Source organism: Pelobates fuscus, chromosome 11 (genome assembly GCF_036172605.1).
Source record: "Pelobates fuscus isolate aPelFus1 chromosome 11, aPelFus1.pri, whole genome shotgun sequence".
Taxonomy (NCBI): domain Eukaryota; kingdom Metazoa; phylum Chordata; class Amphibia; order Anura; family Pelobatidae; genus Pelobates; species Pelobates fuscus.
This window is the reverse complement of record NC_086327.1, coordinates 111,823,341-111,967,519: the sequence shown is the minus strand read 5'-3', so window position 1 is coordinate 111,967,519 and position 144,179 is coordinate 111,823,341. Positions and strand designations below refer to the sequence as shown.

Below are 144,179 nucleotides of genomic sequence, written 5' to 3'. Positions count from 1 at the left end.
GTGGCAGAGTTCTTCACCGCATGAGCTGCGACCGCAGATCGCCAAGATGGCGGCGGCGGCGGGAAGGAGGGAGGTGAGGAGCCGGCGCTCTGGACTAGTGCTGCGGGATCTCAGAGCATTGCAGATGCAGCCCAAATACTCACCTCACTCGCAGAGGTAAAATCATTCCTGGCTGGTGAGATAGACCGAGCCGTCAAGCTTCTCCGGGATGAAATCCAGGCCCTGGGAGACCGCACCACGAGGCTGGAAACGAGGCTTGAAACTACAACAAAGGCCCACAATACGGCCGTCGCACAAGTCAATCAATTGACGGCTAGAATGGTGGCGGCTGAATTAACCATCGAAGACATGGCAAATAGATCACACCGCAATAACCTAAGGGGCCTCCCAGAAAACGCGGGAGAGGGCCCTGTGGCGGCCATAGTGTCTACAATTCTGAAACCACTGCTGCCTGATATCCCTGACCACCAATGGCACATTGAAAGAGCCCACAGAGCTCTGCGGGCAAAGAGGCCTGACGCCAACTACCCAAGGGACATTATTATAAGGTTCCTGCATTACCAAACAAAAGAAGCCATCCTTAAGAAAAGCAGAGAGGCCCGGATCACCTTCCAGGGTGCTGAGCTGTCTATATTTCAGGACTTAGCGCCTACTACCCTACAGAGGAGACGGGAATGGAGGCCCATTACAGAGTCACTGCGAGACGCAGGTATCCGATACGCCTGGGGGTACCCCTTCAAGCTCCTAGCCTTCAGGGAGGGGAGAACGCACGTCCTTCACCCAGGAATGGATGCACGATCCTTCTTCACGGCCATGGAATTGGCGGCCCCAGAGGGAATCCCTACAGTGGCGGCAGAGTCTGGAGCCCTACAGCCCCTACCAAGAGAATGGCATACCATCGGAGAGTAAGGTACAGGGGCACAGTATACATCAAGGGACAGTGACTGTCCACATAAAGTTCAACGGGGGTTGAGGACTGAGTTGCTGAGATTGGGTGTCGGGGTACTGGTATCTGATTACTCAACCCAGAATTATGTATAGTATTATATTCCATATATTATATGTGTTTGTTTGTAGATCCAGACCATAGCCCTGCTGCCAGGCCCCAGGTTTTTTCCTACTCTATGCGATCACACAAAAAAAAACAAACAAACAAAAAAAAAAGTGGTAAAATTAAGTACCATTGACCACGGAGCCCCCTCTATAGCGGGTTACCTATGAGAGGCCGCGCCCAGCGACTGCCCTCCCCTTAGGGCCCGGGGGTCCTGTCTCCGTGTTCCTGGCCCTCTTACATTCACTAGCACCCGACAATAGGGGTATCTACCAGCCGAGCAGGGGACCACAATAGCTATACTAGGGTAGACGGGCCTAAGTGATAGAGCTATGGCTCGGGTGTATGGGAGGGGGTGGCCGGATGGAATGGGTTCTGGGGTAGCAATGTATATACCATATTTCTGTTAAGTGTATGTATTCGCTGGATGTGATCTACCTGCATGGGAGCCAAACCGCATTGCCTACAAATATACACTAGGTAACCCCGTAGCGGCCAAGCGCCCAACCCAAATGTATAAGGAGGGATGACCCACTGGCCAGCATAGAAAAACCTGAGGGAAGGCTATGTGTATCTCCCACCTTTTATTGCCTAACTGGTTTATCAATGTTCAAATGCTTATACTGATTGTACAGTGCATCCCCACCGGGTAAATGTAAACGTTAAGGTTACTTCTAGGTCAATGTTCCACTTCCCACACCTGCGTCCCCTCTCCCTGAGACCCAGTTCATATGCGGAGGGATGGACCCCCCCCCGGCTCCCTTTAATACCCTTGCGCCCGACAGAACGGGCATTTACCAGCTGAGCATGGAACTGCAATAGGTGTACTAGGGTAGTCAGGCCTAAGGGATAGACCCATGGCCCGGATGTACGGGAGGGGGTGGCCGGATGGTATGGGTTCTGGGGTAGCAATGTATATACCTTATCTCTGTTAAGTGTATGTATTCGCTATATATGATTCACCTGTATGGGAGCCTAAATGCATTGCCTGCAAATACACACTGTGTAACCCCGCAGCAGACGAGCGCCCCACCCAAGTGTATAAGGAGGGATGACCCAATACGTTACTCGACTAAACAGTTAATTAATGTTCAAGTGTATATACTGATTGTACAGCGCTCCCCCGCTGGATAAATGTAAATGTAAAAGTTAATGCTAGGTCAATGTTCCACTTCCCACACATGCGTTTCCTCTCCCTGAGACCCAGTTCATATGCTGGGGTTGCCCCCCCCCCCCCCCCCGTATCAAAGTTACGGCTTCTCGCCTTTTAACCCCACGGAGTCACGCAACCTAGTCCCTCCCTGGGACGCACATACACGTACAAGGGACGCACACACCAAACTGACATATAGCGATTAAAGCGGTGCGGTTCCGCCACGGCTTTGTAACCCGAAGTCCATATAGTACCCGGCTGGGTACAGGCTGTGGACGCGAGGACGACACCCCAAATAGAACTGGCAATTAGTAAGTCCAGTCTTTTTTATTTTTATTTTTCTTTTCTTTTCTCTTTACTCTTATCTCTCTTTCCCCCCCCCTTACCTTACCCCCTTCCTGCCCCCCCCTCCGGTATGCGATGGTCTCAGAGGCGGAGGCACACATCATAACACCAGTAATCGGTAACTATTATAACAATAGTGACAATCAGAGAGGGAGCCCACTAACGGGCAACGAGCGACAAACACCGCGACAGATATGGCTCTAAAACTACTTTCCATAAATGTCAAGGGCTTGAACGCCCCTAGAAAGAGACGCCTCATGCTCAGGGAGATCAAACGACAACCCTGACATAGCGCTCATTCAGGAGACACACATATCTCAGAACACGACGTTCCGCATTAGAGACCGTACGTACCCTACATCCTATGAGGCTAGATCTCACCGCAAACACAACGGGGTGGCTATCCTTGTACATAGCAGGTGCCCGATACAAATACAATCTAAGGACATAGACACAGACGGCAGGTACATCATACTGTCAGGGACACTGTACTCCCATCCAGTGCACTTAATCAATGTGTATGCCCCTAACTCACCAGACTCAACATTCTGGGGGACAATGACGGATAAAATTAAGGCCCTTCCATACGGTATGTTAATCATGGGGGGCGACTTCAATGCCGCACCGTGTCCAGCGGTTGACAGAAGCACCAGGACAGGTATCCAGAGGTCGCAGGGCAGGGGGGGTCAGGACAGAATGCTTCATGGTTTTCTCCAAGGCACCGGCCTGATTGACGTGTGGCGGGCCCAGCATCCCGGAGAACTCGATTACACCTTTTACTCCGCACCGCATGGTACCTACTCGAGGATTGACTATTTCCTCGTTAACGACACAAGCATGGCAAAGGTAAAAGAGACCGCAATTGGTTCAATTACATGGTCAGACCATGCCGAAGTCACCCTGACGCTGGATCACCTGTGCGCAGCAGCGCCTTGGAACTGGAGGATGAGCCCACACCTGTTACGCGACGAGGGCTCCAAAGCTGAAATACGCGCCGACGTACAAAACTACTTCAACGAAAACGAAACTGCTGATATTGCCTCAAATACAGTGTGGGCGGCCCATAAAGCTGTGATCAGGGGCACATGCATTAAACTTGCAACGAGAAAGAAAGCTCACAAGGCCAAAGAGGTGAACAGACTACTGGGAGAATTGAGGAAAGCAGAGCAGAGACATAAAACCGCTCCAACCCCCCAACTCACGGAGCAAGTGCAAGAGATCAGGCGATCCATAACCGCTGTACTGATGGATGACACCATAAGAGCCCTTAATTGGACCAAGAGAACGTATTATGAACACTCAAACAAAATGGACACCTTATTGGCCAGAACCCTAAGACCAAGGCAAAACCGTGCCCCGATCACTGCGATCAAACACAGTGACGGAACGATAAAAAACACCCCTGCAGAGGTGGCACAGGTCTTTACCGACTATTACAAAAAACTTTACAACCACACGCCCCGATCTCAAACGTCTCAAGAAGAAGCTAGCATGCACATGCGCAACTTTGTGCAGGACCTTGACCTGCCAAAACTCTCGACAGCGTCGGCACAGCTCCTTGACGAAGCCGTAACGAGGGAGGAAGTAGATAGGGCTATAGCGGGCCTGAAAGGCAACAAGGCACCGGGACCAGACGGCTTCGATGGGACGTACTACAAGGCCTTTAAGGAGGAACTATCCCCACACCTAGCGCGAGTATTTAACGACCTCATGGAGGGCGGCGACACAGAAAGCAGTATGTCTCTAGCTAACATAATACTCCTCCAGAAACCTGGCAAGGATCCACTACTCCCTGACAACTATAGACCCATTTAGCTGATTAATCAAGACATTAAGATACTGGCGAAGATATTAGCAGACCGACTAAACCCCGCGTTAAAAACTCTGATCCATCCTGACCAAGTGGGGTTCGTGCCAGATAGACAACTATTTGAGAATACCCGGAGAAATATAGACCTCATATGGCGACAGAAGGCCTCTAACACTCCCACATTATTGGTCTCGCTTGACGCGGAGAAGGCCTTTGACAGGGTCGAGTGGCCGTACCTCTTCGACCTCCTGAAACATCTGAACTTCCCCGAACGGTACGTGACATCAATCAGGGCCATGTACAACCATGCTTCTGCACAAATCAGGATGACGGGAGCAGGTCCCCAACCCTTTTTTCTGAAGAACGGAACCAGACAAGGCTGTCCCCTCTCCCCCCTCCTGTTTGTGCTGTCGCTTGAGCCACTCATGCAAGCCATGCGACGACACCCCCTGATTACAGGGGTCAAAGTAGCGGGACAAGAGTTTCTCGCCTCCGCCTATGCGGATGACGTTCTGTTGACCCTCACGAATCCCACAGCATCCATGGCAGCACTCAGAGGCCTACTGACACAGTTCGGGGCCTTCTCTGGCTACAAGGCGAACCTGGATAAATCAAGTGCCCTCCCACTCGGTATGACAACAGAGGACATAACGACCATACAGGAAACCCACAATATTCCGATAGTACGTGACCATCTAAAGTACCTAGGAGTACGCCTGCCTGCTGACCCTAAAAATGTACACCGCCTGAACTACACCCCCCTGATTAAGACACTCATACATGACATGGACAATTGGCAAGACAAACCCATATCCTGGATAGGGCGCATCCACACAGTAAAAATGAACATCCTACCAAGAATACTGTTTCTCTTTCAGGCACTGCCTGTCAGACTGCCCAAATCAGACCTGGCACACCTCCAGAAAGCAATAGGCGATTTCATATGGCACAACCGCAGGCACAGGATCTCCAGGAATGTACTATATAGACAGAAACAAAGAGGGGGGCTGGGCCTGCCACACCTTTACTCTTACTACCTAGCGGCGCAATTGGCACAGATCGCTATGTGGCATTCTCCCCTGGAGGTTAGAAGGTGGGTAGACCTGGAGTCGCTCATGACAGGGACCGACCTCCCGCAGTATCACATGTGGGTACGCAAAGAAGACAGGCCTATCCTGAGGACGACTTGCCCAGCCATACTGAATTCCCTAACCATATGGGACACATGTGCCCACAAATATAACTTAACATCTAGACACTCACCCATGACCCCTATACTGAGGAACAGGGCATTCCCCCCAGGCATAGCAGCTAGGGACTTCGCTAACATAGAGACGGCAGGGATTCAGAGGATCTGCCATATGTATGAACAAAAGAAACTGGTCCCCTTTGACATACTCCAACAGAGAACACACCTCACCCCAGCTGACTTCTTCCGTTATATACAGTTAAGAGACTACGTTCAACAGACAGACGTTCGACAAGCAGCAACCACCCCCCTAACATTCTATGAAAAAATGTGTCTGAATGAATCTACACGAAAAGGCTTAATTACCACCATGTATGCACACATATGCTCAGAATCAAAAGAGTGGGGACCGTTGACATACACGGAGGCGTGGGAAAGAGACCTGGGAGAGGTACTAAAGGGTGAGGAATGGAGGGACATCTGGGAGGCAAACCATAAGGTATCTATAAGTGTCACACTACAGGAGCAATCCTACAAAACAATGTTCAGGTGGTACACTACCCCAGTTACACTACACCGCATGGGTCAGACACCCACTGACGACTGTTGGAGGGATTGCGGACATAAGGGTACATACCTTCACATGTGGTGGGATTGCCCCAAAGCTCAAGCATTCTGGGCTAAGATACACCACGTAGTCAATGGAATATTCCACAAGGCACCCAACCTAAACCCATGGACATACCTCCTGAACAGACCAGTAGATAATTGGACGAGAGTTGAACAAACATTACTCCATAAAATTACACTTGCAGCTAGGAGATCGATAGCACAAACATGGTTACAAACAGACTTACCCACCACCCAGAGAGTAATAGGTAACATAAAAGAGGTACACCTAATGGATAGTCTAACGGCCAGATTGAAAGGCACCTCACCTAAATTTGACAGAGTGTGGGAACCATGGCATGACTATGTACTCCCGGTCACCGCATAGAACAACACATACCGATAAGAACTATGAACATTACCACACTGCACTGGGACGTCGCATACGACCCACCCCATCTACCCCCTACCCCCTCTCCCCCCCTCACTTCTTGCCCCCTTTTTCTTCTCTCTTTAATTATTATTTCCTTCCTAATCCCCCCGTTTCTCGATCAACGGAGACGGGGCGAGCACGGAAGTTCTACACATACGTTCTAAAACAACGGTGCATAACCACGCAACATGACCCTAAACGCACTTTACACTCAAGTCGTGTTGCAAGATAGGCACACGGTAAGGTGCGCCAGGGTGAACCCCTATATTACGGGACGAGGCAACCCTATCAGGTTACAATACATAAGGTTATATATTATATTTCATGTTCCACGGTTGTTTTTTCAAATGGTTTCACCAGCACGATGTAATGTGGATCTCTAAAAAGAAAAAATCCCCTGGTGGACAGAGACAGTGACGACATCAAGCCTCGTGTGAACTAGTTTGAAGTCTATATACAGTTAACATGGATGTTATTCCTATATATATGTTTCGTGGCTTCTGCGTAAGCCCATGCAATGTTATCATTCCTCTTTGTCCGGCAGGATGCAAAAATAAAGTATTTAAAAAAAAAAAAAACGACATTCTTATTGTGCAGGTATATCTTGGTTAGACTGATAACACTGTACACCTCAAACTATGGGGAAACTAGGGGCTGTTTATTGACCCAGATTGCTGATTGGAAAACGTGCAACTGACTGGATAGCAGATAACTGATTGGATAACATGCTGTTGACTAATTCATATAGTTAGATGTTAGAGAAAAGGATGATGATGAGAGTGATGCATGATGGGTAATGATAGTTATGAACATTTCTATCTGGGTTGCCATAGCTACCATAAGTTACCATATCAATGGGTAGCACGTTGAATGTACTGCCGTGTGGATAGCATTTGTGCGCCTGCTTTAAACTAAAGTAGCATTTTAAATTTTATTAGACACATTTATTAAGGGAGCAACATTATATAAACAAAGGCATGTTAAGCTTTTGTGAAATAATTGGGGTTTAGGTACAAGAAATTACCATATTTTTTTCATACGCCTGCCATAGTGATAATGTGTCCAATGTTTGGAAGGTCCTTCTCTACATTAACCAATGACTGTTTTTATGAGCTGAAGCCAACCTACATATTTGTGAGGCATAATACGGTTCTGTAAGAAGGCACCTGTGTTTGCGAGGGGTGCAAAACTGAAAGCTTAGATAATATCTCATATAGAACGTAAAAATGCATTTCAAGTTACTATGGCAGTATTAACAGGTTTCTCCAACTATTATTTTGACATTTACATAATTTACTTTTAAATTTTGTATTGTAGGCATGTCACTCCCCTGCCCCATTTTTTAAAAATAAATAAGTTTACAGCGTCAGTCATCCGAGGACCTTTCCACACTGTCTCCAATGTCAACTGTTGTCTGCCTTATAGAAAGATGCATTGTTGGACCTTGGGCACATGCCAATAGTTTTTTGTGAAAAAGAAGCGTTAAATCCATCAATTCGATCAGAAGCACTGAATGCTACAAGGCGCATGTGTGTAGTGTGTGCATTCACGAGCGTAGAGATGAGCTGAGTGCCAGCTCATCTCACTACTACAGCCTGTCCACCTCCCGTTCTGGACTGACGCGTGTGAGGTGTAACTACGCTCCGTCACAAAATTACTGATTTTTTTCTGTATTGTCTGCATTTTAAGCTGTAATGCTGCATATACAAATTGCTTGCACCATAACCACTTCTAAAAGCAGACATGGTCATGGTGATTGGAATAGCCCTTTAAAGTGAACTACAGAGAAAGTTATCAGAAAATCACATGTAAAACAACCAATGTGTAGACATTTTTATTTTTATGTATTTTAAAATGGCCTTTCTTTGTCGTATTTGTGCGTGAAAGTCAAACTCTGATCACATTTAGGAAAATACTCTTGAGTGCTGTCCTAGGCAAACTAGTCAGAACGTTAGAAGATTAATGATTGGGCAAACAGTTATGTTTACAAGCGTAGTGTTACCAGGATACTGCACTCTTTATTGTCCTCCAACCTATGTTTCTTTATATTTGATTGACTTTTTGTTGTGTTGGTGTAGTTTGTTTTCGGTTTTCCCCTTATTGACAAAGCTTCTAATAGAAAAGCCTATTATTGGACCCTGTGAAGCCCTCTGTGACATCAGGGTGGGGTGAGAAAGATCAGCACCAGGTGAAGCTTGATTACGCTAAGTAAAAACCTTTTTACAATTTTTATGGGGGAAATGGGAACCTAAGAGTAATGCCCTATAGGGCATTGTACATAAAAAAGAGAGCATGCATAAGGTTTGGAGTAACCATTTAATAAATCTATGGTGGAGAGAGAGTTTCACCCATTTATTTGTGCATCAACAGTGTGTATGTGTGTGTGTACCTGTTTATTTGTCTGTCTATTTGTCTGTCTATCCAGACACACATGAAATAGCCAGCATGCAAAATGTTTTTTTTTTACTCAAAAATAACTATTTGTTTTCTTTAAGAAAACAATGTTTGAGTCATCCACCTGAGACTTTTATTAAGTATAATGCCAATTTAAGTTTTCTGTGTCACATTGTGTATCTATCTCAGTGACCAGTATAAAGTCTTACATATGATCATGCTTGATCTATGTATTAGGTGAGAGACTTAAGCAAGTTCAATGTACACCTCCTTAGTAAGACTGGGTGCAATGTTCTATTATGTTCTAGTGGGAACATACAGGTATAAGAACATTCCAATTGTCCAAAACAAGTTGGCATGCTGGAGTGATTTAATGATTAACATAAGGTCCACACTGTCCTATTTTGACCTCAGAGGGATCCTACAGACAGTTCTCCCTTTAACCGATTATGTTTATTCACTTGCTTGATGTGTGGACCACTAAGGTAACAGACGTGTCTAAGTTGACCACAAAATGTCAGTAATTGGTACTGAGATCATCAAACCACCAAAGTAAAGACTTGTACAACTCATGATGTCAGATCTTGGTCACGACTGCGAGGCTTGTTTGGTCAATACATTTTACTCGGAACACAAATGGCTACAAAACACAGAAAGCCTTACAATGTAATTCCTGTCTTAGAATGTAATTCCTTTCTCTGGTTAACCGAGTAAACCCACTGATATTTTTCTAATGGTAGTGAAATGAGATGAATGAAGGCCTTTCTGAACATATCAGACTCAAAGCAAAAGTGGCTTTTGTTATAGTAAGAGACACCTGGCCTAGATTTCAACACGTTCTAACAAGATGAGGCTTATTCCTGAGATTTGGAGCTCATCTATGAAAAGGAAATGGTTTAATTGGATGAATAGGAATTAGACTTCCTGTGTTGGCTAGATTTGCTATGGAATGGAGACTGGTTGAGGATGGAGAATAGTGATTATGGGTGCACTGTCTAAATTAATTACCTTTAATTCATCTTGATATAGAATTATAGCAAGTAGAAACACAGAATACGATTATCATAATAGCATTATTAACTAATATTCTTTAATACAATAAAAGGAAAGAGGAAGATAGACTCACAAGTATGGTATCAATAAAGTGTTGCTGAAATAACCTTTGATTGTAGAGACGAGCAAAGTGTCCACAGTCACAGTAGTTGAATCAATGCATCTCTATGAGGAAAATTCAGCGTCCCCATGCAGAGCGTGGAGACGCTGAACGGCAGTGCTGCCTACTGTGCAGCACTGAGCCAGGAAGCACCTCTAGTGGCCATCAGAGGAGTTGCCACTTGGAGGTGTCCCTAGGGTCAATGTAAACACTGCCTTTTCTCTGAAAAATTACGACAAATTTAAAATTCATTGATTTGCCACAATTGAATTCAGCTGGCAAATTATTAGTTGGCTCAACATTTAGATTTCAAAGTTGGTGGGTTAAAGCAGAGATTAATTGATAGAACTCTGGGGATTTACATAAGCTTTTAATGGGGCATGAGCATAGGTAGAAATCGTTGAAAAGAACTGGAAATAATTCAATTCTTATTGCTGTAAAAGTGCCACCTATTCCCTAGGGCTGTGTAACCAGCAGACATGGTATACAGGCAGTTGGTGACATTACTGAAAAAGGGGACAGGGACATTCTCTCTAAATATTATTATATAGTAAAGGTGAGCATTGAGGTGATGCCAATAGGAAAGACATACTGGTATCCAACTATATACTATATATAAATCATATAATGTTCCGATTAGCAGAGCGTAGCAGGGTCAGACTGAAGTTGCAAAGAGCTTGCTTAGAGAAGCCTTCTGAGGTATCATGGAAAAATAATTTAAGTAAATATTTTACAGCTTGTAATTTTGCAGGTTAAAATACATGGCAGAAGAATTTAGGTGAGGTGGGGGGAACCGGTCACTCAGGTGATACACAAATCATTTGTGACAAATGTATCTATTAACAGATATACTAAGTGGCAAGGAACTCTTAAGAAGATTTAAACTGCTGTAGCTCATTCAATTGAAACACACAAATCCATAGGCCAGCGTTTCCCGATTGGTGAGTTCCGCGGAACACCAATTGTGGTTCCGCCAAAAGTTTTAAAAATAAAATTGCCGCGGGCGGCTAGAGAGCAGTGAGCAGTGATCTCCCTGCTCAGCTCCCTCGCGTGCACAGAAGTGATGCTGGAGCCGGAATATGACGTCACTCTGGCATCACTAAGAGGTGAGCAGGGAGCCGCCCAGCAGACCACAGGGACTCCATGCCAGCACTCCTAAAGGTAGGGGGGCTGGGTGGAGTACAATGTAAAAAAAAAAATATTTTTTATGTGTGTCTTGGAATTTGTATATGTTTGTGTGTCTGTCAAAGTGTTTGTCAGTGAGAGTGAATGTGTGCTTGTCAGTGAGTGTATAAAAGTGTATGTGTTCTTGTCAGTGAGAGTGCACATGTGCTTGTATGTGTGTCTGTAAAAGAGTATGTGTGTTTGTCAGTGAGAGTGTATGTGTGTCTGTCAAAGAGTATGTGTTTCTGAGTGTGTCAGTGTGTGTATCTGTGGGCCAAGGTTTGTGTATGTGTCACTGTGTGTATCTAAGTGTGTGTGTGTATGTGCCAGTGTGTATCAGTGTGTTTGTATGTGCCTGTGTGTGTGTATGTATGACAGTGTGTGTGAATCTGAGTGTGTCAGTGTGTGTATGTGCCAGTGTGTATCTGTGGGTGCCAGTGTGTGTGTATTTGTGACTCAATATGTGTGTGTCAGTGTGTATCTGAGTGTGTATCTGTGTGTCAAGGTGTGTGTGACGAAAACACCTTCGTCACTGGGATTTGGAGAGGCCTGCTTGCCAGCCTCTTGCCCTGTGACTATGGCCCATGTATTAGACGTGGATTCAGGACTGTGGAAAGGCTTTGTTCGTGCCTTTTCCCTTCTACAGTTCAGCAGGCTTATGGTGTTCGATTATTGAACAAACTGACAAACAGCCAGACCACCCGCAAGTGGAGTGTTCAGCCTGTTAGCCTCCCAGAAGCTGTGGTTAATCGCAGCTTAATTGACGAACGGCTGGGTGGACGCAGTTCGTATGCACGAACACGTGGCAGCGGCCATTTCAAACTGTCAAACGGCCAGCAGTGTTTCACACAAACACTGCTGGAACTTCCAGCCATTCTTTTTTTTCTTTCATACGAACGCAGCGGTACATTGAAGCCCGCAAACCAGGGACACACATAGACTATGGCCATTCACCAGTTCATTCGATAATTCGAACGATATTTGAACAATTGGAAATAGACCGTCCGCACAGCCTAATTCTCTGGAAATGTTTTGGGCATGAAATTATGCATGCGGTCGGCCAAACGAGACTTCCAAGGAACTTTTGAACCCCTGAACCAATCTGGGTTATTTTTTAGTATGTTGTTCCCCCAGATCCGGCTATCAGGAAATGTTTTATGGGGATATGTTATGTTTTGAGGTGTTTTCTATACTTTGGGGAAAATCTGTGTTTTTCTGCCTGTGGTTAATTAGGTTATTCTATTAGCTACTTTAATTATATCACAGGCAAAGGGGAAGGTTTGTTTGCTGTACATGGGAATGTGACAGACTGTATGTCTGTTCTTATTGGTCTGTACAGTTGGGAATGCGTTGTTCCATCCGGTCCAGGGGGTGTGCCTCTGGCCTTATAAAATCTATAAATTGTAAGTGCTGGCTTGCATTAAACAGACTTGTTCTACCCTTCATGAAGTCTTGGCTCATGTTTGGGGGATTGGAGAACTACCTACACTCTGGGGATTGCTATAATCACTATACTCCCCAGAGTATAATCACTAAGCTCTTGTAAGAGCTGTTCCTGTTCCTGCTCTCTGGATTATAAGAGAGGTCTACCTACTGGAAGCTGGAACCTGGTCTTGGATCCAGAGTGGGTGGAAGATGGCGAGACCCCAACCAAGCTGCAGTTCGTAGGGTCTGCGGTGGTTATGGTGTCTAGTAGAGTGCTTGGAGCCCTCGGGAAGCACTAGGAGTGTGTGTGTGTATCTGTGTATCAGATACATATATATAAACACACACACACACACAGATACACCCTAACACAGAGATGCACACACCGGCGCATATAAACACAGATATACACACCTTGACACACCTTCACATACAAACACAGATACACACACTTTGAAACATAGATACACACACCTTGACACATAGATACATACACACACAGATACACACTGTGTGTCAAGGTGTGTGTATCTATGTGCCAGTGTGTGTGTGTGTGTATCTGTGTGTCAGATATACACATACACACCCTGGCACATACAAGCACAGATATACACACCTTGACACCCACCGACACATACAAAAAAAGGCGCAATGTATTTTTTTCCCGGGGGGAGGGGGTACCACAATGTTGATACACTATATCAAAGGGTTCCACAGGAAAAATTAATTGGGAACACCTGCCATAGGCTAATGATATTTAGGAAATTAGAAATTGTGGGCTCTTGCAGTTCCACATGTGGCCTGGAGAGTGTGCTCTATAGCAGGGAAAGGCAGCCTTTCAGCAGCACTGTGCCAAAGTTGCTGCAGTTGCCTTGTAAGGTTGTGTTTGTGTGTATGTGGGCTGTGTTATATTGTGTATGTGCACAAGCGGTTCGTAGTAGTGTGAAATACATATTTATGTGGGCTGTGTATGGGGGGATACTTGTTGGACTGTGTGTGTGGTGTTGTATTTATGTGGGGGCTTTAAGGGTGGGATTCTAGGAACTATAATGTAAGGAATACAACTTTTACACTATAGATTCCCTTTAGAAGTAAAACATTGCCTTTTTGCAGTTACACTGGCAGCCACTGGAGGCGCTTCTGCTTCTCTGGCTAAGTAAAACTCATGTGATGTGGAAGCCTCCATAGGAAAGCCTTGGCCTATATAACTAGGGACAGGGACACTATTATTATTATTATTGCCATTTATATAGCGCCAACAGATTCCGTAGCGCTTTACAATATTATAAGAGGGGGGATTTAGCAATAAATAGGACAATTACAAGAAAACTTACAGGAATGATAGGTTGAAGAATGTTAATGCTTTAGTGTCCCTTAAAGGATATTTCATGCCTTTCAAGGGTTGCAGGATTATTTATGTTTATTAATATATAAGTAGCCAATGTTAATGAATTTTCCTTGAGTGCTATCAATTGGTGCCACTATCAAGTACGTCAGCATCCATACTGTAGATATTCTATGGCATTAAACAAGCCCCATACTGTTAGGAATACAAACCTGGATTCCCAAACTCAAGTGCGCCAGTCGCTAGTTAAATGCAGGTTATTTTTACTTACTTACCGTTTTCCAACGTAAGACTCTCTTGGTGTTGCTCACCTCCCCACCTCCGCAATGCTATCGGGGAGACGGGGCTGCTTCCACAATGGTCCAGTCCAATGCTCGGATTCAAGCTTCCCCAAAGGATACCATTGTACTCAATACTTTCCTATAGGATTCTTTGTCGCATGACCAGGTCAGTATGACATTCACTAGAGGTGGATTTAAAAGAAAAAACGGCAATGGAGGGCGGGGGGGGGGGTGGCCGACAGAAGAGCTGTACAGACGTGTGTTAGTGGAGCTCTGCTCAGGTGCCACAATCTGTCAAACCTGGCCGCAATTAGACAGATCTCCCGAGACCATAAATACCTGTACCACCCAGGAAATACGATGGGGCGCAGGAATAAAAAGCATCAGCACCCAGAAGCACATCGGGCACAAGATATTAGGCTCTACACTGCCGGTGCCGCCAAAGACGGTGCCCTCGGCCCCAGCAGATACAGAGGCCTCCGAGGACTCATAGGAAGAAGAGAGATCTCTTGCCTCGCTTGAGCCCAGAAAAGTATATCAATCCTCAGAATCTGATAAGGACTCATCCCCATCAACGAAAGGGGATATAAAAAGGCTATTTATAGACCTCAGACAAGTCTGGAAAGAAGACCTTTGGGAAGTACAGACGGAGGTGGGTGTGATAAACCAAAAAGTCAAAGCAGTGGAAAAGAGGGAGGAAGCCAGAGATGGGCTGATCCATGAAAATAAAAATAAGATACCAGAACTTACCTCATAGGTACAACAGCTAAGCCAAGTGGCAGTGGCGTACTAAGAAGGGAGGGGGAAGTCCGCCCCAGGTGTCACTCAGGCGGGTGCCACACTCTGTACCTCCTGCTGCTTCAGCCATAATATCCTCTCCCTAGCGGCTCCGGCGCTCATTCAGTGAGTCAGAGCACAAGGAGGGGATTCCCAGCCTGTGTTCTGAGTCATCACTGAGCAGCAGAGAGGTTATTATGGAGTATACCAGCAGGGGGCGCACAGCCAGGTTTCTCCCCTGCGGCCACTCTGAACATGCAGGGGATCAGACTCAGCCTGTCTAGATCCCCTGCACCTGCTGCACTGCCTGACTCGTTGAGCACCCATACATTAGTTACCCTCTTCTAACACAACCAATAGGCTGCACTTGGACGCTTTTCCCTCCCCCTCCCAAGGCACACAGCCATATGTGTTAACGACAACCATAGATTTCCCACAGTCTTCTCTCTAACAGTACACAGCGCATCCCCATACCCAGCGGATATATGAGTTTATTTGTGTTATTCCTTTTCTGTGCACTCCTTTATATCTACATAATGGAAAAGAAATATGCTATTTGTATAAACTTGAATAAAACATAAATTTGAAAAAACAAACAAAAAAAAAATGCAATGTTTTTCATTGCAGGATTAAATGAACAGGGCTACTGCACCCAGACCTCTTCATTGAGATAAAGTCATCTGGATAACTATAGTGTCCCTTTAACAAGAACTCCTGTCAATGTGCTAGATGGGAGCGTAACCATCTTGAACCTTTGATGAAATAATAGGACTATGGTATGCCAAGTGCAGAGAAGGCATACCCTGTTTACTACAGAATAGATTATTTGTATATTTAATCATCAGACTCCTAAACAATCAGTTTTTCTTTAGGTATATCTATATTTGACAATCTTTATTTTGTTTATTTATTTTAATAACAGGCATAAAACAGGACATACAATACATGTAATAACAGAAGGAAGGTGAATGTGGTTGTATTCAATTCTAAATTAAAAAGCTAATAGCATAAGGTGAGACATTATTATTATTATTATTATCAATGATATAGCGCCAACACATTCCGTACTGCTTTACAATATTATAAGAGGGGGAGATTTACCAATAAATAAGACAAAAACTTACAGGAACAATAGGTTGAACCCTGCTCAAACAAGCTTGCAGTCTATAGGCTAAACGCAACTATTTCAATCACATCTGAAATATAATCAGAATAATGACGCAGAAGTATTAGTATAGATGTACCAACGGTAAAAAGATGCTGAGAAGGAGACGGAAAGGGAAAAAAAATAAATAAATAGATTTAATATTGTAAGCGTTGAAAGTGATTTTATTATTTTTTTTTTTTAAATTCTTTATTTTATTCGTGCATAGCGTGAACAATCATGTGTGATTTTATTATTTAACCCATATGCACAGACATAAATCTACCACTAGGTGTCCCACTTTCACTTACTCAAAATAAAAAAAAACTACTTAAGGAAAGGATACATTGCAACCAGTGTATTGTAAAAGGGCAACAATTGCAATGCAATATTTATTTGTCATTACTCAATTCTGCCTTTTCACTTTCCCAGGTTGGTGGCGCCTTATTGTTTACTAAACAGAGATTTCCTTTATTTAACTAGCAACAGTTATAAGAATTTGAAATAAGATGTTCTATCATCTAGCTCTTGGTATCTATTTTATTTAAAATGAACACTTTATTCCATCCGGTACCTATTTATAAGTTCTCCATAAAAACCTGAAAGCAGTGACTCAATCATTCAGCTGATTTTTTAAGAATTATAACAAGTATATTGCTAAAAGCGTAATTAATTGTTTTCATGGAAATAAAGGGGGGGTGTTAACAAACTCTGCCTCTACAATTTATGTATCAGTACTGTCTGGTGGCATCGCATAAATTAGGGGATAGGGGAGACCGGCATGAGGGGAACATCGCAAGTGGTGTGTTAAGAGTCTAGAAGGACACTTTAGGCAGCTAGATCACTTAATCTCATTGAAGTAGTCAGGGTGCAGTGTCCCAGTCCCCTTAACCCTGTATTGTAAAACATTGTGGTTTCAGAGAAACTGGGAGACATTCTAGGTGTTATAATGCACGTTTTGACATCCGAATTGATAAAGAAGTCATGACGTTGGTATGGTCTTGACGCAAGGTGGTCCCACAGTGCCAGTTACCACCGGAATGCCAAGTTATAGGGAAGTATAAGCTCTTGGATGCCATGACAGTACTGCTGCAAGGGAGCACTAAGAGGAATCTGGACATCCTAAACATGTGCGGAATCCCTGCTCAGCAGAATAATTCTGGTGACCCATAAATGACCAGAACCTCAGGACCATATCAACTCACCTGCTTCCCTTTAGGTCAGGCATAGGCAACCTTCGGCACTCCAAATGTTTTGGACTTCACCTCCCATGATGCTTTGTCAGCATTATAGGTATAAAAGCACTATGGGGGATGTAGTCCACAACATCTGGAGTGCCGAAGGTTGCCTACCCCTGCTTTAGGTTATCACCCAGGTGACCTAGCTGATAATGAGCAGTAGACTAGGATCTATTAGACAACACAAACAAAACCGTTATAACATGAAAAACATGCTAATACGGACTCAATTCCCACATTTTTATAATTTTTAGACAAGATATTCTGTTCAGTTTAAATGTAGGTGTGATTGACTGAAGTGCAACTGAGGAGAGGCCTGTTCACAGACTGATCCCAAACAGAACTCCAATATCATATATTTTAGATTTCATAAAAAAAAAATATATAAATATATATAATGTTGTAATATCTTATTTAAACACTGACATACATGGTAGGGGAATGAAGCCCATGGAGCAGCGCAGCTAAGGGGAATGGGCCTTGACATTGCCAGGAGGCAGGCAGCTAGTTGTCAGTAGTTGGGGGCTGGTTTAAGGACACGGAGTAGGGAGGAGTTACTAGGGGGGTATAAGTAGCGGCCATCTTAGGTCTAACGGCACTTTTAATCCAAAGTTACACTTACTTGTTCGTTGTAGCAGGATTTGTGTGGCTTTGTTTTCTTTTGTCTCCTCTGCAGGTTGTCAGGAAGATGGAAGATTGGCTGGAAGGAGTCAGGGCTGCTGTGCAGGAGAGGGGTCTAGAGTGGCTGAGGGACCGTCTTGGAGATGCTCTGCTGTCCGGATCTGGTAGCTCCCAGGGTCAGAGGCCGGTGAGGAGGACGAGGCCCCCGCAGAGACTGAGCCCCAGCGTGGTTCCAGCTTCCCGGCGTCCGAGGAGCCCCTCCAGAGGTCGTCGGGGGCGGCAGTGAGGCTGTTGGCGGGCAGGCCGCAGGTGGAACCGGCCGCAGGCGTCGTCGCGGTGTGGCCGCACGAAACGGCCGTCTGGCGAGGCCGGAGTCGCAGGCCGCGGGTTCAGGAACCGAGTCGGGAACTGCCGAACGTTCAGGGAGCGAACGTGGAGGTAGGCGTATCGCTGTTCGGACGGAAACTGCCGAACGTTCGGGAGATGAACGTGGAGGTAGGAGATCTGGCGAATGGGCCGAAACTGCCGAACGTTCGGCAGACGAAGGTGGAGGTGCTACTACTGCCGAACATTCGTTTCCCGAACGGGGAGGCAAGACTACTGCCGAACGTTCGGGGGTTGAGCGTGGAGGTAGCTCTACTGCCGGCCGTTCGGCTGCCGAACGTGGAAGCAGCAAAACTGCTGAACGTTCGGTTTTTGTGTCCTCTTTTACAGGAAGGGAAGGAGAAGTTTCTGATGGTGCCAGGAGTTCGAGGAAGCGGCCATTGCAGGCGCAGGCCAGCGGACGGAAGAGGAGCGGTACGGCAGGCTTGGCAGCAGGTTCTGGGAGTGCCGGAAGTGCTGTTGGAGGAGCAGGAGCCACGGTTGCGAATCGCCCGGGTGAGTCGCCCTCCAACGCTACTGCCCCCTCAGTTGCTAGCCCACGGGCTACCCCGGGGGTGGGTCCCGGTACTGGCATGGTTGGTGACGGTAGGGTGGCAGGTGGTAAGCAGGGGACTGCTAGGGCTCGGAGGGAACAGGACAGATTCAGCACTGCGATACGCCATGGAGGGTCCCCAGTCAGCGGGCGGGAGCGCAGCGCTTCACTAGGGTCTCCCGTGCGACTAGGCCGGGGGCGTAGACAGGCTGGTCGGGAAGTCGGAGACTTGTCGGACGGTAGCGCCAGCGAGGGACAGCGCTGGAGATCGGCGCCCGCTAAGGGGCAGGCCCGCAGGGCTGGAGCGCAAGCAGATAGGAGACACAGGTCGCGGAGCGTTCACCGGAGGGGAACGGAGTCGGACGGCAGGGGCCTGTCAGACCTTCCGGCATTCGCTAACCGTGGACTTCCGGGTTCTCGGAGCGCGGCCACTCCCCCTCCTATGACGTGGTCGTTCCCAGGGTTCATAGAGAGACCGCGTCAACACCACAGTGCTGGATCAACTCGAAAGCTCCCGCGAACTTCAAACTGAATATTTACTACTTCTACTGTGTATCGGACCCGGACTGTTTAATCGTTTACCCTCCTTCTCCTCTCCTACGACCTCGGACTGTTTTTGGATATTCTCTTGCCTGCTGCAACCTCGATTCTCTGTGGAATCTCTATCACCAATTTGGATTATCGCTCCTTCATAAGTTAAGTAAACCAGATTGGCTCAAGCTTAATATATAACCATCCTAATTCTAAGTGGTTCGCTATCTGCTCCACCTAAACTCCTAACCTTGTTTTCAACACCTACTAATTAATCATCTGCATCCTAATTTGGAACTTCTCGCTGGTTGTGTTAAATTTGCCTTATCTTAAAACAACTTCAACTCCGCTGCTGTTTATAACCTGCCAGGAATTAAAGAGACAGTTCAAATTGATTATCTTTTTTTATTTAAAAGCAATAAACATTATCAAGCTCAGAAATCTGCAGTTGTTTCCATCTTATCAACAATTGAGCATTACAGATTGATCCAGCCTAATTAATGGATACAGCAGATCTCACTTCTGAAATCACCAGATTAAACCAAAGAGTGGATACTCTTACTCAAGGCATGCAAGATCTACAGATCACCAATGAAAGAATCCTTACTTATGTAAGGGACTTGCAAACACATACTCCTCACACAGTTACACACTCGGCTAGTGACCCTGCTGTCTCCAACCCCGAAAAATTCTCTGGAGACAGGTCCCAATACCGAGAGTTTATCAATTCTTGCAAGTTGTTGATTGCATTAAAACCCCGATCATATCCCACTGAAAGATCTAAAGTTTGTTCTGTTATTTCATTTTTGAGAGGTGAACCCATGGCCTGGGCTCATTCCTTTCTTGAGAATGATGATCCCATATTGGATTCTCTGGATGAATTCTTTGAAGCCATGTCTCTTCTTTACGAAGACCCAAACAAACAAGCGACTGCAGATTTAACCATTAGAACACTGCAGCAAAGAAACCGGCCTGTCGAAGATTACATTGCTGAATTCAAACGATGGGCACCAGAAACTCAGTGGAATGACATAACTCTACGTAACCAGTTCCGTATTGGGTTATCTGAAGCTGTCAAGGATGAGCTCTCCAGAACTGAACTACCTACTACACTAAATACACTTATCCAACTGTCAATCAGTATCGACAGAAGACTTAGGGAAAGAAAAGCTGAGAAATCACTCACTAGCTCTCTATGGAAAAAACCCTTCACCTCTTCAAAGGCACCGGAGAAACCTATAACTCCCGCTGAACCTATGGAAATAGGGGTTGTGAGAAGTCCTCTTACTCCAGAAGAGAGAACCAGAAGAAGACAAATGAACCTCTGCATGTACTGTGCTTCGCAAGAACATGTGGTCCCAGACTGTCCCCTATTGAAACGTCCAAGAGGCGGTAAGCATGGTTCTACCACGACTGTAATGAGTGTACTTCCTTCTAAACCAACCTCTCATTTCTCCTCTGTTTCTCTCATATTACAGTGGGACAAAGAAAGAATTACGACTAAGGCCATTATTGATTCCGGTGCTAATGGGGTGTTCCTGGACTCATCCTTTGTTACAAAAAATAAAATTCCTTGTGTTCAAAAACGTAATTCCGTCTCTGTCAGAGTTATTGATGGCTCCTTAATCTCCTCGGGGCCCATTCGCCTTGAAACTGTCCCTTTAAGGACTACTACTAATTATGTCCATTCTGAATTTCTTGTTTTTGATGTCATAAATTCTCCTCTTTATCCAATAATATTAGGGATAGACTGGTTACGGACTCACAACCCACTTATTACATGGGCTCCTTTCTCTCTCACGTTTAACTCTGCATATTGCCAGGGAACATGTCTACAACACATCCCCATTTTGCATGTTACTGGGGAATCCACTATACCTTCCAGCTATTCAGAGTTCGCTGATGTGTTCAGTAAAAAGGAAGCAGAGACACTTCCTCCTCATCGACCCTATGATTGTCCGATTGACCTTGTTCCTGGTGCTCCTATCCCTTTTGGACATATTTATCCTCTCTCTGAATCAGAGTTAAAAACCCTCAAGGAATACCTGGATGAAAACCTCCGTAAGGGGTTCATTAGACCTTCCTGTTCACCAGCCGCTTCCAGCATGTTTTTTGTAAGAAACAAGGACCAGACTATACGGCCAATCATCGATTACAGGTCTTTAAATAAAATAACTATCAAGAATCGTTACCCTCTTCCCCTGATCAATGAGTTGATTGAAAGATTAAGAACAGCTACCATCTACACTAAACTTGACCTTCGTGGGGCATATAACCTTGTTAGAATCAAGGCCAATGATGAATGGAAAACGGCGTTCAGGACCCGATATGGTCTTTACGAATATCTTGTCATGCCCTTCGGGCTATGTAACGCCCCTGCAACCTTTCAGCATTTCATTAACGATATCTTCCGAGATCTCCTAGACGTTTGTGTCATCATTTACTTAGATGATATTCTCATCTACTCCAACAACCTTGAAGAACACAGAAAACACGTGAGATGGGTATTATCCAGATTAAGAACACACAAATTATACGCAAAACCAGAAAAATGTATATTTGAAGTCAATGAAATCACTTTTTTGGGATATGTTATCTCCCCTCATTCAATAAGTATGGATTCCTCCAAAATAGAATGCATTGTCAACTGGTCTACTCCTACTAATACTAAAGACTTACAACGTTTTCTGGGATTTGCCAACTTCTATAGGAAGTTCATTAAAAATTACTCCAAGGTTGCTCATCCCCTCAACCTGCTCAATAGCAGTAAACGGTCCTTTGCTTGGAACGATAAGGCTCAAGCAGCCTTTGATGAATTAAAACGGAGATTCACAAGTGCTCCCATTCTTCAACTACCTAATCCTGCTTTTCTCTACGTCATGGAAACGGATGCTTCTGACACAGCTATCGGGGCTGTCCTCTCTCAACACCAAACGCCTCAAGATCCTCTCCATCCAGTAGCTTTTTTTTCACGATCTTTGTCTCCTGCTGAACGAAATTATCCTGTAGGAGAAAAAGAATTATTAAGTATTAAAGCTGCATTCGAAAACTGGCGTCACATACTTGAAGACACACGCACTCCTGTAATTGTTTATACCGACCACAGGAACCTTGAATATCTTCATTCCAACAAAACACTCTCTGCCAGACAAGTACGCTGGAATCTTTTCTTTTCCCGTTTCAATTTTCAAATCATCTACAGACCTGGATCCAGAAACAAAAAGGCAGATGCCCTGTCCAGAATTCACCAAGATCTTCCTGTAAACGAAACTCAACCTCCTAAAATCATAGGTATTATTTCGTCATTAATTGATGATATTAAACATCTTAAAGAAGAAGATCTTGAACTTCCCAAACAAGGCAATCTATCAAAAAAGGACGGTATGTACTACTTCAAAGACAGGTTATACATTCCTCCCTTGCTTAGGAATAAAATACTCTCCTTGATTCATGATTCCCCTCTGGCTGGTCATCCTGGTACAAGGAAAACACTGGAGCTGTCTAAAAGATATTACTGGTGGCCTCGCCAGGACAGAACCATAGAATCATATGTCAAAAACTGCCCGACCTGTCTGAGATCAAAATCTGACCATCATCCACCATTCGGTCAATTACTGAGCCTACCTGTTCCAGAAAGACCTTGGCAGTCCATCTCAATGGACTTCTTGGTAGAACTCCCTCCTTCGCAACATCATACCACCATTCTGGTAGTGGTAGACCGTTTCACCAAGATGTCCCATTTTATTCCTTTAAGGAAATTACCCTCTTCATCTGAACTTGCAAAAATATTCATCAACAACATCGTGAAACTCCATGGTCTTCCTGAAGAAATCATATCAGACAGAGGAACACAGTTCACCTCCAAATTCTGGAATGAGATGTGTTCCTCCCTCAACATTCAACGTAAATTATCTTCAGCCTATCATCCCCAAACCAACGGACAAACAGAGAGAGTTAATCAATGTGTTGAACAATACTTGCGGTGTTATTGCTCTCATTTACAAGATGATTGGATCACGTGGTTACCAATGGCAGAGTTCTCATACAACAACTCGGTACACGCTAGTAGCAAAATGACTCCATTCTTCTCAAATTTTGGATTCCATCCTTCTTCATTCCCCGATCAAGGACTTCCTTCTTCTAATCCATACGTCTCCAACCATAACTCGTTCATGTCTGCCCTCTTCCTCAGGTTACGTGATAACCTTAAAAATGCATCATCTGCTCAGAAAAAGTTTTTCGATACTGGTAGACGACCTTCCCCTACTTACAAGGTTGGTGATCTAGTATGGCTCTCTTCAAAAAACATTGTCACCAACCGTCCCTCAAAGAAACTGAGTTCACTCTTCCTTGGCCCTTTTCGTATATTGTCGCTTATCAACGAAAACGTGGTTAGATTGAAACTTCCACCTACCATGAAACTACATCCAGTCTTCCATGTGTCATTGCTTAAACCACACCACTCCGACCCTTTCATGAGGGATGTTCTTACCACTCCTGATCCCATTCTGGTACAAGGTGAAGAGGAATACGAGGTCCAGAGGATTCTCGATTCACGAATCCATCGTGGTTCCTTACAATATCTTGTCCGGTGGAAGGGCTACGGAGTTGACGAAGATTCATGGGTGTCGTCCTCCGCGGTGCATGCTCGTCGACTTATCAATGCGTACCATGCTCGCTACCCATCCAGACCTCGTTGACAGCATCCGGTGGCTGCTTCTTATGAGGGGGGTTCTGTCAGACCTTCCGGCATTCGCTAACCGTGGACTTCCGGGTTCTCGGAGCGCGGCCACTCCCCCTCCTATGACGTGGTCGTTCCCAGGGTTCATAGAGAGACCGCGTCAACACCACAGTGCTGGATCAACTCGAAAGCTCCCGCGAACTTCAAACTGAATATTTACTACTTCTACTGTGTATCGGACCCGGACTGTTTAATCGTTTACCCTCCTTCTCCTCTCCTACGACCTCGGACTGTTTTTGGATATTCTCTTGCCTGCTGCAACCTCGATTCTCTGTGGAATCTCTATCACCAATTTGGATTATCGCTCCTTCATAAGTTAAGTAAACCAGATTGGCTCAAGCTTAATATATAACCATCCTAATTCTAAGTGGTTCGCTATCTGCTCCACCTAAACTCCTAACCTTGTTTTCAACACCTACTAATTAATCATCTGCATCCTAATTTGGAACTTCTCGCTGGTTGTGTTAAATTTGCCTTATCTTAAAACAACTTCAACTCCGCTGCTGTTTATAACCTGCCAGGAATTAAAGAGACAGTTCAAATTGATTATCTTTTTTTATTTAAAAGCAATAAACATTATCAAGCTCAGAAATCTGCAGTTGTTTCCATCTTATCAACAATTGAGCATTACAGGGCCCCTGCGGGGAGGTCCACACCCGGGGGCGGCGTAGGTTGCCCCCCGCCAGGCGTAGGGGACGGACGCTGCGGGACGATAGTTCCAGGAGCGGGAGTTCCTCGGAGGGATTGCGGACTGCGGCGCAGGCTCTTACCCCTCGAAGGCGGACGAATAGAAGGGAGTTGGGTGACTGGTCCCAGGAGGAGGGAGGACAGGGCAGGGTTCCTACGACCAGCCTACCCAAGATGTCTTCTTCTCCTCGCAGGTCTCGCAGACGGTCACCTGCCAAGGGGGCGCGACCCTACGCAGCGAGGACTTCCAGACGGTCGCCGTCGGGCGAGGCGGACCGGGCAGCAGGACAGGAGTCGTCAAGGTCGCCCGTGGACCGGGTGAGACCCAGCGCCACAGGCCCACGGCCCGGAGCAGCTGAACGCTTGGGGCAGGTCGCACAGAGCCGGATGACAGCTCCACGGCCTTCGGCGGCAAGGGGTTCGGAAGGTGAGGCACTGTCATTTCAGCAGTCGGGGGAGCTTTTAGCGGGCATTAGACAGTTGATTGATTCCTGGGGTGAGGGGAAAAGGAAGGAAGGGGATTGTAGTCAGGTTTGGGCTCCACAAGGGAAGGTCATCGGGTCTAGTCCAGTGGGGGTTTCCGGGGCCGGGGGCGGTGTAGACGGAGGCGGGGGCGCGACCCCCGCGGCGGAGGCTTCCGGTGTAGGGACCGAGGGTGAGAATTTGCTTGGGGGGGTCCCGGAGGCGGCGAGACAGAACGTCCACGTTTCGTTTGCAGGACCTTTAGGCTGTCACCTCAAGCCCGAGGTGAAGGAGAGGATCTGGAAAGGTGAATTTGTGGAGCTCTTTTCGCTTCTCCCCCTTGAGGAATACATTGACCTCAAGGAGGAGGATAAAAAAGACGCAAAAAAGGAGGAGGAGGAAAAGAAACGTAGGTACAGGAAGATTCCCAAAACATTTGGGAACTGGCTCAGAGCTTTTTGCATCTTGGCCAGCGTGATGGGCGAGAAGGCGGCGGAGCGCTGTTCGCAGCTCTTCTGTTACCTGGACGGGGTTTGGGAAGCATATAGGACGTACGGGGGCCTAGCATGGTGGCGGTACGACGAGCAATTTCGTCAGCGTCTGGCCGCTAATCCGGGGATGCGGTGGGACCAGATGGACCTACCGCTCTGGATAAAATTGATGATGGCGCAAAAAGCGTCCCCCTTTCAGTCCGGGGCCCGCACGGGCGCTTCTACCGCCGTGTCGGCCAACCAGAAACGGGGCTACTGTTGGTCATTCAATGAGGGGCAGTGCAAGTGGGGGGCCACCTGTCGCTTTAAGCACGAGTGCTCAGGGTGCGCAGGAACTCACAGCCTCCACAGATGCTTTAAGAAGGGGAAGTCAGCCCCCACAGCGGGCGGAGGTTCGGCCGCGTCCCCTGCCACTGGGAGCAACGCCAGTGAAAGTCGGCGCGATGCTGCCCTGGCTAAAGCAATACGCTAACAGGGCGGATGCTGGGTTGTTGGAAGAGGGGTTTTCCAAGGGGTTTGTAATACCGTTTCGGGACCGGGACGGGGTGCCGCGGCTTCGCAATCTGAAGTCGGCCGGGGAATTTCCGGGGGTGGTTAGGGAAAAGTTGCTTAAGGAGGTGCAGTTGGGCAGGGTAGCGGGGCCGTTCAGCGAGCCCCCCTTACCTAACCTGAGGGTTTCACCATTGGGGGTGGTTCCTAAGAAGGAGCCTGGCAAGTACCGCTTGATACATCACCTGTCCTACCCCAAGGGGTCGTCGGTCAACGACGACATCGACAAGGCCCTCTGTTCGGTTTCGTACGCTTCGTTCGACCAGGCGGTGAGTCTGGTGCAGCGAGCGGGACGGGGGGCGTTGTTGGCTAAGGCGGACATTGAGGCGGCTTTTCGCCTTTTACCGATCCATCCGCAGTGCCATCACCTGCTGGGTTGTCATTTTGAGGGGGCATACTATGTGGACTTGTGTTTACCCATGGGGTGCTCGATATCGTGTGCATACTTTGAGAAGTTTAGCACGTTCCTGGAATGGGTGGTGAAGTTGGAAGCGGGCACTAGGATGGTAGTCCATTACCTGGATGACTTCCTGTGCGTCGGGCCTCCCGGTTCGGAGGAGTGCAGGAGGGGATTGAGGACTCTGGAATGGGTGGCGCATGTTATTGGAGTCCCCCTGGCGGGTGACAAGACAGTGGGTCCTACGACGTGCTTGAGCTTCTTGGGCTTAGAGATCGACTCGATCAAAGGGGAGTGTAGGCTGCCGCAGGATAAGTTGGTGGCGCTGCGTCAGGCAGTGGCGGAGGTACGAGGAGCGAAGAAGGTCACGCTCCGGGCGCTTCAGTCGCTGCTAGGCCGGCTTAACTTCGCCTGTCGGGTGATCCCAGTCGGCAGGGTATTTAACAGGTTCCTGGCCCAGGCGACAGCGGGGGTGGCGTTCCCGCACCACCTTATTCGGGTCTCGGTGGCCATGAAGGCCAACCTAGAGGTCTGGGGAGAATTCTTGCGGGAGTTTAATGGGAAGGTGTTTTTTCGGGAGCTGGTGGCTTCGTCTCAGGAACTGGAGCTTTTCATGGACGCTTCAGGTAGCGTTGGGTTTGGGGCCTACTTCTCCGGGCAATGGTGCGCAGGGACTTGGCCAACGGAGTGGAGGGTCAGCCCGCTGATCCGCAACTTGGCGTTCCTCGAGTTATTCCCGCTAGTCGTAGCACTGTCACTGTGGGGTCCGCAGTTGAGGGACAAGAAGGTCGTTTTCTTTTCGGACAATATGGCAGTGGTGGACGCAGTGAATGGGCTGTCAGCGTCCTCTATCCCGGTGGTTCGGCTTCTCCGCCGTTTTGTATTGTTGTGTATGCGTTTTAATATTGTTTTTAGGGCCTGGCATGTGCCCGGTCTGTTGAATGTGATTGCCGATGCGTTATCTCGTTCGCAGTGGGAGAGGTTTCGGCAGGCGGCGCCGGGCGCGCAGGAGGAGGGGATGTCTTGCCCGGAAGAGATGTGGCGGCTCGGGACATCATGCTTGGTGGACTGATACGGGACTCCCTGGCCCCCGCTACATGGACGGCTTACAGTAAGGTGTGGGGGGAATGGGAGGAATTGGTGCAACAGTCGGGGGGCCAGCCGTTGGACACGCTGTTGTGGCTTGTGTGCAGATCGGTTACCAAAGGGTCTTCAGCAGCGGTGGTAGGGCGAAAGCTGGCAGCGCTAGCTTTCTTGTTTAAATTCAATGGTTGGGAGGACGCCACGAAACACTTTCTGGTGAGGCAGGCGCTGAAAGGGCTAAGGAGGGGGAAAGTGTCGGTGGACTCCAGGAGGCCGGTGTTGTTTGAGTTGCTGCAACGGATTGTGGGGGCCTTGCCCGGTGTGTGTTTTTCGAGTTACGAAGTTCAGTTGTTCTCTGTGGTTTTTAGTTTCGCCTTTTTCGGGGCGTTTCGGATCAGCGAGCTGGTCAGCAGCAACCGCCAAGGGGCGGGGGGGCTTCACGCAGCGGATGTGGAGGTGTGGAGTGACAAGGTGGTGATCAATTTGAGGCGGTCCAAAACGGACATGATGGGGAAGGGGACCTTGGTTACGCTGAGGGAGCTCTCAGGTGGGGGCACGTGCCCGGTCAAGTGCGCCACGGCCTTCCACGGAGTCCGGGCGGCGGCCGGAGGTTCATATTTTCGACACGAGGATGGTTCTTCACTGTCGAAGTTCCAGTTCCTCAAGGTGATGCAGAAGGTTTTGGACAAGTTGGGAGTGGACCCAAGGCAGTTTGGGACCCATTCCTTCAGGATTGGTGCGGCTACGGAAGCGGCGAGGCTGGGGTTGGGTGATGATCGGGTGAAAAGGATCGGCAGGTGGGAGTCCCTGCGGTTCAGGTCGTATGTTAGGCCAGACAAGTTGGTGTGAGGCCTATGGGTGGTTCAGAGGGGTTTGTTATGTTAATGTTGTGTCATGGTTGGAATTGTGTTTTATGTTTTACAGGTTGGACGGCATGGGTGGTTGGCCACTCATATATTTACTGGGCACATCGGAGAGCTGCAGTTCGACATCGGGGTCTACAGCTGGGCTTTCCAAGTTCCGTGGTGCAGCTCCGGTGGTTTGGATACCGGGGTTGGGGTTGGAATGCTATTTGTGGGGAGGTGTTTCGTAAAATTTTGTTGGGCCAGGTCCCGGACATTGTGGTGCTGCATGCAGGAGGCAATGATGTGGGGTCATTGCCGCAGAAGGTTTTGATCGAAAGTATGAAGAGGGATGTGGACAAGTTGCAGGAGTTAGTGCCAGGGGTTATAGTGGTGTGGTCGGAAATGGTTCCGAGGTTTTATTGGCGGCACGCGCGGAACCCCTCCGCGGTGGCGAAAATTAAGGGTAAGGTCAACAAAATCATGGCGGCGTATGTGAGGCGAGTGGGGGGGGGGGTCGTAATTAGGCACAGAGAGTTGGAGGATATGCTGCCAGGCTATTTCAGGCGGGATGGGGTTCACCTCTCAGACGTGGGCTTAGATTTTCTCCTGCTAGGTTTCCAGGAGGGCCTCCAGCGGGCAATCTTTTCCCTGGGGGGGGGGGTGTCGCTCAGGAACTCGAGGAGTCGAGCTCTGAGCTGTGGCGGGGGATGGAGAGTAAAGTTGGGGGGAGAAAAGAGTGAGAGGGGGGACAGTTTGGAGTTCAGGGCTAATAGGTAGGCCTTTGGACTGGTTTGGTAGGTTCGAGCTCGTAGGTAGCTCCGAACCAGGGTGTGTAGGGGTGTCTCGGTATGCCCCTACACTGGTGGTGCCCTTTGGTGGCAATGGATGGTGCCCTTGGTGGCAATGGTTGATGCCCTTCGGTGGCAATGGTCATGTTTCAGATTAAGCTAATATGTTACAATGTTGGTGTATTATGTTATGATGTTACGTTGGGGTGGGTCATTGTCAAGGGGTTAAATTGTAAAATAATGTGGTAAACTGTGCAGGCCAACGTGGGCCTGTTGTGTGACAATTACCTTTATAATTCTATGTTAATAATAAATAAAAGCTGTGATATATTTTTGCCAAAACCCAGGTGTCAGTGTCATTATTATAATTAAGTATGTGGTGGAGGGTTTTGTGCATATGCCGACAAGGACGACTGTGCACATGTCATGAAGCCCATGGAGCAGCGCAGCTAAGGGGAATGGGCCTTGACATTGCCAGGAGGCAGGCAGCTAGTTGTCAGTAGTTGGGGGCTGGTTTAAGGACACGGAGTAGGGAGGAGTTACTAGGGGGGTATAAGTAGCGGCCATCTTGGGTCTAACGGCACTTTTAATCCAAAGTTACACTTACCTGTTCGTTGTCCCACCCACCCTCCCTTTGCTTTCAGGTGTTTCCCGTTTGGTCACGGCGGCGGGGGATGGAGAGTAAAGTTGGGGGGAGAAAAGAGTGAGAGGGGGGACAGTTTGGAGTTCAGGGCTAATAGGTAGGCCTTTGGACTGGTTTGGTAGGTTCGAGCTCATAGGTAGCTCCGAACCAGGGTGTGTAGGGGTGTCTCGGTATGCCCCTACACTGGTGGTGCCCTTTGGTGGCAATGGATGGTGCCCTTGGTGGCAATGGTTGATGCCCTTCGGTGGCAATGGTCATGTTTCAGATTAAGCTAATATGTTACAATGTTGGTGTATTATGTTATGATGTTACGTTGGGGTGGGTCATTGTCAAGGGGTTAAATTGTAAAATAATGTGGTAAACTGTGCAGGCCAACGTGGGCCTGTTGTGTGACAATGACCTTTATAATTCTATGTTAATAATAAATAAAAGCTGTGATATATTTTTGCCAAAACCCAGGTGTCAGTGTCATTATTATAATTAAGTATGTGGTGGAGGGTTTTGTGCAGAGGCGGCTCTCTAATTAGGCGGTTTAGGCGGCCGCCTAAGGCCTCGCGCTGGCTGGGGCCTCGCGGCCGCCTAAACCGCCTGTGGGCAGAGTGTGTCAGGTCCGAGGACCGAGGACCTGACACCAGGTGGGGGCCCGGCGGCTTGCCGGTATGCCGCCGGGTGCGAGGCCCCTCCTGGCTGCCCGGCCACCATCGCAGACACTGGTCTGCAGCTCCGCAGTGAGCAGAGCTGCAGACCATGTGACTCGCGAGAATTGGCCAATCAGAGCGTTGCCGCGGGTTTCCACGGCAACGCTCTGAAATCTCGCGAGATTACATGGTCTGCAGCTCTGCGGAGCTGCAGACCGGAAGCAGTGGCCACCGGACCACCAGGGAGCCCACTGGACCACCAGGGAAAGGTAGGCTCTCCCTCCCCATCACCCCCAACCACACTCAGGCTCACCCCCAGCTTCACCCCCCACCACCATCACCCCTCCCCACCCTCACCATCACCCCCACCACCCTCAGCCTGCCCCCCACCACCATCACCCCACCACCCTCAGCCTCACCCCCCCTTCACCCTCAGCCTCACCCCCCACCACCCTCACCATTACCCCCCACCACCCTCACCATCCCCATAACCCCCACCACCCTCAGCCTTAACCATCACCACCCTCACCCCCCATCACCCTCACCATCACCCCACCACCCTCAGCCTCACCCCCACCACCACCCCCACCACCATCAGCCTCACCATCACCCCCCCACTACCATCACCCCTCCCCACCCTCACCATCACCCCCCACCACCACCATCGCCCCCACCACCATCAGCCTCACCATCCCCATAACCCCCACCACCCTCAGCCTTACCCCCCACCACCCTCAGCATCACCCCCCACCACCCTCAGCATCATCCCCCACCACCCTCACCATCACCCCCCACCACCCTCAGCATCACCCCCCACCACCCTCAGCCTCACCCCCCACCACCCTCAGCCTCACCCCCCACCACCATCACCCCCACCACCCTCAGCCTCACCCCCACCACCCTCAGCCTCACCACCCTCAGCCTCACCCCCCACCACCATCACCCCCCACCACCACCACCCTCAGCCTCACCCCCCTTCACCCTCAGCCTCACCCCCCACCACCCTCACCATTACCCCCACCACCTTCAGCCTCACCATCCCCATAACCCCCACCACCCTCAGCCTTACCCCCATCACCCTCACCATCACCCCCCACCACCCTCACCATCACCCCCCACCACCCTCAGCCTCACCCCCCACCACCCTCACCATCACCCACCACCCTCAGCCTCACCACCCCCACCACCCTCACCATCACCCACCACCCTCAGCCTCACCACCCCCCACCACCCTCAGCCTCACCCCCCCTTCACCCTCAGCCTCACCCCCCACCACCCTCAGCCTCACCCCCCACCACCCTCAGCCCCACCATCCCCATAACCCCCACCACCCTCAGCCTCACCTCCCACCACCCTCAGCTTCACCACCCACCACCACCCTCAGCTTCACCCCCATACCACCCTCAGCCTCACCCCTCACCACCCTCAGCTTCACCACCCACCACCACCCTCAGCTTCACCCCCATACCACCCTCAGCATCACCACCCTCAGCATTAACCCCTCACCACCCTCAGCATTAACCCCTCACCACCCTCCGCCTCACCCCACCACCCTCAGCATCACCACCCTCAGCATTACCCCCACCACCCTCAGCATTACCCCCACCACCCTCAGCATAACCCCCCACCACCCTCAGCATAACCCCCCACCACCCTCAGCATAACCCCACTCACCATCACCCCCTCCTTCTCACATTACCCCCCCTCACTCTCACATTACCCCCCCTCACTCTCACATTAGCCCCCCCACTCTCACATTAGCCCCCCCACTCTCACATTAGCCCCCCCACTCTCACATTACCCCCCCTCACTCTCACATTACCCCCCCTCACTCTCACATTAGCCCCCCCACTCTCACATTAGCCCCCCCACTCTCACATTAGCCCCCCCACTCTCACATTACCCCCCTCTCACTCTCACATTACCCCCCTCTCACATTACCCCCTCTCACTCTCACATTACCCCCTCTCACTCTCACATTACCCCCCTCACTCTCACATTAGCCCCCCCCCACTCTCACATTAGCCCCCCCCACTCTCACATTAGCCCCCCCACTCTCACATTACCCCATCTCACTCTCACATTACCCCCCTCTCACTCTCACATTACCCCCCTCTCACTCTCACATTACCCCCTCTCACTCTCACATTACCCCCCTCTCACTCTCACATTACCCCCTCTCACATTACCCCCTCTCACTCTCACATTACCCCCCCACTCTCACATTACCCCCCACTCTCACATTACCCCCCCACTCTCACATTACCCCCTCTCACATTACTCACTCTCACATTACCCCCTCTCACTCTCACATTACCCCCTCTCACTCTCACATTACCCCCTCTCACTCTCACATTACCCCCCTCACTCTCACATTACCATCACCCCCGTTCCTTCTCACATTACCATCACCCCCCGCTCCCTCTCACATTACCATCACCCCGCTCCCTCTCACATTACCATCACCCCCCGCTCCCTCTCACCATCAACCCCCCGCTCCCTTTCACCATCACCCCCCGCTCCCTTTCACCATCACCCCCCGCTCCCTCTCACCATCACCCCCCGCTCCCTCTCACCATCACCCCCCGCTCCCTCTCACCATCACACCCTCTGCTCCCTCTCACCATCACACCCTCTGCTCCCTCTCACCATCAGCTACCCCATACACATAGGGTCTCAGACAAAAAACACAAACATGCTCACAGAGACATACATTCACACACAAGGATACTCTCTGTCAGACACACTCTCAGGCACATACACAGGTAGACAGTGCATCAATGTGTATATGTGACACTTTTTTTGTTAGTGGGGCCTCATGTTTGCGTTTTGCCTAAGGCCTCATAAAGTCTAGAGCCGCCTCTGGTTTTGTGCATATGCCGACAAGGACGACTGTGCACATGTCAAGACTGGCAACTAACCCTTTTAATCATTTTACATAGTCTCCTGCAGTGGTGTACTAAGAGACGGCGGTCTGCCCCAGGTGACAGCCTGGATGGGGGTGTACTCGTACCAGCAGCCTGCAAGAGGTGTAGCGCAGACATATAGGACCGCGCAGGACCTCTCCTTGATCATTTTATTGGAGAGATGAATCTGATGTCAGTGACGTGTCAGTGGATGGGGTGGAGCATGACATGTCAAAGCCCCACCCCCTCTCTTAAAGCACATGGTGGCACAACTACAATGAAGGTTCTGAGCACAGGGAATGGCATTTTATTGCAGCTGTCACATAGCTAGAAAGGTGTCAGAGAAGATTTAGCAAGCCAAAGAGCTTTAGGTGTTTGGAGATTTCCTTTAAAGCTATCCTGGAAGTGGGTGACTCCATCTTGGCTTCCTGTCTATCATTATTATAGAGGTAATAAAAAGGTTAACGCAAGTTATTGGTGGTTTTCAATTTTTTCCCAATGGCATAATTTCCAGAGAAGTGACTGGTATCGTTTAAGAGAATTTAAGAGTATTATGGCTTATTGTTAAATTGTTATAAAACAGCTCTTTGAATGAGTATGATGACATCATATTAAATACATAATATATGTCGTTAATATTTACTGCTTAACATTAAATTAGCTGAAAGCCTTGTGAGTTAGATGACCTGTCAGAGAAGATTTGTAAAGGACTGATTGACTCAGGGCATCATAGTAAAGACATGTTTCTACTCTATAGACATCTAACAGCAGAGAGACATTATGGATGATAATCTTTGGTTTATATTTGGATAGTTAAAGCTATTTGTCTGCTATAACTTATGGCAATGTTCTTATTCCAAAAACATTTAAAACAATTCGAGTAATTTTAACAAAGTGGGCCATAAAAAAAATAAATCTCATAAATTTAAAAATATGACTGATAATTTTTTCTGCTTATGGTGTACAAACTGTATCAATATATATCCATTCAATGATAAAAAGCCCAAGCCATTTGCTGTGCTCATTTCCCTTATAAGGTTGTAACTTAGCAGTGATGTCATTATGGCTCTTACATCATAATACACTGAGCGAATGTAACAATTGCTTGCACTCTCTGAAGCCAGTCAGTGTTCAGCTGGGACTACACCGTAAACAGGAACTCATCAGGTGTTATATCTATTATCAGAACAAACTGAAACCTCCAGGATAATTCTGGACAATGCTAACATATCAATGTCTTTGGTTTCCTAGGATGAAGTCTGTTAAGCAGTATTACTGCCGCATGGACCCAAACAGGATCTGAAGAGGATGGTGATGTATAAAGGGATGGGGTGATGGCAAATGATTAATATGAGATCAATGTAATACAGATCCAGGGACAGATTTGTAGCCGATCGCCTTAATATGGGGTCAGGAAGGAATTTTTTACTTGGACATATTACTAATGGTATGTCCACGTTTTTTCGCCTTCCTCTGGATCACCAATTCACTAAACTTTGAACTGTAGCAAATTAAAATCAGTCAGGGTTATTCTCTAAGCACCACATTTTATCTGGACGTTTTTTTTTGAATTTTTATATATGTATGCATCTATGAAAAAAGCCCACATGAAAATTGTTTACAGAAACACCCCCACAAATAATATGCACAATTTAAAGTACCGCAGATGTATATAATTGTAGATAACCATGTATCTCCCATTTATGAACATCAATAGGCATTACCTATATTTTATATTGTTATCGATATCTTATGTTTAAAATATTTCATATTCATCTGCAATAATTTGCATTGTGATTATATCGAGCATAATTAAATAATTATTTTTCTATATTATACGTATACTTACTCATTGCTAAATTAAAGTGGCCTGTGTATGAAGAGGGCTTTAACACATTGAGTGTAAATGTTTGTAAGGGCAAAAAGAGGAAATAAAAGTGACTAGTTTTTTTGGTTTTTTTTCAATAAACAAACTTTTAATTCACATTTTTACTTGTGAACCATGGTATGGCCCAGGTTCCCTTACCATGATTTCTCCTTCACACTATTGGCTATTATCTCAGTCTGTCTATCACACTATTGGCTATTATCTCTATACGTCTATCACCCTATTGGCTATTATCTCAGTCTGTCTATCACCCTATTGGCTATTATCTCTATCTGTCTATCACACTTTTGGCTATTATCTCTATCTGTCTATCACCCTATTGGCTATTATCTCTATCTGTCTATCACCCTATTGGCTATTATCTCTATCTGTCTCTCACCCTATTGGCTATTATCTCAGTCTGTCTATCACCCTATTGGTTATTATCTTAGTCTGTCTATCACCCTATTGGTTATTATCTCAGTCTGTCTATCACACCATTGGCTATTATCTCTATCTGTCTTTCACCCTATTGGCTATTATCTCTTTCTGTCTATCACACTAATGGCTATTATCTCAGTCTGTCTATCACCCTATTGGCTATTATCTATATCTGTCTATCACCCTATTGGCTATTATCTCTATTTGTCTATCACACTATTGGCTATTATCTCAGTCTGTCTATCACCCTATTGGCTATTATCTCAGTCTGTCTATCACCCTATTGGCTATTATCTCTATCTGTCTATCACCCTATTGGCTATTATCTCAGTCTGTCTATCACCCTATTGGCTATTATCTCTACATGTCTATCACCCTATTGGCTATTACATCAGTCTGTCTATCACCCTATTGGCTATTATCTATATCTGTCTATCACCCTATTGGCTATTATCTCAGTCTGTCTATCACCCTATCGGCTATTATCTCTATCTGTCTATCACACTATTGGCTAGGATCTATTAGACAACACAAACAAAACCGTTATAACATGAAAAACATGCTAATACGGACTCAATTCCCACATTTTTATAATTTTTAGACAAGATATTCTGTTCAGTTTAAATATAGGTGTGATTGACTGAAGTGCAACTGAGGAGAGGCCTGTTCACAGACTGATCCCAAACAGAACTCCAATATCATATATTTTAGATTTCATAAAAAAAAAAAATATAAATATATATAATGTTGTAATATCTCATTTAAACACTGACATACATGGTAGGGGAAAGACTGGCAACTAACCCTTTTAATCCTTTTACATAGTCTCTGTCACGTTCACAGTAATATCTCAGTCTGTCTATCACACTATTGGCTAATATCTCTATCTGTCTATCACCCTATTGGCTATTATCTCTATCTGTCTATCACCCTATTGGCTGTTATCTCTATCTGTCTATCACCCTGTTGGCTATTATCTCAGTCTGACTATCACCCTATTGGCTATTATCTCCATCTGTCTATCACCCTATTGGCTATTATCTCTATCTGTCTATCACCCTATTGGCTATTATCTCAGTCAGTCTTTCACCCTATTGGCTATTATCTCTATCTGTCTATAACCCTATTGGCTATTATCTCAATCTGTCTATCACACTATTGGCTATTATCTCAGTCTGTCTATCACCCTATTGGCTATTATCCCTGTCTATCACCCTATTGGTTATTATCTCAATCTGTCTATCACCCTATTGGTTTATTATCAAAGTCTGTCTATCACCCTATTGGCTATTATCTATATCTGTCCATCACACTATTGGCTATTATCTCTATCTGTCTATCACCCTATTGGTTATTATCTCAGTCTGTCTATCACCCTATAGACAGACTGAGATAATAGCCAATAGGGTGATAGACAGACTGAGATAATAACCAATAGGGTGATAGAGAGACTGAGATAATAGCCAATAGTGTGATAGACCGATAGAGATAATAGCCAATAGGGTTATAGACAGATGGAGATAATGGCCAATAGTTTGATAGACAGACTGAGATAATAACCAATAGGGTGATAGACAGAGTGCGATAATAACCAATAGGGTGATAGACAGATAGAGATAATAGCCGATAGTGTGATAGACAGACTGAGATAATAACCAATAGGGTGATAGACAGACTGAGATAATAGCCAATAGTGTGATAGACAGACTGTGATAATAACCAATAGGGCAATAGACAGATAGAGATAATAAGCAATAGGGTGATAGACAGACTGAGATAATAGCCAATAATCCCAGTCTGTCTATCACCCTATAGACAGACTGAGTTAATAGCCAATAGGGTGATAGAAAGACTGAGATAATAAACAATAGGGTGATAGACAGAGATAATAGCCAATAGGGTGAAAGAGAGACTGAGATAATAGCCAATAGTGTGATAGACCGATAGAGATAATAGCCAATAGGGTTATAGACAGATGGAGATAATGGCCAATAGTTTGATAGACAGACTGAGATAATAGCCAATAGGGTGATATACAGACTGAGATAATAGCCAATAGGGTGATAGACAGACTGAGATAATAGCCGATAGGGTGATAGACAGACTGAGATAATAACCAATAGGGTGATAGACAGACTGAGATAATAGCCGATAGGGTGATAGACAGACTGAGATAATAGCCAATAGGGTGAAAGACAGATAGAGATAATAACCAATAATGTGATAGACAGACTGAGATAATAGCAAATAGTGTGATAGACAGACTGAGATAATATCAAATAGTGTGATAGACAGACTGAGATAATAGCCAATAGGGTGATAGACAGACTGAGATAATAGCCAATAGGGTGATAGACAGATAGAGATAATAGCCAATAGGGTGATAGACAGATAGAGATAATAGCCAATAGGGTGATAGACAGACTGAGATAATAGCCAATAGGGTGATAGACAGATAGAGATAATAGCCAATAGGGTGAAAAACAGATAGAGATAATAGCCAATAGAGTGATAGACAGAGTGAGATAATAACCAATAGGGTGATAGACAGACTGAGATAATAGCCGATAGTGTGATAGACAGACTTAGATAATAACCAATAGGGTGATAGACAGATAGAGATAATAGCCAATAGGGGTTTAGACAGACAGAGAAAATAGCAAATAGGTTGATAGACAGATAGATATAATAGCCGATAGTGTGATAGACAGACTGAGATAATAACTAATAGGGTGATAGACAGACAGAGATAATAGCCAATAGGGTGTTAGACAGACTGAGATAATAACCAATAGGGCGATAGACAGATAGAGATAATAAGCAGTAGGGTGATAGATAGACTGAGATAATAGCCGATAGTATGATAGACAGATAGAGATAATAGCCGATAGGGTGATAGAGAGACTGAGATAATAACCAATAGGGTGATAGACAGACTAAGATAATAACCAATAGGGTGATAGACAGACAGAGATAATAGCTAATAGTGTGATAGACAGATAAACATAATAGCCAATAGGGTGATAGACAGACAGAGGTTATAGCCAATAGGGTGATAGACAGAGTGAGATAATAACCAATAGGGTGATAGACAGATAGAGATAATAGCCAATAGGGTGATAGACAGACTGAGATAATAGCCGATAGTGTGATAGACAGACTTAGATAATAACCAATAGGGTGATAGACAGACTGAGATAATAGCCAATAGTGTGATAGACAGACTGAGATAATAGCCAATAGGGTGATAGACAGATAGAGATAATAGCCATTAGTGTGATAGACAGAAAGAGATAATAGCCAATAGGGTGAAAGACAGATAGAGATAATAGCCAATGGTGTGATAGACAGACTGAGATAATAACCAATAGGGTGATAGACAGACTAAGATAATAACCAATAGGGTGATAGACAGACAGAGATAATATCCATTAGGGTTATAGACAGAGTGAGATAATAACCAATAGGGTGATAGACAGATATAGATAATAGCCAATAGGGTGATAGACAGATAGAGATAATAGCCAATAGGGTGATAGACAGATAGAGATAATATGAAATAGTGTGATAGACAGACTGAGATAATATCAAATAGTTTGATAGACAGACTGAGATAATAGCCAATAGGGTGATCGACAGACTGAGATAATAGCCAATAGGGTGATAGACAGATAGAGATAATAGCCAATAGGGTGATAGACAGACTGAGATAATAGCCAATAGGGTGATAGACAGATAGAGATAATAGCCAATAGGGTGAAAAACAGATAGAGATAATAGCCAATAGAGTGATAGACAGAGTGAGATAATAACCAATAGGGTGATAGACAGACTGAGATAATAGCCGATAGTGTGATAGACAGACTTAGATAATAACCAATAGGGTGATAGACAGATAGAGATAATAGCCAATAGGGTTTTAGACAGACAGAGATAATAGCAAATAGGGTGATAGACAGAGTGAGATAATAACCAATAGGGTGATAGACAGAAATAGATAATAGCCAATAGGGTGATAGAGAGACAGAGATAATAGCCAATAGGGTGATAGACAGACAGAGATAATATCCATTAGGGTTATAGACAGAGTGAGATAATAACCAATAGGGTGATAGACAGATATAGATAATAGCCAATAGGGTGATAGACAGATAGAGATAATAGCCAATAGGGTGATAGACAGATAGAGATAATATGAAATAGTGTGATAGACAGACTGAGATAATATCAAATAGTTTGATAGACAGACTGAGATAATAGCCAATAGGGTGATCGACAGACTGAGATAATAGCCAATAGGGTGATAGACAGATAGAGATAATAGCCAATAGGGTGATAGACAGACTGAGATAATAGCCAATAGGGTGATAGACAGATAGAGATAATAGCCAATAGGGTGAAAAACAGATAGAGATAATAGCCAATAGAGTGATAGACAGAGTGAGATAATAACCAATAGGGTGATAGACAGACTGAGATAATAGCCGATAGTGTGATAGACAGACTTAGATAATAACCAATAGGGTGATAGACAGATAGAGATAATAGCCAATAGGGTTTTAGACAGACAGAGATAATAGCAAATAGGGTGATAGACAGAGTGAGATAATAACCAATAGGGTGATAGACAGAAATAGATAATAGCCAATAGGGTGATAGAGAGACAGAGATAATAGCCAATAGGGTTTTAGATAGACAGAGATAATAGCAAATAGGGTGATAGACAGAGTGAGATAATAACCAATAGGGTGATAGACAGAAATAGATAATAGCCAATAGGGTGATAGAGAGACAGAGATAATAGCCAATAGGGTTTTAGACAGACAGAGATAATAGCAAATAGGGTGATAGACAGAGTGAGATAATAACCAATAGGGTGATAGACAGAAATAGATAATAGCCAATAGGGTGATAGAGAGACAGAGATAATAGCCAATAGGGTGATAGACAGAGTGCGATAATAACTAATAGGGTGATAGACAGATAGATATAATAGCTAATAGGGTGATAGACAGATAAACATAATAGCCAATAGGGTGATAGACAGACAGAGGTAATAGCCAATAGGGTGATAGACAGAGTGAGATAATAACCAATAGGGTGATAGACAGATAGAGATAATAGCCAATAGGGTGATAGACAGACTGAGATAATAGCCGATAGAGTGATAGACAGACTTAGATAATAACCAATAGGGTGATAGACAGACTGAGATAATAGCCAATAGTGTGATAGACAGACTGAGATAATAGCCAATAGGGTGATAGACAGATAGAGATAATAGCCATTAGTGTGATAGACAGAAAGAGATAATAGCCAATAGGGTGAAAGACAGATAGAGATAATAGCCAATGGTGTGATAGACAGACTGAGCTAATAACCAATAGGGTGATAGACAGACTAAGATAATAACCGATAGGGTGATAGACAGACAGAGATAATATCCATTAGGGTTATAGACAGAGTGAGATAATAACCAAAAGGGTGATAGACAGATATAGATAATAGCCAATAGGGTGATAGACAGATAGAGATAATAGCCAATAGGGTGATAGACAGATAGAGATAATAGCCAATAGGGTTATAGACAGACAGAAATAATAGCCAATAGGGTGATAGACAGATACAGATAATAGCCAATAGGGTGATAAACAGACAGAGATAATAGCCCATAGGGTGATAGACAGAGTGCGATAATAACCAATAGCAGTGGCGTACATACCGGGGTCGCAGGGGTCGCGGCTGCGACCGGGCCCGGCCCACCAGGGGGCCCGGCCGCCCTGCAACCCAGGTATGTACCCACTGGGCCAGCCTCTTCTCCTGGGGGGCCCAATAGCAGGCCACCTCAGGGCCCCCCGAGGCTGGCCCTGCTGTCACCAGGCTGGCGGGCTCGCAAGGGAGCTGAAGAGGGAGCACCCAGGGGAGAGTGCTCCCTCGCGCGCCCGCAGGACCAGCCAGCCGGGTGACACCACTGGACCCCAGGGAATCCCCTCAGCTCTCCCACAGGTAAGGAGGCTGGGGGGATTAAAAAAAACAAACAAACATGTGTTTTGTTAGTGAGTGTGTGTTAGTGTGAGTGTGTGTGAGTGTATCTTAGTGTGAGTGTATGTTAGTGAGTGTGTGTTAGTGTGTGTGTGTAAGTGTAAGTTAGTGAGTGTGTGTGTGTTAGAGTGTATGTTAGTGAGTGTGTGTTAGTGTGTGTGTGAGTGTGTTAGTGTATGTTAGTGAGTGTGTGTGTTTGTGTATGTTAGTGTGTGTGTGTGTGTGTGTGTGAGTGTATGTTAGTGAGTGTGTGTGTGCTAGTGTGTGTGAGTGTGTGTGAGTGTATGTTAGTGAGTGTGTGTGTGTTAGTGTGTGAGTGAGTGTGTTAGTGTGTGTGTGTTAGTTTTAGTGTGTTAGTGTGTGTGTTAGTGTGTGTGTGTTAGTGTGTGTTAGTGTTAGAGTGTGTGTGTGTTAGTGTGTGTGTCTGTTACTGAGTATGTTTGTGTGCGTCTGTCACTGAGTGTGTGTCTGTCAGTAAATGTGTGCGTCTGTTCATGAGAGTGTGTGTGTCTTAAGCACTTACCTTTCTCCAGCGCCGGACTCCCTTGGCGCTGCGGATCTCTCCGTCCCGATCCGCCTCTCAGCTCCGAATGCACATGCGTGGCAAGAGCCACGCGCGCATTCAAACCGCCCATAGGAAAGCATTACTCAATGCTTTCCTATGGACGTTCAGCGTCTTCTCACTGTGATTTTCACAATGAGAATCGCAGAAAATCCTCTAGCGGCTGTCAATGAGACAGCCACTAGAGGCTGGATTAACCCTCAGTGAAACATAGCAGTTTCTCTGAAACTGCTATGTTTTCAGCTGCAGGGTTAAAACTAGAGAGACCTGACACCCAGACCACTTCATTGAGCTGATTTGATCTGGGTGTCTGTAGTGGTCCTTTAAGTGTATGTGTTTATGCATGCACTGGCGTACATACCGCGGTCGCACGGGTCGCAGCCCTGCGACCAGGTGCCCACCGCCATGTGTTGCGGCCCCAGCCCGCGCAGAGTAAGTGCGGGGGGGGGGGGGGGGGCCCATGGGCCCATGGATCAATTTTCGCACCGGGGCCCCATGGGTTGTGTGTACGCCACTGACCAATAGGGTGATAGACAGATAGAGATAATAGCCGATAGTGTGATAGACAGACTGAGATAATAACCAATAGGGTGATAGACAGACTGAGATAATAGCCAATAGTGTGATAGACAGACTGAGATAATAACCAATAGGGCGATAGACAGATAGAGATAATAAGCAATAGGGTTGTAGATAGACTGAGATAATAGCCGATAGTATGATAGACAGATAGAGATAATAGCCAATAGGGTGATAGACAGACAGAGATAATAGCCAATAGGGTGATAGACAGAGTGCGATAATAACCAATAGGGTGATAGACAGATAGAGATAATAGCCGATAGTGTGATAGACAGACTGAGATAATAACCAATAGGGTGATAGACAGACTGAGATAATAGCCAATAGTGTGATAGACAGACTGAGATAATAACCAATAGGGCGATAGACAGATAGAGATAATAAGCAATAGGGTGATAGACAGACTGAGATAATAGCCAATAGGGTGATAGACAGATAGAGATAATAACCAATAGTGTGATAGACAGACTGAGATAACAGCCAATAGGGTGATAGACAGATAAGCAATAGGGTTGTAGATAGACTGAGATAATAGCCGATAGTATGATAGACAGATAGAGATAATAGCCAATAGGGTGATAGACAGACAGAGATAATAGCCAATAGGGTGATAGACAGAGTGCGATAATAACCAATAGGGTGATAGACAGATAGAGATAATAGCCGATAGTGTGATAGACAGACTGAGATAATAACCAATAGGGTGATAGACAGACTGAGATAATAGCCAATAGTGTGATAGACAGACTGAGATAATAACCAATAGGGCGATAGACAGATAGAGATAATAAGCAATAGGGTGATAGACAGACTGAGATAATAGCCAATAGGGTGATAGACAGATAGAGATAATAACCAATAGTGTGATAGACAGACTGAGATAACAGCCAATAGGGTGATAGACAGATAGAGATAATAACCAATAGGGCGATAGACAGATAGAGATAATAAGCAATAGGGTTGTAGATAGACTGAGATAATAGCCGATAGTATGATAGACAGATAGAGATAATAGCCAATAGGGTGATAGACAGACAGAGATAATAGCCAATAGGGTGATAGACAGAGTGCGATAATAACCAATAGGGTGATAGACAGATAGAGATAATAGCCGATAGTGTGATAGACAGACTGAGATAATAACCAATAGGGTGATAGACAGACTGAGATAATAGCCAATAGTGTGATAGACAGACTGAGATAATAACCAATAGGGCGATAGACAGATAGAGATAATAAGCAATAGGGTTGTAGATAGACTGAGATAATAGCCGATAGTATGATAGACAGATAGAGATAATAGCCAATAGGGTGATAGACAGATAGAGATAATAAGCAATAGGGTGATAGACAGATAGAGATAATAAGCAATAGTGTGATAGACAGATAGAGATAATAACCAATAGGGCGATAGACAGATAGAGATAATAAGCAATAGGGTTGTAGATAGACTGAGATAATAGCCGATAGTATGATAGACAGATAGAGATAATAGCCAATAGGGTGATAGACAGATAGAGATAATAAGCAATAGTGTGATAGACAGATAGAGATAATAGCCAATAGGGTGATAGACAGATAGAGATAATAACCAATAGAGTGAAGGAGAAATCATGGTAAGGGAACCTGGGCCATACCATGATTCACAAGTAAGAATGTGAATGAAAAGATTGTTCATTAAAAAAATGTTTTCTTTTCCTTTCCAAAATTTTGCACTCAATGCATTAAAGCCCTCTTCATACACAGGCCACTTTAATTGAGCAATGAATATACTTATGACATAGCAAAATTATTATTTAATTGTACCTGATAAGATCACAACACAAATTATTGCCGATGAATACAAAATATTTTAACCATAAGATATCGATAACAATATAAAATCTAGGTAATGTATATTTATGCTCAAAAATGGGATACAAATAGTTATCTACTGATATATATAGATATATATAGTACATTAAATTGCGCAAACATCTTCACCTTTATGTGAAAATTACTATATGTTCATATTATTTAGTGTGGGCATTTTTCTGTGTGAGCATTTTTCCGTGTGTGCATTTTTCCATGTGGGCATTTATGACAGTGTTTTTTTTTTTTTTCTGTGGGCAATTTTCATGTGGGCTTTTTTCATGTGCACTTATTTTCTTGTTACATAATATAAACAAAAAATATAAAAATACATATACTTACATCCTCAATTGGAGAATTGACAATGGCATGTCCACTCCACTCTAGCCAGTGGGTTTAGGGTGGACAATGGCATGTCCATTTTTAAAAAAAAATGTTTTATGTGGCTGCACTTCTAGTTGCAACACCAAAGGTGTCTTTTTTGTAACTATATGCCCACTTACTACTAGCGCTGCAGTGGGCAAATAGTTCAGACATCAAAAACCTGGGTTTAGATTGTAAATGTCCGTGCCTGTATTTTATGAATTTCAGCTGTCCGGCAGTCTTTGGCCTGACTGCAGTCCAGATGGCCCTGTACACAACTGTATGGATTTTACCAATTTTGTACGGGTCGATTTAAACTTTAGTGTATACAGGTTGTCCTCATTTAGTGACATACCTGTTTTACGACGGCTTGCACTTACGACCAAGCGTAAGTGCGAGCCGTCGGGAGGATTCCCTGCTCTGGTGCGCGTGTCTATGTTCGGGGAAGTTTCGCTGAAGATAGACATGCGCACCAGAGCAGGGAATCCCTTAACTCCTCAGTGAGGAGTGTCTGTATTGCTGTGAAATGTTAAATTAAAACAAAAACAGTCAAGTTGTGACTATATTTTCTTTTGTGTCTAAATTTGTCCATCAGACTTTAATTTGCTACAATTCAGATTTTAGTGAATATAACTGCTCATGAAGATTTTTTTTCCTTTTTTATTAAAGGTTTTTTTTCTTCATTATAAATGAATAATAAATTAATAAAAATACAATATCTTTCTTCTCTCGTGTTCTTTTGCAAAACTTTCCCCAGCCACAACTACAACCAACAGAGTCGGTTTAGATTAGAGTGGGGCTCTCTGATCGAAATAGTGAGGACACACTATGGCGTTAACAATACATGTTTGTATGCGTCATGTATAGTGATGTTTGAAGAAGCTGAATAGTTGGCAGGTGAACTGTGGGAAATTGCTTTACAATAACAATAGGTATAGCTAAAGGTTAGTTATATTGACAATAATATTCTTCTGTTCAAACATAAGGATAACACAGGCTTAATATTAGTTTGCACATTTTCACAAGATTCACGATTACCACACCGCTTTCTGATATCTTGTGGTCAATATTTACTAGTGTTGCAAGATTATTTTCACCATATATTTGGATATTATCTAACTGTGAAGTTATTCACTGTGATTTATGTTTTTTAAATTTCTGAAAATGTCAGAAACCATTTTGTGCTGGTTTTCAGGCAAAATGTCAGATTAATAATTCAAAGAATACTTACTAATGTTCCGAATATCTAAGGCAGTTTATAAAATGAAATAAATGAGTTCCAAATTTAAAGAAATCTGAAATTAATTCAAAATTGGAACTGTATTATGGTCTGATTCTTGATTTTATCGGGGGTTATACATGTGGAAACAAAAAAGAGAGAGAAAAACACAGAATAGCGTGATATTGTATATAATTATGAAGTGCAATTTTTTGCGGTAAGTGAAAATTAACTCACATTTTTTAGAGCCTTTTTTATGGATATAGGCTCTAAACTCTTTCGCGTTCGTGCCTTTAAGGTGTATAGGTAAAGTAAGTGCTCACCTTTCTTAGAGCCTTTTGGTAACTGGCTGTATGTCAGGGTACCTGTAGTCTCTACCCCTGAGACGGGTAGAGACTTAGACGTTTTTCCATCCAGACGGCATGATTCTCCCGTTCCTCGCGGTCCCCTCGCGCATGTAAACGCCGGCCACGAGAGAACTATGCCTTTTTGTAACGTGACGCTCAATAGTCGACGTCATGACGCTATTCTAGCCCGACCTGTCAGTCAAATCCCGGACACGAATCAGGTCTCGGCGGAGGCGTGATTAGTCTCTAGAACCAGGGTATTTAAGGGAGCTCTCAGCATTTGCTCATTGCCCTGTCGTGGTTCTAGCCAGCCTAGTCACACAGTGCTCTTGTATTCTCTTGTCTTTTGGTTCTGACCCGGCTTTGTTATTACTTACCTGTCTTCTCTGTTATCCTTGACCCGGCTTGTCTCTCGCTTACCTGTCTTCTCGTTCCCTCGACCTCGGCTTGTCCCTGACCATTCTATACGTAGTATTACGTTAAGTCCGGCCATTCTAAGGTCCGGTATACGTATCTGCTACTCTTTGTACTCTGCGTGTTGGATCCCTGTCCCGATCCTGACACTGTAAGTATGCAGATATTGTGTCAAGTTGTATCCTGGAACCAGGATACAGTATGGAGATGAGAGTGAATGAGGTTTCAAAATAATTTATTTCCAAATATATTAAAATTATAAATACATTAAAATACAAAATAATAAATTAATATATGTCCTTTATTTCCTCTCTGTTACAAGACACGTTTCGCCCGTTGTGTCGGCTTTCTCAATTGGTATCCTGAAATATGTTTGAAAATCCCGCCTCCTTTTGATTGTGTCCAATCGTTATTTACGATTACAGGTGTCTCTCATTCTAGTGTGGATTTTTGGAGGAGGGAGTAAGTGCCTCGGTATCCGCCGTTTCGTCATATCCGGTATTTTCCGTGAACTACTATACCCAAGATGCACTCAGTACTGAGCAGCTCTCCCAACCAAACACAATTATTTTTGGTGATTTTTATATCCTGGAGTGGGAAGTTAGAGTACCCACAAAGTGCTTTTAGCGGCTTCACAATAAATATTCACTGTAAACAATAGCGCCATTTTTCCACACTCGCTGTTTCTGTATAGATTACTGTATTATTTGTCTATTACAGGTACTTGCGCATACCACCTTCTTTTGCTAATGTTTATTTTTTGGGGGGGAAATCTGCTTTTATTGTAATAATTGTTGTAGGCACGCAGGCCTCAATAGAGATACATAAGTAAGTAAAACACACAGATGCATCATGTACAAGCCCACATTTTACATTTTAACTTAAGGAATTTCCCAAGCCACAGTTTAACAGCGTATGTTATTGTGAGATGGGGAGCATTCTCCAAATTTAACCTCTGTCTGTTTTTTCCTGCGTTACTATAGTTGATCCCGTCCTATATGTTTAAATCAAACCATGCCTGTCACCTATCGTATAACTAAGGCCTGCGAGACGACAGCGTAGAGCGAAATAGTGTGTGATTTCTTTTGCTAATGTTGATGCACTTTTGATGCTGTACACAAAACAAAAATAACTGAAAAACCATTTAAATAAAAATAGATTTACAACTGTAAATGAACCAGAACATTCATAGCCTATCACCAATGCCATCCAACCATTTGTGGGATCTCCTAGAACAGTATTGGGTATTAAGGCAACAAAGAAATTCCCAGGCAGCTGCCTTTTTTGTTTAATTAAATCTGCCTGTGGCTTTAACACTCTGAGTGCCTGGGAATTTCTTTGTTGCCTTAACGTGTTGGGATTGCTGGTCCTGTTCCGGAGCATCGGTAGCTCCTGGGATTGAGTGCGGTTCCTATAATCACCTTTGCGGTACTGGGTATTAAGTCACAGTGCAATACAATGAACCATCGGGATAGTTAGTGTTAGTTAATGCATATAGTAAATCCTTCATATATAAAATAAAATACACTTCCAGCAACTGCATCCCAATCTCTATAGATATAATCCGAAAACATTTTTGCTGTCATTAAACAAGTGATAGGTTTTCTAGGAGTGAAAATAACATGTAAGTGTATAACAAAATACAGGGGAAACGAGAAATACATAATACCAGATTTCTCTAAGGTGAGTGAGAAAACAGATGGTTAACATGTCACATGTATGGGTTGTGTAACATATATAAAATCGAAGCGTCTGTCTACATTAATATGGGCAGGGGAGCATTCATCCCATGCTGTCCCTGTACGTTAGAGTGCTATTTGCCTTTCAGGGTTAGTACTAATGCATCTTCCAACAGACATGATGAACAAATACGGAGCCCCGGGTGGTCTAATTGATTTAAATGGACGTTATTCTAGCAGGCTCATCAATTTACTATCAATTGCTGTTTGGTAACACACTGGTAGGGTTAATCACTAAACCATGAATGGTCAGAATTCATCTAGTTAATTTTGAATTTATGGGTGAAATAACAGAGTTGAAAAGAGCTGGAGATATTTTTTATTTTGACTATTGTTTTACAATTTGAAATTCGGCGTTCTGTTCTGGGTAATTCATGGTTTAGTTGCAGTAGAGTCATGTCTATTTTTTTTTTTTAATTTAATTAATATTTTTGCAGTGCATAAGCAAACAAAACCGCTTGTGCTGCCACAACGACAGGCGCAAGCAGAGAGAAGTACACAGTGTAAACATTTGTGGCATATAATATCGGCACAATTTTTGTTATTTAAGTTTCGCCAGGTAGTCATAATATACACAATCTATACATTAGCTTTGCTGTGTGACAACTAGGTAGTTTACTCATTGTGTGGTTTGCTAGCTGGGGCAATACTCTTCCATTCGTGAGAGGGTAGTCATGGACTTGTGGGTACATGCTTGGTCTGGGATGTCCCCTAAGGCGCTGGTGTATCCGCCGACTAGTCTAGCTGGTGTATGGGACTACTATCTAAAAATTTTTTACGCCTCTGTGATTTCAGGTGTTGCTGAGCCTACAATGTGTGGCTGTATGTTGTGGTTAGAGGCGGGGGGGGGATTAGTAATGGCCCTTTAGCCTAACCGTCTGGGTGTGTGTTTGCTTTCTAGAGCTAGGTGAGTGTGAGGTGGTCTGCAAGAAAAACAATAATAATAACATATTAAATAAACTATGTACGATTTTGCTGGGGTTGGCAGGTAACAGTCCTGTTTCTACTCGCGTCCAGGGCAAGTCTTAGGTAATCGTTGCTGCGCAGGCACCGGCTGCCGCCCATTGGGGGACGAATGGGGTGACTTTGGTGGGGTCCCATCTGTGTATTACCGCTGGGGCCTTCCCCCGTCCGGGGGGCCTAGACAGTCCCGTGTGAGGCCGAGTACCTCCAGTAAGGAGTCTGCTTCATGCAGCTCCCGTATCGGGTAGGTGGATCCTCCGTGCGTGACCAGGAGAGTTTGGGGTGTCCGCCAGGTGTACCGGCTGCTGCGGTCTCTGAGGAGGGTGGTTAATGGCTGGAGCGTTCGTCTCCACTCCATTGTGCTCCCGGAGATGTCCGCATAAAACGTAAGTCCCATATTCTCGAAGGAGTATTGGGTAGTCCCTTGGAGGGCCGCCGTCACTGCCGCTTTGTCTTTCAGGTTTTGGAAGCGTATTATTAAGTCCCTTGGGGCCTCCGCTGGGGCCTTCCTCGGCTTAGGTATGCAGAATATACCGTCCAGAGTGACGGCCTTGGCTTTCTTGGGTGTGAGCAATGCTGCCAGCAGGCGTCTCACCAGGTGTGGGAGTTCAGCCTCCAGCGTTTCCTTAGGTATGCCTCGTATTTTAAGGTTTTTGCGCCGTCTTTGATCCTCCAGGGCAGCGAACCTTTTCTCGGTGTTTGCTTGTTGTTGTTGGAGGTTTCTCACCATGTTCTCCAGGGTTTTAATCTTCTTGAAATCTTGATTGAGACCCCTTGAAAACACCGTGCCTATACCTGTTCAACAACCGGGAAGCCTGTTAATACCGTTCGACAGACACTGCGTCCCTTGGCGGGACTTTGGGAATCAGCGGCTCACTTGGGTGCACTACGGGGACTTACCTTATTTCTTGGAATAGGCTGCCTTTCTTATCTTCCGCATCGTCAGAGCCGGCGGCAACCTCAATTTTAAACGACATGCAACACCTAAGGCACGCACCATGTTTATACCAATAATAGCCTCATCAGTTGTCACTTGGGCTCCATTTACTTACAAGCATGTATCTCCTCAGTTAATGTTCACGTAGAGTTTTAGTTTATTTTCATGCCTTTTGCTGACTGCTTAATATGTGACGTCATACCCTGGTGGTATCGTATCCTACCTTCATACCTATGTTGGCTAAGCTAATGACCTAAAATCTCAATAGAAATGTCAGTATGTTTATCTGTATTAGGATCTCATATGTCGTAACGTATCACTGACAAATTAGACTAACTCTTGATGAAACCATAACACTTTAAAATAGTGCTGTGAAACAGACATGTGAAGCTCTTTACTGGTTTATGTGTTCTGTTGATACTATTTGCAATGTCTATGTTTATATGTGAAACCTGCAAAGCACTACAAAAATAAAGAATTACAAAAAAAAAAAGAACACAAATTGCTTATCTCTTGGCAACTAATGGGTTAAAAATCTGAATATGTCATTGTTATAAAGCTAATTTATAATTCTTTTTTTTTTTTTTTTTTTTGTGCATATGATTAACAGACAGTTGTACAATGCCCTAGCAGCATTTGCAAGACAGTTTACGACAAAGCATTATAGTTACAGGGCATTTGGATATACTGCACAATTTTTTAAATGTAATGTCAAGTACAGGCTACACATAACATGTCTAGATTAACTATTAAGAAAGATACTAAGCCGTGCAAAGTCATAGACACGGTAATAACAGTATTAAGGTAGGTTGTGAAACATGCTTATGTTACTGAGATATTGTATTCAAGAACTAATTTATATGATGAGCTAGCTCTGTGTTAGCTACACTAAGCAGCTGTAAATTAAGCGGGCGATAGCTAGTAAGCTTGAGTGCCACCGGGGGTTCACCTCACCAGTCAGGTAGTTGAACTAAAGAGAAAAGAGAAGAACAGAAAAGAAAAGGCAGGGAGGTGAAAGCAATATGGAAAGGCAATATGTCCCTGCATTAACGGGAGTGGCTGGTGATTAACAGGAGGACTATGTCTCAGGTCTACCCCACACCACGTGTAGGCCATGCTAGATAGTCTGTAACCCTGCCTGGACCAGTATCGGTATGTGCCTCCATGTTGTGCTCTCCCTTCAGCCAGGCTTCCTGCTTGCTTGTCTGGAGTAGTGTGCTGTGCCCGGGCTCTGAGGCTCCTGAATGCCATGCTTTAATGGGAGCTTTATCAGCATCTAAAGGGATCTTCCTGCGGCGTGTGGTACGTTTGCGGACCTGTGAGATCTTCAGAGTGCGGAGAGCACGTCGTGGGATCGGGCGATCAGTAGGTAGTGCCTCCACCTGGGTTCTCACCCCGGAGTGGGGTCGGCGCTCCAGTCTGGAGGTCTGGGTCGGAGATTCCACAGACAGGGTGATTGCAGAGTTTCGGCTCTCGATTCGCCTCCAGAATTCTTGACATAGCTGTTCAAAGCGTGTGTCAACGTTTTCCCTCCAAGTCTGAAGTGATGTGCTTTCCAGTAAGGGAGCGTGTTGAGGTGCAGCGACCATGCTGGGCCTGCCATGCGGTGTTTGGACCACTCGGAGATTCTGTAGCAGGGGAGCGGTGAGTGCCTCCAGTGGGGACCAGGATATCCCCCACTGGTCCATAGGGGGGGGTTGTGGGGCTGCATAATGGTTGTCATGCTGAGATGGTTTCAAGCCGGGGGGTCGGCCGCATCCCCCCGTCGCCAGGCCGCCAGCCAGATTCGGCCACATGTGTTGGCAGTATCAGAAGGCAGCAGAACGTCCCCGATTGTGTTTCCACAGGGTCCCACTCAGTTCCTGGCTATCCGCAGTTCGGATTAGGGTTCCAGCGGTGTGATTGTGCACAATATAAGCTTATTTCAGAGGCATGTGTGCAGGAGCACTTAGAGTGCACGTCCGGCCATCTTGGCTGCCAGGCCCCCCCCCTCCCCCTCCCCCCCCTCCCCCGACCCCCTCCCCCCATTGTTAAGCTAATTTAATTAGAGTTATTACTTCCATTTATCCCGGGGCTGTTCAATCTCTGTGAACCCTGCTGCATGCTCTGTTTAGGCGGTAACATAGATTTAGCTGGTATTTGACAAGCCAAAACTAAAGACAACTTGGCAGTAGTATGTATGTGATCTGTAAATACAGTGCAGGAATTGTTTACCAAAGTGGATACACATGCTGTCCACAACTTGCTGAAACGGGCATGTTTAAAAGGGCATGTCTGTGCATTGCATTAACCAAGCTATAGTAATCAACAAGTGAGAACCATAGCATTTGTACAATTCACGTGGAATGTTTGCTGTATGTGTAAAACATTTATTTTTTGTCATTAAAGTTCTTATTTGAATTCTGAAAATACAACAAATTGTATTTGGCATGCATGCAGTAAACTTTTATATTTTTACATCCAAAACTTATTTACAGAATCAGAAAAAAACAAACAACCAAAACAAACACAAAACAAAAGGAAAATAAGGGGGAGAGGCAGCAGTTTTCTATTCACTTTTCTGACATATTTGCTGTTTGCGTCTCTTTATTCCGCTGTGTGTGCCAGAATGTTCCTCTTTGCACCTCTACTTTTTCTGTCACTTTTCCGTTGTCATTTTCAGATCAAAAAAGTCCTGATTGCAAGGTATTAAAAAAAAAAGTGTGCCAATGTGCCTCTTTTTTTTTTTTAAATTCTTTATTTTTGTAGTGCATTTGAGGGAACAACGCGCATGGGGTATCGCGACGGCAATCCACATGCTTTTTCCAAACAATTATAACAGTAAGGGTATGTTAGTACTTGCACAATTTTATAGTTAGTATGCGGTTTGTCAAGATCATTCATGATTTAGTATCTATTAAGCGTAAAGTAGAGATATAACATGGGTGGGTCAGGGAGAATAGGCAAAACATTAATAGGCTTGCTCAGGTATTAATTAAGTGTTGAGTAATATGCTAGACAATACATGACTGTAATTACTTGTGTAATTGCTGATCGGTTGCATGCTAAGTACAGTATGGTTGGTATTGTTAAACTAATATTTGGTTGGTTACATGCTAGACCATCAAGATTGTCAAGTAGACCCCCTGGGGTCGAGCCAACTGCTTTGGGGGATACAGAGAGTCATAACATAAAAACAGACTTAACCGGCTTGTTCTCATAGGTGTGGTTGAGAACAGGAGTCCAGCAATGCGAGTGCGGGTGAGTCTTAGGTCAGAGAGTTCAGCTTGCCCCGCAGCATCTGGGATCTTAGTGCGTTCTCAGCCGTTTCCCAGCTTGGGGGGGGGATTTCAGGGCTCTCCGTATTTGTGTCCTCGCTGGTGGCCTGTCGCCATTGCGGAGTGCTGCTTGGGTGTATTCACCATATTGTGACCTGTGCTGTCGTTGTTGGGAGTTGCTTTCTAGGAGCTCTGTGGGAGTCGCTGCCCCTGTACCTTGGACCTTGTTCCGGGCTTTCGCTGCAGTCTTTCCCAGGCGCCTCAGGTGACCAGCTCTTTGGTGCTTTCTCGGCATCCGCCTTGTGTGTGGAGGGTCTCGTGGGACAGGCCTGCCACGTGGGGGTCTTGGTGTTGCGTCGGCACCTTGTGGGCAAATATGTAGCCCTAGATCAGTGATGGCGAACCTATGGCACGCGTGCCACAGGTGGCATGCCGGGCCCTCTTTGTGGGCACGCGGCCGTAGGTTCGGCATCACTGAAGAGTAGGCATCTGCCTGCCCGAAACGGCGGGCGCCTACTCTGCTTCCTTGGAAACAGCTCTCCTGTCCTCCCGCGAGCTGTGTGGAGCGTTGCCGTGCGTTACCATGGCAACGCTCCACACAGCATCGCGCGGGAGGACAGGAGAGCTGCAGGCTCCTGTCCTACATACTTACGACCACCGGACCACCAGGGATGGCTGTGTCCCCCCCCTCCCCTTCACCAAAGGTAAGATGAAGGGGGGGGGGGGAGATACTGATTCAGTATCACACACCCCCAACAGAACACTCCTACCCCCCCCAACAGAACACCCCTACCCACCCCCCCAACAGAACACCCCTACCCACCCCCCAACAGAACACCCCTAAGACCCAACAGAACACCCCTATGATCCAACAGAGCACCCCTACCCCCCCAAATAGAACACCCCTAACCATCCCCCCAACAGAACACCCCTACCCCCCCAACAGAATACCCCTACCTCCCCAACACCCCTACCCCCCAACACAGCACCCCTACCCCCACACAAAGCACATCTACCCCCCCACACACATACATAGCACCCCTACCCCCCCCCCCCCCACTCACACACAGCACCCCTACCTCCCACACACACGCACACAGCACCCCAAAACAGCTCTGATGCATTGAGGCATGGACTACACAAGACCTCTGAATGTGTCCTATGGTCGTGGCCGGCCTTAGGGCCTGTGCGAGCTGTGTGGCCGTGGCAACAGGGGAGACAGGCAAATCATACAGATTCAGGGCTTCTGTAATCTCTCCACTAGGGCAGGCAATAAGGATTATAGCCTTGCACCTGCTTCATTGCAATTCGCTGGACACTCTGGTACAGCCCCACAGTTAATCCAGGCGTTGAATTAACTACTTAACTACGCGGGTAAAATTTACCAATCAGATACATAAGTGGGCTGCTGGCAAACAGTGTCACATGTCAACGAGGTTACTGCCAGAGATGAAGGGGAGACATGTGTGATGGATTGGGAGGATTTTTTATATATTTTTTTTTAATTTCTACTTTATTTTTTATATATATATTTTTATTTCTACTTTATGCATGTTTATAATGTTTTTAACTTTATAAAGTTTAATGAGAAAACAATAAAGTAAATTGAAATTACCTTTACTAGTGTTTAATGAGATCCTTGAGGCTGATGCTGCGAGACTAAATATTTGATATCTACAAGTACTCTGCTCCTTCTTTCTCCTATTCTACAAGTAGTCTGCTCCTTCTTTCTTCTATTCTACAAGTACTCTGCTCCTTCTTTCTCCTATTCTACAAGTACTCTGCTCCTTCTTTCTCCTATTCTACAAGTACTCTGCTCCTTCTTTCTCCTATTCTACAAGTACTCTGCTCCTTCTTTCTCCTATTCTACAAGTACTCTGCTCCTTCTTTCTCCTATTCTACAAGTAGTCTGCTCCTTCTTTCTTCTATTCTACAAATACTCTGCTCCTTCTTTCTCCTATTCTACAAATACTCTGCTCCTTCTTTCTCCTATTCTACAAGTACTCTGCTCCTTCTTTCTCCTATTCTACAAATACTCTGCTCCTTCTTTCTCCTATTCTACAAATACTCTGCTCCTTCTTTCTCCTATTCTACAAGTAGTCTGCTCCTTCTTTCTTCTATTCTACAAATACTCTGCTCCTTCTTTCTCCTATTCTACAAGTACTCTGCTCCTTCTTTCTCCTATTCTACAAGTACTCTGCTCCTTCTTTCTCCTATTCTACAAGTACTCTGCTCCTTCTTTCTCCTATTCTACAAATACTCGGCTCCTTCTTTCTCCTATTCTACAAATACTCTGCTCCTTCTTTCTTCTATTCTACAAATACTCTGCTCCTTCTTTCTCCTATTCTACAAATACTCTGCTCCTTCTTTCTCCTATTCTACAAATACTCTGCTCCTTCTTTCTCCTATTCTACAAATACTCTGCTCCTTCTTTCTCCTATTCTACAAGTACTCTGCTCCTTCTTTCTCCTATTCTACAAGTACTCTGCTCCTTCTTTCTCCTATTCTACAAATACTCTGCTCCTTCTTTCTCCTATTCTACAAGTACTCTGCTCCTTCTTTCTTCTATTCTACAAGTACTCTGCTCCTTCTTTCTCCTATTCTACAAATACTCTGCTCCTTCTTTCTCCTATTCTACAAATACTCTGCTCCTTCTTGCTTCTATTCTACAAATACTCTGCTCCTTCTTTCTCCTATTCTACAAGTACTCTGCTCCTTCTTTCTTCTATTCTACAAGTACTCTGCTCCTTCTTTCTCCTATTCTACAAATACTCTGCTCCTTCTTTCTCCTATTCTACAAGTACTCTGCTCCTTCTTTCTCCTATTCTACAAGTACTCTGCTCCTTCTTTCTCCTATTCTACAAATACTCTGCTCCTTCTTTCTCCTATTCTACAAATACTCTGCTCCTTCTTTCTCCTATTCTACAAGTACTCTGCTCCTTCTTTCTCCTATTCTACAAGTACTCTGCTCCTTCTTTCTCATATTCTACAAATACTCTGCTACTTCTTTCTTCTATTCTACAAGTAATCTGTGCCTTCTTTCTCCTATTCTACAAATACTCTGCTCCTTCTTTCTCCTATTCTATAAATACTCTGCTCCTTCTTTCTCCTATTCTATATGTACTCTGCTCCTTCTTTCTCCTATTCTATATGTACTCTGCTCCTTCTTTCTCCTTTCTTACAAGTACTCTCCTCCTTTATTTTATCCCCTTTTTTCTATTTTACTTCCTTTTTTTTTATCTTTTCCTTTTTATCTCCTTATGGCAATGTACAAAAGTAAGGCTGAGCTAGTTAGCCCACTTATTATTATTAGCCAACAACCATTCTCTCCTTGTCCTGTCTATAACTTTTCTTTCTCCTATTTTACAACTGCTCTGCTCCGCTTCTGTCCCTGTCCCTGCAATAGTGCATCAGCTCCCACTCCTCGCGTTGGCACGTTCATGCTCGTGCACGCGTTCTCTTGCTTGCATGAGTTCGTGCGCATTCATACTTTCATTTGTAAATAGATAAAAAGAAAGAGTGGGTGAGTATAGTTGGACTAGCCAGCTCCCACACACTCCAAATGGGTTACTGGAGGTATATATGGGGCTTAACCCCAGATAATGTCAGGAAAAGAAAAAATTATGAAAGCTAAATATGGAGGACACTCATAGACAATGAGTGTAGACCACATATGCCTTCAAATATATATACCTCAAAAATATGAAAGTCACATATGGAGGGAAAGGGGAGGAAAAAATTGGGGTAAACCTTTATTGAAAAAACAATTATAATTAAGGTTAAAACATGGCCATAAAAAAATGGCCACAAAATACCAATACACACTAAGACCTAAAGAGGTAGGTAACAGGAGTATCTTAGAACAGATTGTGGATGAGGAGCCGAAAGCTCTAAGGTACAAATTCTGGAAAAATATACAAAGTGGAAGGGGTAGCCCCAGGGGGCAGGGGAGAGAAAAAAGAGGTAAACAATGTCAAATAAAGACACTAAGAACCCCTAAAATCGAGGTATTAACACAACAGGTGTCTGAATAACACTATATGCATGGGGGTGTATAAACTTATCCTGGGGAGTGCAAGGGCTATAGTTTCTGCCAAGGGCGAATGTGTGGGCAGTGGGGTACACAGGAGCGAGGGAAACGCACCAACAAGAGGAGACACAGCACAGCGTAGCTAGTGTCCACACCTCTCCCACACAACACAATCCCCATAAGACATACAAAACACAGGAACGTCTCAAATCTTGCCCTAGGTTAACTGTCTAACTCACAACAGTGAGTGTCAGAACTACCTGCTACTTCGAGGCAGCCTCAAATTGTCCCTAACTCCCCAGACAATGTACCATGCAAAATTGCATCAAATTCTCTCGCACCCCTTAGTAAATAAACCCCATAACGAAAAATTTTCAAAATACAGAGTGTTGGCCCATCCGGATAGGCAAATTAGAAGTGTAAATGAAGTAAATTAAAATGTGCACTCAAAATTAGACTTGGAAAATTAGCGTCGGCTAGAATCATTCCCAGTTGAGAGTGTAGAGGCTAGGAGTGAGCCAATGCTCACTCCTAGCCTCTACACTCTCAACTGGGAATGATTCTAGCCGACGCTAATTTTCCAAGTCTAATTTTGAGTGCACATTTTAATTTACTTCATTTACACTTCTAATTTGCCTATCCGGATGGGCCAACACTCTGTATTTTGGAAATTTTTCGTTATGGGGTTTATTTACTAAGGGGTGCGAGAGAATTTGATGCAATTTTGCATGGTACATTGTCTGGGGAGTTAGGGACAATTTGAGGCTGCCTCGAAGTAGCAGGTAGTTCTGACACTCACTGTTGTGAGTTAGACAGTTAACCTAGGGCAAGATTTGAGACGTTCCTGTGTTTTGTATGTCTTATGGGGATTGTGTTGTGTGGGAGAGGTGTGGACACTAGCTACGCTGTGCTGTGTCTCCTCTTGTTGGTGCGTTTCCCTCGCTCCTGTGTACCCCACTGCCCACACATTCGCCCTTGGCAGAAACTATAGCCCTTGCACTCCCCAGGATAAGTTTATACACCCCCATGCATATAGTGTTATTCAGACACCTGTTGTGTTAATACCTCGATTTTAGGGGTTCTTAGTGTCTTTATTTGACATTGTTTACCTCTTTTTTCTCTCCCCTGCCCCCTGGGGCTACCCCTTCCACTTTGTATATTTTTCCAGAATTTGTACCTTAGAGCTTTCGGCTCCTCATCCACAATCTGTTCTAAGATACTCCTGTTACCTACCTCTTTAGGTCTTAGTGTGTATTGGTATTTTGTGGCCATTTTTTTATGGCCATGTTTTAACCTTAATTATAATTGTTTTTTCAATAAAGGTTTACCCCAATTTTTTCCTCCCCTTTCCCTCCATATGTGACTTTCATATTTTTGAGGTATATATATTTGAAGGCATATGTGGTCTACACTCATTGTCTATGAGTGTCCTCCATATTTAGCTTTCATAATTTTTTCTTTTCCATACTTTCATTTGTGTTTGTGCACTCGCACCCGCCCACTCTCTCAAAAGGATTAAAATTAATAAATAAATGGGTTTTACTTTTCTTTTTCCCAGTACCAAGTCTCCCTCGGTGCTGCTTATCTCCCACCACCCGCAACAGCCCAGAGGAGGCGGTTCAATCCAATACTTATCATAGAGGAGCTTTGAGGACCTGATGCGCATGCACGGCGAGTGTAACATGCATCACTTTTTTCCCATAGGAAAGCATTAAATCAATGCTTTCCTATGAGGGCAGCAGTCGTGTAAATGTGTATTGCTGCAAAAGGAAGTTCCTGTTGTGGCTGTCGGTATGACTGGATTTTTTGCCCCCATGGATTGGATTTGTTGCTTCAGCACATCCCACAGATGCTTATTTGGATTGAGATCTGGGGAATTTGGAGGCCAAGGTAACAGCTTGAACTGTCATCGGGGAACACAATTGTCATAAAGGAGTGTACATGATCTGCAACAATTTCTAGGTAGGTGATTAGTGTCAAAGTAACATCAATGTGAATACCAAGTCCCAAGCTTTCCCAGCAGAACATTGTCCAAAGCATAACACTGCCTCCGTTGGCCTACCTTCTTCCCATAGCGCATCCTGCTTCCATCTCTAGGTAAATAACACACATGAACCAAGCCATCCAACTGGCCTAAAATAATTTGTGATTCATCTGACTTGGCAATCTTCTTCCATTGTTCCATGGTCCAGTTCTGACGCTCACATCCCCACTGAATGTGTTTTCGGCGGTGGACCGGTGTCCTCATGGGCACTTTGACCAGTCTGTGACTAAGCAGCCTAACACGCAGCAAACTGCGATGCACTCTATGTTCTGACACCAAACTATCATGGCAGCATTATGTTTTTCAGCAATTTGAGCTACAGTAGCTCTTTTTAGTGATTGTACCAGAAGGGCTAGCCATCACTTCCCATGTGCATCAATGAGTCTTGTGCTCCCGTGGCCCTGACACGGGTTCACTGGTTGTCCTTCCTTGCACTACTTTTGGTAGGTACTAACCACTGCATACCAGGAACACCCCACAAGACATGCCATTTTGGAGATGCTCTGACCCAGTCATCTAGCCATCACTATTTTGTCCTTGTAAACGCCACTCAGATCTTTACGTTTGCCCCTTTTTCCAGCTTCCAATACATGCAATTCAGGAACTGACTGTTCATGTGCTGCCTAATATATACCACCCCATGGCAGGTTCCATTATAATGATATAATCCATGTTACTTCACCCGTAAGTGGTTTTAAAGTTGTGGCTGATCAATCTATGTTCTTAAGGGAACAATTTAAGCATCAGATCATGAAAAGTGTTTCCTTGCAGTATGTGACATTTAAATGCTGCTTGAAGTTGATCAAGTAAGGAGGGATTCCAAATAAACTGTTTATTGTATTCCGTTACAGCATATGTATGCTGCATAAGGCCTTGATCTCCAGCATCTCTCCACCAAACTCCAAACTCACCTTTTACCCATCTCAAATCTCACTTGCCCTAACTCTGCAACCTCACTCTACAACTCCACTCTCTCCTCTCAACTTGACATCACGGCACCTCCTACATTTAAATGCAGCAAGTGTTCACAATTAAAACCGTGGCACACCAAGCTGACGCGATATTTCGGAAAATGTTCCAGAACTGCTGAATGCTGTTGGAGAAAGTCTCACTCTGCACCGGACTTCCTCCAATATAAATGTATACTCCACTCCTACAATCTGGCTCTTTCCTCTTCAAAAGTAAATTACTTCAACACCCTCATAAGCACACTGTCCAGCCAACCCAAATGCCTATTTCACACTTTGAATGCTCTCCTTTGCCCTTTTGCTTCCCCTCCCCCTACCACCTTGTCCACCTCAAATTTTGCAACATGATTTCTACAATCAGGGAAGAGATCTCTAACCTATCTCCCTCCCCTTCCAATACATCACCCAACCCTACTCCAACCCCACTTCTGCCACTGTTCTATGCTCATTCGCACCTACTTTAATGGAAGAGGTTTGTGCTCTGCACCGGTCCTCCAACCCCACCACCTGTTCCCTTGATCCTATTCCCTCCTATCTCATCTGCATTCAGTCTTTCTCTCTTGCTCTTCCTCTCACTAAAATTTTCAGTCTCTCCCTTTCCTCCGATACATTTCATTCACCCTTCAAGCCGATAATGCCAATTCTGAAAAAGCCCAACCACGACCCCAACTCCCCAACCAACTACTGCCCTATATCGCTACTGTCATTTGCCTCCAAAATCCTTGAAAGAGTTGTGTATGCGAGATTGACAGACTTCCTCGAATCCAACTCTCTGCTTGACCTGCTTCAGTCTGGATTTCGCGCTTGTCACTCTGTTAAAACAGCTGTGACCAAAGTATCCAACGATTTAATCGCTGCTAAATCTCGTGGCCATTACTCTACCCTAATTCTCCTTGATCTTTCTGCTGCCTTTGACACTGTTGATCATCAAACAGCTTCTTCTCATTCTCCGTAATCTCGGTCTACGGGATACTGCTCTCTCATGGAGCTCCTCCTACTTCTCCCAGCGCTTTTTCAGTGTTTCTTTCTCTGGTTCTGCCTCTTCTCCCCAACCACTCTCTGTCGGCGTCCCCCAAGGTTCAGTCCTTGGTACCCTACTGTTCTCTATCTACAATGCCTCCCTTGGTAAACTCATCAGCTCCTTTGGCTTCCGTTATTTATATGCAGATGACACAAATATTCTGACCCTATATAAATAATAATAATAATAATAATAATAATAATATCCTATTCATCAGTATGAGAAAGTGAAACGAGTTCAGGAAAATTTGACAAATCTAGCAAATATAGTATCAACCAAGACAATGCTCTAAGCTCTTTCAAGTACTGGCTGCAAGTGTGAGCCGTGACTGGACAGCCACTTGTGTACTTACCCAGTGTCCTTCATCTCAGGGGTGTGTGAGACAATATAGGAGAATTGTTAGTAATCTAAACTGGAGTAAACATACACTAGGAGTTCTTGAAAACAATGAAACTAAGCTTTATTAGACAAATGTTAACATTGTGATAATGGCTCTAACTTAATATTTAGTATGAGATTTTCCTCCTTTTATATTCACTTATTTACATATTTACATAGCAAGTCCTTATTGTATTGCAGTAATAATAATGTCAGGGAAAGGGCACTCTATTATATTTTTTCCTATTTCTTTCTTTACATGAGCTCTTTGTTAAGGATGTCTAATTTTATGCCAGGGAATGTCTGCTAGCTAAAATAAATGAGATGACTAACACATCTAAACATTCCTTAAAGGATCACTATAGGGTCAAGAACACAAACATGTATTCCTGACCCGATAGTGTTAAAACCACAATCTAGCCCCCCTGGGCCCCTCATGCCTCCATACATATAGCACAATCTTACTGTATTCAAGCCAGAAGCTGTAGCTCTGCATGCTGTTTGCCTCAAACAAACCAAGCAGTCTGCTGACATCATCAAAAGTGGTGGCCTGATCCAATCATAATGCTTCCAGATAGGATTGGCTGAGACTGACAAGGAGTCATGATTCAAATACAGCCCTGGCCAATCAGCATCTCCTCTGAGAGATGAATTGAATCAATGAATATGAGGAAAGTTCAATGTCTGCATGCAGAGGGAGGAGATACTGAATGTTTGGATGCATTTTAGGCAGCCATGACCCAGGAAGGATCTCTAACAGCCATCTGAGGAGTGGCCAGTGAAGTTATCACTAGGATGTAATGTAAACACTGCATTTTCTCTGAAAAGACAGTGTTTACAGCAAAAAGCCTGAAGGTAATGAGTCTACTCACCAGAACAAATTCAATAAGCTGTAGTTGTTCTGCTGACTATAGTGTCCCTTTAATGTATCTCCACCAGGGCCGGACTGGGAACGAAAAGCAGCCCTGGAAAAAAATGATATACCAGCCCCATAATGCATGTCGCCAGCATAGTGTGCAGATATGAAAGCGGGGGGAAAAAAATGAAAACTGAAAACTATCACTCAAACATGGTGGCAGTTTAGAAATCATGTCCTGATTTTTCAGCTTTTGCCAGCTCCCACTCTAGTTTTGAACATTTCGCCATTCATTCCTATGGGACCAATTTCGCCACAAAAAGACGATATTCCGTGAACCATTCGGTATTTCGGTATATTACTGTCTATGTAGTGTAAAAAATGTGGGAGGAGTTAGGGTGGTAAATTTGGCTATAATAATAATAAAATATATGTGAGATAACAGTTAGTGGTCTTGCTATGCAAGAACACTTAAAAATGAAGTTATCTTGCTTATTTTGAAGTAACAAGATTGTGCTCTTTACTTTGGCTGACAACTGGATGATCTCAGTAAACACCAATTTAATTCCCAAAGGAAAGCATTGGGAGGCTATTGCGCATGTGTGGCAAAATGCTGTTCTTCACCGCACCAATCAGCATATTCTCATAGAGATGCATTGCATCAATGCATTCCTATAGGGAGCGTTCAGCGCCTCCATGCAGAGCGTGGAGATGCTTAACATAGGTGCTGCACACTGTGCAGCACTGGACTAGGAAGCAGCTCTAGTGGCTGTCTGAGTGACAGTCACTAGAGAGGTTCCTAGGCAGCAATGTAAACACTGCCTTTTCTCTTAAAAGGTTGCATTTACAGTGCTCAGCATACAGGGACAGGCTATAGACATCAGAACCACTACATTAAACTGTAAAAGTTTTCGTGACTATAGTGTCCCTTTAATACAAAGTCTTTCTCTCACCGGTCAACTCTACTTTAAATTACTGGGAGAGCAAGAGACACAAGTAAAGATGCATTTTGTTTGTGTCTCTCTCTCCCCCAAACCCCTTTCACGTGTCTTTTAGCCCCAGCCCCTTTGTCTCTTTCTCCCCTTCCCCAGACCTTGTTAGTCTCTTTCCCAGGCCACAGCACTTCTGTGTGTCTCTTTCCCCATAGCTCCTCTGTGTGTCTAATTCTCCCCTTCCCCAGCCCTTCTGTGAGTCCCTTTCCCAGGCCGCAGCACCTCTGTGTGTCTCTTTACCCACATCTCCTCTGTGTGTTTCATTCTCCTCTTCCCCAGCCCTTCTCTGAGTCCCTTTCCCAGGCCCCAGAACCTCTGTGTGTCTATTTCCCCACAGCTCCTCTGTGTGTCTCATTCTCCCCTTCCCCAGCCCATCTGTGTTGTCTACTGTTCCCCTTTCCCAGCCCCTCTGTCTCTTTCTCCCCAGATCCCTCCATGTCTTTTTTCCCAGCCCTTCATGTGTCCCTACACCCCCCTCCCAGCTCATCACAGATAAGAACCATTCAGCCCATCTAGTCTGCCCAATATTTCGAAATACTTTTAATTAGTCCCTGGCCATATCTTAAGTCTAGGATAGCCTTATGCCTATCCCACGCATGCTTAAACTCCCTCACTGTGTTAACCTCTACCACTTCAGCTGGTAAGCTATTCCATGCATCCACTACCCTCTCAGTAAAGTAATACTGCCTGATATTATTTTTAAACCTTTGCCTAATTTAGGCCCTCTTGTTGTGGTAGTTTTTCTTCTTTTAAATATAGTCTCCTCCTTTACTGTTGATTCCCTTTATGTATTTAAATGTTTCTATCATATCCCTCCGGTCTTGTCTTTCCTCCAAGCTATACATGTTAAGATCCTTTAACCTTTCCTGGTAAGTTTTCCATGAACAAGCTTAGTAGCCCTTCTCTGAACTCTTTATATAGTATCAATATCCTTTGAAAGATACGGTCTCCAGTACTGCGTACAATACTCCAAGTGAGGTCTCACCAGTGTTCAGTACAATGAGCACTTCTCTCTTTCTACTGCTAATACCTCTCCCTATACAACCAATCATTCTGCTAGCATTTACAGCTGCTCTTTTACATTGTCTTCCTACCTTTAAATCATCTGAAATAATTACTCCTAAATCACTTTCCTCAGATGTTGAGGTTAGTAGGGTGTCAAATATCCTATACTCCGCCCTTGGGTTTTTATGTCCAAAGTGCATTCTCTTGCACTTACCCACATTAAATGTCAGTTGCCACAACCTAAATCATTTGCCATTTGGCTTATCCCTCTTGGAACATCAACCCTGTTACATATCTTAGTATCATCAGCAAAAAGACGTACCTTACCATCAAGACCTTCTGCAATATCCCTAATAAAAAATATTAAAGAGAACGGGTCCAAGTACAGATCCCTGAGGTACCCCACTGGTAACTACCTTGATTTGAATATCTGTTGACAACAACCTTCTGTTGCCTGTCATTTATCCATTGCCTAACCCATTCAACAATATTGGAATCCAAACTTAAAGACTGCAGTTTATTGATGAGCCTTCTATGTGGAACAGTATCAAAAGCCTTACTGAAATTTCTCCACTACTGAAGTAAGGCTTACTGGCCCATTTGTCAAGCAGAGTCTTAAAGCTATACATACTCTGAATTATCAGTTTGTGTGCTGCTCAGGGTAAGGAGATACTTCTGTATTCTTTATTGAGGAGGGTCACCCCAGGCTCATCTTTTCAAATAAGGTAGCCCATAGAGTCTGGACCTTAGGACACGACCTCCATGCATGCAGGTACGTACCCTGCAAACCCTGAAACAGGTTGAGGTCATACTGAAATGGACCTTCGACAATTTGGTAGGATGTAGAAACCATCACTCATAAATTTTTTTTTAGTACTGTTATACTATCATGCCTGCCTTCTGGACTCCTCGGTAAACAAAAGAGGAAGGTTTCCAACTTAAATGGGACCTGCTGGTGTGCCATACTTCATACATCCCTGCACCCTCCATCATTATTACCTGCACAGTATTAAGAGACCTGTGCATGCTTAGGAGATGACAATTCTGTTTCCCACCAATTCCACCACCATGTAGCGGTACTTACCCTCTCCAGGGGCCGGCCGAGGTCCTCTGTTCGCGCCGTGCGCGGTCCTGCTTCTGCACGAGCCGCGCGGCTCGTCCGACAGCATTTATAGAAAGGCGGGCAATGACCGCGAGAAGCAGTCACGTGTCCCGCCTGACTTTAAGAGCGCGCCGCGTGTCTCGGGCGCGCTCTTAAAGGGACAGTGGGAGCCGAAATGGGAAACGGTCTCCCATTGGCCCATGTCATTCCACATTCCCCATACACTCACGTTTTGGGGGCGTGGATATGACAGGGGCCAATCAAATTGAATACTAGGGTATTTATACTCACCTTTTCCCTTAGCTCCTTGCCCTATCGTGGTTTCTGATTCAGTTCCCTTTAGTGCTTTGTTCAGTAGTGTTCTCTTGTGTACCAGTCCTTGGCTTATTCTTGTTTACGCTGTCTCTCTGTTCCCTTGACTCTGTCTTTTCTTGTCCACGTCGAAGTCTGGCCATTCTAAGGCCCGGTAAGACGTATATTGTTTTCTTGTCTCTTGTTGGACTATTCTTGCGTGTTGGGGTATATCACCGTGACACACCATAAATGTCAACAGGCATGTGTTACGAATGTCATAAACACTTTTTTCTCACCCAGCGATCACTGGCAACCATCTCCAGGGACACCATACATACGGACTGTAATCTTCCTGCTTGCCAGCCTTAAATAATGCAGTCCTTTTGGAAATATCTCAGTGAGCCACCAGCTCAAGCAAACATACATAGTGCCTGGCTAGCAAAGGCTCTGCAAAATCACTGCCTCCTGCTTTACTCTTATAGGACTGCATACACTTTTGCCTTTATTATCTGTCTGTCCAATCATTTTAGAAGTTGTAAGACAATGACTCACAATATGTCCTGATTTTTAACAAATGCACAAAAACATACTGAAAATAGATAAAAAAAAAAAATTGAGTTCAGCTTTAGAAATGTTGTGGAATTTCGGCATCTAAAGTTCATGAACTCCAGTGTTGTATAACTATCCATAGAGTCCAAAGAGCTTTTAGCCAGAAGTGTTCGATAAATAGGGTTTTGTTTCTACATTGCTTTTCAAACATATTACAAAAGAGAGGTGGCTTAATGCAGTTTGCCGTGGCAGCAATGAAACAGTATTAGTAGCCATTGGCTCATCTGCTTTTCCATTACGCGCAAAAGCCTTCTTCAGGAAGAAAAAACGTTTTCTTGTATAAACGAAAACATTCCAGTGGATCATTTTTGGAAGCAAAGTACCAAGAAATATCGTATTACAATGCATGGTTAAAACTTCTTAAGCCTAATATGGAGAAATCCAGCGCCCTCACACTTCACCTCACACAAGCAGACATTGCCCAAATTACCTCAGATCGCCACATACGCATTTCACCTACTTCTCTCACATACCTTGGCATCAAACTGCCAGCAGACCCCTCGGCGCTTCATAGATTAAACTACACACCCATGATAGCCAAACTCATAGCGGACATGGAGACCTGGGCAGACAAACCCATATACTGGATTGGGAGAATACATTCGATTAATATGAATGTGTTACCCCGTATACTATTTCTGTTTCAAGCCCTACCCATACCCATAACAAAACACGATCTAGCTTCATTGCAACGAACAATTGATCATTTCATATGGCAGAACAAAAGACACAGAGTAGCTTGCAACATACTCTACCGTCCTAAAACGAGAGGAGGCCTAGGCTTGCACCACCTACACTATTACTACATAGTGGCCGAAATGGCACAAATAGCATTATGGCACACCCCTCCAGAAACCATAAGATGGGTAGACCTAGAATCGCTGCTCATGAAATCAGACCTCCCACAATTTTACATCTGGACCCCTAGAGAGCACAGAGCACTCCCGAGAACAATATGCCCAGCCATCACCAACTCCATTCAAATATGGGACAAGTACGCCCTAAAATTTGAACTAACTTCCACAACCTCCCCCTTCACCCCCATATATATCGCAACGGGACCTTTATACTAGTCATGAGACCAAGGGACTTTAGAGGCCTAGAGAGAGCTGGCCTCCAACGAGTCCATCACTTATATACAGGCGACACGATAATTTCCTTCCCAAAACAGCAAACTAGAACAACTTTAACCCCCTCAGACTTCTTCCGATGTCTCCAACTTAGAAATTAGGCCGCCCAAACAGCGGTCAAACAGCCGCCAAAACTAAACCGAACTTTTTTGAAAAAAATCTGTCATCCAGAACAATATCAATGGGGCATGATCACCCAACTCTACTCACACCTCTGCTCAACCACACGGGAATGGGGCGACCTTCATTATACTGACAAATGGGAAGCTGACTTAGGGGAAAACCTGGAAGGTGTTGACTGGCAAGACATCTGGGAGGTCAACTCTAAAACATCCATTTGCGTTACAATGCAGGAACAGTTGTATAAAACAATGTCCCGGTGGCAAACCACCCCGGTCCAACTATATCACATGAAAAAGACACCTACCGACCTCTGCTGGCGAAACTGCGGAGAAAAAGGGACGTACACCCACATGTGGTGGCACTGCCCCAAAAGTAAAACTTTTCTGGATGGAAATCCGAACACTACTATACCAACTCTTAACCAGACCAGTAGACTTAAACCCGTGGACGTTCCTGCTGGCCAAACTGCTAGACAACTGGCCTAGACCAGACCAACAACTGCTCAACAAGATAACCCTAGCAGCCAGAAGGGCCCTAGCCCAAACCTGGTTTCGACCAAACACCCCCCAATGACCTCAGTACTCATCAAAATCAAAGAATGTCATCTCATGGACAAATTAACAACCCAAAAACGAGGCTCCACCAAAACATTCTCTCAGATCTGGGAACCCTGGGAAAACTACATAGACAGATGATGACATACAGACAAACTGGGGACATGACAGACAAGCAAAAGACCAAGACACACCTGTTGACTCTCCCCCCTCCACCCCCTTCCACTGTTGGGCCGAGATAACCGGTACTCCGGCCCACTGTTCATCACAGTTAGATACTAAAACAAGGAGACAATATCCTCACACTGTTACCACTGTTACTAAAGTCATATATATATAAGTTTGTTGTTTCTACTTCATGTTAAGAAAAAAACTCAATGACAACTGGCAACAACTTAGCAAATATACGCAGAATGTACCATGTCACGAGCCTTTGTTTCCTGTATTCTACGACCCATGTATACAACTTTGGACTACAATCAGGCTCTTGCATGAGCTGCACATTGTAAAATGTATTACCAACTGTCATTGAAAAAAATAAAGAATTATAAAAAAAAAAACGTATTTTCTGACACTAATGAAGGTATATTTTACCTTGTATTTCTTGACATTGCTGCAATAACGATCTGAGATCAACAGAAGAGCAAGAGAAGGACCAAACTATTGGAAAGGGGCATAGTCCTGATAGAGGACACCTGTGAAATATATCTCCAATGCATCATTTTTTGCAGATGAGACCAAATGATCTCTATCCATAACATGTTAGAAAATCAGTATTCCTGTAGCCCTTGTCCCTAGTAGGATGAGTACAGTATTAGTGTTAGGTGTCCACAGGACCATCAGTGAAACTAAAGGGTACCCAAAAGAGTAGAGATGTTTAATTTATTCTACCTTTATAATAATGCTATGGGGAAAATGATGGGTTTAAAATAATAACGATTGTCCAAGCTGTCCTATATCATGGACAAAATAATTTACCCAACAATGTCAGGGTTATTCACTAAAGTAAGTATTTCTAGGAATTCAAAGTGAATTTTTACTTTTAAATTCAAAATAGCCAAACGAAAAACAGAATTGACTATTTTGGCCTATATTCTGAAAATCACTTACATTCCCAGAAATTCTCAATTTAGTCATTAAAACTGATGATGATCATAGAGGATCGCAGGTTGTCCAAGATCATGGTCAATTGCATGCATTCGTTCTGTCCTATATGGACTAGGAGTTTGCCAGTGCTCTGGTCCTATATACCCTTTCAACTTTGATGCTTATTTACTAAACTGAAAATTGTCAGGAATTTAAAGTGAACTTTGAATCTTAGACCAAAATAGTTGATCTGGAAGCATATAGCTGACTTGGAGAATCTTTTAAATTCAGCTATTTTGGGCTCAAATTTGAAATTGAATTTTAATTCACTTTGAATTCCTGACAATTATTTCTTTAGTAAATAACTCTGATACAGTCCCTGATTCAGTGAGTAGACTGTCAGGTGCCTTTATTCCATTTGTGAATCCTACCATGAGCTGTCCTCAGATACACAGGACCACATGAGTTAAAAGGACATATTGTTCTCCACATTAATCCCTGGCTGTTTTCACACTGTCAGTTGACCCAAGAGTGGAGGAATAGTATTTCCCTAGAATATTAGGTAATTTCCTGGGTGCATTGGTGAAAACAATTAAACGTCTTCACCTTTCTCAATAATGTAACATATAAACAGAGAGAAAATCATCTTCTGCCAATGATCAAAATTAGACCAACTATATATTTCTTTAACCTGTGCTGGCATAGATTGCGGATAAATGACTATAGGAGAAAAGGTAACGAAAACCGTAGTAGCCACTATTTACACATTACAGAAGTTTTAAACTAGACTGATAAACTTTGACAAGCTGTTACGTTGCCAATCAATAAATCCCTTTTAAGGCAGTTCTAGAGTTCAGGGAGCTTTGTTTTGTTCAGTGACAAGATAAAAACAGAAAAGGGTGGGGGTACAGGCTTGTGTTTAACTGGAGGGAGAGTCACGTTTCATCAAACAGACTAAATTATTATGTACTCATTCTGAGCTATAGATAAAAGGGCACAGCACGGATCCACTCTCTCGCACACACACACACTGAGAAAGGTCATGGCAAAACATCTGGATCTCTGTCTATATCTGCTATCATTCAGCTTCTGCTTTTCCAACTCACATGTGGTTGACTGGACCTATCAAGGTAAGACACAGTAGCAGAAATAAATTGCAAAATATATTCTAATGGAGGTTAACGGACCACCCGCTTTTGTTGGACCATAACCGTGACACAGGGGTAGCCAAGCTTCACCCTCCAGCTGTTGTAGTCTAAATATTTCAGAAATTCAGTTTGGACTCCATTACTCTAAAACAGGGTTCTATAAAAACTCTGGCCCTTCAGATGTTGCTGAACTACAACTCCCATGATTCTTTAAATGAAACAGATAGACAGAGAATCATAGGTGATGTAGTTCAGGAACATCAGGGAATTCAGTTTGGAGAACCCTGCGCTATAGAAGAAGGTAGGAGCCCAAAAATAGAAGGTTAAAGATATTGCATTTGGTCATTTTTATATTTATATAGATATGAATGTCATAGGGCATCGTGATTGAATATTTTTAAGTCGTCTCACTGTCATTAACATTAACCCATCCTTAACAAAGTAGATCAGAGTGATTCTACTTAAATGGTAACCAGAATTTCTTTTAATTGGGAATGTTATTAAAAAAAACACATTGCTTGGTAATAAAGTGTTTAAAGAGGTACCTGGCCTCCTTTGGGAATTACTCATAGATACCTGCTTTTTTTTAGTTTTACAATCAGGGGTTTAAGTGCAATTGTAGATAGAACACACGTGGAATGTGTTGCACAAATTGTATGTTTTGTTTTTTTCTCATTGAATGCTGCAATGTCTCTTCTTTTTAAGTGTCCGTTCATCATTTCCCTCTGAGTAATGCCACAATGTAATATTTTTGGATAAACTTTTACATTGTTATTATTACGTTGTTGTTTTTTTTTCCAAATAATCAAAAAATATATCATATAAAAATGGAATATAAAAAAATATCAAAACATTGAATCACTTTAAAAGTTCATCCCAAAATATTAAATAGTTTGAATAGCTTATCCAAAAAATATTGAATTGAGGAATAAATGTTATTGAAGCACTTACTGTTTGGAGTAGTACAGTAGTGGTAGGTAAACACACTTACCTCTGCAGTAGGTCCATGTTAATCTGCCAAAGGTTTAATCTCTGTATGTGCAACGTCTCAGAGCAAAATGCTCCAGGCACCATAACCACTTAAAATTAATGTGGTTAAATTAGTCATGGTGATTTGAGTAAAATATAAGATGCATTCATAACAGATAACATAGAGTGTAATATCAATTTCAGGTATAATATATTCACATAGAAGGCAAAATACTATAACTGTAACATACAGGTGTAAGAAAAATTAGGACAGTGCTCATAGCCTATTTGCACCATAACCACTACAACGGCTAGTCCAGGCTTCCCCAAACTCCGGCCTTCCAGATGTTGCTGAACTACAACTCACATGGTTCTATGAATTAAATAGATAGGCTGAGAATCATGGGAGTTGTAGTTCAGCAACATCTGGAGGGCCAGAGTTTGGGGAAGCCTGGGCTAGTGGTTATACAACATAGTAGACAGCCCTATTAACCTGTGTGCTGTGCATAAGCTACCACCGTAAGTATTTATTAAAAGGAAGGACACTGTGAAATATACTAAATATATAAACATATACAACATGTATATATGTATACACAATACAGAATAAAATAAATGTGCAGCACAAAAAAAGTCAAAGGAACATCAAACACTGAAAAGGGTAGCTGGGGGGCAATGTCCAAAGTATCAGTTTCCATGTTTGTTTTGCTGTTTCCACAGCATTCCCGAATATATATATTTTTTTACTACTAGAGGCATTAAGCCCTTATTTAGTAAGAAAATTAGAGTAAGCAACGTGTATTTAAAATCCAGGATAAATAACTAGCATACTGTGACTGTACCCATCTTACCATATCACCAAGAGCACCCTTCTGTCACGATCTTGGCAGACCCTTTTGCCTTACATTAAAACAGTCTTGTCCATTAATGAACTTAAAAGTTTGTTCAAAGACTGAAAATCACCCTAAACTTAAATTGTGATCGCAAATTATAGCTAGGTTAAAAATGCTTAATTCATCTCTACAAATAATAATGGTAAAGCTATAGATTTATTAATTAGAGGTAAAAAAAAAAATCTTATAAACGACGTCATTTTTCTTTTTTATATGATATTACATTGTCTAAGTTAAACAAACAAATCTGTCTTATTAAATGCATATACACAATGTTGGCATAATTTAAGTAAATAACTTAATACCTTTTATGATAATTAGAGAAATACAGTAAAGCCCGGAAACGTGTTTAGAATTTTTCGGGCAGACCAAAAGTAGGTTCTTATTTACACCCTTTATTGTTATATTGAAGTAAACCTGTCAAAATGGCATTTAAATCAGCCCATTGCTGGATTTTCTAAGGAAGAGAATTCTTTAGAAAATTATATGATGTACGGTTTTGTTTAGTGAGTAATGCACTACATATAACCCCTTCACAAACCAGTTATTTTCATAAAATAATAGCATAACATTAACGAAACATGGAATGCCTAGCTAGTATGTTAGCAAAGGGTAAAATGTCAAAATAGTACAGACAGAGGACATTCTAGCTTCCAGAAACACATTGAACTTGAGTCCACAGAAAAAACTCAATGTCCCCTATACTAACAGAAAACTGGGGATATCATGATTAATTCCCACCAACTGTTTTATGTCCTCTCTTCTCCTCCCATAAACAAAGTGGATTTTATTGAAAGATAGGCAAGAGCAAGCACATGCCACACAGCCAAGTATTCAATGTGACCCCCCTACTCTACCTAACTAACAGAGGGGGTTGCGGTAACGTTCTATTCCCCAACACCCACCAACAATCATCTGGAGGGCAACACTTGTGGAGCAGTGGTGTATTTTGAATTCATGCTGCCTTAGGCATGACTAAACTCGGGCACCCCTCTAATCTAAATTTGCTCCACCGGTTCCTGTCAAGGCCACATCTCAAAACTGACATGCAGTTTTTTGACTGACAGACACACGCCCTTATTGATACATGCACTGACATACACTCACTGACAGATACACAGCCATTAGAACACGCGCTGTTTAACCAACACACACCTTTACTGACAGACACACACTCTCAGATACACATACACTGACATACACTCACCGACACAAACACACACTGACACATATTATCACTGATTTGTCACACACACACACACACACACACAAAAAGCTACACACACTTCTATATGTGTCACGCAACAGGAGCAGGCATGGAAAACCATGCTTAGGTGGTATACCACTCCGATCACTTTACACAAAATGCGCAAGATAGATACGGACGAGTGCTGGAGGGGATGCGGATTCAGAGGCACGTATCTCCACATGTGGTGGGAGTCCCCGAAAATCCACGGTTTCTGGAAGTCTCTTGAGGACCTGATGCGACAGATCTTTGGCAGACCACTGACCTTGGACCCATGGATCTACTTGTTAAATAGGACTATTGAGGGATGGACGAGAGGAGAGCAGAAACTAGTACCGGCGATAACTTTAAGCGCACGTAGAGTGGTAGCGACGGCGTGGCTATCACCTGATGGCCCGGAGTTTGGGGGGGTGATCTCTAGGATAAAGGAAAGCAGAATTATGGACGATCTGACTGCTAGAATGAGAGGTACAACCGTAGCCTTCCAGAGGACATGGGCACCCTGGGACAATAGCGTAATGGGCTCCAGTAACGATTGAGGTGGGAGATCTCCGGTTTTCATTCGGGATCTGACCCTACGGGGTCATTGCAGGACTGAGTTGCTATAACCTCGTACGCCTCCCCCCCCTTCCCCCTCCCGACTTCTATCCTCATAATTCCCTCCTCCTTCTACTTTACCTTTCCTTTTTCAACTCCTTTTCTCTTCTTTCTGTCTTTTCCTTTTTCGTTCTTACTAAACCCTTGATCCACAAGGGTGCCGTATCTGATTTCCATTCTGAATTTTTCTTTTTGTTCTTCGGCTATGTTGTCCATATTTAATTTTCTCACTCAGGCATGAGTATACCGGTAGAGAGTTGAGGATGCCTGAAGTACAGCCTCACATGGATGGAGTTGGGGCTTCTCTTAAAGATAAGCAGCCTCATTATTTCTCACAAATCATAGTGGGGAGGCAGGTGGAATGGCCTACATGCTGAGGCTTGGCTTTTGGACTGATAGCGTCCATTGAGTACTCAACTCTGATCTTTTGCATCTCGGCTTCTGCGCAAGCCACTCAGTCATATTACTATTACCATGCCTATATTATGTAAGCATGCAGACTTTCGATAACATAGCTATACAAAAACACAAAATCCTCGATGGGGGGCAAATTGTTGAGATTTTATAAAGCAGTTTGTCATATGGGCTGATGCCAATTCTCATGTTTATAAGTCTGTTATTTTATATTGTGGCTTCTGCGCAAGCCTTCAAGTTGTATTATGTTTGCCTTACCTGTCGTGTGCAAAAATAAAGAATTTAAAAAAAAAAAAAAGCTACACACACACTCACTAACAGTCATAGACACGCTCACTGGGCAGACTAGATGGGCCAAATGGTTCTTATCTGTTTCTATGTTTTACTCACAGACACACACCTACTCATTGACAGACATACACACACCCAATGACAGTCACACACACTCACTGACACACACACACATTCCCTGACAGACACACACACACACACTCACTGACAGACACACACACTCACTGACAGACAAACACTCACACACACACACATTTTCTCATACAATCACCAATTATTATAAATATTTTTTAAATTTAAATCCACACAGCCTCCCTTCCTTTGGGAGTGGTGGATTGGATCCTGTCCCTGGGGTCCATTGTGGCTTCTGGATGGGCTGATGGCTGGATCTAGGCTGCTCCTGGCCCTCTTTCTGGACTCCTGGTCTTCTGGATAGGCTCCTTGCCTCCTTGCTAGCCTTCTTGCTGGGCTCCTTGGGGGTGGGGGGGTCAGGCAAGGGGGCAAGGGTGCTGTAATCTTGCTCTGCTCCCTCGTCCGACGCTTTTTGACTCTGCAGGGAGCACAAGGGAGCAAAGCAAGAAGAGCTCAGAGGACAGCCGAATGCCTTGGGGGGCTAGAAGGTGAACAGCCGAATGCCTTGGGGGGCCCTAAGATGGCCAGCTCTTGGATCCCAGGACACGAGGCGAACAAGGCACCTGCCAGGGGCTTGGGGGTGACGTTTTTTGACGCTCCCTGATAGTTCTGCCCAAGGCAAATACCTTGTTAACCTTGTGGTAAATACATCACTGTTGTGGAGCCTTTTTGTTTTTTAAAGGCAGCCTGACAGGCAGCCAGGCAGTCTGATTTTAATTGAGAAATAAAAAAACACTAGTATCCTTTTGCCCCCTCCACCAACTGTAGATTGCTAAAGAGCTACACATTCCTGGCTTCAGGCCCCAACCTTGCCCACATCAACACCTATTAGTGCAGTCCAAGAATAGAAATGTAATTGTATAAATATACATCATTTTACGTTTTTCCATTTATTCCTTATCTTGCAATATTCCTGAGCGGGTCTGAAATATTAGCCTTTTAGCAGAAAAACTTTTCTTTTCACAAACAGGAAGTAGGGGAAAACAACTGCTAAATAAAATATTCAAATACTCTGATAATGGATATATGCTATGCACCTTAATATAATTTAATTTAAATGTAGATTTTTAAACAAACAACCAGTATGTTAAAAATGTATCACAAACAGGAAGTACAGTTACAGCAAGTATCTTTACTATACAGGGTTGCTGCAGCTTTTAACAAATCCTTGAAGTGTCCTCCAGTCACCCCAGCTAGTAGATTGAAGCACTTTTTGACACACAAATACATTTTGGTGGCCAGAAAGTACAGAGGCATCCCAAAGGACAGAATGGTGTCATTGTAGAGTAGTTTGTACTTTGCAAGGTTAATATGGGCATAGAAAATGCAATAGAATGTTTTGTTGTGCGTTTCGGGGGCAGCGAGTGGGGGGCTACATTTGGTTTTAAATTAACTTTTAGTTTGCATTATAAATATAAGTCAACGTATCCACGGAGTTGTGTGAGAAGGGGTGAAAAAGTGAGTTCTGAGCCTACTATCGGAAGGCAAGCCAAAAAAAAAAAAAAATGGTTTGTACCATTTTAAAGCAAATTGTCTTTACATTGTTGTATAATATCACCATAATCAGTAAGACCCATTCTTTGGTCCTTTGATACATTTTTCCGTATCAAGGTATCTACAACTATTGATACATTCCTCATGTTTATCGTTTTAAAGGCTTACCATTTTATTTAGCACTTCTATGTTTTTATTAGCCTCATCGTTTCATGATAAATGCGCAGTATTTTAGGATTATAGAGCAAGAAGGTAATCCATTTCATCTTGCAATATGTTGGAAAATAAAGACCCATATTGCATTTTCTTGCAAATAATTTTGCAAGTGACTAAGTGGAGGATATTTGACAAGGTTCTATCAGAACCTAAAAACTAACCACAAGTTTTGATTTGCTAGATAGTAATTTTTGCAAAGGGCTTTTTAAGGCCAATATTTTGTGGTCTTAGTTTAGCTTATTTGTAATTTTCCTAAGTAGTTATACTATATGTATGCATGATTTTACATTTCCTGAGTCCATTTTTGAATCCATATATCATAAGTATGTAATTATTTCTCTAACTTACAGGAGAATTGGATGAAGCTCACTGGCCGAAAAACTATCCCCTCTGCGCCTCAACATCGCAGTCACCAATAAATATTCAGAGAAAGAAAGTGGAATTTAATCCAGGCCTAACACACCTGGAACTTAATGGCTTTGATGGACCCTTAAAGGGCAATTTCACCATGACAAACAACGGGCATTCGGGTAACTGTTGAATATCAATTAGTTTAAGATTTATATATATATATATTTTTTTAAAACTAAAACAGGAAAAGAAGGTGCAGCGCCTAAAGTGTCTTTTAGGAAATATATGCAATGACAAAAAAAAAGTAAAAATACAAAAAGGACTGTTAAAATCGTCTTGATAGAATAAGGCAAAATAAAAATTATACACTCACACTTTCAGGGAGCTTAAGTACAGCTCTGAGCTCTGACTTGCACGCCTGGGTGGAATGATCCCAGCCTATGATTATACTGAAGTACAGATTCTTCAAGTTTTCCTTACAGCGATGGGTAGCATAAGTATTGGCTCTAGAAGTAATGCGTGAAGTGGAATGATCCCCACTCTAGGATATAGGTGATGTGGATATTCCTCCGTTTATATATAAAAGAGAAATAAAAAGTCACAATAGTGCATACCATAAAATAGAATGTAAAGCACAGTAAAAAATAAAAACCTATTCACATGCTTCAAATCAAAATGAGGTTTGCTCAATCCAATTGGCTTGGATGGTATTTTCCCAACCAAGGATATATAGCTAAGGATCAGCAGCAGAAGATCAGGCCCAATAAAAAAGTACTTTTATTGTTAAAAAACAATAAGATCCCCGGAGACAGTGCCCCCAACTCTGCCAGCCCTGTGACGCTGAGCTGCGCGGACACCCGGCGGACCGGTGGCCGGGAGGACGTGCCGGCGGCAAGTATGAGACCGGAGGCGGGTGAGGCACGACTGGGCTGGAGCTTCGTAGGGGCCCTGCTGGGAATGGGGAGGTGCAGGAGGGGGCGCCATGCAGACTTACCGGAGGGAGAGACGCGAGAAATGCCAACACCTCCGAGTGCCCACAACGCAGCGGGGCCTCGAGTGGACACGGGGATCTGCCTTGGAGGTGAAAGGGGGGGGCCCGCCAAGCTGGGGGAGCCGGGGGAACTCGGATGTGCACAACCTGCCCGAAGCACATATAATTCTGCACAGGAACAAAACCCGAGGGAGACTGAGCTTCTGCACCACATGATCCCCCGTGCCGGGCACATCATTACTCCCCCCAGCAAAGGGACTTTTGATTTAACATAAGGATAATTGATCTTTAGACTAGCAAGCACATAAACTTAATGTTTTTATTACTACCTACTTATATAGTCAGGCTGTTGCATAGGGTGACTACCATTAATATGCTTTTACTTAGGCATAGAAATGACCATGCGCATTGAGACATATATATATATGTTACTAGTCTTGACGATTATACATTCATTTTCAGGCATGCCTATTCTGTGAGTAGCTAGCCGCTGCTATAATGCTAATAGATAGGATTTATTACTGCATTAAGACATCTGACTGATGTAATACTCCTGCCGTACATGATTACCGTACCACATGTTTAAGCGGATACATAAGCTTATATACCATGCATACAAGTTTTTTTTTGTTTGTTTGTTTTTTTTGCCTTATTAGTTTTCTTTACATTTTTTATTAAGGCATATCTGTGTTTCAGCCCACAAAGCGCGGTTATAAACTACATAACCATGAAGCTTAACGCCCACGGGCAGCTAGCGTAACACGTTACATTAGTTCACTATGTGCAGTCTGTGTTGTAATATGTACGAATACATTTCTGTAAAGTTTATATCTGTTTATATGTTCTGACTAATTCGCCTCTGCGCAGGGGATAATCTGCATTAACCCTTTTAAACCGATACTTTAGCCTCTGCGAAGGCGACTGTTTGCTTTAATGAAAATCTGTCTGATATGTGAACTTAAGACATGATACCAATAAACATATTTAAAACAAAAAACAATAAGATCAAAGATAAAAGGTAAAATAATTATATAAAACAGTATTATGGTATACTTAATGCCTTTCTCTTTGGACAGGCTTTAACAAAAGTGTTTCTTGACACTTAACTGCCTTTACAAGAACCAGCTCACCAAAGGTCATTCTGAAATAAGGTTAAGTGGTCTAGCCTCTAGATTGCAGTGTAGGGAATATAAGATAAACTATATCTGTATTTTAAAATACCCAGCAACGAAGCATTCAGAGTTATTATTATTATCGCCATTTATATAGCGCCAACAGATTCCGTATCGCTTTACAATATTATGAGAAGGGGGGATTTAACTGTAAATAGGACAATTACAAGAAAACTTACAGAAACAATAGGTTGAAGAGGACCCTGCTCAAAAGCTTACAGTGGTGGAGGTGGGGTGTAAAACACAATAGGACAGGAAATAGCAATCAAATAAGGTGGGAGTGAAGCAGGGCTGGAGGAGAGAGTAGAGAGATCCTTAGAGGTTGTCTGAGATTAGGCCCCAGAACCCAATAGGTCGGGTGACTCTGGGTATTTGACTAGTTAGAGGGAGCAGAGTAATCTCTGCTTGACTCCGAGTTGGCTTCTTCTGCTGCTTTGTTGTTCCTCAGTCAAGATCAGCAAGGAGTGATGTCCTAGTTACTGGGCAAGTGCCTGGGCATATATGCCTTATACTGAAATAGAATAATTGCTTCTTGAATGTTAAATTTTACATTTTGTGTTATCGTATCCAGTGCAAATAGATCTTCCATCCACAATGAAAATCAACAAAGGGTTTTCTAACACGTACACGGCGGTTCAAATGCATTTGCATTGGGGGGGTCTTGACCTGGAAACAAGTGGTTCTGAACACACCATTGATGGAATGAGGTACATTGCAGAGGTAAATATTGCTGCTCATTATTTTTCTGAATATCGTTAATAAACCTCCCTATTTGTAACTCATTCATCTTTGTCTTTACAGCTGCACATTGTCCATTATAACTCGGATTTATACAAGAGTTTTGATGAGGCTAAAGACAAACCAAATGGATTAGCTGTACTTGCTTTCCTTTACACAGTAAGTGAACTTGACTTGAGTGGGAATGTGGCACAGCAATGAGACCGGATTTAAATTTCACAGAAAACACACAGAAAGCTAGTTTGAGATCAATTTTCTATAGTGCTGAGAGATACAGTTATGACTAAATGGCAGTCCTGCATATGCGTCAGGACTCAGGAGTTAATCTTGTTCTTTAACCAGTTCAGCCTATGCCCTAATATGGGATACAAACTTCAAGTTGCAGACTACTAGCCTAGCCTAAAAGTTAATATTCTCTTTGCAAGCCTGGAAGGTCAATAGCAAACTAACCAGGGAACAATTTCTACTTGCCAGAGCTGAATTTTTACTCGCTAGTGGCTAGTGGGCAAGTGGAAATTTTGAACCCTGCCTTGGCTATAATAAATTTAAAGTCTTCTTTTAATTGCATGTATAAAGGGCTGTATGTTGTGTTTGTAAGTAGAGGGACCAAATATGTATTTTAGCCCATGGTACATATATCCTTAAGTTATTCTGGTGGGGGCCAGGACGTTCTTCAGTACAAGCTTGCTGAGACTAAGGGTGTTGACTGGAAATCCCTTTAACCCCTTAAGGATTGATGCAATTAAGGATTGAGTTATTAACCCCTTAAGGAATGAGGCAATTATACAAATTCTGAACCAAAACAAAACCTGGAATTTGAGCTATATGTCTGTTCAACCACAATTTACCTCTTTTATATTACGTGTAGGCCTTTCCCCTTTTCAGTTTATACACACTGAACTTTGCCAGATTGGTTTGCTGGGCCTATGATGCCTTTGATATGGTATGCAGCCCAGGAATTAAAATTACCGCCATCATTGTATACCATTTGCAAAAGTAGACAACACAGGGTATTCATGTGTGACGAAGCGCCGTCACTGAGTGCCCCTCCTGCCCACTTGCTTGTTCGTGTGTTTTTTCCCCTAGTATTGTGTGTTTCCCTTTGTTCACCTTATATTTTGTGTCATATGCCCTGTTTACCGTTCAGGAGCGCTCATATGAACGGAACCCGTTCATCTCCTGAACCAGGACCACCTTGGTACCCAACTGGAATGTTCACACCAATCAATCAGAACATTCACACCAGTAACATAAGTCGAAACATCAAGGCAAGTAATTAATACATTCTCTCCTGGGTGGCCGACGTTTCTTATCCCGAAAGGAAACACTTTCCTTGCCTGAACGGAGACGCGCTCCCTCCAGTGCTACCTAGGTAGAGGCATCCACCTGAGTAAGACGCGAGCCCCAGCAGCCGCCTGGAAGTCCGTGCCGACCAATAGGAGAAGGAGCTCCTATTCAAACTGGGTTCACACCATTCTCCTGATAGGCCGTCATGAGTGAGCGCTGATTGGTCCCTGCGGGGCGCAGGCGACCAGTAGGAAAAGGAGCACCCACCCTTTCTCCTGATTGGGCAATGAAACCCCTCTCCTCCCTGAGCACCGATTGGTGCAAATGGGTTCTGCGCCCTTTCTCCTGATTGGGCGGCGAAACACCTCTCGTCCCTGAGCGCCAATTGGCCCGAATTGGTTCCACGTCTTTCCCCTGATTGGTTATTGCTTGGTTTGGGTGCAAAGTTTGAATTGACCGGCCTAAACCAAGCAATCCTTTGGAACTAATTTCGGGGATGTACAGAGCCTCGAGCCCAGACTTTGAATGATGATTTCTCGGACTCTGTACATCCGATATCCCCCTATTTGCAGGGATCCTATCTGGGACCTGGGGCTATCCAGGGATGTATGTATTATATGTGTGACACATTCTCTTCCCCTGGCGTGGAGCCCCTAAGTGTTCCCCCATATATGTGATGTGCTTTACTGTATGTACTATTGGTATCTCCCAGAGCAGGAGATGGTTATCTGTGACTGAGACTGAAAGATTTGTACTGAAAAGAATAGAGACTCCCTGCAGCAGGGTCTGTGTATAAATTGACTCTACCAATAAAGCATTGCGAGTTGTTAGACCCCAGAACTATATGGCGTCCAGTCACTGGGGGGAGAAAGGGATAATCCCTGTGCCAGCTTGTTGCAGCTAGTGGAGGATGGGGTGGTATTGGGGTCAAACCATTTTACAATGACGTGCCCCCTTACCTCGGTGTGCCCCCTATATATAACTGTAATAAATTGTAAACTTCAAAACTGAGATAACTGAGATAACTGAGATAAAAGTAGCAATTTAATGTGTAACGACCTTGTATGGAAGCAATTATTACATTTAAATACATGTTTGCAATGACCTCTGGTACACTTTGTAGCAGCCAGAAAATGTACAGAATATATCCGCAGTGTCATTCCGTTTAGTACAGGGGTAGGCAACCTTCGGCTCTACAGATGTTTTGGACTACATCTCCCATAATGCTTTTACAGCCATATTGCTGGCAAAGCATCAAGGGAGATGTAGTCCACAACATCTGTAGAGCCGAAGGTTGCCTACCCCTGGTTTAGTAGTATAATTACTGGCAACAGATATCAGTTTAGAGCTTTTGTGATTTTCATGACGTAATAACTAATATCTATGTTTTACAGGATGGAAATTTTGAAAATACATATTACAGCAAATTTATTTCCAGGCTGGGCAGGATCAAACACGCAGGTACACATTCCCTGCTCCACAGCATGCAAAGCTATTTATTCAACTTGCAAAAATTAAGATTATATTTTTAACGGAGAGCTGACATTTCTCTGGAATGTACATTGTTTTTTAAACCATAAAAAATGTCACTTAGAAGTTATATAGACCTTATTTTCTTTTAAATTTATATGAAAGATTTAGCAAATTACATCATAATCTAATGAAGATTGATTAAAGTCAGGGGAAACATTGCATATGAAGAAGGGAAATAGAACAGTTGTCTAATTTCTCGTTTGCTGTGTGCTTCCTCTACGTTGAATGCAAGTTTCAACGGACAGAGCTTATAACAATTACTGAGAGCTAACATGCAGTTAAAATGGAGGTGCTCAGTCACATGATAAAGATGTGTGGATTCCTACATTTAATGTTATTATTCACTCCCCACAAATACATATTTGTTAAATATAGGGGATACGTAAACATAACATGAAACATCCTTGTAAGTGATCGTTCCCCTTTAATTCCTTAAAGGAGTTTAACCTCTGGTCATGACTAGATATGGTCCCTATGGAATGGGGCTCAAAGAATTGGACATTCCCGTGTTTTGTATACACTAGGAGGAATTGTATATAACCAGTAAAAGGAAGCCTAGAAAACAAGAATCGACACAAAAATCTGAAAAGTTCGAAAGATTATAAATATGAATCTGTGAATTGGTGTTTTTTTTCTTTGGGGTGAGAGGAAGAGGGTTGTCACTTTCGGCATCTATAGATCCTGTATTCTTTGTGAGGCAGAGTATTTGAATGGAGAGTTATAGAAAGTCTGTGTCGATGTCAGTAACTCACAGTAATCTTGGGAACAACGGTACATTTTTTATATTAGCTGCTGAGCACTAGGTGGGGGCCATAAAAATAATGAGGGGGGGACCTACTGTCCTCCCTCCCTTGCCCCCACCCCTGAGCGGTGGGTGGGGGCCCTAAAAAAAACAATAAGGGGGGGACCTACTGTCCCCCCCAGCCCCCACCCCTGAGTGGTGGGTGGGGGCCCTAAATAAAAATCCCCCCCCAATCAAAGGTGACTAGGGGTCCCCAAGTCCCTAGTCACCCACCCCCGCACCCTCAAAAAAGTTACCCCCTACCTACCCCCCTCACCCTAAAAAATAGTGAGGGGGGAATAAAATAACTAACCTGTGAAGAAAAATTCAGCTTACCATTTGACGTCTTCTTTTTTCTAAAATCTAAGAACCGATGCAATTTAAAAAAAAAAAAAACGAGCGCCCCAAAAAATAATCTATCTTCACCCATGGAGGGCTCCGCGCAGACTGAGCTCTGCAGGGCGGGGGAAGGCTTATAAAGCCTTGCCACGCCCTGCAATTAGGCTAAGAACACTCTGATTGGCTAGTTTAAGCCAATCAGAGTGCTCTTTGTCATTTTACACAGCGTGGGAAAATTCTAAAGAACTTTCCCACACTGTGTAAAATGACACAGAGCACTGTGATTCGTGGGCTTGGAATCTAACCAATCAGAGTGCTCTGTGTCATTTTACACAGCGTGTGAAAGTTTTTTGGAATTTTCCCACGCTGTGTAAAATGACAAAGAGCACTCTGATTGGCTTAAACCAGCCAATCAGAGTGTTCTTAGCCTAATTGCAGGGCGTGGCAAGGCTTTATAAGCCTTCCCCCGCCCTGCAGAGCTCAGTCTGCGCGGAGCCCTCCATGGGTGAAGATGGATTATTATTTTTTGCGCTCGTTTTTTTTTTTTTTTAATTGCGTCGGTTCTTATGGCTTTTTATTTGGCCTTTTTTGGGGCTGAAAAAAGAAGATTTTAGAAAAAAGAAGACGTCAAATGGTAAGTTTAATTTTTCTTTACAGGTTAGTTATTTTATTCCCCCCTCACTATTTTTTAGGGTGAGGGGGGTAGGTAGGGGGTAACTTTTTTGGGGTGGGGGGTGGGTGACCAGGGGCTTGGCGACCCCTAGTCACCTTTGATTGGGGGGGGATTTTTATTTAGGGCCCCCACCCACCGCACAGGGGTGGGGGCCGGGGGGGGAGGACAGTAGGTCCCCCCCTCATTATTTTTATGGCCCCCACCCACCGCGCAGGGGTGGGGGCCAGGGGAGAGAACAGTAGGTCCCCCCCCTCATTATTTCTCTGGCCCCCACCCACCGTGCAGGGGTTGGGGCCGGGGGGGAGGACAGTAGGTCCTCCCCATTATTTCTATGGCCCCCACCCACCGTGCAGGGGTGGGGGCCGGGGGGGGAGGACAGTAGGTCCCCCCCATTATTTCTATGGCCCCCACCCACCGTGCAGGGATGGGGGCCGGGGGGGGGGAGGACAGTAGGTCCCCCCCATTATTTCTATGGCCCCCACCCACCGTGCAGGGATGGGGGCCGGGGGGGGGAGGACAGTAGGTCCCCCCCTCATTATTTTTATGGCCCACACCCACCGTGCAGGGGTGGGGGCGGGGGGAGGACAGTAGGTCCCCCCATTGTGATTTATGGCCCCCACCCACCGCGCAGGGGTGGGGGCCGGGGGGTAGGACAGTAGGTCCCCCAATTGTGATTTATGGCCCCCACCCACCGCGCAGGGGTGGGGGTCGGGGGGGAGGACAGTAGGTCCCCCCTCATTATTTTTATGGCCCTCACCCACCGCGCAGGGGTGGGGGCGGGGGGAGGACAGTAGGTCCCCCCCAGTGTGTATCAGGGTCCCTGAGGACAGGTGTCAATCCATATCTGCCAAGTGACCCTATGTAGGGGGAACAGTCCCTATTCTGCTCTGTGTCAGTGTGTATCAGGGATCCTTAGGATAGGTGTCAATCCATATCGGCCAAGTGACCCTATGTAGGGGGAACAGTCCCTATTCTGCTCTGTGTCAGTGTGTATCAGGGTCCCTGAGGATAGGTGTCAATCCATATCTGCCAAGTGACCCTATGTAGGGGGAACAGTCCCTATTCTGCTCTGTGTCAGTGTATATCAGGGATCCTTAGGATAGGTGTCAATCCATACCTGCCAAGTGACCCTATGTAGGGGGAACAGTCCCTATTCTGCTCTGTGTCAGTGTGTATCAGGGTCTCTGAGGACAGGTGTCAATCCATATGTCAAGGTGTCAATATGTCATATGTCAGGTGTCAATCCATATCCATTTTGATTTAGGATTGTTAGGTGATTTCTGCCCTTTATGGATTAAAACCAGACTCTGCATCAACTGTGTAATTTTCCATGGGAGTTTTGCCATGGATCCCCCTCCGGCATGCCACAGTCCAGGTGTTAGTCCCCTTGAAACAACTTTCCCATCACTATTGTGGCCAGAAAGAGTCCCTGTGGGTTTTAAAATTCGCCTGCCCATTGAAGTCTATGGCGGTTCGCCGGTTCGCAAACGTTTTGCGGAAGTTCGCGTTCGCCGTTCGCGAACCGAAAATTTTATGTTCGCGACATCACTAGTAGTCAACTCGATACTATTCAAATTCATATTATCTGTGATAAAAGTAATGTAGAACATCAACTGCGACATTGTTGCTGTCTAATAAACATCAGCCAATGACATTCCTATTTGTTTTTTTTATGACACCAAAAATGCTAACTTTGCTAACTTCTAACACAATAAAAAAGATAACGTTGATAGAAGATCCAATATCTATATTTAATAAATGTAAAAAGTGCTACCAAAATTGACATTAAACTAGACATTATTTTCACATGATAAATATACATATATCTTTCTTTTTATTCTGTTTGAAACACAGGACAGCAGACTGAATTGCATTCTATTGATGTAAGTGCCATGTTACCTGATAATTTGGATAATTTCTATCGTTACGCCGGATCTCTTACTACTCCCCCCTGCACAGAGAATGTGCTATGGACGATCTTCGATACCCCAGTCCTTCTTTCTCACATACAGGTAATTACTTATATCATGCCTTCAGATTTGTATTCCTAGCACTATGCTATCCCTTTTTTTTTTATCATAAAATTATGCATTATTTTATTACTTGCCAATCATAGCACAATAATAATAATAATTTGTGTTTCATAAATAAGGAAAACATTTTTTTTTATATTTTTCGTGAGCTATGTCTTTACAAAGCTATTAAAATCAATATTTTTTTTACAGATAAAACTATTGGAGAACAGTTTATTGGACTGGGAGAACAATACAATTCGTAATGACTACCGCCAAGCTCAGCCGCTGAATGACCGCGTTGTGCAAGCGTCCTTCAAGCCACAACTGTCCAAAGGTGAGAGCCCAAGCTCAAGTGAGCAGCATATATCAATGTAGAAGAGAACGGAAGCATGGTCTTTGGGAGCACAGCTGTTACAAAAAACAGATATCATAAAATAATCTATGCGTACTAACATAGGTGTAGCCACTCACCATATGGAAGTTAGCATTAGCTGGTATAAATAGGGCTAGACACAAAGCCATTATCATTAAAGGGTGGATTAACAACAGGAAAGTAAGATTAAGGTATACAGAAAACAGATAGGAAACAATTGCAATCATGCAAGGGTCAGCTCTAACTTTAAAAATACTTCCAATACTAAGCAAAATAAAAAATAATTATTAAAGACCAAAGAAAAAAGTGTTGCCTTGCTGCAGAGGGATTTGGATAGATTGGGGGACTGGGCACTAAAATGGCAGATTAAATTTAACGTAGAAAAATGCAAAGTTATGCACTTCGGGGTTAAGAATGCACAAGCAATTTACACCCTAAATGGTAGTGAACTAGGGATAACCACACACGAGAAGGATTTGGGAATTGTTATAGACAACAAATTAGGTAGCAATATGCAATGTCAATCTGCCGTTGCTAAGGCCAGTAAGGTTTTGTCATGTATAAATAGGGGCATAAATTCTCGAGATTAAAATATAATTTTGCCTCTTTATAAATCGCTGGTAAGACCACACCTTGAATATGCTGTGCAATTTTGTCACACATTTACACATTTACACATTTAGGCTTGAAGAAAAGAGATTTCATCTAAGGCAAAGAAAAGGTTTTTTTACAGTAAGAGCAATAAGGATATGGAATTCATTGCCGGAAGAGGTGGTTTTGTCAGAGTCTATACAGATGTTTAAATTGCAATTGGATAAATACTTGCAAAAACATAACATACAGGGATACAATTTCTAATTAGTGGGCTAATAGCTGCTTGATCCAAGGAGACATCTGACTGCTATTTTGGGGTCAAGAAGGAATTTTTTCCTAGTTTGTTGCAAAATTGGAAGCGCTTCAGACTGGGTTTTTTTGCCTTCTTTTGGATCAACAGCATAAGCATATGTGAGGAAGGCTGAACTTGATGGACGCAAGTCTCTTTTCAGCTATGTAACTATGTAACTATGTAACTATCCCAAATCCCTAGGCATTTTTAAATAACTGAACGCTTTTTGGTATGACTCCAATGGCCATTCAAGTGTAAGTTTACCTGCCACGTCAAGGCGAAACCTCTTAGGTTAGGCTACACCAGGCTTCCCCAAACTCTGGCCCTCCAGTTGTTGCTGAACTACAATTCCCATGATTCTATGAATGAAATAGGTAGGTTGAGAATCATTGGAGTTGTAGTTCAGCAACATCTGGAGGGCCGGAGTTTGGGGAGCCTGGTCTACGCTAACAATTCACCTTGCTATTTTAAGCCGAATAGTAAAATCTCTAATGAGACAGAGAGGGGAATTTTTCTACACCCCTTCACACTTATTAACCATTAATAGGGAACGCATGGGGTGAGGGGCGGCAGCACTGACATGGCTGTGTAATAAACGCAAACACAAACATACAAAATTAAGTTCTGCAGTCAAACTCCTGCAACTCCCGGGTGGCAGCAATAACTATAGTACACATCAACTCCAATACATAAAATAAAAAACAAAGAAAAAAAAATTATTATTGCATAGTTTACTGATATTGGGTTGATTTCATACTTGTGGCAGTCACTTAGCAACTCGTGAATTACTGCTGCAACAGCTGTGTCCGTCATTTGAGATTACCATGCTTTACAACATGACGCGTAACGATTGGTAATTAGCAGTGTAGGACAGTTTTAAAATCTCCCATCGAGATTACTTGGAGTTACTAAATGCTATATTACTCCTGGTTTCTGTGCTAGCTGATAACATTTACCGAATGTTGCTAGCTGACTCGAAATTACTCTTGCCTCATCTAGGTGTGACAAGGATAAGGCAAATTAATGACTGGAAAATGTCAATACATCCTATAAAATAAAGACATTTATTATACTGTTGGTATTTAAGTACGTTTAAGAATTAAAGCCTCTCTATAAGAAACATGTACGTAGTTTTCAATAAAGAGCTCTGAAATTTGTTGTGTCAGCTGTTTGGAAACACGAAGAGCAACTCACTCAGCTGAATGCAGGTAAAGAGTGCTTGACCTGATTGTGTTTTTGTTTTGTTTTTTAAGTATTTTATAGCTGCTATGGAAATTATCTTGATATATGTCCAGTGAGCAAAGAGGTAGTTTTGTATCCTGTATCAGGTGAATCAGATGCGAATAGTGTAAAAACATTAGACACAAGGATGGACCAAATAAGCTCTCATCCAGGGGATAATGTCCAAAGTTGGCAAGCTTGTTATGCTAACGTAAAGTATGAACAACAGGTTCAGCATTGTTGTGCAGGACAGAAAGTCTACGAATGCTGGACAAAGCAAAATAAATGACAAACTATTTGTAAACGGTTTGACAGCTTAGCCTAAGACAGCTCCAAGGAACTCCTACTACAAGTTATGGTGCATCGAGTGTCCCTTAAATATCAAAGCAGAAACATCACATCAGAGCTTGGCTGTTGTCCTCAAACGGCTTGTCAGCTTGAAACCTTTAAAATAAACACAATGTCTGAACACTAGTACAGACTACAGGGCGCCACAGACACTAAGACATATAGTAGTATGGTTCAGAATAATCCCATAAATGAAGAGCAATCCGTGGAGATATAAAATCCACTTTATTTGAAACAGTAGTATCTAAAAGTGCAACATGCACAATATGGATAAAATAACAATAATAAAAAGTAAATATACAGCCAAATTGGCCAAGAACCCCTAAGGATAGCAGCTATAATCATACAAGAAGCTTGAATAATAGTAAAGTGCCAGGTGCTGAAGTGCAAAAAATACAAGATGTCAATAATATTGCTCCATGAGCTAAAAACAGCATGAAGTGCACAAATACTATAAGATGAAATGCATGTAGAAAAAAGACTGCCATACCAAAACTGCAGGGATCTTGTGGGTGCTCAACGCGTTTCGTCGGTATCGACTTCCTCAGGAGCTTGCTGAATTCCTGTTGGTCTTCTTCCTCTTTTAAATCCGCCGGTCTGGCAGCCATTAATTGGTTGCGCATGCGCAGACCGTGCCGTGCGCACCGTCATGCGTGATGACGTGCGGCTGGTCGGAGTGCGCATGCGCCAACCAAGCTGGAACGCAAATAAACTTTATGTGTGATGTACACAGCCACAAAACGAGCAAAACCCCACTTGGAGCGCTCGTAACAGATGCGGTCTGGATTTACAGACCTGCCTAAATCCAGTCTAGGTTGTATTACATCTTTGGCATCCTAAATAAGATGCAAATTGGGCCAGAAAAAGTCGAAATGGCCAATGGGGCCAGGAGTCAGTAAATTTCACTTTACATGCAGCTGCAACGCTGTATATCTGAAAAATATGATATATAAAATAAGTAAAAAATATATACATATACATGTGTATATATATGCGTACTAAAAAAGATAAAATAAGGAAAATAACGTGATAGCCCATTTGCATCACTAAACTTGTAATTTGAATCACATACATATATTACTAAGGCTAACATAGAGAAACTATCTTCTAAATGTCATAAACAATGGACAATAAATCTGTAGATTTTAACAAAAGGTATAGAGAGTATCAGGTAATCAAATGTCAAATATATCAGGATAAGTATGAAAAATAAGAAATAGAGACAAAGTACAGCAATATCAATTTAATCAGAACTATATAAGGAACATATTTAAAGGAGAAAGAAAATAAATAAAATCAAAAATGTAATCAATCATGAAGCAAGAGCCTCTATATGATGAGAGAGAATAATGATTTTGTGAGGTCCAAAGAGTAAAATAATTTTTCTTATTGTCTCGTTCTTCATTGCGCAAACAGGAACAAAAATAAATATAAAAGGATATGTAAAAGAATATAAAAAGGGGATATAAAAACAACAGATTAATGTATACAGGTTAATCTATAAAAACAAGTATGTCAAGATCTGTGTTAAGGCCCGAGGGAACCGATGATTTCATTTTCTATATCCATTCGGTTTCCCTCATTGCCAGCATTTTCTCAGTGTTTCACCCTCTCCAGTGTGGTATAATCAAGTCAATCCCAATGCATATAAAATCTTTCCAATTAAAAACATCACAGGTGGTACAGTGTTACGGAACACTATGTTTCATGTTTTTATTATTAATCCCATTAAAATGTTCAAGTAATCTAACGTGTAATTTTCTAATGGTGCGTCCTATGTACTAGACGCCACATTTGCATTGTAATAAATATACAAAATTTTTACTCTGGCAATTAATAAAATGTTTTATTTTAAAAACCTCCTTTGTAACTGTGCTCCTGAATTCTGTAGTTTTATTTGCCTGAAATTTACAGGTACTACACCTGCTTGAAACTTTTGCCTTCCAGTTTTGCCAATTGTGAAGGGGGCAGAGCCTAACGGGAGGAGTGGGACCTAACACGAGGGGGCAAAAATATTAAATTAATGCCAACGTTAGAGAAATTGCCAACAGAGTTGTACTGACCTCTACCTGGCAACTTGGCTGTCAAGTAATCACAAGCAAGTATTTAATGATTCAATCACATGGTGTTAAATGTTATAATAAAACCATTTTGTATCTTTTCAGATAAGTGTCAGACACAACTTACTGACAAACTGAGTCAAATTGAGATTGATATCATAGAAATGAGGAAGCGGGTGGAAAGTGGGAATACAAGATTAGCAAGTAAGAAAACACAAGGTTTTTTTTTGTTTACTTTTTGTTTTATAAATGTATCTGCTTCCTTAACTTTGATGTATGGGGTGATGTATGGGGTCATACATATGCCAAAATGATATGTGTTTTAATCACAGTCACTTTTCATTCTTAAAATATGTCATAGTGGGTAGTCTGTGTTATATCTCTTTTGGGGAATTTTTGTGGGCAAGTGAGTCTGAAATGTTTACTTGCCTCATCTTACAAAGGCAACAAACAGTAGGTTGCATGGCTCCAAAGATTGAGTGATATAGTCCATATGGATATGCAATTACCAAAGAGTTAATGCAACATGAATTGGAGAGCCTAAATAATCAGAGATTCCCCTCAATGTCCCAGAGGTCTGGAGATGAGCTGGACCCACAATTGCAGGATGTTCCTTAGTTTGGTACTGGCTGTTGGCTCGTCAAAGAGCGTAGACTGTTCTGAACATAAAGACTAAATTACTTTTCATGGTAAAATTTAAATTTATGGCTCGATAACACCATGTGTACCATTTTTGTCTTGCTCTGCTTTTTGGTGTTCATGCTGTGTTTGTCATTGTCCCTTTGCTGTCCTCCTTGTGGCCACTTCTAGTGATCTTATAACTGTGCTTACTTTGTATACACCCTTGAATCATGTGCAAACTTTTTTAAAACTTTGATATTATTACTCCTCAAACTGTAGATGTTCCATTTATACTAAACCCTAAAATATCTTTTTTTATATATATATATATATATATATATATCATTTTTTTCTTCTTTTCTTTTGTGATGGTGTGTCTTGTATTTACTACTTCTGTGTGTCCAACAGGCCCATCAGTGCTCCCAAGCTACCCATCTTATGCTTTCACCAAGGATCATCCAGCTGCCCATGTAGAAGTACGTCACTTAAAATCCATGCAACTGACCAAATTTACCCTCTGTGCTTGGGTGAAAACTAAAAATGCTGGTAACCAGGTAGTGTTCTCCTACTCTACAGATTATAGTGACAATGAACTTGTTTTGAGTGTAGGGGGTGATATAGGGTTGTGGGTGGGAGGAAAATTCCAGGATTTCTCTCTGCACCACACCTCGGAAGACTGGGTTCATTACTGTGTGCAATGGGACTCCAGTACTGGAGCTACTCATCTGTGGGTAAGTGGCCTGCCTGGAAAACAAAAGACCTTCCAACGTGGACATGGAATCAAAGCTGGAGGTGTGATCCTTCTTGGCAAAGACCGTGCCGATCTCTTGGGATTGTTCTCCAATGGATTTGTTGGATGGATGAGCCATGTCAATCTCTGGAGCCATCTACTTAGCGCCGAAGAGATCAAATCCCTGACTCAATGTCCAACGATAAATCATAGGGGGGATATTGTAGCTTGGGGAGAGACACCCGTTATAGTGTCTGGAGGAGTCATGCTTGAACCTGATAAGAGCTGCTGGTGACCTGATCCTTCGTACTTTTGATTTGCAATTTATTTCTTTTTTCCCTATTATTGTCATGTGCAATCACTGTATGTGTCACCAAAATACTTTCCCTAACTTAATCTGCAGCATAAAATAAATAATCCAATCAGAATTGTCTATACAATATCTCACGCTATGTGGGAACCCTGCACGGCATAATTATATTAGTCTCTAATCAATTTTTGCTGATTGGGAGGTCAATTGTCCAGGCTGGTTGACAGTTTTAACCATTCCACAAAATGCGTAGTTCTCAAATGTTTAGCTTTAGTGATGACAGACTTTTCTTATCTCAGTGACATCTATGGAGTGAAATCTGCAATTTTCCTTGACATAGAGATACCACAAAACATATCCTTTACCATGGACAGAGCAACTCACAGCTCTACAGCTTGTTACCATAACAGCAAACATGGAATTCTTAGTTCTAGAATTCTTCGAAAACTAGAATAGTGATTCCCAACCTAGTCTTCAAGATACACCAATGGTGAATTGACAGTAGCCCCTCAGGAACAGAACTGGGATATATCTAAATACTTGACTGTTGGTGCTTTGAAAGTGTTGGGAACCACTAGACTAGATGTTGCCCATCTGTGCCTTAACCCCTTAAGGACACTCAAAGGGTTATTCACTAACGTGAGAATGTTTATGAGTTCAAAGTAATTCTAAATTTAAGGCCAAAATAGACAAACTGAAAAAATTCTCCATGTCAACAATGCTTCCAGTTTGACTACTTTGGCCTTAAATCTGAAATTCTACTGCTACTGATGTTTATGACCATCCACTATATGGTTCTATCACTGTTGAACATTAGCAGATATGTTGACATTTGTCAGCGTTGGTAATGTAATTGTAATTATTTATACCTCTATGCATTTCGCATGGCATTAGACAATGTCAAAAATCATGATCGATATTACAAATTGTTTGAAAACAGATTGTTTTAACAGATATTTTAAAAAAATGTTAAAAACCTCCTATATGTATGTAAACTGGAAATACATCTACACTTTGATTCCTTTGGATTATCAGATCCATATCTCTTGACCAATAAATGATTTTGAATGTAAAATCAATCTGACTGTGAATCTCTTGCAGGACCTCATCGCAACAATATTGCTTCAAATAGCTATGAAACCACACGAGTCTCAAACCTAATAAAACAGCATATCATGTGCATGTCAAACCATCTTAGAATTATTTACTTTTGTTAAACTTTAGTCCTATTAATATTTTAAAGTGTATCTTGTTTTTTCCATGATTTAGCTTATCTATATTTTCATAGTGTTTATACAATATTGCACACATACAAAAGTGATAATTAAAAGAAAGGAAAAGACAAGTTGCATGTCCTGTTAAAATAAAATTACATTACTAAAAACAAACTTTCTGTCCCCGAATCTACTTTAGACTATTTAAAAATGTGTTTTTTTTAAAAATGTTCCCAAAGTTCCTTTGTCTTCCTGTTTATCAAATGAGCACTTTACACGTCACATAAAGGGACTTATATTTTGTCTTGATGACATCATACTTTTAAAATTGATGCTATAGTTTGGAAAGTAACAGTTGTTAATTCAGGACTATAGCGTCCCTTAGAGAAGCTATACTGTCCATCTTCTACCGCTCTGTAAAATTGATAAAATTAAGATTACTCACCTAGTTCCTAACGCTGGGTACCCACCCACTGAAGCCCCTAGCTCTTCCTACAGCCATGTCAGCATCAACTCCAACATCACCAATGATCTCCTCCAATCCACTGGTTCTTATAGTGAAGCATTGGATTGGAACTAGGCATGTCCAGCCAAACACCTCTCTCCTCCAATCAAATGCCAATATCAGGAACAAATGATTCTAGGGCCGAGTTTCACTCTGTGCTGGTGGAGGAACCAACTCTAGTGGCTATCGAGAAGATCACCACCACCGGTGTGTTTAACCCTGCAATGTAATTATTGCAGGTTTTACTGAGCAGCAATGTTTTATATTACAGGGTTTATATGAAAGGACCACTGCACCCAGACAACTTTAAAGAGATTAAGTGGTCTGGGTAACTTTAGTGGTCCTTTGAGAGTGGATAGGGAGTGTTAAAAAAGATATCACAACTGGGCTCCATACATATAGATAGATTTATTCATATATCATGTTCAACATTTGCATTCACACTCTTGCAAGTGGCAATTGAGAATGAGATATTGCGAGCTGAAGCTGGGGAAGGATGGACACTTGTATCTACAGCTGTGTAATACAACTGGCCACGGCATGAGAGGAAAACAAACAGCTAAATGTCCCCTACCAATACTCAGAGCCACATTGAGCTTTGATTCAGCAAGTCTGATTAGTACAGCTCCCAACTACATCAATTTGAAGTTCAGTTTATGTTCCAAATTTTCATACTTGTAGTTTTAAATCTATTGAGGCAATAGCAGGTCATTTTTATATCTACTGACTTTTTTCTAAAGTTCCAAAAATAATTAATATTAAAGAACATTCTGTGAATGCTGCTTTGACAGTCCTCTGTGCGCCCCCTTTCTCTATAAAAGACGTAGGATGATCTGTTTTCTTTTCACGCTCACGTGCTGAATTTTTAAGATTTGTGAGCGGACAAGTAGAACCAGAGGTATCTAACTGGTACCCTGTGAAAATCATGAATATTATAAACCACCGCCTTCTGAAAATGAAAAATTTAAGTTTTAATTATCTGCAGATTAGTGTGACATGCTGAACATTCATTGCTACTTTACACATTCTAGTTACAGTCTATAATGTTGGTTATGGTGGCTTGTCTTAATGATGTGTGAGGAACATAGGGTTCAGTAGGAAACTCCTGGCTCACACTAGTTCTGAAGCCTCCTTTCTATTGGCTGTTGGCAGGATAAGTGAGGACCAATTGTTGCTTTATTTACATAGTAGAACACATTCATCCTTAATGTTAAGGTCCAAATGTTCTCTGAGCAAAATCACTGTAAAATACATGTTTTTGAAACCAATCAATTCTTTGTCGCAATGCGAGATGCACGTGGAATGATTTTGAAAGTAACTGTAACATTTTACACATATTTCTCACTAAAGGTAAACAGAACAAAGGACAATTAAACACCTTGTCATCACATTGAATCTATGTAACCATAGCTGGTAACTTGTAGAACACACAGGCTGCTAGGGGCAATGTTTCTGCCATCGATGTCATTCTTCATAGCAGATGAAGGAACAGTAGCTCCCCGTGTCTTGTATGTCAGTGATGAGGTTAATATGGCAACAAGTTGATTACAATGGTGTAGCGAGGTCCTTTTTTTCCAAAGTTGTTTCATTGGTCAAGTTATCCATTTTTTCCAACGGAATTTCTCCAGAAGTTAAGTCTTTCTTTTCCAATGGAATTCCACTGGACAGTGGGTGAATGTCTAGAAATTCCTTTGAGTCTGCTCTCTCTTCAAGTCCGTTCCTTTTTGCCATTATCTGGCTAATCTCCAGGAAGGATTTGCCTTTGGTTTCCGGGACGAAAATATAAATGAAAATAAAGGTAGCGAGGCAGATGGCTGCAAAAAGGATGAAAGAGTAGGAGCCCAATCCTTTCTGCCAGGGAAAAAGAAATAATTAAATACTGTTAAAATCTCATCAAATGTAATCCTTTTTAATGTAGAGGACCATACATACTTTAGAATAGACAACTTGGATGGGAATTTAAAGAATAGAACACAACAATACCTGTAGGGTTTAAAACCTGAAGAGGGTCGAGTAATGCCCTACCTGCACGTATCCAACTTGCAATGAACTTCTATTGTATCTACCTTTTGTGTTACACTAAGGAAGATGAAGAGTTGCACCACTAGGACATCACGAAAGCTATAAAAATTTATTTTGTTTTGAGGTTTTTTGTTTTTTTTTTGCATGATTGCTAATGCACTGGTTTTTTTTTTCTGACTTTAGATGCACATGTTTTGACCAGGGGAAAATGTCCAAAAATTCCCATTGACTGGACCCAAAGCAAAAATCGATCGTTTGTTACCCACACACTTTCCCTCTAACGAGCTCTACCAAATATAAGCACACCTGCTTGCCCTATATAAAACAGCGTGTCTCCAGGCCATTCCAGTGGGGCTCCAAAAAATACAGCTCTGACAGCTGCCCTTGATAAATTGTTTTCTGTTGGGGGATTTCTTTCTATGTGCAATGGAGATATCTTTCACATAAGGAAAACCGTTTGCAGAAATTATTTTGTAATAGAGTACAACATAACAATGAATGATTTACTCTACATAAGAACTCATACAGGCTTATTTAATAAAGTGAGAATTGGCAGAAATTCTAAGTGAATTTTAAATTTAAGGCCAAAAATAGCTTAACTGGGAAAATTCTACAAGTCAGCTGTGCTATGTGGCTATTTTGGTCTAATGTTTGAAAGTCCACTCTAAATTCACTTTCAATTCCTGACAATTCTGTGAATAACCTTGTGAGTATAAATTCCTCCTTTCTGATGATAATAGGACACTAATAATAATGTGTAAACCAGAATTGCTATGGCTATTGAAGACGTATGTCAGGGAAAGATGAAAGTATCTAGTTATCAGGAGATATGAACTCACCATGAGGAATTCGAAGATTAGACCAACAATGAAGTTTGACAACCAGTGCGCGGTGCCGGCCACCATGAAGGCTGCTGGACGGGAGGCTTGACGGAACATCTCAGTTGTGATTATGGTGGGGACCGGACCTGAGAAGGAAATTAGTCTATTGTCAGGTATTTTTATATTTATTCATCAAAAAATCATAATGTACATTTTTGATTAGTAAAGGAACATTAAAGCGTTAGGAATACAAACATGCCAATGCTGATCATCAATACAGATGATCTCAATCAAATGCCTCCCTAAATGGAATCATTGGAAGGACAGTTTCCTCAATCTCCTCATAGTGATACATTGACTCAATGCATCTCTATCGGGAGCGTTTAGTGTCTCCATGCAAGGCGTGGAGATGCTGAAAATTCCAAAACCGAACACAGGAAGTCCCTCTATAGGTGGCATGTGGCAGCAATGTAGGAAAAGCAGGGGCATGCTATTGTTGCTGTACATTGTACATTGAGCTGTAGTAGTTCTAGTACCTATAGTGTCCCTTGAATCTTTACTTAAAATTGTGCTCAATATTAAGGCAACAAATACAATCAATAAAACAAGTCTTTTGTGGTTATCATGATTGCATTCCGTAAAAAATGTTAAGAGCTTCAAACAGCTTATATACAAGGACTACGTTAAAAGTGTACAGCGCTTAAAAACTTAAATAAAGGCAGCACACCTAAAGGATAGGGCTCCCTCACAGGCCCTATAGGTATAAGGAAGGAAATGCTATATATATATGGCAATGCTGAATACAATACCAGATACCAGACGTAAAAAGGTGGCTAACATTAAAGCGCCACTGGGACTTACCTTTCTCCTATTGTTTCCTCTTCCTCTCTCAGAATCTGTTCTTTTTTTCTATCTCATTTAGTTTTCCTTAAAACATAAGATAAAGTAGGGACTACTTTGTGTTATGTATTTTTTCTTCTTTGACTACAGGACGAGCTTAAGTCCGCTCCATTTCCATGATCTTGCGTTGATTCATTCCCCATTCCCGAACGTCCTGTCATGCAGACTAGGGCGCTGGCCAATGGACTGAATTTCATCCTAATGAGTACAGTTTGTCAATTCGTGTTAGGACGAAATTCTGGCATTTTTTCAGTTTGGACTTTCATACGGAGAATTCAATTTCGATTTGTGACGCATCCTGCAGCTGTTTACTAGCTAGTCCCCTAATTCCCACATTATTAGGGAGCTATCTACTAGTAAAAATGTCCAAGTATTAGTACTTAAGGGAGATTAAAATGTCCCTCCTGCCCCTACTCACTATGCTGCAAATAAGGGCATGTCTACTAAACAGTGAGCAGCCTGTGGGGGTGACTAGGGAGACAATCAAATGTAGTAAAGTCAGGAGTATGCGAGGGGGGGGGGGGGGTTAAAAAAAATGGGTGTGCCCATGGCTGTGCCCCTTTAAAGAGATATAGTATTACTATACTATTACTATTACTTTATTAAAGAAGTGTGTAGAATTCATGGCATAACTTTTTTGTCTCACTCTGCACCCTTCAACCACTCCATGTTCGTTAACTTACACGCACATACTCATATTCATACGCATAATACGTGAGACATATACACAAAAACACACACACTGATAAACGTACACACAGACTCATACACACACACATTCATTTACACAAATAGACATTCAGATGCAAACACGGACATACATACAAACATTTATATATGGACACAGACTCATATACACACAGACTCACACACACATTCATTCACATTCAGACTCATAAATACACACACTTCATTTTTACTCTGTTGTTTGTTTTTTACAAGTAGGTCCACCCAGCCGCCCTGTTCTTACCTTTACAGGGAGAGCTATGTGGAACCTCATGCCTGGGGACCATTATGGTGCTGCTTTGATCTCTCTTCAAAGACTGCCCAGCTCCCAGCAGTTCTGAACTGATGTGAGGGAGTTCTGACTAATTAGTACGGATAGATCCCAATACATCAGCTCCCTTTGCGACACCGCTCTGAAGCCCCAAACAACCTCTACAGAGCTTCTTTGGTTAGAGACGAGTGCTCTGTGCACCCCCTTACCGCTTGTCACCCATTGGGGATACCCCCCTACTGTCCAATACTTAGTACACTTCCGATCAGGATTTCAAAGTGAATTTCAAATTTTATACCAACAAACCAAATTGAAATTATAGCGGACGTGGAGCATTTTTCAGGTTTGATATTTTGGTATAGAATTTGAAATCCACATTGAGTTCCTGACAGTTTACACTTTTTGTGAAGAGCCCTGTCTTCTTGCTAATCCAGTCTTTGCTTAATGGAAACAGAGCATCATCTCATATGACAAAATGATTAATATGTAAAATACACACATGGTACTACAGAAAAGACATTTCAAACCTCACACTACTTACTGGGTCCCGTGGCATGACCAATCACATAGACAATGATGCAGACAATGCTCAGGTAAGGCATCCACGATACAGTTGACTGTTAAGAGATTGAACTAACTTAACATTGTAAATGAAAACCACAGACGTTATCATCACATTTATTTTTATGATTGTGTACTTTAAAATATCCAGCCCTGGCAAGTTTAAATGTACCCTGGTGAGTAAGCTGTGGATGCTAAAGGCTTGCAGTCTTCTATCTGGTAGTGTAGGACTTGACATTTTCAGCCCCAATTATAAAAAGAAAGTGGACCCCTATGTTAGACAGCAATTATAGGCAGAGCACACTGGGCTGACCCTCTTAACTTAACCAATAGAACCGTGTAATGTTTGATTTAGTTACTCTGTTACTTCTATATAATTAGTATTATTATAACATCGATGAACTCACCTGGTAAACAAGAGCGATCGTTAGAACAACGCAGCCCACACAGCAAGTTCCAAACCCGACAAGCAGCAACGCTTTCCTTCCCCAGGAATCAACAATGAAAACCTAGAGAATTAAAAAATATATATATATTACAAACTCCAGGAACCCTGCAGCATGTATTTATTAATACACGTGCAGGTAAATAAAATAATATGTAAATAAAAATAAAATGTGACACATTTATCAAGGTATTAAACAGGTGCAGAATTCGAAATAAGTTGCATTAGAAATCATTACAATGTCTCCCAACATTTGTCTCTTTGCCACTGAATTGCACCTGTTTTGCTTGATAAATATGACATGCTGAATGTATTGGAAATGTGGGTACAACCCTCTCACCACCACCTGGTAGGTTTTATTGTTTCTTCATAATATGTGGACTTCTCACTGGTGGCTCCCTTCCTTTGGAACAGCTTACCTACCCCCATCAGACTCTCCCCAAGTCTTCAATTCCCTCAAAACACATCTGTTCAGAAATGCTTATGGACACCCCAGAGTAACTTCTCTATACCTATCCATATCTGTCTTTTGCTCTCTCCTAAAGAGCCACACTCCACTCTCTCCTTCTGTGCTACTATTTTCCCCGTTGCTGCCCTGTCGTGTTTTTGTACCCCACCTCCTCTAGGCTGCAAGCTTGTTTGGGCAGGGCCCTCATCTACCTATTGTTCCTGTGTCGTTGGGTAATAGTCTCATTTATTGTAAATTCCCTCCCCCTTTCAAAATATTGTAAAACGCTGCAGAATTAGTTGGCTATATAAATACCAATAATAATAATAATAACAATGTGTAGAAATACTTTTTTTCTGTATTATTAGCACCATATTGAGACTGTACAATGCTACAGAATATTGAGCAATATTAATAAAAATAATTTTTGGATTGTTGGTAAAGCATGTCAGGGCACCCCCAATGACACGCTGTAGGATTTTGTTCTGTGGCATGTACTGTGTTAAAAATCGGATGCTGAATTGCATACTATGTATAATATGCCGCCAGTGTTTCAAAGTGATAAACATCTTTGTAGTTTGTTCAGCTCTATTCATAACAAATCCTGCAATCCACATTGCATACAAGAAAAATCAATGTGTGTTTGGTCCAGAAAGTATAGATTTTGCAGCTCGGGGATAGACATGTGTCTGTCTGCTATAAAAGATGTAATCAATGATACATATAAACAAGGTTAGGGTTACGTTTACGAAACGTGGACTAGAGTACACATTCGTGGTACTGGCATTTCCTATTTTTGAAGCACAAGCTTGGTCTGTAAATAGGGGTCTCTGTAGTTGATATGGCTTAGAACGCCTTATGTATAGAAGTAATAAAATAATCTAAACTCTAAAAGATACCCAGGGCTTCTAATTCTGAGATAAGCAGCAGTACAGATCATTTCAAGTTAGAAATCACCCCTACACATTTCTATCCACCTCCAGCCTGCCTTTGGCTTGGCCTGCAAGTATATCAGTTAAAAAAAAAAAATTCACAGACACAATATGGATCTGAAAAAAAGTGACTGCAACAGTGCCTAGCACACAATAAGCCTTGCTGTGATTATAGTATCCACAAGAGCCAATGATTAGATGCCTATAAACAATACAAAGCAGGACCAGATGTGCAAAAAGTCTAGATCGTGAGGAAACCACAGAGCAGACAAAGCTGCCAAGCAAGCAGCATTTCAAGTTCATCCCTGTACAGGTAATACCTTCCTACAAGTTGTTCTTACAGATTACACCATTGACTACAATATATTGTTAAGCTTACAAAGACAGGCAAGCAAGGAAGAACATGACCTCTGGAGGAAACAAGATGCAGAACCTGATGATGACAGAATGTGGAGGAAAGGTAAAAGACTGTGTTTACGACGAGTGTTGTACCCCATGATGGCCCAGATTGCCCATGGACCTACACATCTATCCAAGATGCACATGAACACCATAGTAAACACCCATTGGGTAGCACCCGGAGTTACTGTTGTAGCAGCTAAACACACCCAAGCTTGCATGATTTGTGCTAGAAACAATCCAGGACAGGCTGTCAAAACACCAAGTAAGCACACACCAAGGCCACTTTACCCGTTTCAAAGACTGCAGATAGACTATATTCAACTGCCTAAGGTAGGAGTGTATGAATATGTGTTGGTGTGCATTGATCTCTTTTCAGGTTGGCCTGAGGCCTACCCAGTGTCGAAAGCCACAACGAAGGTCACAGGAAGTAAGCTTCTGAAGGAACTGGTATGTAGATATGGAGTACCTGAAGTGATTGAAAGTGACAGAGGTAGCCATTTCACTGGGGAAATAATGCAAGAAATTATGAAAGCCTTAGGGATCAGTCAGGCCTTCCACACCCCCTATCACCCCCAAAGTAGTGTGAAAGTAGAAAGGGCAAATGGCACCTTAAAGAACAAGATTGCAAAAGCCATGAAAGACACAGGGAAGCCCTGGACTGAATGCCTTCCCCTAGCACTTTTTTCTATGAGATTCACCCCCAATTCCAGACATGGCCTATCCCCTTTTGAGATCCTGTTTGGTTGTGCCCCAAAGACAGGCCTCTATTTTCCCCAAACCCTCCAGATGGAGCATGGTAGTATGACTGCCTATGTTCAGGCCCTACACCAAAGATTAGGCAGGGTGCATAAACAAGTCTTTGATTCTATTCCAGATCCAGACTCTGATTCTGCAACTCACAAACTGCAGCCTGGTGATTGGGTGGTGATAAAGAGGCATGTGAGGAAAGGACTTGAACCACGCTTTGACGGTCCATTCCAAGGGCTCTTGACTACTGCTACCTCAGTGAAACTAGAAGGAAAAGCCATGTGGATACACGCCAGTCACTGTAAACAAGTCACTCCGACTGATCCACCGACATGAAGCTGTTCTTATCCTTTACAATTGTATGTTGTGTTCGGATATGCTACTCTGACTTGAGACCAGAAAATAATAATGCATGGCAGGAAAATATATAGTTGCAATTAGCTAAGGCTTTTAATTTAACCTCCTTTTGCCTCAACCCTCTCCTCAGTACTGAAAACGCCATAGAATCTTGTCTTATAGCTGTCCCTACCCCCATCTCACTGTTAAGGAAGTACCTACATACCCATAGACCCCATAAATTTCTCGCCTAACCATGACCATGTTTTCCAAATCTGACCTGATCCCTAAAACCACCCAGCTACACAAACTGCTGAGAGACAGGAGAGATGTTAAAAACACCCTTACTGCAGATTGTAACCCTGAAATCACTCTCTTATCTAAAGCCGAATACTCTGACCTAGCGTACACATTGGTAGGAGTCCCAAGCTTAGCACTGTATAATACCTGAGTAGTTAATGCTGTAGCCTGTTCCCTTGCAAAAGGTTGAAATGCTTCTTCACAGGCCCTAGAAGAGCTACTTATGGACAACCAGGCAAATAAGAAGGCAATCCTTGAGAATAGAGCAGCCATTGACTACTTACTAATGAAACATGACTTAGGCTGTGAAGCTTTTGAAGGTATGTGCTGTTTTAACCTATCTGATCATGGCACTATGATCCATAAACATATAAAAGATTTACATGACTTAGTACAGGATATCAAACAGGATACTGGCTTCTTTGAGGATTGGGATTGGACATTTGGGCTAGGAACATGGTTGACTTTACTAATTAAGACAATTTTGTACTTTTTTTGCTATTAGCTATATTTGTTATTATGGCCATTGTTCTAACCTTTAGATTTTTTTCATGTCTACTAACCTCTCTATGTAAAAACAAACCTACTGTTGGTCGTACCTTAACTTACATTCCAGCTCCAACTTCGGAAGGTTTTTATGATGTTACCTCGCCTAACAAATGAAGGAACTCTCCTCCGCTGATTCTGGTGGTCTCTCAGTCCAAGGGAACCGTGGTGAAGCAATAAATGAAAGTCCCACAGGCTTTGGCTAGCAGGCCTGGAAATACCTTGGACATTTGGGTGACCCTTGTGATAGAATTTATCTTGATTCCAAGGCTCAAGCTTATAGGTGTCATATAATGATATCCTATATTAAAATTGGCTAACTTGGACTCAGGAAATGCTTGATGCACGTAGGCACTTACTTTTTGATGTATAAAACCCAGCTGATGAATAAAACGTCAGAGTCTTATTTTGAATACCAACAGGTGTCTGGTATCTAATTCTCGCTTCTCCAAGTGCACTTGTAATAATAATTTGGGCTTCCTCTGAATATAACAAAGATCATTATTTGGATCCAAAACACACAGGCGCACACATTCTTGGTTTTCCATAGGTTTTCAATAAGCTTTAGTACAGTACAGCTCTCTGAGAAAGGGGGATGGCCACTTCTATTCGTTCAGTTGACGTAAACCAAGAAGTCAGGGAGGCATTTTAGTGCCCAGTTATGAAAGTGCCAATTTCTATTGAACTAGTTACATTTAAAAACTGTAAAAAAAAATACCAGGCTCCAAACAAATAAAGCACTTCAGCAAATGGAAGTGCTTTCTGAATCAGGAGAGTTCATTTAAAAGACTTCCAATACATTCTTCTTCGGGCATGCATTATCTAATGATACCACTAGATGTCAGTATATGACAATTAATTAAATTGAACAAACTCTTACAGTTGTAATATTTCACTACCTATGTTTTATCTTTTTTAATTTTTTTAAACACTGGCATTATTTTGCAGGTAATACAGTCATTACTTAGGGACATGCTCCACTATGTAACTTACTTGTAAAGCGCTACGGAATCTGTTGGCACTATATGAATGGCGATAATAATAATAATAATATTCTTCTGCATAGTCAGAAAAGCAACATAGTTAGAAAAATCAACATTAAATATTCTATTTCTGTTTTTAGAGATTTTGCCTTTAAGGAGTCTTAAAGCAGTTTTTAGGGAATGCCATTATTCTTGTTATTATTAACATTCTCCAAAGTATTTTAATATTTATATAATGGCTTTAAATAGAAAGTAATTCTAAGAAAAAAATCAGCAGCTGTTAATTGATTTCACAATCAGCAAACACAACAAATTTCATTAACCTCAGACATTGACTCTGCTGAAAATCTAGGACCCAGTGGTTTGAGACAGAAAACCCCCCAAAAAATCCAGAAAAACGCATGTCAAAAAAGTATAAAAATTCATTTGCATGTCAATGAGTGAAATAAGTATTATATCCCCTATCAATCAGCAAGATTTCTGGCTCCCATGTGTCTTTTATACAGGTAACGAGCTGAGATTAGGAGCACTCTCTTAAATGGAGAGCTCCTAATCTCAGCTTGTTACCTGTATAAAAGACGCCTGTCCACAGAAGCAATCAATAAATCAATCAGATTCCAAACTCTCCACCATGGCCAAGACCAAAGAGCTGTCCAAGGATGTCAGGGACAAGATTGTAGACCTACACGAGGCTGGAATGGGCTACAAGACCATCGCCAAGCAGCTTGGTAAGAAGGTGACAACAGTTGGTACGATTATTCGCAAATGGAAGAAACACAAAATAACTGTCAGTCTTGCTCGGTCTGGTGCTCCATGCAAGATCTCACCTCGTGGAGTTTCAATGATCATGAGAACGGTGATCAGCTGGGACCATAGTTACCAGGAAAACAATTGAGAACACACTATGTCGTGAAGGACTGAAATCCTGCAGCGCCCGCAAGGCCCTCCTGCTCAAGAAAGCACAAGTACAGGCCCGTCTGAAGTTTTCCAATGAACATCTGAATGATTCAGAAGAGTACTGGTTGAAAGTGTTATGGTCAAACAAAATCAAGCTCATCAACTCAACTCGCCGTGTGGCATCAACTCAACTCGCCGTGTTTGGAGGAGGAGGAATGCTGCCTATGACCAAGAACACCATCCCCACCGTCAAACATGGTGGTGGAAACATTATGCTTTGGAGGTGTTTTTCTGCTAAGGGGACGAGACAACTGCACTGCATCAAAGGGACAATGGACGGGGCCATGTACCATCAAATCTTGGGTGAGGACCTTCTTCCTCAGCCAGGGCATTGAAAATAGGTCGTGAATGGGTATTCAATGACCCAAAACACACAGCCTAGGCAACAAAGGAGTGGCTCAAAAAGAAGCACATTAAGGTCCTGGAGTGGCCTAGCCAGTCTCCAGAGCTTAATCTCATGGAAAATCTGTGTAGGGAGCTGAAGGTTCGAGTTGCAAAATGTCAGCTTCAAAACATTAATTACCATATATACTTGAGTATAAGTCGAGTTTTTCAGCACATTTTTTGTGCTGAAAACCCCCCACTCGACTTATACTCAAGTCAATGTCTGTATTATGTCTGTATTATGGCAACTTACATTGTCATAATACAGACAAGGACCGCCGGGCTCATTACAAGCCCGGCTGTCCTGTTGGGGGATTGCAGAGAGCTGTAACTTACCTTTCCTGCAGCTCTAGTCAGCTCCCTTCTGTCTCCTCCAGTCCGGTAAGCTCCACTGCAAGTCTCGCGAGAGCCGCGGGGTCAGAGCATTGCCACGGGTTACCGTGGCAAGCTCTGCGCGGCAGTCACACTGCGAGACTTACAGTGGAGCTGACAGGGGAGCTGACCGGACCGGAGGAGAGAGAAGGGAGCTGACAGGAGCTGCAGGAAAGGTAAGTTACAGCTTCCTGCCAGCCCCCATCCACTGGACCACCAGGGAATGAGAGCCCCCCTCCCTGGCCAGGCAACAAGCAGGGGACTAAAACAAATAAATACAAATTTAAATAATAATAAAATAAAATATTACTAATATAAAAAAATAATAATATAAAAATACAATATTAATAATCTAACAAAAAATTTATAATATTAAAATAATAATAATAATTAAAAAAATAATAATAAAAATGCCCACCCCCCACCAAGGCATCACATACACAAACACACTCTGCATCACATACACACACTGCACTCATACACACACACTGCATTCATGCACACACACACTGCATTCATACACACACACACACACTGCACTTATACACACACACACTGCATTCATACACACACACTGCATTCATACACACACACTGCATTCATACACACACACATTGCATTCATACACACACACTGCATTCATACACACACACACACACACTGCACTCATACACACACACACACTGCATTCATACACACACATTGCATTAATACACACACACACCTAATTCATACACACACACACACACACACACACACTGCATTCATACACACACACACTGCATTCATTATATACACACACTGTAAATAAATATTCAATTAAAATAATTTTGGGGGGATATAATTTTATTTAGAAATTTACCAGCAGCTGCTGCATTTCCCACCCTAGTCTTATACTCGAGTCAATAAGTTTTCCCAGTTTTTTGGGGTAAAATATGGGGTCTCGACTTATATTCGGGTCGACTTATACTCGAGTATATACGGTAGTTGGAGAGGAGCTGCAAAGAGAAGTGGGACAAAATCCCTCCTGAGATGTGGGCAAACCTGGTGGCCAACTACAAGAAACGTCTGACCTCTGTGATATCCAGCAAGGGTTTTCCACCAAGTACTAAGTCGAAGGGGTCAAAACTTTACTCATTGGCATGCAAATCAATTTATAACTTTTTTGACGTGCAGTTTTCTGGATTTTTTTAAAATTCTGTCTCTCACTGTTAAAATACACCTACCATTACAATTATAGACTGATCATTTCTTTGTCAGTGGACAAACGTTTATAATCAGCAGGGGATCAAATACTTTTTTCCCTCACTGTATTGTGAGCTCGCTAAATTTCTTCTTACTTATAAATGAAGTTGTCAGGCCCTATGAACTGCCGCCGCAGCACCAGGCACCTTTACAATGAATGATTATAGTGGTTATGATGCACACAGGAAAAAAGAAGAGTCTTTCTTTTCCCCCAAATCATTTTCAAATGGTTTGCAAAAAACTAAAAAAAAAAAAGTCTCCTTGTTATCAAAAACCAACCCCTCTGCTGCTAGGTCAATACTGAGGATGGTTTACTTCCTCTTTGCTTGGGCAAGATATTTGATTGGTTAGACAAACTTAGACAGACTTCTTGTGACACAACCTCATTTTCACATTGGTGACAAAGACGACTTGTTTTGTCTGCTTTATAAACCACTTGGAAGCAGACTGCACACACAGCCTCCTTTCCCTGTACAATACGTACATTTTATGATGACATAAAACAGGCATATCTTCAAGCTCTCTTCTTTTGACCCCAAAACAACATCGGTAGCAAATGCAGCATAGTGAAATTACAATTATTTATATAGCTCCAACATATTTCGTAGCGCTGTACAACAGGAAAACATGACAAACAATTCATTCTAACAAAGCGCGTTTGACATAAGGGAACAGTGGGTGAAGAGGGACTTGCCCAAACGAGCTTACAGCTTGCCAACCAATTGTCAGTACATTACCATTCCAAAATACAATGTCTGCTTAATAAGTATGTGACCGGGCATCATCGTAATTGTTACTCAAACAATATTCCTTGTACTGCGTTAGTAAATTTATATTACGATGTGTATTTTTAATGTAAATTGCCTCTTTTGCTCTCTGCCGTGAATGACTATGTTGATGATAAATTTATATGAAATATTTCTGTCTTACAGGGTCATTCACTAATGCGACAATTGTCAGAAAGTCTAAGTGAATTTTAAATGTAAGGCCAAACTAGTTGAACTGGAATCATGGATGACTTGAAGAATTCTTCTAGTTCAGCTAATTCTCCCTTCCAGAGATAACCCCGTGCACGTCCTTCTGCCTGATTTATTTTGTCTGCTGAGCGCCTAGCTTTACCTGTTCCTTCCGCATGATTAAAGAGATACTATAGTGCCTGAAAAACAAACTTGTTTTCCTGGCACTATAGCTTCCCCCTCTGTCAAGGCTCCCCCAACTCCCTGGGGTTAAAAACCCCTTCTGTCACTTACCTGAGTCCAGTGGTGATGTCCCTCGACGCTGGCTCAGGTCCACCTTCACTCCTCTCCCGCCAACATCCGCCGGCAGGGGAGACCTAACGCGCATTAGGATTTACCCATAGGAAAGCATTATTCTTTGTTTTCTTGTGGGGATTAAGGTAATACAGAAGGACGTCCAGCGTCATTTAGGTGACCAAAAGTTGCCTAAAGACCCAGAAGTCCCAGCCACTAGGGGAGGCGTTAACCCTAGCAGGTAATTATTGGAGTTTATAAAAAACTGCAATAATTACATGCTCAGGGTTAAGGGTGATGGGACACTACACCCAGACCACTTTAATGAGCTGAAGTGGTCTGGGTACCTACAGTGTCCCTTTAAAGTCCTCTCATATTTAAACTTTATACAACCTCACACAAACTCTACTTACCGCGGCCACGGTCATGAGCACATTGACCGATCCTGTTCCCACAGTTACATACTGGATGGTTTCATCATCAAGCCCAGCCTCTGCGTATATACTGTCTGCATAGTAATAAACCTATAAACAACACATCAGTTAAGTGCATTGGAAATATATATTTTTTTAGAATTAGCTACAGTGTATTTAATTATGATCATATACCTAAAAACAAACAAATACACACACACACACACACAAACACACACACACACACACACACAGACAGTGACATGTAATGTGACTGTAAATCAAACTGTTTTAATAACTCTAAGAAGAAATGATTTATTAAGCTTATTAATACGCTTTGCCATTACTGCAGGCTTGCTGTCAGTCTATCCTTGACAAATAAATCAAACACCGTTAAAGAGAATGGAAGCAGTTTCTTTATGATACGGCTTTGTTTGTAGTCTGAGACCGTCTACTCCACAACGGTAATTAAATGTTAATGCTACTCGCTGCATGAAAATCAACCACAAAACAATAGCTGTAGACCTCAGAACGGATGCTTGGATTGATGACCATGAATGAGAAATCACAGACTGTTCTAATTTTTGGCACGTCAAAGACAAACTTCAAATCTAACGTACTGAAATGTGTTAAACAAACACGACCACCAGAAAGGTACATATACTTATTATTATTTGTTAAACAGTTCTCATCTATTAAAATGTTTTAAGCAGTTTTAATTCATTTTCTTTTTTAGATTTTTTTAGACGTGTCTGTGTCCCTTGTGTTCCTCTTTAAGCATGCATTCTATTCTCTAAACCCTGAGGCAATTTTGTGTTATGTCTACCTCAATTAATAATGCGTTCTTGTGGGAACTGTAGGGGATTCAAAGTGAATTGAATGTGAATTAAACATTTTGGCCCTCTAGTTTTAGGCTTAAAATGAGAAAATCACATTGAATTTCCAGCAGTTCACATTTAAATGAACTTCAATTTCCCCCAAAAATCCTAAATCCATCCTTCGATAATACACTCCCAAGCATGTTCCATTATTTGGTCATAAAATATTTAGACATGCTTAGTCTGCTCTAATACGATTTATGACATCACCCATTGATTTTTGTTTATTCGGCCATCAGGGCCGGTGCAAGGAACTTTGGCTACACAGGTGAAAATGTTTTTTGCTGCCCCCCCCTCAAAAAAAATTGCATCTTCACTTCACTTGTGTATCTCTTAGCCCCGCTTTGCCTTTGTTCCCCTTCTCAAGTCCCTAGGTGTCTCTTTCTTTCCAAGCCCTATTCGTGTGTCTCTCACCAGCACCTTGTCTCTTCCCCCAAGCCCTCCTATGTGTCTCTTTTTCCCCTTCTCCAGCTAATCTGTGTGTCCCTGTGACCCCCCCATCCACTTTGCATGTGTCTTTCTCCCACCCAGCCCCTCTGTGTGTCTTTTCCCCCATCCCCTCTACGTGTCACTTTTCCCCATCCCCTCTACGTGTCTCTTTTCCCCATCCCCTCTACATGCATTTTTTCCCTCATCCCCTCTACGTGTCTCTTTTCCCATAGCCCCTCTATGTGTCTCTTTTCCCCTAGCCCCTCTATGTGTCTCTTTTCCCCCAGCCCCTCTTGAGTATCTCTCCCCTCAGCCACTTTCGTGTTTCTCTTTTTTCCCTTTCCCAGCCCCTCTTATGTGTCTTTCCCACCAGCTCCCTTTGGGATCTTTTCCACCCCCTCCCCTTTGTGAATTCTTCTCTCCCTCCCCTCCGATTGTGCCTCCTTGCTTTCCCCTTAGTAGCATGGCCGCGTCCAAATAAATGTAAAGCTAAATTGTGGGTAGTGTCCCTTTTTTAATGGCAAAATATGGCTCTATTCTTTTTAGTGAAAATAACCTTGTAAACCTAATAACCTAAATAACCACTATAAAACTTTGTCATGTTCCATTTTGTTAAAGTCTCTGATAATAACTATATATTGGCACTATATGCAATAGACCAGTAGTCCCCAACCCAGTCCTCATGGACCACCATCAGTCCAGGAAATATGAATTTCCCTGTTTTATTCTAATGGACATACTGAAAAAAATCTGGACTGTTGGTGGTCCATGAGGACTGGGTTGGAGAACACTGCTATAGACTACAATCCACAAAATCCTCTCTGGCAGTTAATTGTAAATGTTGTCTAAATCAGAATGAAGGTCCTAAGTTAAATGCAGCTTCCCGCACTCCCTTATACATCTACAGATTTTAAAGAATTTAAAGAATTCAAGCAAAGTTCTCGAGGTCTCACCGCATTTATCCCAGACAGCTGTTGTCCCATGTTCAAGACAATTATAATGATGAGTTGCCAACGTAGGGGACGGAAGGTGCACAGGTTCTTCACGGATAGCTCTCCTTCTTCTTTCTCCGATTGATCCTCAAGATACATCTCTTTTATTTCACCATCAACATCTTCCCACCCTCTCAATTTTTGCAGGGCTTCGAAGGAAATTACAACAGATTTGGGTCCATTTATTGTGCAGATCTCCAAACACTTTTATCATTATTTGGGACAGTAGTGTTACATCTTTGATGACCTTTATACACAATGTCCAATTAAGTTTAAATATGTCAACTTTAGAGCTACTAAACAGATCACTGCCTTACAGATCAGTCTCCCTTAGGCACATACACTGAAAGCTCCACTGAAAAATGAAAGAAGTATATGAAACATTAAAAAAAGCTATTATTGAAGATGTAATGTACATGATACAAGAAATGTGTAGTGGGTCATGCACAGGGTCTAAACAAATTGTGAGCATAGGTCTTTTTACTAGTGTTCTGATTTTAAACTGGACCTTGAACGTAACAAGACATACCTCGCTTGGCCTTGTCTTCATTACCCTTGTTAAGCAAGGTGTACCTTGGACTCTCTGGGAAGAAGGGTAGAAAGACTAATTCTAGCACAGCAGGGATACCAGTCAACGCCAACAATATTGGCCAACCTGGAAAAGACAGTACAGAAACAGTAATGTACATTTTATAAGAGGTTTGTCTAGGTTTACAAGATCCAAGATCCAGTGATTTAATGTAGAGAGAACTTCAGGTAAGCCTTAGTAAACCTTTCTTTTGTTTCCAAGATTGCAAATCTGAAATAGGACCACTTCATGAGCTACGGTTACTTTACTAAGGTAACAGACTCCAACCTGAACCCTTTAGTTAAAACTAACACTCGTTCCTAATAAGTGATGACTCAATGCTAGAACTTTCCTGACCTCCTAGTCTTATAGACCATGTATGGCATCAAATCACGAGAGCGGCATTTTGAAGTACATCCATGGCCACTAGTGGACAGGCGGTGCTGCAAATGCCATGTATAGTCCAAGAATAAAAAGTAGTTTGGGTGTACAGAACATATTATTGTTATACTATACAATCCACCTACCACAGTGGAGAGCAGTAAATGGTCAGGTTGGTTGGGTAGATATAGAGAAAAAACTGTAGAGTAACTTTTCTATATTGCACCCATATCTCGTATCTTGCAATAATCATATAGTTAATGATTTACTAGTTTGTGTCCTTACGTTAATATGTCTAAAAAGTGTTTTTCACTATAAAGATAAAAAATCTACCTTTAGACTTTACAAATGCCATACCCATTTAAAACCCACCTTATTTAAGGAAGATCTTACCGTCCGTATTTCCAAGGATGAATCGAATTCCAAATATCTGTGCCATAAGGATACCAACAGTAATCATTAGCTGGGGCATCACTCCGATGCCTCCTCGAAGATTTTTGGGTGACATCTCTCCCACGTACATAGGGACGACATTGGAGGATAGACCTACAAGACATAGATTAGTTTAGTGGCCATCAGGGTACCAGACTGGCATCTCTTTCTCTGTGATGCATAACATACCTGCACAGATACCGATCAAAAACCGAGAAACTATGATAATTTCAAAGGTTTGCGCCACAACACTGGTCCCCATCAAGATAGCTGGGACAATGGAGAAAATGTTGTTCAAGAGGAGTGTACCTCTCCTATAAGAGCAAATATGGAAATATGAACTGATTGACATCATTATGCCTAGATAGCTAGTTAATATATAAAAAAATAAAACAGAAAACAAAAAATGCAACAGAATTATTCGCTCCATGCAGAACATTTTCTAGCTGTAGTCTACAGACTTACCTGCCAATTTTGTTCACCAGAGGGCCCACCATTAAGGAGCCAAAAAATCCTCCCAGTGGGTACAAGGACACCGTGAGCGACCAGAGCACAGACATGACATTATTACTGATGGCTTTCTTATAATGCACAGAGTACGTTTCATTGTAAAATGCTTTCATAAACTGCAAAATATATGAATACAAGTGTCACTATGAAGACAAAAGCAAAACAAGATGGGTGTGTAAAACTCTATTAGAGAGTCCTAGGTTAAAGTCTTATATGTGAAGTTTAAGGAACACTCCACACACATAAACCACGTTCGCTTTCATTGTGTGTCTGGAGCATGTCAATAAAATCATCACTATTATAACTGGGGGTAGAAACACCTACCTGACTGTAAGTCAGAAAGTAATACAGATTGCCTCCTGCCATACAGATGTGCAAAGGAGGTTTTTTGCTTTTGCAAACTGTTGATATACCCCAATATAAAAATGAATTCATGCATACAGATCTTTGAAAATGTGCGTTCGATTGTTCCTTGGACACACATAGTACTAGTTATGAAGGACACATTATCAGAAGACACATAATGCTGTTTTTAAAGGATACATTATCAGAAGACCCCGCAGGGCTTGTATGGAGGGGGGAGAGTGGGGGGGTTGGAAGGTGGTATCGTTGGCATGTTATCAGCAGACAGGCAGAGGTATCCCATTATCTGGCTACATTGTAACATTTGTACTAACAACGACTAATTGACATAAACTGAGGGAGGCTGAGTCAATCAAAACAACTGATTTGGGGGGCATCAAATTTGCACTGTATGAAATGCATCCAGAGCTGTTTTTCAAACTGGACGGTCATTATCTAAATGATAAAAATCAGTATTTACTGGAGTAGGAGAGTTCACGGAGGCCACATTGTATCCGTACTGGAACGACGACCCAATAGTTGCCACCAAAGTACCCAGGACTAGCGTGACTGTCAGCTTCTGTAAGGAAACAAAGTAAAGAGTAAAGAGTGCCGTATAGAAAGCAACTACTGTGTTTAGGTCAAAAATCCGAAAGCTGTAATATTATTTACTGAAACAAAGGGAAGAATTTACTAGACGTAATGTCTAAAGTAATTTATTTTGTTAATTACACACTTTTCCAAAGACTGGAATAATTAATAGTTATTTCTATAAAGCGTTTTGGATTTGCCCGACTACTAACTTGTCTCGGATATACCATTTTTGCTATTTTTCCCCACTACATTCTATTAATTTACTGTTCCTTACAAATTAATAACAATAACAATGATTGCAACATTAACCATTCCAAAGCATTGTTTCTCAAGACACCAAAACCTTAGGATTAATGTGTTCCTGCCTTGATCCAAGAAGAATAAAACTATCATGATTGTGTTGGACAAGTTCATCAACCAACAAGTCAGTGACTATTTGAAGGAGATCCTCGGCCTCGACTGACTTCATGAGACGATCGAATAGGACATGGTTATTGGGTTTGGAATAACCCTTACAGCTTATTTTAGTGGTAAGGTGTGAACAGTCCATGGGTTGAGCTTTTGTCTTTGTCACACTTTATTTCAAGGGATTTGCCAAAAAACAGAGGAGTTCCTGGTATTATAGCTTACCTTTAGCTTGGGAGTTCATAAGAGAAACCTTAACCATCCTCATTATGCATTCAAAATGTTTGAATGGGAAAATGTGTTTTGCAATTTATGGTTTTGGTGCTGCCAACATTGACACATTAACTCTGTGTCCATTCAGTGGTGGCAGAATGGCTTATGGAGATTTAGCAAGAAGTAAAAATGGATGTCTTCTGTGCCTTAATAGTTATGGTTATGATGACTAGGTAACAAATCATGCCTCTCCGTGATGTTATTGAGAGGGTAGTAAACATTGCATTGTGATCTTTCATGTGGAGCAACAAAAGGAAACCTCAAAAGTGCCATATTGGATTAAAAAGTATCATTTTTTTATATAGACTTAATTGCTGAAGACAACAGAGGGAGAGGGAGTTGAAACAGAGGCCTGGCATTTTTGTGCCACAGTGAACTTTGTCAAAGTGGATATTCAGGTATGCGTTCGTCATACACTCTGTGCAGAATTATTAAGCAAATTAGTATTTTGACCACATCATCCTCTTTATGCATGTTGTCTTACTCCAAGCTGTATAGGCTCGAAAGCCTACTACCAATTAAGCATATTAGGTGATGTGCATCTCTGTAATGATAAGGGGTGTGGTCTAATGACATCAACACCCTATATCAGGTGTGCATAATTATTAGGCAACCTCCTTTCCTTTGGCAAAATGCATCAAAAGAAGGACTTGACAGGCCCAGAAAAGTCAAAAATAGTGAGATATCTTGCAGAGGGATGCAGCACTCTTAAAATTGCAAAGCTTCTGAAGCGTGATCATCGAACAATCAAGCGTTTCATTCAAAATAGTCAACAGGGTCGCAAGAAGCGTGTGGAGAAACCAAGGCGCAAAATAACTGCCCATGAACTGTGAAAAGTCAAGCGTGCAGCTGCCAAGATGCCACTTGCCACCAGTTTTGCCATATTTCAGAGCTGCAACATCACTGGAGTGCCCAAAAGCACAAGGTGTGCAATACTCAGAGACATGGCCAAGGTAAGAAAGGCTGAAAGACGACCACCACTGAACAAGACACACAAGCTGAAACGTCAAGACTGGGCCAAGAAATATCTCAAGACTGATTTTTCTAAGGTTTTATGGACTGATGAAATGAGAGTGAGTCTTGATGGGCCAGATGGATGGATTGGTAAAGGGCAGAGAGCTCCAGTCCGACTCAGATGCCAGCAAGGTGGAGGTGGAGTACTGGTTTGGGCTGGTATCATCAAAGATGAGCTTGTGGGGCCTTTTCGGGTTGAGGATGGAGTCAAGCTCAACTCCCAGTTTCTGGAAGACACCTTCTTCAAGCAGTGGTACAGGAAGAAGTCTGCATCCTTCAAGAAAAACATGATTTTCATGCAGGACAATGCTCCATCACACGCGTCCAAGTACTCCACAGCGTGGCTGGCAAGAAAGGGTATAAAAGAAGAAAATCTAATGACATGGCCTCCTTGTTCACCTGATCTGAACCCCATTGAGAACCTGTGGTCCATCATCAAATGTGAAATTTACAAGGAGGGAAAACAGTACACCTCTCTGAACAGTGTCTGGGAGGCTGTGGCTGCTGCTGCACGCAATGTTGATGGTGAACAGATCAAAACACTGACAGAATCCATGGATGGCAGGCTTTTGAGTGTCCTTGCAAAGAAAGGTGGCTATATTGGTCACTGATTTGTTTTTGTTATCTTTTTGAATGTCAGAAATGTATATTTGTGAATGTTGAGATGTTATATTGGTTTCACTGGTAAAAATAAATAATTGAAATGGGTATATATTTGTTTTTTGTTAAGTTGCCTAATAATTATGCACAGTAATAGTCACCTGCACACACAGATATCCCCCTAAAATAGCTATAACTAAAAACAAACTAAAAACTACTTCCGAAAATATTCAGCTTTGATATTAATGAGTTTTTTGGGTTCATTGAGAACATGGTTGTTGTTCAATAATAAAATTAATCCTCAAAAATACAACTTGCCTAATAATTCTGCACTCCCTGTATATACAACATTGTAATAGAAAAAAAGGTAGGGTTGCACTCAGTCACAACAATTAAACACAGGGCGCTACTGAGCATAGGTCAGCAAAGAACCCCAAGGGATATGTACAAATAGAAAAAATCCCAGGCACTCACTGCGATTGTCTCCAGGCAGATTTATTGCAACGTTTCGATCTGTTAAGGACTTTATCAAGCTTGATAAAGACCTTAACAGGTCGAAACGTTGCAATAAATCTGCCTGGAGACGATCGCAGTGAGTGCCTGGGATTTTTTCTATATATAAAACATTGTAGACACATAAATACATCCTGGGTGCACACGCACAGCCAGCAATGGAACTGGAACTGGCATTTAGTTGCTGAGCTGAGAGCCTTTAGATGGCAACAGCAATTCATAGGGACTGAACAATACATTTTACCTAAAATTAGGGGAAACGACTAATCACATTTCAATGTAAGTCAGGGGCCTACTATATATTTATTATTAGAAACTATAAAAAAATTGTAAAGTAAAGGGTACAAGACTTTGAAAAAAAATCTCTTCGCATCAACATTGACCTGTCAGATTGTACCATTTCTGAATATTACATTATGGGCATTTATTAGGCCTTAAAACATAGCACCACTGTGCCCTCTACTATGCGATGAAGGGGTAAAAATAATGGGTGGTATGGTCAAAAATCAGGACTGCGATCATATATACCTTTATGTATATATGACGAACGCATACCTGAATATCCACTTTGACAAAGTTCACTGTTAATGGCATCAACAAAGGACAAGGACTAACCTTTAAACAATATCACAGTTTTGTTACCTTTATTATTCTTGCCTTTAACCCCTTAAGGACCAAACTGCTGGAATAAAAGGGAATCATGACATGTCACACATGTCATGTGTCCTTAAGGGGTTAAAAGGGTAAGTCATTACATAAACACGCAATTTAATATATCACTTATTAGTTATTAAGAATGCACAAAATGTTATACGAGATCATTAAGATACACTATTAACTCTCCAGATGGGAGATGAAATTAAGATTTTGTCTTTATCTCAACAACCAAGAACAGTAAGTGCTGGACACTGGGCAAGTGGGGCTAATGCCAGATGGGCACTGGCCAGACCATATCTTATGTAAGAAATATGCATGACATCACTTCTGCCAAGAGAATGTGGTCTAGTTGTGAAGAAGCACACAAAAGGAACTTGTGCACAATGTGAGAAAGCTACTATTACATGCGCAACTAAAATACCAGGGCATCACCAACTGTCACCAAGTCACCCCTACATTGCCACTTCCCATCAGCCATACCTAGTTTGCCATCATAAGTGAAAGTGCTCAACCTATGGATGAATGTGGTTTTTAAGATGGGGAGCAAGATTGTGTCATGAAGCCTTCTTCTACATCAGAGACCCTGGCAGATATTTAGCACCGTGCATCTATCATCCTCAAGGACTGCGGTGGAGCCAAATAAGGACAATTCCATGTGGTTTTCCACACACTTAGAATGCAATTTGTAAAGGTCAATGTATGGTTAGTTACTTCATTAGAAAGTAGAAACCTATACTATAATAATTCCCAGCTTACGTTTGAATGCCTTATGGGTGCAACAAACTAATGGTTCAGTAGCAATCCCTAGGGCATGTTAGTAAGTTGGTGAGTGGCAAAACCTTACCTACTGAGTGCCCTTCATCTCCACTGTGGACATCATTTGGAGTTGTGCAGAACACCACTTAACAAAATTAAATACCCAGTGCATTCTACAGCTGCAAGGGGCAAGAGGCACCTACTAAAATAGACCTTTTCTATCCTCTGTTGAGCCCCTCTGATAGTGTATTACCACATACTAAAAGCTAGAGATCGAAATATGCAATAGTACAAATGCAGACACAACAACAAATGTATCCTTTATTTGTCATATGAACCCTTTGCATTTCTTCGTTCTTCATGTTTTTCGAAGTACCTTCTCTTTAAAATTAAAAACACTATTAGACACCTTACAAGTAGAGTTCTCTTCATAATAAGAGCTTACACTCTATGTAAGCAGTTTTATTAGACTATTACATTTTAGGGAACAGAAAGAAAATCTAGGTGTGTTTGCATTTTGGAGATCTATTTTATTGAAATATTTGCATATTAATATATAAGAAAATGAATGTATTCATTATTTTTTAAAAATAACAGGAAAATGTATAACCCCAAGAAGGTTCAGGTTAGTCTAACAACTAGCAAATAACATTCAGATCATAATTAGTATATCAACACACACCTGCTTTAATATACCTTATACCTTTGAGTACTTAGAATTCGAAAACTATCTAAATACTATTCTGGTACTGGGGCAAGAAATACTTGGATCCACTACCAAGACATGTTTAAGTTCGCAAAAGTAAAATGTGTTAACACAAAAATGGCAACATTTCAAAGTCCTGTTATAAAAAATGTCAAGTTTATATTTCAGACAGAATAGTGGGTGTCACACATAGTACACTTACCCCCCTCCTTTCCTCTAGCTGACCCTTTTCTTCTTGTAGGGCCATTGGTTCTGAGACCCTGATGGGTTAGATGCTGCCGACCAAAACTGCATAAAAAAGAAAAAGAGAGAAAGTGGGACTTTGTGCTGAACTTTGGTCGTGCTATCAATTCAAGAGAAATTAGCTGGGTTTTTTTTTTTTCTCCATGGTACGCTGCCAAACAGTATAGGAAATGCCTACCTCCCAGACAAAATAAACATTATCTTGGCAGCAAGTATCCTGCCTAGGTTATATAGAGACAGCTAATCAATAATATACATGTTACATGTACAATAAAGATTCACATATATCACAGGGAAAGATACACTGATTTACGATGGTAATTGTATAAAGTCGAATAGAAATAAATGTCAACAAAATTCCATGTTTTTCTTGATAGCACCTCTGCTAATCTAAAGCTAACTAGATTTTCAACCTTGACCTCTTGTCTGTTGTTGGACTACAATTCTTGGAAAGATAAACCGGAAGACTGCAGGAGAACTCCTGATTTAAAGATAGATAATCTTCTGTCTGACTACAACTCAATCTTGTAGAACCACTGATTATCAAGGGATTATCAAGGGAGCAATTGTCACTTATGTTCACAGACATAGGCAATTTTGCCAAAACGTTGGGGGGCAATTCTGACTATCTCCCTCTTCTCACTACTGTTTCTTTCTTTCATTGTTTTATGGTATGTTGGGTAGGTTTCCTTGAATGTATCATTGTGACTTTATACCATCAATACCATTGCTGCATTTTTTTTCTGTTTGTGTGAATACATGTGTTTTTTTTGTATACTTTGTATTTTTTGCATGGAGTGCTGTTTTGATATTATTGTTTATGTTTTTAGAACGTTCTTGGGGATACCTGGCATAGTGGACCCAATTAATAAAGTGATTATTTTTTATCTTTAAGGTTGCGCTCCTCATTTAGTATTATTTATAAGTGAGTGCGTCAGCTGGTATGATAACCATTATGAATTTAATTTTTTTTTTTATTAAAAGTAGCTTTTAGCTAAAATTTAAGGATTTACATTTTTTTCCCCCAAGTTACCCTGTAGTCCTTTATGTAACACATTACACCAACATGTGGTACTCACACTGGGTTGTTTACTAAAGTCTGAATTGTCGGAAATGTTGTTAAGTTTATATTTAAGACCAAAATGGCCATCCTAAAAACATAGCTTAGTTTGAGAATTTGTCCAATTTGCCAGGTTTTGCCTAAAATGTGAAATTCCCCTTTAACTTTTGATAATCCGTAATTTCGTGACTAACTCTAAAGGTGTTGAGAATTCTCTATAATAAGAATCGGAGGCACTCATCATCACCTCGGTAGATGATATTAACAGCAACCTGCACAGGTATGGGTGTCCTGCATGTTATAACCAGGAGTAGCTTAGAGCAGTGTTCTGTAGTCCGTCCTCAAACACCATCACCTGGATTTAGCAGTTATACATTTGTCTTCTAATGACGACATCAGTAAAACTTGGACCATTGGTGGTCCTTATGAGTGACCAACTGAGCTAATGCACCATGTTCCAAGTGAGGGAGGGATCTCTGTAATATCTCTGCTTGTGGAAGATGCAACTATGAACTAGACCTTCAACATGCTACTAAATCCAACCACGTTGCACCTTTACTATTCATAGCTTTATAGGTCACAGAGAAAGTATGTCTCCAGAAATTCTTACCATGCTTTGGCGTATTGGTGAATAACATGAACTAACAGGCCATGCTACTTTTCTATGTATTTATATTGCATGTAAGCTTCTGTTAAGAAGTATAAGGTTTATTTTAATCACATATACACTGCTGGCACATAAAAGTAGGAAAAAAAGTATACATTGACCAAATATTTTATGGATGCATTTATTCATTCATTGGAGAAATGTACCGGGCACATGTTCACATATAACAGAATGCACAGTTTTGTTTTGCATCATCGCCTAACAGGTGAGAAAAATAAGCATCATAGAGCAAAGAATTTACTACGTTCAGTAGGTGAAACTAAAATGTAAATAAAACTGGCCCCACTTTGGCATATATGTGAAGGATCTACTGGTGTTTTGAGGGATATTTTTTTTTTTTTATTGCAGAATAAAAGGTTTCTACTTTGGGAGAGGAACAGCAATGGACCTAAAGAAAAGGTTAGTAGGGATTATTTTAAGAACATGTTTTGCACACAGGGTTGGGGATGAATGGCTTAATTCAATCATTTGGATATTGGATCTATCATTTGTCATCCCCTAGCATCACTGCAATGTGGGGCCAAAAAACATGCGTTTAAATTATTATGTCTATGTTCATTTAATTTATTAAGTTTGACCCTGAATCAGTTTCCTTCACTCAGGGTGAATGTGAGGAATGTCATGGCTGAAGAAGATAATTTATACTAAACTGATGATGATAGTTGAGGCTATGTATTACTAAAAATGTTAGAATTTAGGTTGTAAAAGGTTGTAAGAGCAAATGCATCACAGAAAAATGAAATGGTATTCCAAATAGCTGAATTTAAAGGGACACCATAGTCAACAGACAGCTTATTGTATTTGTTCTGGTGAGTAGAATCATTCCCGTCAGGTTTTTTGCAGTAAAAACGGTCTTTTCAGAGAAAATTCAGTGTTTACATTACAGCCTAGGGATACCTCCACTGGCCACTCCTCAGATGGCTGCTAGAGGTGCTTCCTGGGGCAGTGCTGCACAATGTGACTGCCATTCAGTGTCTCCACCCTCTGCATGGAGACACTGAACTTTCCCAACAGAGAAGCATTGATTCAATCCATCTCTATGAGGAGATGTTGATTGGCCAAGCCGGTGTTTGGCCTGCCCCTGTCCCGCCTCCTTGTCGATCTCAGCCAATCCAATGCTTTCTCAGCTGATATCATAATTTATTATGATGCCAGCCAAATAGGTTGATCGGGGCAGGGCCTGGAAATAGGGTGAAGCGGCAAGCCACCTAAATGGTGGTTTTAACACTATAGGGTCAGGAATACCTGTTTGTGTTCCTGACCCTATAGTGTTCCTTTAACAAGTAACCCTGTAAATATTTGGCATTCATGGAATACAGGTAAATAGTATTTGCAAGTAATATCAAGTGATTTAATCACTAGTAGGCTAGGCAAAAAATAAAATAAATAAATAAATAAAGATATGTTTATCAAGGTAGGATTAATCTAATACCTGAAATAATTATACATACATATTTGCCACTTTCGCATTACATATTTTTACATCACTATTTCAACTTTGAGGTTTGAGGTTTATTTACTAAACACCAAAATTGTAGTAAATGTATAATCAATAGGCAATATAAAGCCTAAAACAGCCAAGCTGTGTGTCTGTAGCTGAGATAGAGAATTTTTCTAAATAAGTAATTTTTTTCCTAAATGTTACTTTTTTTTTTAATTTGCTATATGTCAGCGCTTAGTGAACAAACCTCTTATGGTGTTCTCTTATTACAGCTACTCGTTTTAATTATCACATAAGGAATTATCATGAACACGGAACCAAATTTGCACAATGTAATGCAGTATAGCGTAGAGAGAGAATCAATTCACAGCTATTGTTTTAGCGTCAGTTTGGAAATGTTGATTTGAATTCACATCAACTCACTGTTTAGTAAATAGCGACCCATGTATAAAGTGAAGCAAGATAGCATTGTGTAACTAAGCTCTCTGCTTGGTAAGAAAGGAAAAACAAATACCGTTGCGTAATGATCTCTGCTAGAATAAATCACTACACTACGAAGTCATAGGTATATTTTACTTCTTAAATTCATGATACTTACAGAGCGAATTTTAAGGCATTCAAAAAGAATTTAACATTTTAGGTAAGTAGTCAAATAGCAAATATTCTCCAGGTATATTATGTTTTCAATTCTACTATTTTGAGATTCACTTTAACCCCTTAAGGACACATGACATGTGTGACATGTCATGATTCCCTTTTATTACAGAAGTTTGGTCCTTAAGGGGTTAAATTGCTGACGGTTTACACAAATGTTTCTAATTTGACAAATTTGGCCCAAATTTTCAGATTCACTTTGAATCCCAAACAATTCTCACTTTAGTTAATAGCCCTGTCCTGCCTTCAGCTAAGTGAAAGTTTGTCACGCTCACGTCTGGAAAGGTCTTTCGATTGACCTTCTATAAGCAGAGAGGTGCTGGCCAAGTTAAATATTTAAGAAAGTTGCTGGAGATTCAGAAATATTCAGAAGGTTCCTTTACATCAATCCCGTCCTTTGCTGGAATTTCTGTTTACACATTCTTTGCAGAAGTGGGCACATATTTTGCTTGTCTGCAATACGCAATGTTTGTATCAGTTATAAAAACTCACCGGTGTAACAGGTACTATGGATCCGGCTTTTCATTCCTGTCTCCTCAATGCACTGTGAAGCACCTGACATATGTGTATATAGAGAAATCACATCTATGTGCCAAACGATGCACACACCCCATAGCCATCACTGCCACTGGGTTAATTGCCAGCTTTGCCTCAAATGATCGTATTCCGCATTTAAGACTAGGAATAAATAGCAACATCATTGACCAACATGTACTGTACCAGTATTATGCTTAATTAATTATGCATGCAAGAGCTCATTAACAGCTAATAAAAGGAAGTGCCAACGAAAAATGACGTTAGTGCTTTAAGTGGATCTGTGCCTTCCCAAAATCCTGTTGATTTACTTTTTGGCAGGTTCTAGTTATGGCATCCCCTTCTAAGAGGATGCAGTTTTGGTTTTGGCTGTAGAGTCTGTCTCACCTCTAGCACACTAACTCCAATCTTGATGTGGGAATTCTGAAGGGAACACTCAGCTCCACAAGGTTTGTTTCTTTAACATTGTTGCAATTGGGTTACCAAGATCTGCGTTGAGATGAAATGGTTATAGTGCCTACAGTGTCATTGAACCCTACCTCTCCTAGCCTCCCATTGTGTGATTAAATAGAGGGGACTCTTAGCAATGTTCCATCAGAATATCATTGTTCTATGCTTGAGGTTTGATTTCTATTTAGTAGTTCATTTTCATAATTCTTTTTTTAAAAAGGCACCTTTTCAGTTAGACTTTGGCACTGCAAAAGGTGATTTTGCTCCCCCGTATATCATCATATAAGCCCTACTTACAAACAGAGATATCCATTAATAATCTACATGCAGGCTGAGAGTATAAAGATATGATGTCCAGTTGACTTAGTAAATATACTTCCTTTATGTTACTTAACATGATGTCATGTATTAAAAAAAATCCTTTGATTAAATAAAACCCACTATTGCATAAATCAAGTGATCTAAACGTTACTACCACATGCAGCTTAATAATCTTGGGTGAAAGCCTACCATTTCGGTTTTCATTGCAGGCTCACATTATCAGCAAAGTATTGACCATTATTAGCTATTCATGTAATCTTTCTGTGTTTCGAGATTGAATACAGAAGGTTATTCATTAATGTCAGATAAAGATTTTTCCTGCCAACAAAACACACACTGTCATCACCCCTGGTTACAAGTTTCAACTATGTTGCCAGCTCAGTTATAACGGCTCTGCTATCACGATTATATGGAGGCAGATCAGTGTTCTCTGCCATCTAACATATAAATATTTGACATCAGCATACCCCGTACCCAAATTTCACCACCCTCAACTCTTGAATCTCGCAGAAACCTCAACTGCCTTGATCTCCAGCATTTCTCCACCAAACTCAAAACTCTCCTTTTACCCATCTCAAATCTAACTTGCCCTAACTCTGCAACCTCACTCTACAACTCAACTCTCTCTTTTCAACTCGACATCATGGCACCTCCTACAGTTAAACACAGCAAGCGCCCCCAATTACAACCCTGGCACACAAAGCTGACCCGTTACCTCCAAAAATGTTCTAGAATTGCTGAACGCTGCTGGAGAAAGTCTCACTTTGCATCTGACTTCCTCCACTATAAATTGATGCTGCACTCCTACAGTCTGGCTCTTTCTGCTGCAAAAGTACATTACTTTAACATCCTCATAAGCACACTGTCCCATCAACCCAAACAACTATTTCACACTTTGGATGCTCTTCTTCGCCCATTTACCACCTTGTCTGCCACAAACTTTGCATCTGACTTCACTGAGATCTCCACAATCAGAGAAGAGATCTCTAATTTATCTCCTTCCCCTACCAATACATCACCCAATCCCACTCCCTCCACCATTCTACACTCATTCACACCTGCTACAGCAGGTTTCTGCTATGCTCCGGTCCTCCCGTCCCACCACCGGTTCCCTCGATCCTATTCCTTCGTATCTCATTCGCACTTTGTCTCCCTCTCTTGCTCTTCCTATCACTAACATTTTCAATATCTCCCTTTCCTCTGGCACATTTCCCTAACCCTTCAAACATGCAACTGTAACCCCGATTCTGAAAAAGCCCAGCCATGACCCCAACTCCCCATTCAACTACCGCCATATCTCGCTACTGCCATTTGCCTCCAAGATCCTCGAGAGAATTGTGTACTCCAGACTGACTGACTTTCTCGAATCCAACTCGAATCCAACTCTCTGCTTGACCCCCTTCAGTCTGGATTCCACGCTGGTCATTCTGTCGAAACAGCTGTGACCAAAGTATCCAACGATTTAATTGCTGCTAATTCTCATGGCCATTACTCTATCCTAATTCTCCTTGATCTTTCTGCTACCTTTGATACTATTTATCATCAACATCTTCTCTGCATTCTCCGTAATTTTGGTATACAGGATACTGCTCTCTCCTGGTGCTCCTCCTACCTCTCACAGCGCTCTTTCAGTGTTTCTTTCCCTGACTCTGCCTCCTCCCCCAAACACTCTGTGTCGGAGTCCCCCAAGGTTCTGTCCTTTGTCCCCTACTGTTCTCTATCTATACTGCCTCCCTTGGTAAACTCATCAGCTCCTTTGGCTTCCAAAATCATTTCTATGCAGATGACACGCAAATCTACCTGTCCTCTCCTGATCTCCGCCCATCTTGACTCGTGTCTCTGACTGCCTCTCTTCGATTTCCAATTGGATGGCTGCTCACTTCCTTATTTATTTATTTATTACTGCTATTTATAAAGCGCCAACAGATTCCGCAGCGCTTTACAATTAGTGGCGAAACGTACAATATACACAGACAAATCCAAGAGGTAGAGAGAGCCCCGCCCGTAAGCTGATATCTAGCCATTGAAGCTCTTTTATACAAAGTGCTTGGCCTAGATGGCCTGTGAGCTTACAATCTAAAGGATACCATGGGGATTTGAGACAAGAGGTAGCAGGGGAAGTTTGGAGGTGACGGCTGAAAGAGTTAACAGAGAAAAAGCTATTGGTAAAATACAAAGGGAATGAAGAGGTAATTGAGTGAGAATCTCAAACAGCTGGAGGGGCATGCTATATATTTAGGGGGAGCCTGGGTGGGCGGGAGGAGGGGAAAAAAATGCAGTCTTCACTGAGTTGAGTGTGAAGTGAGGTCTGAAGAACAGAGAGTTAGATTGAACAGTCATATGAAGGTATTTACAACCGGAGGAGGAGAATAGGAGAGTGGGGGGGGGGAGGGGGGATGGGAAGGAGGGGAGGGGGGTAGAGTATCCATGTGTTATATACCATTGAAAAGTTTAGCAACCAACTTCTATCACCCAAACTATTAATAACTGTCTATATGAAAAATTGGTCAGAAACATTAAATGACTATAGTACAGACTGCATGCACAGAAAATTACAGTGGCAAAATGCAGGTATAATAGGAAAAATAGGAAACAATTCTATAGGAACACATGAAAATATATTCGCAATCCAAGAATACATGAGGTGGAATATCTTCCAAGCTTCAGTCATACCTGAGAGTAGTAGGTGTTTCACTGCAGGATGTAAAATGCAGTCTTTCACTGAGTTGAGTGTGAAGTGAGGCCTGAGAGTGGTAGATGTTTCACTGCAGGATGTAAAATGCAGTCTTCACTGAGTTGAGTGTGAAGTGAGGCCTGAGAGTGGTAGGTCTTTCACTGCAGGATGTAAAATGCAGTCTTCACTGAGTTGAGTGTGAAGTGTGAACTCAACCTATCCAAAACAGAACTTCTGGTCTTTCCTCCCTCAAGTGTTACTACTCTCGTGTCTGTCTCCCTCCAAGTCAACGGCGCTACCATCACCTATACCTCGAAGGCTCGCTGCCTGGGTGTTCTTTTGTACTCCAACCTCTCCTTCACCCCTCATGTTAAATCAATCGCAAAATCATGTCACTTCCATCTCAAAAACATAGCGCGCATCCGCCCCTATTTAACACTGGATGCGGCTAAGGTGCTGGTCCATGCTGTTATTCTCTCTCATCTTGACTACTGCAATACCTTTCTCAGTGGTCTTACGTGTTCCCAGATTACACCGCTGCAATCTATAATGAATGCAGCGGCGAGGCTTATTTTCCTATCCGCTCGCTAGTGATGTACCGAACTGTTCGCCGGTTCCTGGCGAACATAATGTGTTTGTGTTCGCCACGGTGGGCGAACACATGCGTTGTTCGATCCGCCCCCTATTCGTCATCATTGACTAAACTTTGACCCTGTGCCTCACAGTCAGCAGACACATTCCAGCCAATCAGCAGCAGACCCTCCCTTCCAGACCCTCCCACCTCTTGTACAGCATCCATTTTAGATTCATTCTGAAGCTGCATTCTTAGATAGAGGAGGGAAAGTGTAGCTGCTGCTCATTTGATAGGGAAATGTATAGCTAGGCTAGTGTATTCAGTGTCCACTACAGTCCTGAAGGACTCATCTGATCTCTGCTTTTTTAGGGCTAGAACATCAGTCTGCTTTTTTTTTTTGTGTAATCTAATTGCAGTTGCCTGCCTGCCTGCCAGCTTCTGTGTCAGGCTCACAGTGGATACTGTGCCCACTTGCCCAGTGCCACCACTCATATCTGGTGTCACAATAGCTTGCATTTAAAAACAAAAAAATGTTTTTCACTGTAATAGATTGAATAGCAGTTAGTTGATTGCAAGCGTTTGTGTGTCAGGCCTACAGCATGTACTCTGCCAACCTCTGCCAGTGCACAGTGCCACTCATATCTGGTGTCACAATAGCGTGCATTTAAAAACAATTTTTTTTTCACTGTTATAGATTGAATAGCAGTTAGTTGTCTTCAAGCGGGTGTGTCAGGCCTACAGCGTGTACTCTGCCAACCTCTGCCAGTGCACATTGCCACTCATATCTGGTGTCACAATAGCGTGCATTTAAAACCAAAAAACTTTTCCCACTGTTGTAGATTGAATAGCAGTTAGTTGTCTTCAAGCGGGTGTCAGGCCTACAGCGTGTACTCTGCCAACCTCTGCAAGTGCACAATGCCACTCATATCTGGTTTCACAATAGCGTGCATTTAAAACCAAAAAACGTTTTTCACTGTTATAGATTGAATAGCAGTTACTTGTCTGCAAGCGGGTGTCAGGCCTACAGCGTGTACTCTGCCAACCTCTGCAAGTGCACATTGCCACTCATATCTGGTTTCACAATAGCGTGCATTTAAAACCCAAAAACTTTTTTCACTGTTATAGATTGAATAGCAGTTACTTGTCTTCAAGCGGGTGTGTCAGGCCTACAGCGTGTACTCTGCCAACCTCTGCCAGTGACCATTGCCACTCATATCTGGTCTCACAGTAGCTTGCACGCATAGTACCACTAATCCAAAAAAAAATGACAGGCAGAGGCAGGCCACCCCGCAGGGGCCATCGTGGTCGTGGTGCTGTGATTCCCTTTTGCCCTAGAATAATGCCCAATTTTCAGAGGCCACGTACCCTGAACTTGAAAAGTTCTGAGGACATAGTTGACTGGCTAACACAGGACACCCAATCTTCTACAGCTTCCGCTCGGAACCTTGACGCACCATCCTCCTCCAGCTTAGCTTCGGGCACCTCTCAAGATACCACTCACCCGCCTGCCGCCACCACCAACACTAGCACCACAGCCGCTTCACTTTATCTCTCAGAGGAGTTATTTACACATCCGTTTGAAGAAATGAGTGATGCGCAACCATTATTGCCAGAGGATGCAGATAACAGGGATATGTCTCAGTCAGGCAGCATTACACACATGGACGTACGGTGTGATGATGATGATGTTGTACCCGCTGCTGCTTCTTTTGCTGAGTTGTCAGATACAAGTGAAGCGGTTGATGATGACTGTAGCGGAGAGCTGATATCCCACAGCTATTCTCCACTGACGATCCCAGGAAGGCTCAGGAACAAGGCAATAGTAGATCCATAGGCAGAGTTTCCAGCAGGCAAAGTAACACAGCGATATCCCCACAGCAATCCCAATAACTGGACGACACACAGTTTCAGGAACAGAACTGCTGGCTGGTACATCCAGCCTGCCTTTTATTACAACTGTACACAGACAAGCCACACCCAGGGGGAGGCATAAAACAACCAATGGTATCTTGGGTACAACCCACACATCCCCTCCCCTTAGTGTGACACATAATCCCATTATTGTACAGTTTCAAACATAACTTTTACACCATATTCATAACTTCTATAATATTCATCACATTCGCATAAAAATACATATTCACAATCAATCCATTCAGGGGAATAACATGTAAAAAAATGGCATGAATCAGACCAGGGGTTTAAAAGTTAGTAAAAGTATCTTTTGTTCCCCCTGGCTGATTGTATTTTAATCTGGCTCAAACAGTAAAAGTAAAACCATCCCCACAATGCATCCTGGCTTCCTCCCTTCTGCCCTGGAGATAATTGGAGAAGGAATCCAATTATCTCCAAAGACAGAGCCAAACTCCATTACCCACATGGCAGACAAAAAGACAGTAAAAGACATAAAATTACATACTGATACATTTAGTACATAAAACACACATTTCTACATATCCCCAGATAGCTTTGATCTGACTGCACATTATTAGATGAATGGCACTCAGATCACACGAATAAGCCTTTCTGCAGGGAAAATAAACAGTTTAACCTGCAGGGCCATAGTCCAAAGGCAAGAGGCGGGCAAGCAGCCCCCTCCAAGGACACGTGGCGAGGTCGGTTTCGCCACACTTCTCCCCTTTGCCCCCAGACTAACAGGGTAGATGAGGGCAATCCATAATACAGGGAGGACAGCCACAATAGGGTTCCGCTACACTGCTCCCCCTTGCCCACAAGCCGGCATACACAGTCTGATCCAACACGGATCGGCTTGGGGATGTCCGGGGCTCACGGATCATTTTTCTAGGTCAGTTTGTCTGGACAACCCGTCAGCATTTCCATTCTGCTTACCCGGTCGGTACTGGATATTAAAGTCAAAGGGCTGCAGCGCCAAACTCCAGCGCAGCAGCCTGGCATTGTCCCCAGCCACCCGGTTCAGCCATACTAACGGGTTGTGATCCGTGAGCAAGGAAAAGGGCTGTCCGTACAGATAGGGCTGCAGTTTCTTTAGGGCCCACACCACAGCCAGGCATTCTTTTTCGATGGCGGCGTAGCTTACTTCTCTAGGTAACAGCTTACGACTGATGTAAGCCACGGGATGTTCTCCGCCATCGGCCCTGACTTGGCTCAGTACTGCTCCCAATCCAAACATAGAAGCGTCTGTGTGAACAAGAAATTGTTTAGTTGGATTGGGAGCTGCCAAGACAGGGGCATTTATCAGTGCATTTTTCAGTTGTTGGAATGCCTGCTCACACTCCGGGGTCCAGTTTACTTGGCGGGGAAGGTTCTTACGGGTCAGGTCTGTGAGGGGTTTGGCCAGGGCGCTATAATTGGGGACAAACTTCCTGTAATACCCCGCGGTCCCTAGAAATGCTAACACCTGGGTCTTAGTCCTAGGGGTGGGCCACTGAGCTACGGCCTCTACTTTGGCAGGTTCGGGCTTCTGTTTACCGCACCCTACTCTATGTCCCAGGTACTGCACCTCAGCCATTCCGATACTACACTTAGCCGGCTTCAGGGTCAAACCAGCTTCCCTTATCCTGTCTAGTACAGCTCCTATATGAGCCAAGTGTTCTTGCCACGTATTGCTAAAAATAGCAATATCGTCCAGGTAGGCACAGGTATAGTCCTGGAATCCATCCAGAAGTCGATCTACCATCCTCTGGAAGGTAGCTGGGGCGTTTTTCATCCCAAATGGCATGACCTTAAACTGATACAAGCCAAATGGGGTGACAAAGGCCGACTTCGGGATGGCGTCTGGGGCCAGGGGGATTTGCCAATATCCTTTACACAAGTCAATAGTGGTGAGGTATTGGCCCCTGGCCATTCTGTCTAGTAACTCGTCTATCCGGGGCATAGGATAGGCGTCTGACACGGTTTTCTCATTTAATCTCCTATAGTCCACGCAGAAGCGAGTCGTACCGTCTCGCTTCGGCACGAGGACTACCGGAGAGGCCCATGGACTATCTGAGGGCTCTATCACCCCCAGTTGGAGCATCTCATCGATCTCCTTGCGCATGTTTTCTCTCACCGCTTCTGGGATGCGGTAGGGGGTCTGGCGCATGGGTAGTTGCCCTGGGGTCTCGACCCGGTGAGTTGCCAGAGGAGTGTACCCAGGTACATTAGAGAAAGTTTCTTGCTTCTCTCGCAACAGCTGCTGTACCTCGATACGCTCCTGTGGACTCAGCCGGTCTCCCAGTACAACTTCTCCTAAATCTCCAGACAGCTTCCCATCTTCCAGCAGATCTGGAAGGGGAAGGCTGTCACACTCGTCGGAGGTGGGTGCACAAATCGCTGTCACCTCCTCTGAACGTTCCCGGTAGGGCTTTAGCATGTTCACATGGAGCATGCGTCGCCCTCCAGTTCCTGTGCAGGGGCCAATTATGTAAGTGGTGTCACATCTCTGTTCCACGACTCTATAAGGGCCTTGCCATGCGGCCTGCAGCTTATCATGTCGTACAGGTTTTAAAATTAAAACTTTCTGTCCCACCTGGAAGCTACGGTCCCTGGCGCCCCGATCATACCATGTACGCTGACGCGTCTGGGCCGCCTGGAGGTTCTCTCCTACTGTCTTAGTTAGGGCCTCCAGTCGGTCCCGAAGTGCCAACACATAGGGTATGATGGGGGTACCGTCTGCACTCCGGTCTCCCTCCCAATGTTCTCGGATGAGATCTAGGGGTCCTCTTACCCTCCTCCCAAATAATAACTCAAATGGGGAAAATCCCGTTGATTCCTGAGGCACTTCCCTGTAAGCAAAGAGGAGGTGCGGCAGGAATCGCTCCCAGTCCTTATGGGTCTCAGCAAAGGTTCGGAGCATTTGCTTTAAGGTGCCATTGAACCTTTCACAGAGCCCGTTGGTCTGGGGGTGGTATGGGGCACTAATAATGGACTTAACATTGCACAGCCTCCAGAGTTGTTGGGTGATCTCGGCAGTAAACTGAGTACCCTGATCCGAGATGATCTCCCTAGGTAACCCTACCCGGGAGAAGATCTGCATCAGGGCCTCGGCCACTGTCTCAGCGTGGATATTTGTCAGGGCCACTGCCTCGGGGTATCGGGTAGCGTAGTCTACCACCGTGAGGATGTACCTCTTGCCGGAAGGGCTAGGTTTCTGGAGGGGGCCTATGATATCCACCGCTATTCGGTGGAAGGGTTCCTCAATTATCGGTAGCGGATGCAGTTTTGCTTTCCGCCGGTCTCCCCTCTTCCCCACCCTCTGGCACGTGTCACAGGTATTACAATACTTCCGTACTTCCTGGCTAACTCCCGGCCAAAAGAAATTTTGCGTCAGTCGGTATCTGGTCCGACTAACCCCTAAATGCCCGGATAGCGGAATGTCGTGTGCTATCCGCAGCAATTCGGCTCGGTACCTCTGTGGTACCACTAATTGCCTTAACACAATCGGGTCTGACCCCTCTACTTTCTTGTCGGACTCCCGGTATAACAGCTGTCCCTCCCATACAAATCTTTCCCCCTCTGCCCCAGGGTGATCAGAGGTGACTTTATCTCTATATACTTGCAAGGTAGGGTCAGTTATCACCTCTGCTGCAAATTCGTTAGGGGGGGACCAGGGGACCCAGTCTAGGGAAGGGGAAGGTTCTCTTACCTGGACCTCCGGCAGTGTGTTGTAGTCCTGGGTGCGGGCCTGTTGTCGGGTGACCACTGGGTGTGCTTCCTCAGTGATGGTGGGTTGTGGCTCAAAAGCAGATGTGAGCTTTCCCAAATCATTTCCCAGTACCACCTCTGTGGGTAACTGGGGCATCAACCCCACCTCCACCCTCCCTACCCCCGCTCCCCAATGCAAATGGACGTTGGCAGTGTCCAGCCGGTAGACGGCTCCCCCAGCAACTCTGACGGCTATAGTCCGGTTAGTCTTGGCCTTGTCAGCGACCAAGTGGCTTTTGACCAGGGTTATAGTGGCACCAGAGTCTCGGAGCCCCTGTACTGCTTTTCCCTCCAGGTATACCGTCTGTCTGTGGTGCTGTCAGTTATCGGCATGGGCTTGTAGTGGGTTAGCTTCGTGTAGTACCTCCCACTGTTCTATGGTGGTGACAGGAACCGCGGAGCCATAAGCAACTGGTGGCTCCTCCTGGTAGTGATGGGCAGTGGCTCTCGGGGGTGGTGGGGGCCCTGGTCGGATCCATGAGGATCGGTCTCGGAGTTGTGGGCACTCTCTTTTGTAATGCCCCCACTTCTGGCAGTGATGACAGGGCCCAGAGCTAGGTTGGCGGAAACGTGGTTGCACAGCCGGTGGTGGTGGTGGTAGCTGTCGGGGTGGTACAGGGGGGTAGTTTGTTCCCCCAAAGGTTTTCATTGTGACTTTTGGGGCTATCGGTTTCTGTGACCTGCGTGCATCTAGGTACTCATCCGCCTTCCTAGCCGCCTCTGTGAGGGATACAGGGTTGCGGTCTCTTACCCACTCCTGTACATCCGTTGTTACCCCATCATAGAATTGTTCCATGAGCAACATTTGTATCACATCTTCCATGGATCGTGCCTTGCTGGCTTGCACCCAGCCAAGGGCCGCCCGCTGCAACCTACAAGCCCACTCGGCATGTGAGTCTTTATCTGCCTTTTTCAACTCTCGAAACCGCCTTCGGTATGCCTCTGGTGTTATGGCATACCGGGCCAATATAATCTCTTTTACTCGGCTGTAGTTCCGGATCTCCTCATCTGGTACAGTTCTATAAGCTTCTGCTGCCCTCCCAGACAACCGCCCAGCCAAAATAGGTACCCAATCCTCAGTATTGATTTTATGCAAGGCACACAGTCTTTCAAAATCTTGGAGGAAAGCATCTATGTCTTCCTCCGCCTCCACATAGTTTTTAAACGCTTGGTAAGGAATTTTTATCTTACCCTCTGTATTGTTGGTATTTGCAGTGTCCCGTACTGTGGATGGTTGTGGCCTTTGGCGCCACATAAATTCTTGCACCTCGGTCATAGTCCTGGAAATAATGTCAAGCGTTTCTTTTCCTCCATAAAAGGCCAGTCTACATTTCACTTGTCTTTGAAATTCTTCTTGTTCTGACCCATCCGATGTGTTTTGCTGTTCAGGGATTGCCCTGTCCTCGGTTTGGTATTCTGCCATGACTTCTGCAATGAGAGTTGCTTTCTTTTTGTTGCTTGCTGCAATCCCTCTTGCTTCCAGTAAGTCCTTTAGCGTGGATCTTTTAAGCTTAGCATAGTCACTCTCCATCCGTATTCCATTAATCCTTGTTCCCTTGTGAGTCTGGATCCCAGCGCTGCCAACCAATGTAGCGGAGAGCTGATATCCCACAGCTATTCTCCACTGACGATCCCAGGAAGGCTCAGGAACAAGGCAATAGTAGATCCATAGGCAGAGTTTCCAGCAGGCAAAGTAACACAGCGATATCCCCACAGCAATCCCAATAACTGGACGACACACAGTTTCAGGAACAGAACTGCTGGCTGGTACATCCAGCCTGCCTTTTATTACAACTGTACACAGACAAGCCACACCCAGGGGGAGGCATAAAACAACCAATGGTATCTTGGGTACAACCCACACATCCCCTCCCCTTAGTGTGACACATAATCCCATTATTGTACAGTTTCAAACATAACTTTTACACCATATTCATAACTTCTATAATATTCATCACATTCGCATAAAAATACATATTCATAATCAATCCATTCAGGGGAATAACATATAAAAAAATGGCATGAATCAGACCAGGGGTTTAAAAGTTAGTAAAAGTATCTTTTGTTCCCCCTGGCTGATTGTATTTTAATCTGGCTCAAACAGTAAAAGTAAAACCATCCCCACAATGCATCCTGGCTTCCTCCCTTCTGCCCTGGAGATAATTGGAGAAGGAATCCAATTATCTCCAAAGACAGAGCCAAACTCCATTACCCACATGGCAGACAAAAAGACAGTAAAAGACATAAAATTACATACTGATACATTTAGTACATAAAACACACATTTCTACATATCCCCAGATAGCTTTGATCTGACTGCACATTATTAGATGAATGGCACTCAGATCACACGAATAAGCCTTTCTGCAGGGAAAATAAACAGTTTAACCTGCAGGGCCATAGTCCAAAGGCAAGAGGCGGGCAAGCAGCCCCCTCCAAGGACACGTGGCGAGGTCGGTTTCGCCACACTTCTCCCCTTTGCCCCCAGACTAACAGGGTAGATGAGGGCAATCCATAATACAGGGAGGACAGCCACAATAGGGTTCCGCTACAATGACGATGCGTCCATGGATGTCACGTGGGTGTCCGCTCGGCAAGAAGAAGAATAGGGCGAAAGTTCAGATGGGGAGACAGAGAGGAGGAGGAGACGAGTTGGAAGCAGGGGGAGGTCATCTCAAGGAGCTAGTGGCACAGTCAGACAGCATGCATCGGCACCCGAGGTCAGCCCGACAGCACGCCAATCAACGCATGCTGTGTCCACCACCAGAATGCCGTCATTGCAGAGCTCAGCAGTGTGGCATTTTTTTTGTGTGTCTGCCTCTGACAACAGCGATGCCATTTGCAACCTGTGCCAAAAGAAACTGAGTCATGGGAAGTCCAACACCCACCTAGGTACAACTGCTTTGCGTAGGCACATGATTGCACATCACAAACGCCTATGGGATCAACACATGAGTACAAGCAGCACACAAACTCAAAGCCGCCATCCTCCTTCTGGTCCAGCATCTTAAGCCACGTCAACCACTGCTGTCCTCCTTGCCCCCTCTCAACCATCCGCCACTCCGTCTCTCGCCTTGAGCAGTTCCTGCTCATCTGCCCACAGTCAGGTGTCTGTCAAGGACATGTTTGAGCGTAAGAAGCCAATGTCAGAAAGTCACCCCCTTGCCCAGCGTCTGACAGCTGGCATGTCTGAACTATTAGCCCGCCAGCTTTTACCATACATGGAGGCGTTCAAAAAATTTGTGGCTATTGGGACACCGCAGTGGAAGGTACCCGGACGAAATTTATTTTCACAAAAGGCAATCCCCAACCTGTACTCGATTGTGCAAAAGGAAGTAATGGCATGTCTGGCACACAGTGTTGGGGCAAGTGTCCATCTGACCACTGATACATGGTCTGCAAAGCATGGTCAGGGCAGGTATATCACCTACACTGCGCATTGGGTAAACCTGCTGACGGCTGCCAAGCATGGAATGCGTGGCTCTGCAGAGGAGTTGGTGACACCACCACGACTTGCACGCAGGCCTGCTGCCACCTCCTCTACTCCTCCTACTCCATCCTCTTCCATAACCTCCTCGGCTGAGTCCTCTTCTGCTGCTGCGTCTTGCTCCACATCAACGGCACCCCCCCAGCTCCCCAGGTACTATTCCACATCCCGGATACGGCAGTGTCACGCCGTCTTGGGTTTGACTTGCTTGAAAGCAGAGAGTCACACCGGACAAGCACTCCTGTCTGCCCTGAATGCACAGGTGGAAAAGTGTCTGACTCCGCAGCAACTGGATATCGGCAAAGTGGTTTGTGACAACGGAACAAATTTGTTGGCGGCATTGAAGTTGGGCAAGTTGACACATGTGCCGCGCGTATGTGTGGCATATGTGTGGCATATGTGTGTAATCTGATCGTACAACGCTTTGTGCATAAGTACACAGGCTTACAGGACGTCCTGAAACAGGCCAGGAAGGTGTGTGGCCATTTCAGGCGTTCCTACACGGCCATGGCGCACTTTGCAGTGAAACAACATGCCAGTGAGGCGCTTGATTTGCGACAGCCCGACACGTTGGAATTCAACACTCCTAATGTTCGACCGCCTGCTCCAACAAGAAAAAGCCGTTAATGAATATTTGTATGACCGGGGTGCTAGGACAGCCTCTGGGGAGCTGGGAATTTTTTGCCACGTTACTGGACGCTCATGCGCAATGCCTGTAGGCTCATGCGTCCTTTTGAGGAGGTAACAAATCTAGTCAGTCGCACCGAAGGCACCATCAGCGACATCTTACCATTTGTTTTCTTCCTGGAGCGTGCCCTGCGAAGAGTGCTGGATCAGGCCGTAGATGAGCATGAAGAGGAAGAGGAAGAGTTGTGATCACCATCACCACCAGAAACAGCCTTTTCAGCATCGCTTGCTGGACCTGCGGCAACGCTGGAAGAGGATTGTGAGGAAGAGGAGTCAGAGGAGGAATGTGGCTTTGAGGAGGAGGAGGAAGCCCAACCTCAACAGGCATCCCAGGGTGCTCGTTGTCACCTATCTGGTACCCGTGGTGTTGTACGTGGCTGGGGTGAAGAACATACCTTCATTGAGATCACTGAGGAGGAGGAACGGGAAATGAGTAGCTCGGCATCCAACCTTGTGCAAATGGGGTCTTTCATGCTGTCGTGCCTGTTGAGGGACCCTCGTATAAAAAGGCTGAAGGAGAACGACCTGTTCTGGGTGTCCACGCTACTAGACCCCCAGTATAAGCAGAAAGTGGCTGAAATGTTACCAAATTACAACAAGTCGGAAAGGATGCAGCATTTGCAAAATAAATTTAAAAGTATGCTTTACACAGCGTATAAGGGTGGTGTCACAGCACAACGGGAATCTAACAGGGGAAGAGGTGAAAGTAATCCTCCTCCTCCCACGACCACGCCGGCAAGGACAGGACGCTTTAAAGACGTGTTGTTGATGGAGGACATGCAGAGCTTTTTAAGTCCTACGCATCGCCACAGCCCTTCGGGATCCACCCTCAGAGAATGACTCGACCGACAGGTAGCAGACTACCTCACCTTAAAGGCAGATATCGACACTCTGAGGAGCGATGAACCCCTTGACTACTGGGTGTGCAGGCTTGACCTGTGGCCTGAGCTATCCCAATTTGCGATAGAACTTCTGGCCTTCCCCGCTTCAAGTATCCTGTCAGAAAGGACCTTCAGTGCAGCAGGAGGTATTGTCACTGAGAAGAGAAGTCGCCTAGGTCAAAAAAGTCTAGATTACCTCACCTTTATTAAGATGAATGAGGGATGGATCCCGAAGGGACTGACAGTGGGCCATACATTCGACTAAAAAAGGCCTGATGAGATGAGCTGCCTTGGGCTAAAAATGGTGACCCTATGTAGGAGGAACAGTCCCTATTCTGCTCTGTGTCAGTGTGTATCAGGGTCCCTGAGGACAGGTGTCAATCCATATCTGCCAAGTGACCCTATGTAGGAGGAACAGTCCCTATTCTGCTCTGTGTCAGTGTGTATCAGGGTCTCTGAGGACAGGTGTCAATCCATATCTGCCAAGTGACCCTATGTAAGGGGAACAGTCCCTATTCTGCTCTGTGTCAGTGTGTATCAGGGTCCCTGAGGACAGGTGTCAATCCATATCTGCCAAGTGATCCTATGTAGGGGGAACACTCCCTATTCTGCTCTGTGTCAGTGTGTATCAGGGTCCCTGAGGACAGGTGTCAATCCATATCTGCCAAGTGATCCTATGTAGGGGGAACACTCCCTATTCTGCTCTGTGTCAGTGTGTATCTGGGTCTCTGAGGACATGTGTCAATCCATATGTCAAGGTGTCAATATGTCATATGTCAGGTGTCAATCCATATCCATTGTGATTTAGGAATGTTAGGTGAGTTATGCCCTTTCTGGATTAAAACCAGACTCTGCATCAACTGCGTAATTTTCCATGGGAGTTTTGCCATGGATTCCCCTCCGACATGCCACAGTCCAGGTGAAACAACTTTTCCATCACTATTGTGGCAAGAAAGAGTCCCTGTGGGTTTTAAAATTCGCCTGCCCATTGAAGTCTATGGCGGTTCGCCCGGTTCGTCGATTCGCGAACGTTTGCGGAAGTTCGCGTTCGCTGTTCGCGAACCGAAAATTTTATGTTCGTGACATCACTACCGCTCGCACCTCCCACGCCATCCCGCTCTGTCAGTCCCTGCACTGGCTTCCAGTTAGATATAGGGCTTAATTTAAAATTCTGGTGCTTGCTTACAAGTCCCTACATAATGCTGCTCCAACCTACCTATCCCGTATGTCCCGTCGAGGCCCCTGCGCTCTGCCAAAGACCTACGTACATCCTCTGTCCGTACTCCCAACTCTAACGCTCACCTCCAAGATTTCTCCAGGGCTGCACCTCTTCTGTGGAACTCCCTTCCCTTCTCCGTAAGACTTTCACCCAGTCTACACTCATTCAAAAAATCATTGAAAACTAATTTCTTCAAGAAAGCATATCAATTAAACTGTTCGCAGGTTTTTATCCCCCACCCCCCATGACTCCTCTCCTGCAACTGTCAAAAATGACCTACTAAGCCCTCAGTGAATACTCTTCTAACACCCTACTTTGTACCCCTACTTTTACCCTTTGTGTCACTATACCCCACTCCCTCTAGAATGTAAGCTCATTGAGCAAGGCCCTCCACCTCTCTGTTCCTGTACGTCCAGTTGTCTGGTTACAATTACATGTCTGTTACTCCACCCATTGTACAGCGCTACTGAATCTGATGGTGCTATATAAATAATAAAATAATAATAATAATAATAAACAAATAAGTGTATATATATATAAAGCAAAAAAACAAAACAAAACACGCATATGCAATTTTGAGCTATAATAATGCTTCTCAATCAACCGTGTGACTAATTTATGGGCTTTGTATAAAAAAAAAAAATATATATATATGTATATATATATATATATATATATATATATATATATATATGTGTGTGTTTTGTATAAATTTGTTAATGATATTTTAAAAATGATGAGATTTTGTATACAGATATGATTTATGTAATGAGTGATCATTTATAAAAATGTGCAGATCTATTGAACGCCATATAAAGGTTTCAGTTTCACGAAGTTTAGAAAATACCTTGCTTTAGCTGTTGTGGCATAGCAAGCCTGTCATGTACTATCTTTGCACAACTACAAATAAAGCTTAAGTAAAAAACAAAACAAAAAAAAAACGCATATGCAGTCACAAAAAGGGGCACACGCCACAAACAGATGAATCTAATGATTTTATTACAGCGTCCTATATATTCGGTGACAGCCTTTGAAATCAACATATCCCAGATAAAGTCCTGACTGCACCAAACGCGGCGGATTATTTGACTGGACAGTTGCCATTTGCTTTTTTTTTTTTACTGCTTGTATATCCACTGGCTCGAAGTCCTTTCCTCATATAGAGATCTTCTCCTTCCTTGTGCTCCACTTGCAGGGGAGATATGCCTGTTTTACTTAAACTACTGTGCATTTACCCATTAAATGTTATATTTTTTATACAGTATTGCACTATTCTGCACTTCTCTTCTTGTATTCATCTCAAGATGGCTGCGGATTGAGGATACAATAGCCCAATGAGAGAGAGACACACTTAAATAAATTTCTACTTTGAAAGTGTTTTTCCACCCCCTCCCCCTTTTCTCATTGGTGTAAAGCTATATTACACTATATGTGGTCTGTTCTTGTATTATAAATATCTATATCTGTTTAAAGACACTCCAGTCTCGTTTTTAGAACCTCTTCCCGATTCTGTTTGTAGGTTGTATTGTTTTTTTTATATTGGCACATTTTCAATACCCTGGGTGTTTTCTATATATTTTATTAGATCCCTCCATCTATTCATATTTGTTCATTGTTTTCTAACCTCAACTGAAGCATTTACCGAGGCGAGATGTGGGGGAAAGTAACATCCAGAGCTCATACAGCTACTGGCGCCATAATTATCTCATGATCCCCTAAGTGAACTTGTTCATAGTCATATAATATTGGACCATGAACGCATGCAAGGCATTTTTCTGAATACAATATCAGTGAACCCCATGGGTTTACATTCTATGCAAATGGGTCCTTTGGCAGCCTTGCATATGACATTACATATTAAAGATTGATATTAAATAAAATAATGAAAAATATATTTTGGAGGAGAAATATAGTAATATAACCCATAGCTAGTTTCCATGTAACCACTGGCAGGTTTATTCACTAAACACCAGATTTTGAACAAAATCAGGTAAAAATGAGCGAATTACGACTGCAGTGACAATCCTCATATTTACTAAAGCCAACTATGGTCGTAATTCGTTCAGCCCAAGCAAATCTGTAGCAATCGCCAGGATGCATTCGGTGTCCACATTAATATTGGTGCTTTAGCATCCAAGTCCTATACCAGTGATGGCTAACCTTGACACCATAAATTGTTTCTGGACTACATTTCCCATGATGCTCAGCTAGCTTCCAGCCAATCATGTGCTCCCCATTCACAAAACTGGCTTGGAAAGTCTGGGGGAGGAGAGGGGGAGTTGAGAACCGCACCATAGGGGACTCCTGGCACCATAACTTAATTTAGATAAAGTTTTTATTGTGCCTCGAGTGTCCCTGTAACCTAAATAGCATGAACAT

The 144,179-nt window shown here is 43.1% G+C and overlaps 2 protein-coding genes across 2 annotated transcripts; one reads left to right on the top strand and one right to left on the bottom strand.

Moving 5' to 3' along the window:
- The first annotated feature begins 71,540 nt into the window (after window positions 1–71,540).
- On the top strand, window positions 71,541–95,638 carry CA6 (carbonic anhydrase 6). Its single transcript, XM_063436537.1, has 9 exons — window positions 71,541–71,715; window positions 78,336–78,515; window positions 81,071–81,219; window positions 81,301–81,396; window positions 83,919–83,985; window positions 87,705–87,862; window positions 88,076–88,199; window positions 92,859–92,957; window positions 93,783–95,638. Exons 1-9 carry the CDS (start codon window positions 71,628–71,630, stop codon window positions 94,397–94,399), a joined length of 1,578 nt encoding a protein of 525 aa, XP_063292607.1. The 5' UTR covers window positions 71,541–71,627; the 3' UTR covers window positions 94,400–95,638.
- Window positions 95,639–97,210: 1,572 nt separating this feature from the next.
- SLC2A5 (solute carrier family 2 member 5) lies at window positions 97,211–121,541 on the bottom strand. The gene is made up of 12 exons (XM_063436838.1): window positions 121,447–121,541; window positions 116,208–116,306; window positions 115,340–115,500; window positions 115,064–115,188; window positions 114,836–114,988; window positions 114,023–114,148; window positions 113,455–113,642; window positions 111,195–111,305; window positions 101,842–101,943; window positions 101,415–101,490; window positions 98,995–99,122; window positions 97,211–97,984 (listed from the first exon to the last, which is right to left on the bottom strand). The coding sequence occupies exons 1-12, from the start codon at window positions 121,489–121,491 to the stop codon at window positions 97,679–97,681; spliced, it is 1,620 nt and encodes a 539-aa protein (XP_063292908.1). The 5' UTR covers window positions 121,492–121,541; the 3' UTR covers window positions 97,211–97,678.
- Between the last annotated feature and the right edge of the window lie 22,638 nt (window positions 121,542–144,179).

Excerpts from the sequence above, each read along its gene's own strand:
- CA6 (XM_063436537.1), top strand. The coding sequence starts at position 71,628 with ATGGCAAAACATCTGGATCTCTGTCTATATCTGCTATCATTCAGCTTC. Across the intron at positions 81,397-83,918 it reads TACTTGCTTTCCTTTACACA|GATGGAAATTTTGAAAATAC; the intron begins GTAAGTGAACTT and ends TATGTTTTACAG. Across the intron at positions 92,958-93,782 it reads TGGGAATACAAGATTAGCAA|GCCCATCAGTGCTCCCAAGC; the intron begins GTAAGAAAACAC and ends TGTGTCCAACAG.
- SLC2A5 (XM_063436838.1), bottom strand. The coding sequence starts at position 121,491 with ATGGCCCTACAAGAAGAAAAGGGTCAGCTAGAGGAAAGGAGGGGG. Across the intron at positions 116,307-121,446 it reads AGCTAGAGGAAAGGAGGGGG|AAGCTGACAGTCACGCTAGT; the intron begins GTAAGTGTACTA and ends GTTTCCTTACAG. Across the intron at positions 99,123-101,414 it reads TGGTCATGCCACGGGACCCA|GTCCGGTCCCCACCATAATC; the intron begins GTAAGTAGTGTG and ends TTTCCTTCTCAG.